Raw genomic sequence first — 144,179 nt, 5'->3', positions numbered from 1 at the left:
AGGAAGGGTGACCTCCAGCTCCTAATATAGCTTAAGAGTCACAAATTGTGGTGTTACAATTGGCATAATTCTTGTAAAGGCCGTACTGAATCTGAGCTTGACAATTCTCCTTTAGGAGCTGCACAGAACTCAGAACTGTGCATGCTGGTTCGTGATAATACGGATACAGTATGGGCGCCAGTGTGGATGCAAGCTAAGCATTGCGGGGAAGGTCCAAATAGACCATTTCTGAGTTCCCTGAGAGACACACCCTGTTTGGATGGAGGTTGGTATCTAGTTTCAGTTGCAAATAAAGAATTTTTCTAAGGCTCTGCCTCCCCTCCCCAAAAGATACCAAGAGCCACAAGCGTGGGTCTGTGACAGCACCCACGGGAGGAATCGGGGCAATGCTCCCCCAGCCATGGTTAATGCCCACTCATCCAAGGATGAGAAGATTATTTGATTACCTCAGTTAAGTGTGGCCTTATTAAATTTAATTCAGAAGGGAGAGATGTCAGAGACCATCCCCTGAGAAAGCGAGCCCTTCACAATCTCCCTGACAGGCAAATGGCCTCATGCTAGGAGCTGGTTATCACTCCCTCCTCCCTATTCCCTTCCTGGCACCTGAAGCTGTAAAAGCTGAATTATAGTCCCCTCTTCCCTATCTCTTCCTGAACTCCCATGCCATCCAAGGACATGAGTTATGCCTGAGCCTGGCCTGATACCCCAAGGCTGTCAAGGAGGATCTATGTTCCGGAGATAAGATGGAGAGTGCCTGCTGCCTGGAGCCTGACTTCGGCCCTCATGTCAGCAGATGCCCACTTCTTTGTTCTTTGTAAAATTTCCCCTCGACCCCTCCCTATTCCCCGTGATGTATGCTTTAAAACGAGGCACCTCAGCATAATAAACAGAGAACTTGATAGGTACCCTTCTTGGTCTCTGCTTCTCCTCCCTTCCTCCCATTTCCTTCCAGGTTTGTGGTCCCCCTCGCACCACGAATGACTGAATCCGGTGGGACGGGATACTTCAATAGGGCCACACCTCTCAATAGTGCTCCTCTCTGGGCTGAGCATAAACAAGCAATCACACCCACTATAACCAGGAACATGACATGGCTGTCCATTCTCGTTATATGTATTCAATTTAGTCCTTGACGTTCTAGGTAGAATATTTAGACAACAAAAAGAGATCAAGGGGTTACAAATTGCAAGGAAAAGGGTCAAGGTATCACTATTTGAAGATGATATGATAGTATAGTTAAAGGACCCCCAAAATTCTTCAAGAAAACTCCTACAGAGGATAAATAATTTGAGCAAAGTGACTGAATATTAACATTAACACAAATAAGTCCTTTATTTATTGGCGTTCCTTTATAAAATAATATCAGGCCAGGAATAAAAATAGTGCGATATCACCCTTCACAATAGCCACAAATGATATGAAATATCTTGCTATAAATCCAATCAAGCAAATAATAGATCTATATGACAAGATCTTCAACTTCCTTAAGAAAGAAATTGAAGCACCAAGCATGGTGGCACATACCTTTAATCCAAGTACTCCGGAGGCAGGGGCAGGCAGATTTCTGAGTTTAAGGTCAGCCTGGTCTACAAAGTGAGTTCCAGGACAGCCGGGCCTATACAGAGAAACCCTGTTAAAAAAACAAACAAACAAAAAAACAAACAAACAAACAAACAAACAAACAAACAAAAGAAAGTAAGAAATTGAAGAAGACTCAGAATGGAGATTTCCAATCCTCATTGATGAGTAGGATTAACATAGTGAAAATGGCCACCTCACCAAAAGTAACCTATAGATTCAATGCAATTCCAATGAATTCCAACATAATTCTCTACAGACACTGAAAGAACAATTCTCAAATTTCAATTGTCATATGAAAACAAAAAATCCAGGATAGAAATACCAGTTCTCAACAAGGAAAGAATGTCTGGGGGAATCACCATCCCTATATTACATAGCAATAGTGATTAAAACCACACGATATTGGTCCAGAGACAGGGCAATCAAAGCAATAGAATTGAAGACAAAGAATTAAACTTATGCAACCATGGACACTTAATATTCGATTAAAGAAACCAAAAGCATCAAGGAAAAACTCCCCACATCTTTAACAAATGGTGCTGGCCTACCTGACAGTCACCTTATCAAAGAATGCAATTGATCCATATCCATCAGCTTGTATAAAGCTCAACTCCAAGTGGACCAAAGACCCTCCACATAAAAGGAGATATACTGGGTCGACTAGAAGAGAATATGGGAAATAGCCTCAAACACATTGGCAAAGGAGCAAATCACCTCAACAGACCACCAATGGCTCAGGCTCTAAGATCAGCGATTGACAAATTGGATACCATGAAACTGAAAAGCTTCTGAAAGGCAAAGGACACTCTCAACATGACACAATGTCTAACTACAGATTAGGAAAGGATCTTCATTCTCTAACCCTACATCTGATAGAGGGCCAACATCAAAAATATATAAAGAACACAAGAAGTTAGACTCCAGAAACATAAATAACCCAATTAAAAAACAGGTTATAGAGCTAAAAAGAATACTCAACAGAGGAATCTGGAATGGCCTAGAAGCACTTACATGTATGTTCAATACTCTTAGTCATCAGCAGAATGCAAATCAAAACCACCCTGAGATTCTACCTTACACCAATAAGAATGGCTAGATAAAAAACTCAAGTGACAGCACATGCTGTCTAGGATGTGGAGTAGAGGAACATTCCTCCTTTGCTGGTAGAATTGCTACCCAGTACAACCACTCTGAAAATCAATCTAGTGGTTCCTCAGAAAATTGGAAATAATTCTACCTGAAGAACCAGTCATACAGCCCCTAGGCTATACCCTAAAGATGCTCTACTATACCACTAGGAAACATGTTCTACTATGTTCATAGAAGCCTTATTCATAATAACCAGAAGCTGCAAACTCCTCAGATGTCCATCTGCTGAAGAATGGATATGGAAAACGTAGTTCATTTATACAATAAAATAGTATTCATCTATTAGAAATGAGGACATCATGAATTTTGCAGGCAAAAGAACGGAAGTATAAAATATTATACATATTTATGGTATGTATTCACTGTAAGTGCATATTAGCCAAAAAGAACAGAATACCCAGGATACAATCCACTGATCATAAAAAGTTTAACAAGAAGAAAGGACCAAGTGAGGATGTTGGAATCCTGCTTAGAGGGGGGAAATCAATCATGGGAGGTGGAGGCAGGGTGGGCTCTGTGTGGGAGAGGTGGCAGGGGAGGGAAAATAACGGCAGGGTCAGGTATGGGGTGACAGAAGAGAGCAGAGAGACATAATGCAACAAGAGAATGCATGGAAATATGCATTTGTGGGGGTGGGAGGCATGAGGAACGTCAAGAAAATTCCAGAGGCTCCCAGGACTAAACGGATATGACCTTAGTCTAAATGCCCAACAGTGGGGCATTGGAACCTGAAGAGATCACCTCCAGAAGATAGACAGGTTCTCTAGTGGAGGGATGGGGGTCACAAAACTACCTCCAAAAGTATTGACATCGAATTTTAGCTGACTAAATAAATGAGTGATACAAATGCAGCAGAGATACTCAGAAAGACTGTCCATAGATCAGCCCAACTTGGGATTTATCTTATGGGTGGACACAAAACCCTGACAATATTTCTGATGGCATGTTGTGCTTGAAGACTCTGCCAGCAGCTGACTGAGACAGATGCAGTCACTTACAGCCAACCATTGGACTGAGTAAGGAACCCCTGTAGAAGAGTTAGGGGAAGGAGAAAGAAGAAAAGCAGAGCAGAAGCACACGACCCAGAGAAACTGCAAGTTCTCAGGGGTCTCATGAATGGAGAAGATGGTAGATTGAATAGCAGTAGATCTGCCCAATCTAGGCACACAGCACGTGTTCATATTAACTGAGTTGTATTTTCATTGCCGGGGCCTATTTGGGTTGGAGATTTACTGCAACAGTCTATGATCTAATAAATAGTTCCAGGAAAGAGAGATACTCTGTTTCTTTCAAAATCCCTCTGCTCATATGGCCTGTATCCAGTATGACATATGATATACCTATTAAAAGAAAAACAAATAAAGGGTTTCCAACCTTCCATTCACACAGTTTGACTTTTTGTTCCTCATATTGTAGGGAGTATGTTTTCTCCAGCACAACATTCTTAACGCTCATGAAATTCCCCTCTCACTAAACTTATCAGATTTAAGACAAGTATATGAGTAACAACAGCTTAACCATGAACTATTTGCTCAGTAGAAGATTTTGCACATACACATATTCAGTGTGTGTACAATTTGCAATATCTGATTGGTGTGAATGTACATGAAATGGCAGTGCTACAGTGTAGCTCTAATGGTGATATGATTCAAGCAGTTATATCTGTTAAGAAATACTGTGATAGGTTGCAACAACCTATCAGCTGCCTGGAATCAAGGTACTTGGTTTTGTGAGAATCTAATGCTCAAAAACTAACCTAAAGCAGTAAAAAAAAAAAAAAAAAAAAAAAAAAAAATACTGTTGCTGCTCCTTAAAACTTAGAGAACACATTAAATTTTTTTCAGAAGCTCATTAGAATTAGGTTTCACAAAAAAGTTCCTTCCATATCTTCTATCATTTTGACAATATTCTACAATGTTATGGTCTTTCCAATTGTAGCCTAAAATATAGGACCAGAAAATAATTATTGTTGGAAATTTGTCCGTAAGCCACTATTTTCAGTGATCCTTAGAACCATGCCTGCTTTATTTGCCTCATTCTTCCTTATTCTCATTCAAGATTACACAAGTGCATCAGTAACAAAAAAATCAGCTGTTCCCCCACCTTATTTTAAAACTGAAAGGAAAATTCAGGTTTACCTATAGCAGTGAGATTCCTGTAGTTCTCCAACATAACATCTTTGTAAAGTCTCTTCTGAGATGGATTCAAGAAGGACCAATCCTCCTGAGTGAAGTGTACATGCACATCATCAAAGGTCAATGCATCCTAAAATCCCATACATGTGTACAACACAAAGTGTGACATTGATAATACTGTAATGAATACTTCACTGACAATATATTCATTTGATCTTGATAATCCTCACACATAGCCCATGACAGAGAAATCCTGCTATAATAATGAAATCATTTCCAAACCAAATTATGAAAACCAAATTATGGGGCTGGAGAACTGGCACAGTAGTTAAGAGCTCCTACTGCTCTTCTGAAGGTCCTGAGTTCAAATCCCAGCAACCACATGGTGGATTTCAACCATCCATAATGCGATCTGATGCCCTCTTCTCGTGTGTCTAAAGACAGCTACCGTGTACTAACATATAATAATAAATAAAGATTTTTTAAATAAAAAAAGAAAGAAAACCAAATTATGAGGTTCACTTGAAAATGCTGTGCTCTTTGAAGAGCATATAGCCTAGCAAAAGAAATGCCAATTCAAATGCAGGGGGGGAGGAAGATTAATACCACTGATAAACCAGTATAAACAACAAAAAAACTATTAGCAAGCTGGGTGTATTTGCTCATGCCCTTAATTGAAATGTTCACCAAGTACAGGCATGTGCATCTCATTGACTTGTATTCCAATCTTGTCTATTAAACAAGTTCTAGAAAGGCAGCACTACTCATTATGACTCTGTCTCTGCTGCAAAATCTATCAAACAAGCCAGGTGTGGTGGCTCATGCTTTTAATCCAAGCACGTGGGAGGCAGAGGCAGGCTGATTTCTGAGTTCAAGGCCAGCCTGGTCTACAAAGTGAGTTCCAGGAATGCCAGGGCTATACAGAGAAACCCTGTCTCAAAAAAAAAAAAATCTATCAAACAACAACAACAACAACAAAAACCAACAAAATAAAAGCACCTAACAACAATAAAAACAACAAAATAAAAACCCAAAGAAGAAAGATCAAAAGAACCTTAGAGGTTTTCAGTGAAATTCCTACAAAGAATTAAATAGTCACTATAGTTCTTCTGTCCTCATATTCCAAGATCCTCAAATTCCCCAGTTTAAACTGTGACATAAATAAGAAGTTACTTAATGGGCTGTTGAGATGGCTCAGTGGTTAAGAGCACTGATTGTTCTTCCAAAGGTCCTGAGTTCAAACCACAGCAACCACATTTTGACTCACAACCATCCTTAAAGAGATCTGATGCCCTCTTCTGGTGTTTCTGAAGACAGTACAGTGTACTTACATATAATAATTATATAAATAAATCTTAAAAAAGAAAGATGTTTCTTAAAGGCAATCGATGTTTAAAGTTATAATGAACAAATGGAAACATTAGCAAAGTAAATGCTTTTCAAAAATAAACAACATAGTGTGTAGCAGAGATGGCTCTGGCTTAATATCTCTTGCTGGTCTTAGATATAGGACTCAATTGCAAGTACTTATCGTGGAAGCTCAGAACTACTCATGACTCCAAGTTCAGGAGTTCTGAGGCCATCTTTGGACTATATATAATGAGGACCAAGCATTCAGAGGGGCATATGCATTCATAGTCATTCAAACATTTCCAAACCAAGACAACATGGAGGAAGAAGAGTAGGGATAGGGATTTCTGGAGGGGAGACCAAGTAAAAGAAGAAAATATTCAATTTAAAAAGAAAAAAGATTGGGTTTATGATCTACAAGTGATGACATGTCCAGAGAATCTTTTAAAATAGCAAGAGAGAACTTCCTAGAGAACCTTCCTGAGCAGAAAATAGAGAGAGCTATCTGGAGAAATCCAGAGAAAGTAGAACACAGAGAGAGCAAGCTGCAAAGCTGTCTGAAACAGTACAAAGGCCACCAACATGGATTCACTTTGACTTCAAGTACTTTATCTAGCCACTCACAGACATCTCTTCCTCAGAATATTAGTTAGGATTTTACTGCTGTGAACAGACACCATGACCAAGGCAAGTCTTATAAAAAAACAACATTTAATTGGGGCTGTCTTACAGATTCAGAGGTTCAATCCATTACCATCAAGGTGGGAACATGGCAGCATCCAGGCAGGCATGGGGCAGGAGGAGCTGAGAGTTCTATGTTTTCATCCAAAGGCTGCTAGTGGAAGACTGACTTCCAGGCAAGTAGGGTGAGGATCTCATGCCTATACCCACAGTGACTCACCTACTCCAACCAGGTCTCACCAATACCAACAACGCCACACCTCTAAAAGCTGCTAATCCCTGGTCCAAGAATATACAAACCATCACACTCAGCAACTCTCTCCAGTCTGAGGCTGGTCTTTGGCAAGCTGTCCTGTGTTGGAACTCAAATCTTCTTTGTCAAAAGGGGACTATTCAGCTCCACTTCTCTGGTTTTGCAATCAACAGTACACACAAAAATTGACACATAGTCTCAGACCAAATTATCTGTTTAGCCATCCCAATATCCTGAGATCACTAAATTGTTAGAGCTCCATTGGACTTGAAAATTTTAAGTGCTTCCCAGTCATTTAAGATTCCTCTGTTTAGAATTCTGTGTTTAGCTTTGTACCCCATTTGTAATTGGATTATTTGTGTTGTTGGTGTCTAACTACTTGAAGTTTTGGTAAATTTTGGATATTAGCTCTCTGTCAGATGTAGGGTTGGTAAAGATCCTTTCTCAGGCTGTAGGATGCCATTTTGTTACATTAACAGTTTCCTTTCGTTCCTGAAGCTTTGCAGTTTCATGAGGCCTTATTCATCGATGTTGGTCTTAGAGTCAGAACCATTGGTATTCTGTTCAGGAAACTGTCTCCTGTTCCAATGAGTTCAAGGGTATTTCCCACTTTATATTCTATGAAATTTAATGTATATCCATTTTTGTGTTGAGGTCCTTGATCCATATGGACTTGAGTTTTGTTCATAGTTATAAAAATGGATCTATCTTCATTCTTCTATATGTAGATATCCAGAGATACCAGCACCATTCTTTGAAGATCTTTATTTTTTCCACTATATAGTTTTGGTTTCTTTGTCAAAATCAAGTGTCCATGAGTGTGTGGGTTTATTTCTGGGGTTTCTATTTGATTCCCTTGATCAAAGTGTGTGCTTCTGTACAAATACAATGCAGTTGGTTTTTGTTTTGTTTTGTTTTATTTAAACCACTATTGCTATGTAGTACTGCTTGAGGTCAGGCATTGTGTTCTCAGGTTTTGAGAGCTCCTATGCTCCACCTTGTTGGCTGCAGAAGACAATTTTTTTCTGTAAATTTTTTTTAAAGATTTATTTATTATTATGAATAGGTACACTGTAGCTGTCTTCATACACACCAGAAGAGGGTGTCAGATATCATTACAGGTGGTTATGAGACACCATGTGGATGCTGGGATTTGAACTCAGTAGGTTTGGAAATGCAGTCAGTGCTCTTAACCACTGAGGAATCTCACCAGCCCGTATATAACTTTCTTTTTTTTTAAGTTTTCTTTTTTAGGATTTATTTATTATTATAATTAAGTACAATGTAGCTATGTTCAGACAGAACCAGAAGAGAGTGTCAGATCCCATTACAGATGGTTGTCAGCCACCATATGGTTGCTGGGATTTGAACTCAGAACCTTCGGTAGAACAGTCAGTGCTAGTACCCGCTGAGCACAACTTCTACCCAGATGAACAGCAAATGACTTATTCCTATAGAAGAGACTCTTGGTATGAATGATGCTCCTAAGGCAAAGGATTAAATATATAGTGCTATTACAGAGTTAATATGTATTATACATTATAGTGTACTTAATGGATCAAGGTAATCCGGGGTTCTCAATGAAACCCAAATAAAGGAAATTATAATTGTTAAGGAACTGCTGACATTTTATCTTTCTTTTCCTGTTAAAACTATTTTGTTTAATTCTATATTGTTCCCTATAGTGCTTTGCTTTCCTCCTGTTAGAAGTTAAAAGTCAATCTTATTTGATTTGTTCTTTCTCAATAATCTTCTGATTTACACATCATAGTTTGTTTCAATTGTTTCATTGTGTGTTCTGTGAACTGGCTGATAGTTAACTAAATTATACAATGCAATAATTTCTGATTTTTTAAAAATCATTCACTATATAACTCAGCCTTGAGTTTGAGTATAAACAGCCTCCACAGCTTGTAATCAGGAATGCTTCTCTCTTCTCGTTCAGAGAAGACTGCAAGTTTGGCCATGTTATAAAATAAAATTTGACATTACACTTCAATGTTTGCTCCTGTTTTTACATACCAGAACAATATTCCCTCAAAAATGTAATTCCATTTGAGATGGGTTGTACTATAGAAATATCTATGCACTTTCTCTAGTTCCTCCATTGGGGACCCTGTGTTCCATCCAGTAGAATACTGTGAACATCCACTTCTGTATTTGCCAGGCACTGGCATAGCCTCAAAAGTGACAGCTATATCATGGTCATGTTAGCAAAATCTTGCTGGCATATGAAATAGAGTCTGCATTTGAGGGCTGATTATGGTATGGATCCCTGAGTGGGGAGTCTCTGAATGGTCTATCCTTTGATCTCAGCTTCAAACTTTGTCTCTGTAACTCCTTCCATGGGAATTTTGTTCCCTATTCTAAGGATGAATGAAGTATCCATGCATTGGTCTTCCTTTTTTCCTGATTTTTCTTGTGTTTTGCAAATTGTATCTTGAGTATTCTAAGTTTCTGGGATAAGGAATTGAAAGGGTCTTCAACCCTATAGGTCGAACAATAATATGAGCTAACCAGTACCCCAAGACCTCATGTCTCTAGCTGCATATGTTACAGAAGATGGCCTAGTCGGCCATTATTGTGAAGAGAGGCCCCTTGGTCTTGCAATTTTTTATGCCCCAGTACAGGGGAACGCCAGGCCCAAGAAGTGGGAGTGGGCGGGTAGTGGGGCAGGGCAAGTGGAGGGTATAGGGGGCCTTCAGGGTAGCATTTGAAATGTAAATGTACAAATTATGTAATAAAAACATTAAATGGCATAGAGACATTCAATTGAAAAACAACAACAACAAAAAAGATGTATCTATGTAGACCAGCATGGTCTCAAATTCATGGACATGAGTTTGTCCCCAAAGTCCTGGAATTACTAGCATGTGCTCCCATGCTTGGCAGTATTCAGTTTTGACAATTATTATGTAGGCACTGATGTCAAACACATGACAAGACCTTAAATGGATTCTGTTCTTGCAGTTCTTCCATGTTTCTTTTTATCCATGTTGTTTATGTTTGTTCTTCTTTTCCATAGTGTGTGTGTGTGTGTGTGTGTGTGTGTGTGTAGGTACTATGTAGCACCTTTCTCAAACTGACAATGATCTTTCTGCTTATTTGCCCTCAGTGTTGGGGCTGTAGAATTTCTCTACTATACCCAGCATGAGAAATAATTTTTATGATGTAAGTGGTCTCTATTTTATTTTTTACTCAGCTCTTACTATTTCTTTTTTTTTTCTTGGATATTTTCTTTACTTCCCCTCTCCACACCTCCCTTTCAGAGTCCCCCTATTGCGTACCCTCTCCCCCTGACTCTGTGAGGGTGCCCCCCCCCCCACCTACTCCCATCCTCTCTCCCTGGCATTCCCCTCCACTGGGGCATTGAAGACCATAGCCCTGAGGGCCTCTCCTCCCACTGATGTCCAACAAGGGCATCTTCTGCCACATGTGTGGCCAGCACCATGTGTATTCTCTCGTTGGTGTTCCTTTCCCCAGGAGCTCTGGGGGTCTGGCCATGGGGCTGTAAACCCCCTCAGATCCTTCAGTCCCTTCTCCATCTCCTCCATCGGGGACCCCTGAGCTCAGTCCAATGATTGCCTAGGAGCTTACTCTTCTGTATTTGTCAGAATCTGGAAGAGCCTCTCAGTAGACAACCATATCAGGCTTCTCTCAGCAAGCACTTCCAGGCATCCACAATAGCATCTGGGTTTGGTGGCTGAATATGCGATGGATCCCCAGGTGGGGCAGTTTCTGTATGGCCTTTCCTTCAGTCTCTGCTCCAAATTTTTGTAAGACTCTGGGGAGCCTAAGCGGGGAACCCCTTGGTGAAACACGTGCAAAAAGCAAGAGAAATTTATTTCTCCAGTGCTCTGGGGTAGTGCCAGACCTGATGGAGAGGCAGCAACACCTGGCACTCATTCAGAGTTTTGATGGGGTTTCCAGGGGCAGAATAGAGCATCAACAACTAGGCACAATGTCATTAGCAGAAGAGTGCAACCTCTAACCTGATTGGTCTTTAGCGAATGAGGTGACAAGGAGTTTCCTTGTCTGAGGGTCTGCAACAGTTCAACCTGTGGAATGTGTCTCCACCCAAAGGTAATTTCCCACACCTTGGTCTGAGCAATCCTAAGTGCCTCTCTCTTCCAGACATCTCACTACAGATGGTTGTGAGCCACCATGTGGTTGCTGGCATTTGAACTCAGGACCTTTGGAAGAGCAGTTGCTGCTCTTAACCACTGAGCCATCTCTCCATCTTTTTATTTTCTTCAAATGAGTGCAGGCCTCTGTATATTTATCATTCCTGGTTTCCTTGGTGATCTGTGGGTGCAAGAACCTTTGTTCCCCAACATCATGTTCCTCATTAAAGAGTGAAGCTCTTTTGCAAGTGGGAGAAGTAGCTGAAGGGTGCATGTGTGTTTGCCTCAATCCCACATGGGAGGGAATAGAAAGCAATCACAGTGGGGGAAGGGGCAGAGGGAGTGGGGACAGGAACAGGAAGTAGGGAACATGATCAGGTTTTGAGGGAGGGGAAACAGGACTTAAGTCCTGAGGGCCACTAGATGGTGCTGGTCTCACTGGTAGTCTGTATGTGGAAAAATGATTATAGATCCATACTTATCACATTGCACAAACCTTAAGTCCAAGTAGATCAATGACCTCAATATAAAACCAGATAAAATGAATCAAATGTAAGAGAAAGTGAGAAAGATCCTAATATTCATTACTACAGCGGGAAATTTCTTAAAAATATTTCAAATGTCTCATGCTTTAAGATCTAGAATTTATAAGTGGTACCATATGAAACTGGAAAGCTTCTGCAAGGGAAGGACATAGTCAACAGGACAAAGCAGCAACCTACAGATTGAGAAAAAATCTTCACCCACATCTAGTAGAAGGCTAATATCCAAAATATATAAAGAATTCAAGAAGCTAACCACCAAAAAAAAACTGAACAAACCAATCAAAATATGAGCTATAGAACTAAACAGAGAATTCACAACAGAGAGAGGTAACTCAGGTACAAAAGATATAATAAGTAGCTATTAACCAAAATAGAGAATACACATGACACTACAGACGGGACTCAAGAAGGTTAAAGAGTATAAGAACCCAAGTGAGTTTGCTTCAAACCCACTAGGGAGGGAGAAGAAAGTGATAATTGGGGGGGGGGGGCGGGGAGGGAATGACCTGGTTGGGAGAGGGCACAGTGAGGGGAAGTAGCAAAAATGATCAGGTATTGGGTTTGGGGAACAGGACTGAAGCCCTGAGGGCCACCAGAAAGAATAGAAACTGCTAACATCTTGAGATTTGGGAACACTCTAGAATGTACTGGTGACATGGAAGATGAAAGACTCTCAGGGTTCAAAGGGAGGGATCTTGGATGAAGTTCTCTACAGTGGGGAGTGGGAACTTGTAGAGTCCACTTCCAGTGGAAGGACATGACATCAAGTGGAGAGATGGGGTTTCGATCCCACAGTCAAGAGCTCTGACCCAGAATTTTTCCTGTCTGATGAAACTGCAGGGACAAAATGGAGAAGAGCATGAGAGAAAGGACATCTAGTGACAGGCCCAAATTGGGACCCCAAAGGGGGTCCAGGGTTCTGACATTGTCAATGGTGCTGTGATGTGCTTGCTGACAGGAACCTAACATAGTTGCCCTCTGAGAAGCCCAGCAAGCAGCTGAAAGAATCAGGTGCAGATACTAGCACCCAGCCAATGGAGAGAAGCCCAAGACCCCCATGGTTGAATTTGGGGAAAGCTGGAAAAATCTGAGAAAGAGGGTGGTCCCAGGGAAAGACCATCAGTCTCAAGTGACCTGAACCCTGAGATCTCTCTAGACACTGAGACACCAGGCAGTGTCTCTGGGGGTCGAGTTCTCAACATTTGAGCCCCTGGGGTCCTAGCACAACCACTTTACCTTATCCCATCAGTGCACTCTCACTCAGAGCTTTTAGGTGTGTTGTCAAGCTGCTAATGTGTGCTCTCTCTAGTTTCATTTTGGAGGCACTAAGAGCTATGAGTTTTCCTCTTAGAAATGCTTTCATTGTGTCCCATAAGTTTGGGTATGTTGTGGCTTCATTTTCATTAAACTCCAAAAAGTCCTTAATTTCTTTCTTTATTCCTTCCTTGACCAAGGTATCATTGAGAAGAGTGTTGTTTAGTTTCCACGTGTGTGTTGGCTTTCTATTATTTATTTTGTTATTGAAGTTCAGCCTTAGTCCATGGTGATCTGATAGGATGCATGGGACAATTTCAATATTTTTGTATCTGTTGAGGCTTGTTTTGTGACCAATTATGTGGTCAATTTTGGAGAAGGTACCGTGAGGTGCTGAGAAGAAGGTATATCATTTGTTTTAGGATAAAATGTTCTGTAGATATCTATCAGATCCATTTGTTTCATAACCTCTGTTAGTTTCACTGTGTCCCTGTTTAGATTCTGTTTCCATGATCTGTCCATTGATGAAAGTGGTGTGTTGAAGTCTCCCACTATTATTGTGTGAGGTGCAATGTGTACTTTGAGCTTTACTAAAGTATCTTAATGAATGTGGCTGCCCTTGTATTTGGAGCATAGATATTCAGAATTGATAGTTCCTCTTGGAGGATTTTATCTTTGATGAGTATGAAGTGCCCTTCCTTGTCTTTCTTGATGACTTTGGGTTGGAAGTTGATTTTATTATATATTAGGATGGCTCCTCCAGCTTGTTTCTTCCTACCATTTGCTTGGAAAATTGTTTTCCAGCCTTTCATTCTGAGGTAGTGTCTGTCTTTTTCTCTGAGATGAGTTTCGTGTAAGCAGCAAAATGTCGGTTCCTGTTTGTGTAGCCAGTCTGTTAGTCTATGTTCTTTTACTCCGGAGTTGATTCCATTGATATTAAGAGATATTAAGGAAAAGTAATTGTTGCTTCCTATTATTTTTGTTGTTAGAGTTGGCATTCTGTTCTTGTGGCTGTCTTCTTTTAGGTTTGTTGAGGGATTACCTTCTTGCTTTTTCTAGGATGTGGTTTCCGTCCTTATATTTTTTTTTTCTGTTATTATCCTTTGAAGGGCTGGATTCGTGGAAAGACAATGTGTGAATTTGGTTTTGTCATTGAATACTTTGGTTTCTCCATCTATGATTATTGAGAGTTTGGCTGGGTATAGTAGCCTGGGCTGGAATTTGTGTTCTCTTAGTTTCTGTATAACATCTGTCCAGGCCCTTCTGGCTTTCATAGTCTCTGGTGAAAAATCTGGTGTAATTCTGATAGGCTTGCCTTTATATGTTACTTGACCTTTTTCCCTTACTGCTTTTAGTATTCTATCTTTATTTAGTGCATTTGTTGTTCTGATTATTATGTGTCGGGAGGAATTTCTTTTCTGGTCCAGTCTATTTGGAGTTCTGTAGGCTTCTTTTATGTTCATGGGCACCTATTTCTTTAGGTTTGGGACGTTTTCTTCTATAATTTTGTTGAAGATATTTGCGGGTCCTTTGAGTTGAAAATCTTCATTCTCATCTACTCCTATTATCTGTAGGTTTGGTCTTCTCATTGTGAGCTGGATTTTCTGGATGTTTTGAGTTAGGATCTTTTTGGATTTTGTATTTTCTTTGATTGTTGTGTTGATGTTCTCTATGGAGTCTTCTGCACCTGAGACTCTCTCTTCTATCTCTTGTATTCTGTTGCTGATGCTCACATCTATGGTTCCAGATTTCTTTCCTAGGGTTTCTATCTCCAGCGTTGCCTCAATTTGGGTTTCCTTTTTTGTGTCTACTTCCCTTTTTAGGTCTTGGATGGTTTTATTCAATTCCATCACCTGTTTGGTTTGGTTTTCCTGCAATTCTTTAAGGGATTTTTGTACTTCCACTTTAATGTCTTCTACCTGTTTAGCAGTGTTCTCGTGCAATTCTTTAAGGGATTTTTGTGCTTCCTCTTTGATGTCTTCTACCTGCTTAGCAGTGTTCTCCTGTATTTCTTTAAGTGTGTTATTAAAGTCCTTCTTGATGTCCTCTAACATCATCATGAGATATGCTTTTAGATCCAGGTCTAGCTTTTCCAGTGTGTTGGGGTGCCCTGGATTGGGTGAAGTGGGAGTGCTGGGTTCTGATGATGGTGAGTGGTCTTGGTTTCTGTTAGTAAGATTATTACGTTTACCTTTCGCCATCTGGTAATCTCTGGAGTTAGTTTTTATAGTTGTCTCTGTTTAGAAATTGTTCTTCTGGTGATTCTGTTAGCCTCTATTAGCAGACCTGGGAGACTGGCTCTCTCCTCTGAGTTTCAGTGGTCATAGCATTTTCTGCAGGCAAGCTCTCCTCTTACAGGGAAGGTGCACAGATATCTGGCGTTTGGACCTCCTCCTGGCTGAAGATGAAGGACCAAAACAGGACCTTTCCCAGAAGCTGTGTTGCTTTGTCAGGTCACAGAAGCTGTCAGCTTATGTGGTGCATACTCTCACCTGTGCAGACTATGTTCGGTGGAGTCCGGGAACCAAGATGGCTACTGCCAATCTAGAGGCAAAAGCCTCCCGGGCCGGGTGGACACCTGTCCTCTGGCCAGGAAAGTGGCCGGATGTCTGGAGCCCGAAAAGCGTGCTGCCTCAGTAGCTCTGTGACTTCCACCTGTCCCAGAAGCTGTCAGCTTCTGTGGTTCACACTCTCACCTGTGCAGACTAAGTTCCTAAGTTCGGTGGAGTCCCGGAACCAAGATGCCTCCTGCCGATCCTGAGGCAAAGGGCTCCCGGGCTGGGCGGACACCTGTCCTCTGGCCTGGAGGGTGGCCAGATGTTGGGGCCCAAAAAGGGCGCTGCCTCAGAGGCTCAGTGGCTCCTGCCTATCCCAGAAGCTGTCAGCTTCTGTGGTGCACAAACTCACCTGTGCAGACTAAGTTCAGTGGAGTCCCGGATCCAAGATGGCTCCCGCACATCCTGAGGCAAAGGGCTCCCGGGCTGGGCAGACACCTGTCCTCTGGCCAGGAGGGTGGCCGGATCACCTGAAGTCTTAAGATCCGGTGGCGGGTTTTGTGGGTAGTTGGCGGGTGTCAGCTGACACTGCGCCCTAGCTACCCCAGTGCTGGTCGGATCGAAAGGGATTTGTGCCCCTACTCAGGCTGGGTTTTCTGCTTCCATAACTAATGCAGTCTCAGGTCCCGCGCGATTGAATTGGAGCAGACGCTGTGTTCCACTCACCAGAAGTCTTAAGGTCCCGTGGCGGGTGTTGTGGGTGGCTGGCAGGTGTCAGCCAACTCTGCGCCCTAGCTATCCTGGTGCTGGTCGGACCGGATGGGCGAGCTAGATTTCTTAATTGTGCATATATCTTGCCTGCTATCTGCTCACATTAGGACTCCAAGGATAATTAGGTTATATCTTCATCACTTGTTCAAAGAAGTCACACTGAATAAATATCGTAATAATTTCAATTTTCATTAGTAATTTGTTTTTCTTATGTATTGATTTCTCTCTCTCTCTCTCTTCTTTTTAGGAATTTTTTATTTATTGTGTAAGTACATTGTAGCTGTCTTCAGACACACCAAAAGAGGGCATTAGCTGTCATTACAGATGGTTGTCTGCCACCATTTAGTTGCTGGGAATTGTATTCAGGACACCTCTGGAAGAGCAGTCAGTGCTCTTAACCACTGAGCCATCTCTACAGCCAAATTTCTCTCTCTTTCTGAATACTCCCACTATGAATCTCTGGCAGGCATGGATGTCAGTAGAACATCAAACAGATCTGCCCACCATGCTGTCAGAGTGACTGCATTACAGATGGCCATGTCACAGCTAGGGAACTTGATTCTTTTAATTAATTTAATGAGTATGAGTGGCTGAGCCATGGTATGAATAGCCATGGCACAGACTCTGGTCCTAACTGGAGTAACAGAAGAAAGCACCCATCAAATGCATTGTTCCTTGCAAGTATGAGCAATATAGTTTTCCTTTATCATTGAGTCTGTTTAACTCAGCAAAGGACCAGTGTTAAAGTGTCCTTATGCTACAGTTAGTGAAACCCAGACTCACACAGATAAGTAGCTTTACAATGGAGTTAAGTGTAACTGCTCATCTTACTCATCCAAGCCAGGCATTGTAACACTGGCCTATGATCATTGTCCTTAGAAAATGGAGGGAGGAATCACAAAGTCATGCAAGGTAAGAATGGTGAATTGGGAGTGGTGAGAGTCCCATGGATCCAATTGGAGATTTTGATTGCCTCATATCAATGTCGAAAATCTTCCACTCCAGAACTTCCAGACCATGATACCACCATGTGCTACTTGAGGTATGCCATATTTTCTATTCTCCATGTTTTAGTCCATGTCATCCTAGGTTGCTTCATTCTCAGACTCCTGTAGCTCATTGAAGAGTGGAATTGTGCAATTGAAAAAACTTAGCATCAGGTGGCAATGAGATCCTTAATTGCATACCCAACAAAAGTTTTCTGCCTGGGGCTGGAGAGATGGCTCAGTGTTTAAGAGCACTGACTGCTCTTTCAGAGGTCTTGAGTTCAAATCCCAGCACCCACATGGTGGCTTACAACCATCCATAATGGGATCCAGTGCCGTCTTCCAGCACTGTGTCTGAAGACATAGACAATGTACTACTCACAAAAAATAAATTAATTTAAAAAAAAGTTTTCAGCCATAAAACTATATACACACCCAACAAAAATAGGCTGATCAAGTTTTATTTTTATAGCTGTGCATACCTATCCATAGATACTTAACAAGGAAGAATTTGGAAGAGATGGAGAAAGGACAAAGAATGTAGAAAATGATGTAACATTTTTATTAAAATATTATAAAGTTAAACTAAAAGGCTGCAAGAAAAATAGGACACTAGGTAAAAGCCCTGGTTCTTGTTATAGAGGACACAGTTTCTTTTCAGAGATATGACCTCGTAGCTGATCATCTCCTGTAACAGCATTCCCAAGGCATCTCATGGACTTTGTAGGTATTGTGCTCAGACATATGCATGAAAAAAACACCCATATACTGAAAATAAACACTTAAAATAGAATACAATGATGACCTAGCCCTAAGTCATGTAGTCACCTGTTCATAACAGTCACAGTCACACACACACACACACACACACACACAAAGGATTTGCATGAGGAACATGGGATTTGCTTCAAACAGAATAGAAGAACAGTCGGTCGGGTCCAGTGCTCAGAGTCATCAGAGTAGACAATCAGCTTTGTGAGTCACCATTATGAACAAGGACCTGAAAGAGCCAGGGTTTTTTAATTACCCAGTCTTTATTAATACCATGTATGTGAATGAAGGGTGATCAGATTGGTTGGTATACTACTTGGGGAGGTTTGCTTCATCCAAAATATATTGAATTTGCAGGTAGGGAGCATTCTTTGTAAATATGTCTGATGCATTTGCCCAGTGAGATCAACTCAGAGAATTGAGAAGGCCAGTGGGTGTGACTGTATATTTGGTTGCTCAAACATATCTTTTAATGCCATTCCCTCTGCTAGGAAATCACTGATCTTATCTCATAATTAATTTTATTCTCCAATGTCTTCTGTCATTTAGAATTTCTTTCCTTTTTTTCACAACACTACGATTATTTCCTGTAGAGGAATGTCTCCTGTATCTCAGGCTTGGTTTTGCTATTCAGTTGAGAATGGCTTTGACCATGCAATCCTGCCTCTGCTGCCAAGTGCTGGAAAGATAGACAGTCTTGCAACTTCTTCCAGGCAGGCTCTTGGCTGATCAATGAAAAGGAAAACTATACCAGTGAATGTGTGTCCTCCAGTCTCTGGCTTTTATTGGGATTTAGAAATGAAATTAGACCTATGCAAGAGTTGATTTCTATGATTAACTTTGAAGCTCCTACAGGCATAGTAAAAAAACGGGATGGGAAAAATGCATGTAGAAAACTTTCCTGCAGTGGCAGTAGTTGATATTAGCAATGGGTAGTGAGGTATCCAGATTGGCCATTTCTTTTTCCTCATGTCCACACACAAGGCAACCACGAATCTCAATTAAAAAAAAAAAAAAAAAAAAAAACCTCTGAATTTATTGTGAAACAAAATTACTATAGTTTAACCAAAATAGAAGATCAGGATAATATGAAGTGGCCCTGCTGAACAGAGCTGCACATAAGATGGTCGTCCTGAGAGGAAAGATATGGTTAAAACTTGGTGTACTTGGGCTAGTGAGATGGCGCACTGGTTAAGATCACAGACTGCTCCTCCAAAGGTCCCGAGTTCAAAAATTCCAGCAACCACATGGTGGCTCACAGCCATCTGTAACGAAATCTGATGCCCTCTTCTGAAGTATTTGAGGACAGCTACAGTGTACTTACATATAATAAATAACTAAATCTTAAAAAAAAAAAAAAAAACTTGGTGTACTCTAATACAAATTGCAAGTTTCTAGGATCACAAAATCTGGTTGTGCTAGTTAAAATCATTTTTGGCATATAATCCACCATTTCCTTCTGCTCTCTCTGGCCTTGAAGCCCTCCCGTAGACCACTCATTGTTTTTAGTAATTTACTGCCTGTTTTTGCTTTAGGACCAGTTATTATTTGAATGTGACCTATGTTTGGCTGCAGGAACTCACACCATTGAATCAAAAGGATGACTACGTAAGACATTGAGTGTGTGATGGACTGTGCACACCTGAGATCCTCTGCTCAGAAGAGAAAGAAAATGTGCTCTAGGAGATGTGAAGAACTTGTACAGAGCTATGCAATTTCCACAATAAGACCCTGTCTGCTCCTAGGGTGGAAGGGCAGAGCTGCAAGGCCATGTGCTGTTTCAGTTAGTTGATAGCTGCTCAACAGTAAGTGTAGCTGCTACTGTTCTGGGGCCAAGCTGGATGAGATTAGCCAGTGATGCACTTTGGAGAAGTCTAGGAATCAGGAGCACTAGTGGGAGATAGCATCTTTGTTCTTCCCAGAATTCTACTTGCAAGCAGGTGTAGGGAGCTGTGAGGGAGACCACAAGCCAGTCCAAAGTGACAGGGCGTCCAGGGGTCACTGTCTCCAGATCAGGAAGAGCAGACTGGCTGAAGTCTCACAGTCTGAGCTGCTAGAATAGGAACAGAGTGTGTGCCATATTGCAGCTCTGCTGTTAAATGTGGTGATCTGGGCAGGAACCCTTAGACTCTCAGTCATCCTGAATGTAGATTCCCAGGAAGAGGGTGAAGATCTTCATCCCTTCCAGTGGAAATCTATGCTGCATACAATACCCACTTAGTGTACACATGCAGGTACTACTTTTGGTTTGTACTCTAATGTCAGTCTGGAAAAATGAAGGTTTGTTTTTGTTTAGTTTTTGAGTTCTGAACATTGCATTTCACATTCAGTTTTGTGTGACAAAGTTTCCAAATTGTTTAGAAAGGTAGAAAGAAGGTAATGGGCTTTGCCCTTCATCAATATTAGATTGATATAATTTTAAATTCTCATGACCAACAGACACAATGTTGTCATTAACTGAAACTCAACTCTAGGGCACAGAAGGAATTTATGAAATGACTATTCTCACATGTGCATGGTATTGTGAAGGTGGAAAGAACACATTCTCTACACCTTGTGTCTTTTTTTTTTTTTTTTTTTTGGTTTTTCGAGGCAGGGTTTCTCTGTGTAGCCTTGGCTGTCCTGGAACTCACTTTGTAGACCAGGCTGGCCTCGAATTCAGAAATCCGCCTGCCTCTGCCTCCCGAGTGCTGGGATTAAAGGCGTGCGACACCATGCCCAGCTCTACACCTTGTGTCTTAATCCATGTGGCAGGAAGCAGACATTAAATTAGCCTTCAGCATAGTTTTGTGTGTGCGTAAGTGGGGCTGGGTTTACCTGAATCCAAACTGGGGTGTTAGTGCCTGCAGATCCATGCATTTCCCTCTTTTGTGATCACCTCCATTTCAAAAATGAGGTCCATGTCATGGTCCTTCTCTATTTGGAAGGGAAATCAGTAGTAGCTGGAGAGTCAGAAACATAATTTAGGGGATTCTCTTAATTATTTTCTATGAATAGTCTGTAACTATTCAGTTCCTATACACCTATGATCATAGTAAACATTAGTCAAATTCACATTTGTTTTGTTTTGTTTTGTTTTGTTTTGTTTTGTTTTGTTTTGTTTTGTTTTGTTTTGTTTTGTTTTGTTGGTTTCTTGAGACAGGGCTTCTCTGTGTAGCCATGGCTGTCCTGGAACTCACTTTGTAGACCAGGCTGGCCTTGAACTCAGAAATCTACCTGCCTCTGCCTCCCAAGTGCTGGTATTAAAGGCGTGTGCCACCATCACCCAGCATTCACATTTTCCTAATGGAATTTCTTTAGGTATTTTTAAAAAAGACTATTTTTCTATTTTTCTTTCTCTCCAGCACCTCATTTTTCCATACCTATTATACACATCTTCAATTGATGTAGCTTTATGGTACAGAAGTCATATTGCGTCTATGTGTATACTCTTTCTTCATAATCTTACTGAGAATTCTGAGTTTTTCCACATGTTTATAAGTTTGCAATCAACGTTCCTGTGTTAAGAATTTTCTTTGGATCGTATTGAATCAATGCTCCCAATTGATGATCTCCAACATTGCCTTTCTTTTCTTTTTTCCTGGAAGTACATTATTTTCATGGTCCTTTTTATTGTAGTATAGAAGGGTACAAGAAGCTGGGCGGTCAGAGTTTTCATAAAATGACAACATTTCTATGGATTTTGGCAGTCTTCTCAGTATATATTCCGTGCACTTGAAACTGGTTGTAAGAAATATCATGTGATATGAGAGTTGTCTTGGTTACGGTTACTATTCCTGCATAAACATCATGACCAAGAAACAATATGGGGAGAAAAGTGTTTATTCAGCTTATACTTTCCACATTGCTGTTGATCACCAAAGGAAGCCAGGAATGGAACTCTAGCAGGTCAGGAAGCAGGAACTGATGCAGAGGCCATGGAGTGAAGTTCCTGGCTTTTTACAGAACCCAGGACTACCAGGCCAGGGATGGCACCATAGAGCCTCATAGAAGCAGGGAAAGAGGGGATTGGGCGTTTCACGGAGAGGGGGAACCAGGAAAGGAAATAACATTTGAAATGTAAATAAAGAAAATGTCCAATTAAAAAAAGAGAAAGGCAGGCAGTAGTGGAACATGCCTTTAATCCTACAACTTGGAAGGCAGAGGCCGACAGATTTCTGAGTTCAAGGCCAGCCTGGTCTACAGAGAAAGTTCCAGGATAGCCTTGGCTAAATAGAGAAACCCTCTCTCGAAAATCCAAACATAGAAGAATAAAAGGAAGGAGGGAGGGAGAGAGGAAGGAAGGAAGAAAGGTGAAAAAATTGTCATTGCAAAATATCATATCCCTGTTTTATTCTATGAACATTTTCTCTTTTTTTTAAAGATTCATTCATTCCTTTATTTATTTTTAATTAATTAATTTATTTATTTAATGTATATAAGTACACTGTAGCTTTACAGGTGGTTGTGAGACCACCAATAGGATAAATCCCAAGTTGGGCTGTTCTATGGACAGCCTTTTTGTGAATCTCTGCTCCATTTGTATCACTCATTTATTTAGTCAGCTACAATTTTATGTCAAAACTTTTGGAGGTAGTTTGGTGACCCCCATCCCTCCACTGGAGGACCTGTCTATCTACTGGAGGTGATCTCTTCAGGTTCCCATGCCCCACTGTTGGGCATTTTGACTAAGGTCATCCCCATTTAGTCCTGGGAGCCTCTGGAATTTTCTGGAGGTTCCCCATGCCTCCCACCCCTACAAATGCATATTCCCATGCATTCCCTGGTTTCTTTGAGTCTCTCTGCTCTCTTCCCTCACCCCATACCTGATCCTGCCCTTATTTTCCCTCACCTTCCACCTCTCCTACACAGAGCCTACCCTGCCTCCACCTCCCATGATTCTTTTCCCCCCTGTAATCGGGATTCTAACATCCTCACTTGGTCCTTTCTTCTTGTTAAACTTTTTATGATCAGTGGATTGTATCCTGGGTATTCTGTACTTTTTGGCTAACATGCAATTACAGTGAATACATACCATAAATATGTATAATATTTTATAGTTCCATTCTTTTGCCTGCAAAATTCATTATGTCCTCATTTTTAATAGATGAATATTATTCCATTGTGTAAATGAGCCACATTTTCCATATCCATTCTTCAGTAGATGGACATCTGAGAAGGTTGCAGCTTCTGGTTATTACAAATAAGGCTGCTATGAACATAGTTGAACATGTGTCTTAGTGGTATGGTAGAGCATCTTTAGGGTATAGCCTAGGGGCTGTATGACTGGTTCTTCAGGTAGAATTATTTCCACTTTTCTGAGGAACCACTAGATTGATCTTCAAATTTGTTGTACTGGTTAGCAAATCCACCAGCAAAGGAGGAATGTTCCTCTACTCCACATCCTTGACAACATGTCCTGTCACTTGAGCTTTATATGTTAGCCATTCTTATTAGTGTAAGGTGGAATCTGATGGATATGGATCAATTGCATTGTTTGATAAGCCGACTGCCAGGTAGGCCAGCACCATTTGTTAAAGATGTGGGGATTTTTTCCTTGATTCTTTTGGTTTCTTTTTTCGAATATCAAGTGTCCATGGTTGCATAAGTTTAATTCTTTGTCTTCAATTCTATTCCATTGATTGCCCTATCTGTCTCTAGACCAACACCATGTGGTTTTGATCACTATTGCTCTGTAGTATAGGGAGGGTGATTCCCCCAGACTTGCTTTCCTCGTTAAGAACTGTTATTGCTACGCCCTGGATATTTTGTTTTCATATGACAATTGTAATTTGAGAATTGTTCTTTCAGTGTCTGTGGAGAATTATGTTGGAGTTTTGATGGGGATTGCATTGAATCTATAGGTTCCTTTTGGTGAGGTGGCCATTTTCACTATGTTAATCCTACTAATCCATGAGCATTGGAAATCTCCATCTTCTGAGGTCTTCTTCAATTCCTTTCTTAAGGGACTTGAAGATCTTTCTCATACAGATCTTTTATTTGCTTGATTAGATTTATTATATGCGATCTGCCTACACAGAGAGCCAAAAGGTCACTTAGTCAGTACAAAAATGCAATTCCAGCCATTTAGGTTGAATGTAGGTATTTTTTTCCTTCATTGAATGCAGGCCTCTGTATATTTAAAATTCCTAGTATCCCTGGTGATCTGTGTCGGCAAGGATCTTTGTGCCCCAACACCCTGTTCCACATTAAAGAGTGAAGCTCTTTTGCAAGTGGGAGAAGTAGCTGAAGGGCACATGTCTGGATGCCTCAATCCCACTTGGGAGGGAAAAGAAAGTAACCAAGGGGGGAAGGAACAGAGGGAAGGAGGGGCCTGGGTGGGAGTGGGGACAGGAAGGGGAGTAGGGAACATGATCAGGTATTGGGTTTGGGGAACAGGATGAAGCCCTGAGGGCCAGCAGAAAGGATGGAAACAGCTAACCTCTGGAGGTAGGGGGACACTGTAGAATGTACTGGTGACATGGAAGTTGAAAGACTCTCAGGATTCAAAGGGAGGGATGTTGGATAAAGTGCTCTACAGTGGGGAGTGGGAACTTTTAGAGTCCACTTCCAGTGGAAGGACATGACATTAAGTGGAGAGATGGGGTTTTGATCCCACAGTCAAAAGCTCTGACCCAGGATTGTTCCTGTCTGATGAAACTGCAGGGACAAAATGGAGAAGAGCATGAGAGAAAGGACATCTAGTGACAGGCCCAAATGGGATCCAGCTCAAGGGGGTCCAGGGTCCTGACATTGTTAATGGTGCTGTGATGTGCTTGCAGACAGGAACCTAGCATGGTTGTCCTCTGAGAAGCCCAGGAAGCAGCTGAAAGAATCAGATGCAAATACTAGCACTCAGCAAATGGACAGAAGCCTGGGACCCCCATGGTTGAATTTGGGAAAGCTGGAATAATCTGAGGAGGAGGGTGGCCCCAGGGAAAGACCACCAGTCTCAACTGACCTGGACCCTGAGATCTCTCAAGACACTGAACCACCAAGCAGGCAGCATACAACCAGGCAGCTGTGATGAGGCCCCCAACAGCAGAGGAATGCATGGTTGGGCCTCAGTGAGAGAAGATGCACCTAACCATGAAATGACTTGAAGCCCCAGAGATTGGGGAAGCCTGGTGGTGCTGAGTGGTGATGTGGGGACATCCTCTTGGAGACAGAGGTGGGGGTAGAAGGTATGGTATGAAGAATGGTCGCAGGGTAGACAGGGAGGAGGATGAAGTATGAACTGTAAAAAACAATTAATGAATGAATGTAAACAAGTTTTAAAATTAAACAAAAAGCATTGCTTTGGAAATGACTCCCAGGTTCTCCTTGCCTGCAAATGGAACAAAATCTGTCTTAAGTCTTCTGTCTTGCCTCTTGTGATGGTCATTCTTGGTCGTCAAATTGGCTATACATGGAATTAAGTAAAATGGCTACAGTTCCGGTACTGTGAAGGATTTTTCATGATTATATCTTTTTAAGTTGTAAACCCTTTTTTATATCTGGATCTTCGGAAGTGATAAGAGATTTCTTTAATCTAGGCCACAGTTTCTAGTGGCAGACTACATTTATAAAGGTCAATGAAGGTGGTAGTTCTTTCTCCTTGTCTTCATGTCTTACCTCTGACTAGCAAACTCAGTTTTTTCAAAACTGGCCTACTTCTTCCTAATTGTGATATAGACTGAAGACCAGCAGTGTCATCCAGCCACATGGACTGAACCACTACTAGATTCTTCATCTGTCCATTTGCAGACAGACATTGTTGGACTGGTTGGACCACAGCTTACAAGCCATTCCAATAAATCCACTTTCTACATACACAGAGAGATCCGTTCTATCAGTTTTGTCCATTAGGATACATTTATTAATACAGCTGTGGGTTTTTTCCTCTTTCCACTAAGGAAGATGTGCTGGCTAGCAATAGTGTTGTGTAGAGTTTGTCATCTGTTTCCTGCTTTTCTCCCGGGGCTGTGTAAAGTCTGATGCCTACCAGGTGAAACATAGCTGCAGTTTACCTGACCCGACCATGAAACCACAGAACAAAATTCTTAGTGTTTCCTAAAAATCTCCTGAATTGTTAATATTCTGGGCACCCTTCCCCTATGGGCTGGATTGTTTATTTCACTGCAAGTTAAATAATGGGCCCTGCAAGCTATCTGCCTTGATTACAGGAGGGAGAAGGGGAAGTGCTGGAAGCAAGAAGGATAGGGGGTTAGAGGGCAGTCACAAGTGCTACTGAAATGCAAATCTCTCCAGATCTGGAAAAGGTCTAGCCCTGGAATGGAAGCCTGGTAGAACAACTGAAGAATTATACTTTTAGCCTGGCTATTGTACATCACAGCTGTTTGCAGAAGCCTTTCCCTTCCCCCTGCTGCTTGAGGAATTCTCAGTTTGCAGAAGCCTTTCCCTTCCCCCTGCTCCTTGTCCTTCCCCAGCTAATATAAAGAAGCCTTTCCCTGTCAGTGTAAAGAAGCTTAAGACTGCCTGGCCCCTTCCCCATCTGAGGGGATTTATTAATGGTCAAAATGACCACAACTGCCATAGCAAGATTAGGTGCTCTCAAAATTAGCCATAACAATAATAACGGTCCCTGGGACCCTGGCCTCAGTTTGAATTCTAAGATAAACCGACCCTTGCTGAAAAAGTTTCTGACACATCGCTGGCTGACTCCAAAAGTTAAAAACATAACTGTTACTTTGCTAGCCAACAATGATAAAGTTGTGTAACCCTCCCCCAAGCCCCGGAAAAAAAGAGTAAAAAAAAAAAAAAAAACCAACAATAAAACTGAAATCGAGGTTGACTCTCCCTGCGAGGCAGAGCAACCCTGTGCGCGTCGGAATAAAAACCTCTCGCCATTGCAGCGATCTATTGTCAAGCTGTGTCTCTGGGGGTCGCGTTCTCAACATTTGGGCCCCTGGGGTCCTAGCACAACCAGTTTGCCTTATCCCATCAGTGCACTCTCACCCTACTTATCTGGAAAACAGTCTGCCCTGGACCAGCAGCTTGGGCCAGGAATCACTAAACTGCGTCCCTTCAGCACACACTAACCTTAAGGGAGGTGCTTATGTCACTCGAGACTCGCTGGCCAATCAAGGCCTCCAGTCTGACCTGCCAGTCAGAAGTGGAGGCGGGTGCTTCCCGGTGCCTTGCTGCTGGTTCCTTGCTGTATCTGAGGAGGCTGGTGTGGTTTTTGTGTTCTGCTCTGTGTGGTACTGCAGGGTGCTCTGAGGGGAATTCAGGCGAGCTCTGACCTCGCGACATGGTGAGTATATGGCAGCTGCTTCCAATGGGAAGGGGCAGGAGATTGGACAACTGGAGCGAGTATGGTGAGTCCTCCTTGGGGCTGAGTGCGCAGCGGGAACCTCAGCTTCACAGGGCTATGTGTGAGGTTGTTTGTGGTCTTAGCTGCTCTGAATAACTCTGCTCTGGGGCTTCATCTGCGCGAATATTTAAGCATGGGCTTGTGTGTTGAAACATTCTTGGCAAGATGGCAAACACAGAAATGCCTAGTTTCTCCAGTATCTTCTACAATTTGTTTGTTTGTTTGTTTGGTTGGTTCTTTATAACTTTTGGATATTAGCCCTTTATTGGCTACAGGGTTGGTGAACATCTTTTCTCAGTTTGTAGGCTACTGTTTTGTCGTATTGACAGTGTCCTTTCCATTACAGAAGCTTTTCATTTTCAAGAAATGTATTAACTGTTGGTCTTAGAGCCTGAGCCATTGATGTTGTACTCGGGAAATTCTGCATCCTGTACCAATGCGTTCAAAGGTATTTCCTACTTTATCTGCTATCAGATTCAGTGTAGCTGGTTTTGTGTTGAGGTCCTTGATCCATCCTGTGCAAGGTGATTCTTCTGTGTGTACACTGCCAGTTAGACCAGAACAATTGTTCACGATGCTTTCTTTTTCTATTATATGGTTTTGGCTTCTTTACAAAAGAAGTGTCCATAGGTGTATGAGTTAATTTCTGGATATTCTATTCCACTGATCTGCATGTCTGTACTGATACCATTTGGTTTTTATCACTATTGCTATGTAGGACAGCTTGAGAACAGGAATTGTGATGTCTCCAGAAGTTCTTTTATTGTTCAGGATTGTTTTGGCTATCCTGGGAGTGTTTGTTCTTCCATACGAGGAAGAGATTTCCACTTTCTATTATTTTGAGATTTATTTATTTATTATATATAAGTAGATTCTGCTGCCAGTTTTTGCTGTAATCGTTGTCACTGTTTGAATTTGACTGAAGTTTGGGTGCAGGACTTACTTTCTATGAAGTAGAGATGACTGCACTGCACACTGATTGTGTCATGTAATGTTCACAAAGAGGACCCTGTGCCTTGGAAGGAGAACAGGAAGTGCTCTGGCGACTCCAAAGATTGAGTAAAATACATTTTCCCAGTCTAGGGCTCTGTCTGGCCAGAGGGTGGAAGGACAGAGCTAGGAAGGCCTCACTGTCTGAACCTTTTGATCTTTGATCCCTTAATGGAGGAGCTGCTACTTTCCTGAGAACTGGTTTGGTTGTATTAGCCAATGAAGGACTCTGGGTAAACCAAGAAATTAGAAGTACCAGTGGGTGGAGGCTTACAGGTTCATCCCAGGATTCTTCTCTAAAGTAGCTTTAGGGAGCTAAGAGGGAGTCCAGAATCCATGCCATGTTCAGGCTGGGAGCCACTGTCACCAGACCAGGAAGAGCATGTCCAATTAGCTAAGGAGTGACATGTACTGTGAGCTAGATGGTGGTTTTGTTAATACATATGGTAACCTGAGCAAAGGCTCTTGGCCCTTGAGCCTCACTGAGTATGTATTCCCTAGGGAGGAGTAGCCCTGGCAATGGAAGTGTGTGGTGCTTATAGTATCTCCTTCCATGGTACACAAGGAAGTATTGGTTTTCGTATGCAGTGGGAAGGCTAGTGGAAACCTGGAGGTCTAGTTCCTAGAAGTTCTGACCATTGCATTCCACATTCTGTTTTGTGGGATAAGTTTTCCCAATAGTTAAGAAACTGGTAGAGAGAAGGTGATAGACATCATCCTTCAGTAATATTTGATTGGAATCCTTTGAACTTTTCATGACCACCAACTGAAAAGATGTGATTCAAGGAAACTCAACTATTGGGTGTAATATGAGTTTTGAAGATGCAGAGGTTTTCCAGGTGTGCATGGTATTGTGAAGGTGGACATGTCAGATTCCACATCTTGTGAATAAATCTATGTGACAGGAAGTAGACATTAAATTACTGTTCAATATGACCTTGTGTGCAAATCACTAGGACTGGGAATTTCTGAAAGCTACTTTGGGCCCGAGGGTCTACAAAACCAAACAGAGCTTACTTTTCTGATCACCTTCATTTTCAAAGAGATGGAGCCTCTCAGTGTGGAAGAGAGACCAGCAGAAAGTGGCGAGCCAGAAATATGACAGTGTAGACGCCTCTATGAGTTATTTTGTGGGAATTATAAGCCTGGTTCTCAGAGGTTAAGAGCACCGACTGCTCTTTTGAAGGTCCTGAGTTCAAATCCCAGCAACCACATGGTGGCTCACAGCAATCCCTACCAAGATCTGACTCCCTCTTCTGGAGTGTCTAAATACAGATGCATTGTACTTACATATAATAAATGAATAAACCTTTTAAAAATAAAAAATGGAGAATCTACAACTAGAGTGGAAGAAAAGCAACTGCTGGGGAAAAGTAAAAACAAAGGCTGCTATGGTTCATGGAGAAAAACAGCACTAGGGAGTTTGCAAGGTAGTCAAGTGCTGACACAGACAGGAGTTTTAAGGATGGCATCACCATTAAAAAGCAAGCCTTTGCTCTCCATTGAAAGACAAAGATGGTCCCCAAATGTATCCTGTTAAGACTTGGAGAAATGTAATGAGTAGACAAAGTGATTCAGAGTTCCAGGAAGCATCTATGTGTTGGAATTGTGGTGTAAGTGCTGCAGGGTCCATCATCACAACTTGGAAGCCAAACTTGGCACGATCACTTATCTTGTATTGGTTCTGGAATCAGGAAAGATGAAAAAGATAATGTCATGAATTCTTAGTGTGTGGTTTTAGTTGCTCCCTTATTCCAGTCATCTATGTTTGAGAGAATCAGAGCTGCACTGAGGAGACTGTAAGACTTCCCTACACGAAAATGTGAGGTTGAAGCCTGAGTTGCAATTTGAGACCACAAGATACTGATCTATCTGAATGATGAGACATCTGCATGGACCACTGTGTGTAGGGACTGGAAGTAACCAAAGAGGAAGATTTATGAGAAATTGAAGGAGTAGGGCATCTAAGTCCTTTGAACCTGAAGCTGCATGAGTTTGAGACACAACTACAGGATTGGGTGTTTGTCCTGCTGGGGTTCTGTCTTGTTTTGGTTTAATCTTCTCTAATTTTATAATTCCTTTTTTTTTTGAATGGGAATATGTATTCTATGCCTCTGTATGGTGGAAAGGTATAAATTGTTTTCTGATTTTACAAGATGTATCTGTCAAGAGACTGCCTTGACTGTCAACACAGAGTTTGGACATTGGAACAGGGTAAACGTTGTTGCAGAATATGGGAATCAGTAAAGTTAGGCTATAAGTATTTTCATCCTGCAATGACCATGAACTTACAGTGACCAGATTCAGAATGCAGTCAATTGAATGAAAAATCTCCCTAATTGGGATGATGTCTTTGAACACTCTTTTGTCTTTAATAACTATTTGAGGGGATTTCTTTGAAGCTTGTGTAAGAGGAAAGTTTCTAGATGAAAGTCCTCCTTGAGGATAGGATTGGAGTGTCCATAGACCCATTTCCTGTTCTTTGTGTCTACTGGTTTGTGGTTAAAAGTGATCAGTCAGCTTCTTTCTCATGCTGTCATCATATAGACTATCCCTAAATCAAATATGATAGTGGAGAAGCAATTCCCATTCAGTCCTACCTGAGTTTGCTATTGTAATGTTTTTATAGTTTTAGTTTTATTGTTTTTCTTTCTGAAGACAGTGTTTCTCTGTGAATCCCTGGATGTCCTGGAAGTAATTATGTACACTAGAATGGACCTACATTTAGAGATCTACCTATCTGCTCTTCTCAGCTGGGATTCTATATGCGTCAAGATGCCTGGCTTTATTGTTTCTGGGCCTGGAATGGATGGTTTTTTGCACATGACAAGCATGTATTGTTGTTTTGTGCTTCACTTACATTTACATTTTGAACAATAAAATTTGCCTGAGCGTATTATTCTAATTCCCAGGATGGCACGAATTTGTGACATTAATAATGCCTGATCCTTCCGATTCATTTGATTTCAAGAGTGAGACATTCTTCCTACACCTTTTCTTTGATTTGAAATGTTTGAATGACTATGAATGCAAATGCACCTCTGTGTACGTGGTCCTCACTATAGTCCAAAGATGGCCTCAGAACTCTTGAACTTGGAATAATGAATAGTTCTGAGCTTCCATGGTAAGGACTGACAATTGAGTCCTATATCTAAGACCAGCAAGAGATATAAAGCACTGAGTCATCTCTCCTGTACTATGTTGTTTATTTAGGAAAATCATTTACTTTGCTAATGTTTCCATTTGTTCCTTATAACTTTAAACATCGATTGCCTTAAGTACATGTTATTAATGTCACAGTTTATTTATTTATTTATTTATTTATTTATTTTGGTTTTTTGAGACAGGTTTTCTCTGTGTAGCCTTGGCTGTCCTGGAACTCACTCTGTAGACCAGGCTGGCCTCAAACTCAGAAATCCGCCTACCTCTGCCTCCCGAGTGCTGGGATCAAAGGCGTGCGCCACCACGCCCTGCTAATGTCACAGTTTAAAGTGGGGAATTTCAGGATCTTGGAACATGAAGACAGAAGTACAGTGACTACTTAATTCTTTGTAAGAGGTTCACTGAAAACCTCTGGGGTTCTTTCTATCTTTCTTCTTTGGGTTTTTATTTTGTTGTTTTTATTGTTGTTGGGTGCTTTTATTTTGTTGGTTTCTGTTTTTGTTGTTGTTGTTTGATAGATTTTTTTTCTTTCTTTTTCTTTTTTCTTTTTTTTTTTTTTTTTTTTTTTTTGAGACAGGGTTTCTCTGTATAGCCCTGCTTGTCCTGGAACTCACTTTGTAGACCAGGCTGGCCTCAAACTCAGAAATCCGGCTGCCACTGCCTCCCAATTGCTGGGATTATAGAGTGAGCCACCACTGCCCTCCGAATATTTTTGCATCTGTATCCATAAGCAAAATTGGTCAATGATCTATTTCCTTGTTGGATCTTTATGTTCTTTAGCTAGCAGAGTAATTGTAGCTTCATGAAATGAATTAGGTAGTATTCTGTCTATTTCTACTGTGTGAAATAATTTGAGGAATATTGGTATTAGCTTTTGTTGAAGGTCTGGTAGAATTGTCCATAAATCCATCTGGCCCTGCGCTTTTTTTTGGTTGGGAGGTATTTAATTACTGCTTCTATTTTCTTAACAGTTATGGTTCAGTTTAGATAGTTTACCGGATTTCTTCTTAATTTGGTACATGTTATCTGTCTAGAAAAATCATTTCATCTAGATTTCCCTCTTTTGTTGCATATAGGCTTCTGTAGTAGGATTTGCTGATTTTTTTGAATTACCTCCATTTCTGTTGTTATGTCTCCCTTTTCACTTCTGATTTTGTTGATTTGGATACTGTCTCTGTGCCCTTTAGTAGTTAGGCTGGGAGTTTATCTATCTTGTTGCAAACACAATCATTGCTCTTTCACAGAACAAGACGCTTACATCAGGAGGTTTAAACTGTGTGGCACAGTAGCTGCAGGGCAAACTCTTGTGATTAGTTTGAGTCCATCATGAATACCTACATTCATGGGCACACTTGCCAATGCAAACATGCCCAAATATACACTCATACACAGAGAGAGAAAGAGACAGACAGACAGACAGGCAGGCAGGCAGACAGTGAGATGGAGAGGCAAGCAGACAGATAGACAGACAGACCGACAGACAGACAAAAAAGTTCCCAAACCATGCAGCCACGTTTTGACAAGAACAGCCCTTCAGTCTCTCATCACTCAATGGTAATTATAGTCCAGTTTTCCAAACAACTCCAGTATCCTCAATGGAAAAATTTCAAAGTCATAAAACATATGCATTCACATTCCTCCTAAGACCAACCTCACTTTATTGGTACAAATTTTCATTCTCATTCCATTCTCTTTATTTATTTGTTTCAAAAGCCTGACCCAATAAATGTTCAACAGAAAACGCTACACATAATTTCTAGTCCTGTAGGTACTGAGACTCAAACTTGTGTCCACTGACACAGCACCCAGTGCTCTTAGACACTGGGCCATCACTCCAGCCCATTGTCATGCCCTTTCAGTCCTGCTGATAGCAACTAATTTGACAATACCTCTATCCATCAATTTGTGAAAAAAGAATGATTTCAAATCCTAATTAAACACACACCCACACCAATACAAACATTTTGTAAGAGAACTTGTAGGAAAACGTGATGTAGATGTGATCTTTAATTGTGCTCGGGCTTTTAATTTCAGAGAGTCCATTAGTATCATGGTGGGAAGCCTAGTGGCAAATGGACAGACATAGTGCCGAATATCTAGTTGTGAGTTCTATAACTTGAACTATAGGAAAAGAGAGTGAGGGGGAAGCCAAGCAGTTGTAGTGCACGCCTTTAATCCCAGCCCATGGGAGGCAGAGGCAGGCGGATTTCTGAGTTTGAGGTCAGCCTGGTCTACAAAGTGAGTTCCAGGACAGCCAGGGCTATACAGAGAAATCCTGTCTCAAAACAAACAAACAAACAAACAAAACAACAACCAAAAAAGAAATTAACTCTGTTCAAAACTTTTATCATGTTCATCTATTTTTTTGACTTTGATACCAGTGCCACATATGTAGAGAGCAGAGGAAGTGTTACATCAACCACCATATGAGGTTTCAAGAACCTTAATCAAGTTCTGAGACTTGGTGGACATTGCTTTTACATGCAGATTCATCCCATGAGATGAGAGATGACTGATATTAGAGTTAAAGCGATTGTCTTTCTTCAATGAAGGCTGTATTATGTGCTTTATGTGGCAAAGGTAAACAGTTTTATCATTTCTAAGTTTATTTATTTTCTAAAGAAATGTACTTACCAACCTTTTCTGACAGGTATACCTCAAATCTGGCAAAGCTTTTATTAAACCTGATGAATGTATGTAGCAACCTTTGTTGAGATTTATACCCCATAGATGCAAAGCTATTATTAAATATCATAAACATAATAAACAGACATAAACTGGAAGTTTTAACTTTGAAAAAAATAACCTTCCCAGGATATGTAGCTATAAAACAGGATGTGAAACTTGTTATTTCGCAAGAACATCCCAAATAGAAGTTACAAGATATGGGGATAAAACTTTGTTGCCAAGATTAAGTTGTCCCATCATATACAACATTAGAAATGAAAGGCCATTCACAAAATATGTGGTGTGTCTCAAAAAAACAAACAAAAAAAAATAGAAGAAGAAATAAAAGAAAAGTCCTAAAGGAGTAGAGGCCCTTGATCCTCTGAAGGCTCAATGCCCCAATATAGGGGAATTTGAGAGCAGGAAAGGAAGTAGATGGGTGGGTGGTGGAACATTGAAGCAGAGGTTGGGGTATGTGAAATGTAGTTTCCTGGGAGAGGGGCAGGGTGGAAACCAAGCCAGGAAAGGGGAAAACATTTGAACTGTAAATAAATATCCAATAAAAATTATAAGAAAAAAGAATAATAAAATTATAAACTTTGAAAGAGAGAGAGAGAGAGAGAGAGAGAGAGAGAGAGAGAGAGAGAGAGATTGATTCATTGATTCTTAAAGTTCTGGCCTTATGTTTTGTTTTTATTTGACACTAGGTTTAAACCAAAGTACCTGACTCTCTTTTACCCTGTACTGAAAAGACTAAGAGTGAAAGTCAAATAATTACTTACAAATGAGCCCTGTGTAAGTTCTGGAAATTTGCAGCAGTGCCTACATCCAGTGAATATGGATCATTTATTCTTTATTTTAGAGAACTCATGGTCGTATTAGCTAGCATATACTGAGTATTTCTTGAGTCTTCACAGTGTGAAAAAAAATATCCTGAATCCTAAATTACTTCAGGTGTGAACATAGCTCCCATGTGTAAAGTGCTTTCAAACAATTTGTAAAGTCCTCAATTTGGATCCAGAAAACCTCCATAGCAGACATGTTAGTGCACACACCTATTCCTAGTTCAGCTATGGTGAAATACAGATTTGATAGGTGAGACTGCAAGGACACTCAAGGTCACCTTCTAGGCATAATAAGGCACAAAAAGAACAGGGTTTTAAACATTGCATGGAATGTAAGAATGTATGAAATCTTGTCCTGTGTCCTCAAACATAAGTCTTCTTGTTTGTTTGTTTGTTTTTTTGTTTTGTTTTTCAAGACAGGGTTTCTCCGTGTAGCCCTGGCTGTCCTGGAACTCAAACTGTAGACCAGGCTGGCCTAGAACTGAGAAATCTGCCCGCTTCTGCCTGCTTCCCAAGTGCTGGGATTAAAGGCATGTACCGACAATGACTGGCCTCAAACCCAAATCTTGATACAGACATGTCAACACTTACAGAAAGAAGGACCATGCCCCATTTTCTTTCTACCACTGTGATAAAAAGCATAGCTAAAAGCAACACATAGAGGGAAAAGGTGTATGTGGCTTTACATTGAGCCTACAGTACATCATTTAGGGAAGAAAGGCTGAAATTAAAGCAGAACAGAAATGATGCAGCCAGGAATTGAAATAGAATCCATGGAAGAATTTGATTTACTGGATGGCTGCCTAGACTCATGTTCAGCCATCTTTCTAATACTTCTCAGCAGCACCTGCCTACATGTGAGAGCTCACAGTGTCCACAGCGATCATTCTGCAGGAAGTTGCACTACACGCTTTCCTGCAGTACCGACTGTTGTGTGCATTTCAGGACCGTGGTTTCTCCTTTTCAAAAAATGATCAGTTTTATCATTTCACACACATACACACATACACACACACACACACACAATTGACATCTTGTCAACTCAACAAATTTGCCGTTACCAAATGGTAACTTTTGCCTTTTTACATTATTCTCAAGATTTTATGTTTTATCATAACACAATAAACATAGCACAGTCCACCTTTTTAATTTTTTTGGTTTTTCATTTTTTTTTTTTTCGAGATGGGGTTTCTCTGTGTAGCCCTGGCTGTCCTGGAACACACTTTGTAGACCAGGCTGGACTCAAACTCAGAAATCCACCTGCCTTCGCCTCCCACGTGCTGGAATTAAAGGTGTGCACCACCACAGCCCGGTGCACAGTTCACCTTTTAAAAATCCTTAATTATTTCAAAAATTCCAGCATTTAAAGACTTGGTGTTTCTTTAAAATATCCACTCTCTTTAACTGTGAGCTCCTGAAAATTCAAAATGAAGCTGAATACTTCTTCTGCAAGAAGGAAGAACCAGCCGGGCATGGTGGCGCCCACCTTTAATCCCAGCTCTTGCAAGCCAGAGTCAGGCAGATTTCTGAGTTGAGGCCAGCCTGGTCTACAGAGTGAATTCTAGGATAGCTAGGGCTATACAGAGCAACCCTGTCTCAAAAAACCAAAAATCAAAAATATAAAAATAAAACAAGTAAGAACCACTGCACAGTTGCAACAAAAAGGCAACATTAAAAAACAAAAACAAACAAACAAACAAAAAAAACCCAAAAAAAACCCAAATGTAATAATTAGGTGTTGGTGAGTCCTGCATGGCCTTGGTAGGGACAAAATAATGAGATGTTTCTGGGGACCCAGCCAACAGACAGAGGCCTCCACAAGTATCTGTGGCTGCTGTGAGCATAAAGGTTGGGTTTTTTGGTTTGTTTTTGTTTTGAGGGTTTTTTTTTGTTTTGTTTTATTTTGTTTTGTTTGTATAATATACACATTTTACATTCCTCCATCGATGAATATCCTCCATGTAAATGTTTTTTTCTTCTTCTTTTTCTTGGTTCTTCCAGACAGGGTTTCTCTGTATAGCCCTGGCTGTCCTGGAACTCACTCTGAAGACCAGGCTGGCCTTGAACTCAGAAATCTGCCAGCCTCTCCCTCCCGAGTGCTGTGATTAAAGGCAAGCTCTATGAAATCTTACTAGCTCCCTGTAAACATTAATGACTCCATAATAATCTGAGAGAGTCCAAGTCTGGAAGCCTAAGGAGTGGCTAATGTCTCAGCAAAATGTGGAATGCTAGGACTTTCTGGACAGCCCCTAAGGCTATACAAAGGAACTCTAAAAACATGGGTTGAAAAATATATAATTTCTCAAAAAAACAACAACAAAAAAAAAACCCAAAAACTAAGGGTGCAATATGAACTATATGAGAGCATTCACAAATCTAAAGGAAGAAAAGCAGCCACACTGGGCCTATTTTTAGAAAGATAAGGAAGGAGATGAAGAGACTTAGAGAGTGGTGATCAGAGGAGATCCCACCCTGCTGGGGGTTTTTGTTTATGCTTACAAAAACAGGTTCCTGAGTTCATTGCAGGACTGGGACAGAGCAAGGTTAGTCCCAGGTGTGGTAGAAATGGTAATTTCAGGACAGGGTCCCACCCAGATAATTTACCATCAGTGCTTAACTGAGGCAGGCTGATCTCTGACTTCTTTTGCAATATTAAAGGAAAATGCATGCTTGCTCTCTCTTAAGAATTAAGGGGCTGCACTCACTAAATGCCATCTCATGGGATAATCAAACGGGAACCTGGAGTAAATTTCTAGATCCATATATAAATAAAAACTGGGCTTTCCCCAGTGTAGGAGAATACCAGTGGTGAAAGGCAGAAGTGGGTGTATGGGTGGAGGAATACCCTCATTAAGGCAGGAGTAGGGGAGTAGGGATGGGGATTTTGGAGGGGAGACTATGTAAATAAAGAAAATATTCAATTTAAAAAAGAAAAAGACTGGGTTTATGATCTGCAAGTGATGAGATGTCCAGAGAATCTTTTAAAATAGCAAGAGAGACCTGCCTAGAGAACCTTCCTGAGCAGAAAATAGAGAGAGCTATCTGGAGAAATCCAGAGAAAGCAGAACAGAGAGAGAGCAAGCTGCAAAGCTGTCTGAAACAGTACAAAGGCCACGAACGTGGATTCACTTTGACTTTAGTAGTTTATTTAGCCACTCACAGACATCAATCCTCAGTGTATTAGTTAGGGTTTTACTGCTGTGAACAGACACCATGTCCAAGGCAAGTCTTATAAAAAACAACATTTAATTGGAGCTGGCTTACAGGTTCAGAGGTTCAGTCCATAACCATCAAGGTGGGAACATAGCAGCATCCAGGCAGGCATGGTGCAGGAGGAGCTGAGAGTCCTCTGTCTACATCCAAAGGCTGCTAGTGGAAGACTGACTTCCACGCAACTAGCGTGAGAATCTTATGCCTACACCCACAGTAACACACCTACTCCAACCAGGTCACACCAATTCCAACAAGGCCACACCTCCCCAAGGAGCCACTCCTTGGTTCAAGAATATACAAACCATCACACTCAGCAACTGTCTCCAGTTGGAGGCTGGTCTTTGGCAAGCTGTCCTGTGTTGGAACTCAAATCTTCTTTGTCAGAAGGGGATTATGCAGCTCCACCTCTCTGGTTTTGCCATCAGCAGCACACACAACAATTGACACATAGTCTCAGACCAAATTATCCCTTTGGCCATCCCAATATCCTGGGATGACTAAAGTGTTAGAACTCCATTGGATTTGAACATTTCTTTAAGTGCTTCCCAGTCACTTAAGATTCCTCTGTTGAGAACTCTGTGTTTAGCCTTGTTCTCCATTTGTAATTGGATTATTTGTGTTGTTGGTGTCTAACTTCTTGAATTTTTGGTAAATTTTGGATATTTGCTCTCTGTCATACGTAGGGTTGGTAAAGACCCTTTCTAAGGCTGTAGGGCGCTATTTTGTTACATGGACAGTTTCCTTTCCTTCCTGAAGCTTTGCACTTTCATGAGACCTTATTCATCGATGTTGATCTTAGAGCCTGAACCATTGGTATTCTGTTCAGGAAACTGTCTCCTGTACCAATGAGTTCAAGGGTATTTCTCACTTTACATTCTATGAAATTTAATGTATATCCATTTTTGTGTTGAGGTCCTTGATCCACCTGGACTTGAGTTTTGTGCATAGTTATAAAAGTGGATCTATTTTCATTCTTCCATATGTAGATATCCACTGATACCAGCACCGTTCTTTGAAGATACTTTATTTTTTCCACTGTGTAGTTTTGGTTTCCTTGTCAAACTCCAGTGTCCATGAGTGTGTGGGTTTATTTCTGGGGTTTCTATTTGATTCCCTTGATCAAAGTGTGTGCTTCTGTACAAATACAATGCAGTTATTTTTGTTTTTTGTTTTTTGTTTTTTTTAAATCACTATTGCTATGTAGTACTGCTTGAGGTCAGACATGGTGTTCTCAGTTTTTGAGGGCTCCTATGCTCCACCTTGCTGCCTGCAGAAGACAATTTTCTTTCTTTTTAAATTTTTTTTAAAGTTTATTTATTATTATGAATAGGTACACTGTAGCTGTCTTCATACACACCAGAAGAGGGTGTCAGATTCCATTACAGGTGGTTGCAAGCCACGTTATGGTTGATGGGATATGATCTCAGAACTATTCAGTAGAATATTCAGTGCTCTTACCTGCTGAGCACAACTTCTACCCAGATCCACAGCAAATGACTTCTTCCTATAGAAGAGACTCTTGGTATGAATGATGCCCCTAAGGCACAGGATTAAATATATAGTGAATCTATTACACAGTCAATATGTATTATACATTATAGTGTACTTAATGGATCAAAGTAATCTGGGGTTCTCAATGAAACCCAAATAAAGAAAATTATACTTGTTACGGACCTGCTGACATTTTATCTTTCTTTTCCTGTTATAACTATTTTGTTTAAGTCTATATTGTTCCATATAGTGTATTTCTTTCCTCCTGTTAGAAGTTAAAAGTCAATCTTATTTCATTTCTTCTTTCTCAATAATCTTCTGATTTACCCATCATAGTTTGTTTCCATTGTTTCATTGTGTGTTCTATGAACTGGTTGATAGTTAACTAAATTATACAATGCAATAATTTCTGATTTTTTTTAATCATTCACTACCTTAGCCTTGAGTTTGAGTATAAACAGCCTCCACAGCTTGTAATCAGGAATGCTTATCTCTTCTTGTTCAGAGGAGACTGCAAATTTGGCCTGGTTATAAAATAAAATTTGACATTATACTTCAATGTTTGCTCCTGGTTTTATATACCAGAACAATATTCACTCAAAAATGCGATTCAATTTGAGGTGGGTTGTACTATAGAAATATCTATGCACTTTCTCTAGCTCCTCCATTGGGGGCCCTGTGTTCCATCCAGTAGATGACCGTGAGCATCCACTTCTGTATTGCCAGGCACTGGCATAGCCTCACAAGAGACAGCTATATCAGGGTCATGTTAGCAAAATCTTGCTAGCATATGCAATATAGTCTGCATTTGGTGGCTGATTATGGTATGGATCCCTGAGTGGGGCAGTCTCTGAATGGTCCATCCTTTGATCTCAGCTTCAAACTTTGTCTCTGTAACTCCTTCCATGGGTATTGTGTTCCCTATTCTTAGGAGGAATGAAGTATCTACGCATTGGCCTTTCTTTTTCTTGATTTTTCTTGTGTTTTGCAAATTGTATGTTGAATATTCTAAGTTTCTGGGCTAAGGTGCTGAAAGGGTCTGCAACCCTATAGGTGGAACAACAATATGAGCTAACTCCAAGAGCTCATGTCTCTAGCTGCATATGTAGCAGAAGATGGCCTAGTCGGCCATCATTGGGAAGAGAGGCCCCTTGGTCTTGCAACTTTATATGCCCCAGTACAGGGGAATTCCATAGCCAAGAAGTGGGAGTGGGGGGAGGGGGGAAGGGCAGAGGGAGGTTATAGGGGACCTTCAGGATAGCATTTGAAATGTAAATGAAAAAAAATCTAATAAAAAAATTAAACAGCAAAGAGACATTCAAGTGAAAAAGAAAAAAAAAAGTATCTAAACCAGCATGGTCTCAAATTAATGGATATGAATTTGCCCCCAAAGTTCTAGAATTATTAGCCTGTGCTCCCATGCTTGGCAGTATTCAGTTTTGACAATGGTTATGTAGGCACTGATGACAAACACATGAAAGGACCTTAAGAGGATTCTGTTCTTGCAGTTCTTCAATGTTACTTTTTATCCATGTTGTTTATGTTTGTTCTTCTTTTCCATAGTGTGTGTGTGTGTGTGTGTGTGTGTGTGTGTGTGTCTGTGTGTCTGTGTAGGTACTGAAAGACCCACAACGTGAGGACTCCCCCACGTTCTGACTCAGGAGAGGCAACACCCCAAATCACCCACAAGAAACGGTCTTGCTGCAAACTGCAAGAGGATTTTTATTCAAGAGTGCTCTTGGGCCCACAGTCATACACCATGCAGGGGTAGAGGACAGTGGCACCCCGAGTAGCTGGATAAGGGGGTATTTAAAGGGAGAAACCACAATTCAAGGAAGTGGGGTGGGCGTTGTTGGAGAATACCAAAGATACCAGTTAAGAGTCCCAAGGAAGTGCAAAGTCACAAGAGTCGCAAGGAATACCTGGTAATTGTGCAGGTTATCTCTCAAGACAGTTTCTAAGAGCCCCTAACAACAGCACATATGCATAGTGGGTTCCAGCAAGGGTCAGAGTGACTTTCTTTGAATGAACACTCTTTGAACCCAGGAAGCGGGTGGGTGGAGGAATGTTGCTATCTGTTTTATGATTAGCATACCTTGGAGCAATGAGTCACAGAGGTGACATTCCCAAGTGTGGGCCTAAAGTCCTAGAATTTTGTTTTTACTTTGTTATACTTTAGTACTATGTAGCACCTTTCTCAAACTGACAATGATCTTTCTGCTTATTTGGCCTCAGTACTGGGGCTGTAGAGATTCTCTACTATACCCAGCTTGAGAAATAATTTGTGTGATATGTGGTCTCTAATTTTCTTTTTTACTCAGCTCTTACTATTTCTTTTTTTTTATGGATATTTTGTTTATTTCCCCTCTCCACACCTTCCTTCTAGAATCCCCCTACTGTTTACCCTCTCCCCCAACTCTGTGAGGGTGCTCCCCGATCCACCTACTCCCATCCTCCCGCCCTGGCATTCCCCTCCATTGGGGCATTGAACACCATTGCCCTGAGGGCCTCTGCTCCCACTGATGGCCAACAAGGCCATCTTCTGCCACATGTGTGACCATCACCATGTGTATTCTTTACTTGGTGTTCCTGTCCCCAAGAGCTCTGGGGATCTGGCCATGGGACTGCAAACACCCTCAGATCCTTCAATCCCTTCTCCATCTCCTCCATCTCACCCCTGAGCTCAGTCCAGTGATTGCCTAGGAGCTTCCTTGTCTGTTTTTGTCAAAGTCTGGAAGAGCCTCTCAGGAGACAACCATATCAGGCTTCTATTAGCAAGCACTTCCAGGTATCCACAATAGCATCTGGGTTTGGTGGTTGTATATTGGATGGATCCCCAGGTGGGGCAGTTTCTGTATGGCCTTTCCTTCAGTCTCCGCTCCACATTTTTGTAAGACTCCGGGAATCCTAAGCATGGACCCCCTGAATGAAACATGTTCAAACAGCAAGAGAAATTTATTCTTGCAGTACTCTGGATTAGTCCCAGACCTGAAGGAGAGGCAGCAACACCTGGCACTCATACAGAGTTTTGATGCAGTTCCCAGGCACACAATAGAGCATCAACAATTAGGCACAATGTGATTGGCAGAACAGTGCAACCTTTAAACTGATTGGTCTTTAGGGAATTCGGTGACAAGGAGTTCCCTTGTCTGAAGGTGGGCAACAGTCCATCCTGTGGAATGTGTCACCACCCAAAGGTGGGTTCCCACACCTTGGTCTGAGCAATGCTAATTAGCCGCTCTCTCACAGAGAGGCAAGCATTTCATGACCTTCCCAAAGTTCCTGAGCTAACCATTTCATATTTCCTCCTGTGAGTATTATGTTCCCCCTTCTAATAAGCACTGAAGCATTGACAGTTTGGTCTTCCTTCTTCTTAGGCTTCATAGGGTCTGTGAATTGAATCTTGATATTCTGAACTTTTTGGCTATTATCCACTTATCAGTGAGTACATACCATGTTTGTGCCTTTGTGACTGAGTCACCTCACTCAGGAAGATATTCTCAAGTTCCATCCATTTGGCTGAAAATATCATGAATTCATTGTTTTTAATGACTGAGTAGTACTCCATTGTGTAAACGTACCACATACCATGTATCCATTTCTCTGTTGAGGGACGTCTGGGTTGCTTCCAGCTTCTCGCTTTTATAAATATGGCTGCTATGAACATAGTGGAGGATGTATCCTTATTACATGTTGGAGCATCTTCTGGGTATATGGTATAGCTGGGTCCTCAGGTAATACTATGCCCAATTTTCTGAGGATACATGAGGTTGATTTCTGGAGTGGTTTTACCAGATTGCAATCCCAAAGCAATGGAAGAGTTTTCCTCTTTCTCCACATCCTCTCTAGCATATGCTGTAACCTGAGTTGTTTTTATTTTTATTTTTATTTTTGTTTTTGTTTGTTTGTTTGTTTGTTTGTTTGTTTGAGACAGGGTTTCTCTGTACAACGCTGGCTGTCCTGAAACTCACTTTGTGGACCAGGCTGGCCTCGAACTCAGAAATCCGCCTGCCACTGCCTCCAGAGTGCTAGGATTAAAGGCGTGCGCCACCACGCCTGCCTTTTTTTTTTTTTTTTTTTTGTCAGTCTAACTTATTGAGAACTTTGTTTATATTGGATATTACCCCTCTATCAGATGTAAGATTCGTAAAGATCTTTTCCCAATCTGTTGGTTGCTGTTTTGTTCTATTGACAGTGTCCTTTGCCTTACAGAAGCTTTGCAATTTTATGAGGTCCCATTTGTCAATACTTGATCTTGTATCTGGATTTATGTGGAGGTCCTTGATCCACTTGGACATGAGCTTTACAAGGAGATAAGAATGGATCAACTTGCATTCTTCAACATCTTGAAGGCCAGTTGAACCAGCACCATTTGTTGGAAATGCTGTCTTTTTATCACTGGATGGTTTTAGCTCCTTTGTCAAAGATCAAGTGACTGTAGGTGTGTGGGTTCATTTCTGGGTCTTCAATTCTATTCCATTGATCTAGCTGTCTGTCACTGTACCAGTACCATGGAGTTTTTATCACTATAGCTCTGTAGTACAGCTTGAAAGCTGGGATGCTGATTCCCCTAGAAGTTCCTTTATTGTTGAGAATAGTTTTTGCTATCCTGGGTTTTTAGTTATTCCAGATGAATTTGAGAATTGCTCTATATAACGCTATGAAGAATTGATTTGAAATTTTGATGGGGATTGCATTGAATCTGTATATTGCTTTCAGGAAGATGGCCATTGTTAGTATATTAATCCTGACAACCCATGGAAGAAATTCCTTACCAGACCCAACTTGAGAAGTAAGTTTTATGGTGTAAGTTATCTATTTTTTTTTTTACAAAAATAAATTTGGTCATTATATTTTTGTGTATGAGTGTTTGTCTATGTGTGTTTTTGTACTCCATTCATTCCTGATCCAGGAAGACCAGGAGATGTTGTGAGAATTCCTGAAGCTGGAGTTACACATAGTGATGTGCAGCCTTATATGCTGGCAATGAAGAAAACTGGGTGCTCTAGAGGAAATTTCAATTCTCTAAAAATTTTTTAAAAGATTTAATTATTATACCTAAGTACACAGTAGCTGTCTTCAGATGCACCACAAAGTGCATCAGATCTCATTACAGGTGGTTGTGAGCCACCATGTGGTTGCTGGGGTTTGTACTCAGGACCTTCTGCAGGAGAGTCAGTGCTCTTACCTGCTGAGCCGTCCTGACAGCTCTCTAAACTTTTGAGGTGTTTTACTCCCCAAGGTTGCTTTTTTTTTAAGATTTATTTATTTATTTATTCAATGTATATGAATGAGTACACTGTAGCTGTACAGATGGTTCTGAGCTACCATGTGGTTGCTGGGAATTGAACTCAGGACCTCTGCTTGCTCTAGCCCCGCTTGCTCTAAAAAGAAAGAAAATCCACTTCCAGACTTTTAGGTTGTATGTAGGTATTTTCATTTCTTTTTCTTTTTTAAGATTTATTTATTATTATATGTAAGTACACTATAGCTGTCTTCAGATGCACCAGAAGAGGGCATCAGATCTCATTATGGATGGTTGTGAGCCACCATGTGTTTGCTGGGATATGAACTCAGGACCTTTTGAAGAGCAGTTGGTGCTCTTAACCACTGAGCCATCTCTCCAGCCCTTTATTTTCTTCAGTTGAGTGCGGGCCTCTGTATATTTAAGATTCCTGGTTTTCTCTGGTGATCTGTGGATGAAAGGACCTTTGTGCCCCAACATCATGTTCCTCATTAAAGCATGAAGCACTTTTGCAAGTGGGAGAAGTAGCTGAAGGATGCATGTGTGGTTGCATCAATCCCACTTGGGAGGGAAAAGAAAGCAATCACAGTGGGGGAAGGGGCAGAGGGAGTGGGGACAGAAAGGGGAAGTAGGGAACATGATCAGGTTTTGAGAGAGGGGAAACAGTACTTAAGTCCTGAGAACCACTAGATGGTGCTGGTCTAACTGCTAGTCTGTATGTGGAAAAATGAATATAGATCTATACTTATCACATTGCACAAAGCTTAAGTCCAAGTGGATCAATGACCTCAATATAAAACCAGATACAATGAATTAATTAGAAGAGAAAGGGAGAAAGAGCCTAATATTTATTGCCACGGAGGGAAATTTCTTAAAAAGAATTCTAACGGCTCATGCTCTAAGATCTAGAATTGATAAATGGTACCTTATGAAACTGGAAAGATCCTGTAAGGCAATGATATAGTCAATATGACAAAGCAGCAACCTACAGATTGAGAAAAAAATCTTCACCCACATCTAGTAGAAGCTTGATATCCAAAATATATAAAAAATTCAAAAAGCTAACCACCAAAAAACTGAACAAGCCAATCAAAATATGGCCTTAGAACTAAACAGAGAATTCACAACAGAGTGAGGTAACTCAGGTCCAAAAGTTATGTACTCACTACTCATTAGATATTAACCAAAATTCAGAATACCCAAAACACAACACACAGGACTCAAGAAGGTTACCAAGCATTAGGACCCAAGTGAGTTTGCCTCAAACCCACTAGGGTGGGAAAAGAAAGCAATTATGGGGGTAAGGGTAAGGGAATGACCTGGTTGGGAGAGGGCACAATGAGGGAAATAGGGAAAATGATCAGGTATTGGGTTTGGGGAACAGGACTGAAGCCCTGAGGGCCAGTGGAAAGAATGGAAACAGCTAACCTCTGGAGGTAGGGGCACACTCTAGAACGTACTGGTGACATAGAAGATGAAAGACTCTCAGGATTCAAAGAGAGAGATCTTGGATGAAGTGCTCTACAGTGGGGAGTGGTTATATGTAGAGTCTACTTCCAGTGGAAGGACATGACATCATGTGGAGGGATGGGGTTTTGTTCCCACAGTCAAAAGCTCTGACCCAGGATAGTTCCTGTCTGATGAAACTGCTGGGACAAAATGATGAAGAAGAGCATGAGAGAAAGGATATCTAGTGACAGGCCCAAATTGGGGTCCAGCTCAAGGGGGTCCAGGGTCCTGACATTGTTAATGGTGCTGTGATGTGCTTGCAGACAGGAATATAGCATGGTTGCCCTCTGAGAAGCCCAACAAGCAGCTGAAAGGATCAGATGCAGATACTAGCACCCAGCCAATGGACAGAAGCCCGGGGACCCCCGTGGCTGAATTTGGGAAAGCTGGAAAAATCTGAGGAGGAAGATGGCCCCACGGAAAGACCAGTAGTCTCAATTGACCTAGACCTGGAGATCTCTCAAAACACTGAGCCACCAAGCAGGCAGCCTAAGAAGTGTCCATAGGTGTATGAGTTCATTTCTGGGTATTCGATTCTATTCGATTGATCTGCCTGTCCCTACTGATACCATTTGGTTTTTATCACTATTGCTATGTAGTACAGCTTGAGATCAGGAATTGTGATGCCTCCCGAAGTTCTTTTATGGTTCAGGATTGTTTTGGCTATCCTGGGAGTGTTTGTTCTTCCATTTGAGGTAGAGAATTCCTCTTTCTACTTTTTTAAGATTTATTATATATATATATATATATATACATATATATAACTACACTCTAGCTGTCTTCAGGCACACCAGAAAAGGGCTTCAGATCTCACTACAGATGGTTGTAAGCCATTATGTGGTTCATGGGATTTGAACTCAGGACCTCTGGAAGAACAGTCAATAATCTTAAATGCTGAGCTATCTCTCCAGCCTGAGAATTGCAACTTCAATGTCTGTAGAAAATTGTTTTTGTATTTTGAGTAGAATTGCATTGAATTTGTAGATTGCTTTTGGTACCATGGCCATACTGACTATGTTTTTTGGGTGTCTATTTTTCAAAACTGGTTTTTCTGAGTGATGAGCTTGTGGTCCTAGAACTTGTGCCCTCTACCAGGCTGGCCTTGAACTATGAGAGTTCTGCCTGCCTCTGCCTCTGCCTCTGCCTCTTTGCCCCTCTGCCCCTCTGCCTCTCTGCCTCTCTGCCTCTCTGCCTCTCTACCTCTCTGCCTCTCTGCTTCCCTGTGTCTGCGTTTCCTAGTCTTTAAGAATTTTATTCCTAAGCGGGCAGTTGTGGTGCACACGCCTTTAATCCCAACACTTGGGAGGCACAGGCAGGTGGTTATTTGAGTTAGAGGCCACCCTGGTCTACAAAGTGAGTTCCTGGACAGCCAGGGCTATACAGAGAAACCCTGTCTTGAAAAAACAAAAAACAAAAAAACAAAACAAAAACAGAAGAAGAAGAAGAAGAAGGAGGAGGAGGAGGAGGAGGAGGAGAAGAAGAAGGAGAAGAATTTCATTCTTTTCTTAAAGTGCTTTAATATTGGTTTCTCATTAGAATAATACTTTCTAAATCTTTGGCTTCCCTCATGCTTGGAATTAACAGTTGCATTGTACCATTGTATACCTCATGCTGCCTGTGTGGTCCAGTGACTTGAAGGCATTCCTGCATCTCTTTCAGGCTTAACCTTTACTAATCAGTGAAATGGAAAAGAGACCAGTGTGTGAGGGTCCTCTGACTTCCATCCCTTTTATTGGGCATTTAAAATGAAATGGCACTAGAGACAGAATTGACTTCACTGACCAACTCTGATGCTGCCGTATTCACAGCACAGAGAGGGATGGGGGGACAAGGAGGGGAGCTTCATGTTTCTCAATATTTGGTTGTCATTCGCAATGAGTAGTCAGATCATCAAAGTTTGATAATCGTTAAAAGTCCTGACTGGCAAATTTGTCAGTTTCATAAACATGGGCAATCAAAACTCTGGGTAAAGAACTGAACTCATTTTTAGAAACCAAAATTCTGGAGTTTCAGCAAGTTAACCAATACAGAAGATATGGACAGACTGGTGTGGCTCTTCCTAACAGGAATGTTATTACTCCTGTCTGAAAATGCAGAATCAGAGAGAAAATATACGAGAGTAATACCTGGTGTGCTCTAATACTTATGTCTACGCCCTAGAGAATATTGACCCACAAAGCCGATCTCAACTTTAAAATGATTTTTGAGATTTTACATAAATCTTTTCTACCTTCTCATCCCTCCCTACTATTCAGCTTCAAACCCTGGGACAAATGACCTATTTAACAAGTCAAAGAGGACCTGGTCTTGAGGTTCTCCCAGAATCCCTCAGAGTCTACCTGTTAGAGGATAGGGCTGTCTTAACACACCCCCAACATAGTGATTGAACTGCCATTCTCTGTACAGCTCTTCCTGATGTAATTGGGCCATTTTGGTGACCTGGTCCTTTTCTCTACCATTTCCCTCCTTTCCCTTTGGTCTGTTTCTCTTCTCCTCCCTCTCTTGCAAGGCTCATGTTCATGACTGCTCTGACCTCTCCAAGATGTCCATGCCTTTGCCTATGTCCTCCTTTTTTCCCTAATAAACTTTCCATGCCATTATACCTTGGAGCAGCCACGTGTTTTTTTTTGTTGTTGTTGTTGTTTGGTTTCTTTTTGTTTTGTTTTGTTTTGTTTTTTCATTTTTATTTCCTTTTACCTCCATTTACCACACCTTGTTTTCACATTCATGGCCAGTTTTTTGTTTTGTTTTGTTTTGTTTTGTTTTTCCATACAGGGTTTCTGTGTAGCCCTGGCTGTCCTGGAACTCACTCTGTAGACCAGGTTGGCCTTGAACTCAGAAATCCGCCTGCCTCTGCTTATGGAGTGCTGGGATTAACGTTGTGCACCACCATGCCCGGCTGCCAGTTTTTGCTTCAATCTTTGTTACTGTTTGAATTTGACTCAAGTTTGGGTGCAGGGCTTACTTCCTATGAAGTAGAGTTGACTGCACTGTACACTGATTGTTTCATGTGATGTTCACAAAGAGGACCCTGTGCCTTGGAATAACAAGAAGGGTTCTGGTGACTCCAAAGATTGACTAAAATACATTTTCCCAGTCTAGTGTTCTGTCTAGCCAGAGGGTGGAAGGACAGAGTTAGAAGGGCCTCACTGTCTGAACCTTTTGATCTTTGATCCCTTAATGGAGGAGCTACTACTTTCCTGAGAACTGGTTTGGTTGTATTAGCCAATGAAGGACTCTGGGTAAGCCAAGAAATTAGTAGTACTAGTGGGTGGGGCTTACAGGTTCATTCCAGGATGCTTCTCTAAAGTAGCTGTAGGGACCTGTGAGAGTTTGGACATTTGAACAGGGTACAAATTGTTGCAGAATATGGGAATCACTAAAGTTAGACTATAAATATTTTCATCCTGTGATGACCATGAACTTACAGTGACCAGAGTCAGAATGCAGTCAATTGAATGTAAAATCTTCCTATCTGTGATGATGTCTTTACACATCATTTGTCCTTAATAACTATTTACACGGAGGTCTTTGAACCTTGTGTAATAGGAAAGTTTCTAGATAAAAGTCCTCCTTGCGATAGGATTGGAGTGTGTATAGACCCATTTCCTATTCTTGTGTCTATTGTAGTTTTAATTTTGTTGTTTTTCATTTTGAAGACAGGGTTTCTCTGTGAAATCCTGAATGTCCTAGAAGTATTTATGTAGACTAGAATGGACCTACATTTAGAGATCTACCTATGTGACTCTTCTCAGTTGGGATTATATATGCGTCAATATGCCTGGCTTTATTGTTTCAGGGCCAGGAATGGATGTTTTTTTGCACATGACAAGCATGTATTGTTGTTTTGAGCTTCACTTACATCTTGAATAATAATATTTGCCAGAGAGTATATTCTAATTCTCAGGATGGCACGTAATTGTGACATTAATACTGCCTGATCCTTCCAATTCATTTAATTTTAAGAGTGAGACATTCTTCCTTCATGTTGTGTTTGTTTTGAAATATTTGAATGACTATGCATGCATATGCACCTCTGTGTGCTTGGTCCTCATTATATATAGTCAAAAAGATGGCCTCAGAACTCCTGAACTTGGAGTCATGAATAGTTCTGAGCTTCCACGATAAGTACTTGCAATTAAGTCCTATATCTAAGACCAGCAAGAGATATTAAGCCAGAGCCATCTCTACTACACACTGTGTTGTTTATTTTTGAAAAGCATTTACTTTGCTAATGTTTTCATTTGTTCCTTATACCTTTAAACATCGATTGCCTTTAAGTACCTCTATTTTTGTTTCTATTGAAAGATTCATCTACTTATTTATTTATTTATTTACTTATTATATGTAAGTACACTGTAGCTGTCTTCAGAAACACCAGAAGTGGGCATCAGATCTCTTTAAGGATGGTTGTGAGCCAAAATGTGGTTGCTGGGATTGGAACTTAGGACCTTTGTAAGAGCAATCAGTGCTCTTAACCACTGAGCCATCTCTACATCCCTTTAAGTAACATCTAATTTATTAAGTAACATTTTATTTAACTTATTTGAACTGGGGAATTTCAGGATCTTGAAATATGAAGACAGAAGAACTACAGTGACCATTTAATTCTTTGTAGGAAGTTCACTGAAAACCTGTGAGGTTCCTTCTTTCTTCTTTGGGTTGTTATTTTGTTGTTTTTATTGTTGTTCAGTGCTTTTATTTTGTTGGTTTTTGTTTTTGTTGTTGTTGTTTGATAGATTTTTTTTTTTAAATTTTGGGACAAGGTTTCTCTGTATAGCCCTGGCATTCCTGGAACTCACTTTGTAGACCAGGCTGGCCTCAAACTCAGAAATCCACCTGCCTCTGCCTCCCAATTGCTGGGATTAAAAGGGTGAGCCACCACGCCTGGCTTGTTCGATAGATTTTTGCAGCAGAGACAGTGTCATAATGAGTAGTTCTGCCTTTCTTGAACTTGTTTAATAGACAAGATTGGCATACAAGTCAATGAGATGCACACGTCTGTACTTGGCGAGCATTTCAATTAAGGGCATGAGCAAATACACCCAGCTTGCTAATAGTTTTTTGGTTGTTTATACTGAGTTATCAGTGGTGTTAATCCGTTTGCCCCCCACCCCCTATGTGTTTTACTTGGCATTTCTTTTGCTAGACTATATGCTCTTCAAAGAGCACAGCATTCTCAAATGAACTTCCTAATTTGGTTTTCTTTTTTTTTTTTTTCAAAAAAATCTTTATTTATTATTATATGTTAGTACATGGTAGCAGTCTTCAGACACAACAGAAGAGGGCATCAGATCACATTATGGATGGTTGTAATCTACCATGTGGTTGCTGGGATTTGAACTCAGGATCTTCAAAAGAACAGTTGGTGCTCTTAACCACTAAGCTAGTTCTCCAGCCCCATAATTTGGTTTTCATAATTAGGTTTGAAAATGATTTCATGAGTATAGCAGGATTTTTCTGTCATGGGCTATGTGTGGGGATTATCAAGATAGAATGCATATATTGTAAGTCAAGTATTCATTACAGTATTATCACTATCATACTTTGTGTTGTACACATGTATGGGATTTTAGGATGCATTGACCTTTGATGATGTGCATGTATACTTCACTCTGGAGGAGTGGTCCTTGCTGGATCCATCTCAGAAGAGACTTTACAAAGATGTCATGCTGGAGAACTACAGGAATCTCACTGCTATAGGTAAACCTGAATTTTCCTTTCAGTTTTAAAATAAGGAGGGGGAACAGCTGATTTCTTTGTTATTGATGCCCTTGTATAATCTTGAATTAGAATAAGAAAGAATGAGGCAAATAAAGCAGGCATGGTTCTAAGGTTCATTGAAAATAGTGGCTTATAGACAAATTTCCAACAATAATTATTTCTGGTCCTATATTTTAGGCTACAATTGGAAAGACCATAACATTGAAGAACATTCTCAAAATGATAGAAGATATGGAAGGTAATTTTTTGTGAAACCATATTCTAATGAGCTTCTGCAGAAAACATAATGTGTTCTCTAAGTTTTAAGGAGCATCAACAGTATTTTTTTTTTAATGCTTTAGGTTAGTTTTTGAGCATTAGATTCTCACAAAACCAAGTACCTTGATTCCAATCAGCTGATAGGTTGTTGCAATGCATTCCTCTATCACTGTATTTCTTAACAGATATAACTGTTTGAATCGTATCGCCTTTACAGCTACACTGTAGCACTGCCATTCCACTTATATTCACACCAATCAGATATTGCAAATTTTACACACACTGAATATGTGTATGTGCAAAATCTTCTACTGAGCAAATAGTTCAGGGTTAATCTGTTGTTAATCATATACTTGTCTTAAATCTGATACGTTTAGTGAGAGGGGAATTTACGAGCGTTAAGGATGTTGTGCTGGAGAAACCTTACTTTCTACCATAAGAGGAGGCCATATGAGCAGAATAATTTTGAAAGAAACAGAGGATCTCTCTTTCCTAGAACTATTTATTAGATCATAGACTATTGCAGTAAATCTCCAACCCAAACAGGCCCCAGCAAATGAAAATACAACTCAGTTAATATGAACACGTGCTGTGCGCCTAGACTGGGCAGATCTACTGCTACTCACTCTACCATCTTCTCCATCCACGAGACCCCTGCGAACTTGCAGTTTCTCCAGGCCATGTGCTTCTGCTCTGCTTTTCTTCTTCTTCCTCCTCCTCTTTGTCCTCTCCCTCTTCCATTTTCTCCTTCTTCTTTCTCCCAACCTTCCAATCAACCTTCCCTTTAATCTGCCCAATCATTAGCTCTCTTTATTTTACAAGTTAAGATGGGAAGCATGTTTACAGGAAATCACATGAGGGCTGACTCATTCCATGTTCACAGCCACTCACAGGAGAATGTAATTAACATCAAATATAATTAGCCAAGGTCTATCCACAACAGTATACAATAGGCCCCACTTTGAGGAGACTTTCTGAATGTGATACAAGTTTCTAGTCACTTAGATTTTCAGCTTCATTTGGAATACAACCATAAAATTATACTGAAGAAAATCCTATGAGCATTAAGAATATGGAATTTTTGATTGTCCTTCACTTTTCAAATATGATATGACTCACAGTGGAAGTAAATTTGTGAACACAATTATGGAGGTAAATCTGTGAATTCATGAAGTTTTCTTCAAGTATCTGAAAAACTTGATGTATCTAAAGGCTGGTGTAAATGTGAGCCATGGAATAAATGCCCTAAACCTCACAGGTATCTCCAATGATGAAAAACAACCCACAAGGAAGGGGAACACCAAGACTGTAAACAATGTGATAAAACATTTTTTCATAGATTCATTTTATTATTTATTTTATGTATGTGAACTCACTGTCAATTTCTTCATACACACCAGAAGAGGGCATGGAATTCCATTAGAGATGGTTGAGAGCCACCATATGGAAGCTGGGATTTGAACTGAGGACCTCTGGAAGAGAATTCAATGCTTTTAACAGCTAAGCCATCTCTCTAGTCCCGTGATAAAACCCTAAGATCAGAATGTACCCTATAATTAGACCAAAATTTAAAACTAATTTATACAGATAGAAAGGTTTCATCATTGTAATTAATGTAATAAAATTTTCATGTCCCAATAATCATTGCAGGCACGAAAGAACTGCTGGAGAGAAACCCTATGAATATACACAATGGAATAAAGCCTTCAAACATCACAGTCATCTTCAAAAGCTTGAAAGAAACAAAACTAGGGACAGACACTCTGAAGTCTTTCAACATAGTAAAATGCTTGCATATCAAAATTCTCTCCAAAAAAATAAAAGAACAGGTACTGGAGAGAAACCCTACAAATGTAATGCATGTGATAAAGCCTTCTTAAAGCTCAAGTATCTTCGAGCACATCAAAGAACACATGCTGGAAACAAACTCTATGAATGTAATCAATGTGGTAAAGCCTTTTTACATCCCAGCTATCTTCGAATGCATGAAAGAACACATACTGGAGAGAAACCTTACCAATGTAATCAATGTGGTAAAGCCTTTACACTAAGGAGTCATCTTAAAAGCCATAAAGTAGTACATACTGGAGTGAGACCCTACATATGTAATCAGTGTAATAAAGCCTATCCACGCCAGAGTTGTCTCCGAAAACATGAAAGAACACATACTGGAGAGAAACCTTATATATGTAATCTGTGTGATAAAGCCTATTCACACCAGAGTAATCTCCGAATACATGAAAGAACACATACTGGAGAGAAACCTTATATATGTATTCTGTGTGATAAAGCCTATTCACAACAAAGTTGTTTCCAAATACATGAAAAAACACATACTGGTGAGAAACCTTATAAATGTAATCAGTGTGATAAAGGCTTTGCACAGCTCAGGTACCTTCGAGCACATGAAAGAACACATACTCAAGAGAAAACCTACAAATGTAATCAATGTGGTAAAGCCTTTGCACAGCTCACCTATCTTCGAGTACATGAAAGAAGACATAGTGGAGAGAAACCCTACAAATGTAATGAATGTGATAAAGCCTTTTTACAGCTCAAGTATCTTCGATTACATGAAAAAAGACATAGTGGAGAGAAACCCTATGAATGTAATCAATGTGGTAAAGCCTTTTTACATCCCAGCTATCTTCGAATGCATGAAAGAACACATACTGGAGAGAAACCCTACCAATGTAATCAATGTGGTAAAGCCTTTTTACAGCTCAGGTATCTTCGATTACATGAAAGAAGACATAGTGGAGAGAAACCCTATGAATGTAATCAATGTGGTAAAGCCTTTTTACGACCCAGCAATCTTCAAATGCATGAAAGAAGACATACTGGAGAGAAACCCTATGAATGTAATCAATGTGGTAAAGCCTTTTTACATCCCAGCTATCTTCGAATGCATGAAAGAACACATACTGGAGAGAAACCCTACAAATGTAATCAATGTGGTAAAGCCTTTTTACAACCCCACTATCTTCGAAAACATGAAAGAACACATACTGGAGAGAAATATTACAAATGAGATCAATGTGGTAAGGCCCTTACAAAAAGCAGTCATCTTAAAACTGATAAAGTAATACATACTGGAGGGAGACTCTAAATATGTAATCAGTGTGATGAAGCCTATTCACACCGGAGTCATCTTCCAATACATGAACGAGCATATACTGGAGAGAAACCTTACAAAGGTTATCAGTGTAGGAAGTCATTTATATCTCACAGTCATGGTCAAGCTGATGAAAGAATTTATACTGAATAGAAACCTTATAAATTTAATAAATGTGAAAAAGCCTTTTCACAGCCCAGGTATCTTCGAATACATGAAAGAACACATACGGGAGAGAAACTTTACAAATGTAATCAGTGTGATAAAGCCTTTGCACAAGGCAATAATCTCAAAGTGCATACAAGGATGCATATTGGAGAGATCCCTATGAATGTAATCATGTGGTAAAGCCTTTTATATGACTAATCTTTTGGGATGCATCAAAGAACAGATACTGGAGAGAAACATTTCCAACATAATCAATGTGGTAAAGCCTTTGCAGAAAGCAGTCATCTTCAAACCCGTAACGTACTACATACTGGGGAGACTCTGCAAATGTAATCAGTGTGATAAAGCCTCTTCACAACAGAGTGGTCTCCGAATACATAAAAGGAAACATCTGTAGAGAAACCTTTAAAATGTAGTCAATGTGATGAAGCCTATTCACAACACAATGGTCTTACCTACAATAACTCATACTGGAGAGAAACCCTATGAATGTAAGGGATTTGGTAAAGCCTTTGCACATTACAATACGCTCCAATAACATAAAAATGACCATACTGAAGAAACTATGAATGTAATCACAGGGTGAAGCATTTGAACATCACCGTAGTCTCTAGAAACAAAAAAGGAACCATCTAGGAAAGAACCCCTATAAAGTTCTTTAACATGGTAAGGTCTTTGCACATATCTGCAGTCTTCTTCATCATGGAAGGATTCATACAGTAGAGAAACCATATGAACAAAAGAAATGTGGTAAAGCTTTTGCTCATCACAGTTATCTCTTATTATAGAAAAAAGGAGATATTAAAGAAAGATCCTACAAGTATGATAGAAGTGATGAAGCCACTTCACAACACATTTATCTCTGACTTCATTAAAGGAAAGATAATGATGACAAACACTATGAATGTAATAAATGGGGTAAGCCCATTATATAACATGGTCAAATTTGAATACAGAAAATGACGTACTAGACAGGAACCCTATGAATATAAGCAATGTAGTAAACACATGAAACCACTCATACTGGAGAGAAACAGTATTGAAGGTATTAAATATGGGGAAGTCTTTGCTTGTAACAGTGGTCTGTAAATACACACACAAAAATCATAATGCAGAAGAGCAACCCTCCAAATATAATTGGCGTGATAAACCATTTTTATAAGTTATCTTTGAATACATCAAACAACACATACTGAAGAGAAAACCTATGAATGTAAGCAATAGTGTGATGCCTTTTCATATTAAGATAAAAGAATATATGCTCTGGAAAAAGCCTCCAAAAGCAGTCTGTGTGATGAAGCCATTTTACATCACAGTCCTCTTCAATAGCATGCAAAGAGACATTCTGGAGAGAAACCTTATGAATATATTTTAAATTGTAAAGCCTTTGAAAATTTCTATAGCCTTCATGATCATGAAAGTATTCATAGAGAAGTGAATCTCTGTGAATGCAAGCAATGTGGTAAACCCTTTGCTTACACATCACAGTTCTCACCAAATGCAGAAAACAATACATGCTGGTGAGAAACATTATGAATATATTTAATATTGTGAAGCCTTTGCACATTTCTGTAATCATCGCCATGACTATTCATACTGGAGAGAAGGCATGTGAATTCGAGCAATATGGCAAACTCTTTTATTTGCTTCATTGCAAAACATTTATTTAGGAGTCTTGAGTGGTTTGACACCTGACAACATGGAGGTGGTTGTCAGGGAACCCAAGACTGAAAGAGAAGTCACTGTAAGGCTGAGGAAATCAGGTATTTACAGAGAGCCCTGGAGTATGGATGAACTGTCAGGAAGGGAGCTTTAAGTGTGGAAGCCAGAGGATCAAAAGGCCAAATAGCAGTGCTTGTGGAGACCCAGAAGACAAGCTAGCTCCTGTTGTACTTTCTGTATCCACTCAGCTCTTTTGGGTCAGCCCCCTTCCAGGTCTTCCATTCTTCTTGGAAACTCTAAGTAGCTGTCAGTTCCAGAACCCCACAGTCCACCACTTGGCAATACCACTTGTTCCTTAAACTGAGGAGTCACGACACTGTCATTGCTTTAAGTTATTTGGTCGATAGAAATAATGATATTCTAAAGAGTATTTATAGATCTCCCTTTGGGTAATATGTAGTGAAACCATGTACCCTTTGAAATTTGAATTTACCTTAAACTCAATCTGGGAAAGACTGGTTCCTCCAGATGAGAATGTCCTTGTTGAATAAGAAAGGCAGCAACAATTTGGATGGGTTTACAGATGGGAAACATTCATATACATTGGTTAGATTCCTTAATTGTTCATATTTCTTGCCTGCTATCTGCTCCCATTAGGACCCCAAGGATAATTAGTTAGTTTATATCTTCATCACTTGTTCAAAGAAGTCACACTGAAAAATACATTAATAATTTCAATTTTCATTAATAATTTGTTTTTCTTATCTATTGATTTCTCTCTTTCTCTTCTTTTTAGGAATTTTTTATTTATTGTGTAAGTACACTGTAGCTGTCTTCAGACACACCAAAAGAGGGCATTATCTGTCATTACAGTTGGTTGTGTGCCACCATTTTGTTGCTGGGAATTGTATTCAGGACACCTCTGGAAGAGCAGTCAGTGCTCTTAACCACTGAGCCATCTCTACAGCCAAATTTCTCTCTCTTGCTGAATACTCCCACTTATGAATCTCTGGCAGGCAGGGATGTCAATAGAACATAAAACAGATCTGCCCACCATGCTGTCAGAGTGACTGCATTACAGATGGCCATGTCACAGCTAGCGAACTTGATTCTTTTAATTAATTTAATAAGTATAAGTGACTGAGCTGTGGTATGAATAGCCATGGCACAGACTCTAGTCAGGACTGGAGTATCAGAAGAAAGCACCCATCAAATGCATACCTCCTGTTCCTTGCGACTATGAGCAATATAGTTTTCCTTTATCATTAAGTCTGTTTGACTCAGCAAAGGACTAGTGTTAAGATGTGCTTATGCTACAGTTAGTGAAACCCAGACTCACAGAGATAAGTAGCTTTACAATGGAGTTAAGTGTAACTGCTCATCTTACTCATCCTATCCTTCTAATGACTCAGGGAATGCAGTTGAAGTCATCCAAGCCAGGCATTGTAACACTGGCCTATGATCATTGTCCTTAGAAAATGGACGGAGGAGTCTCAAAGTCAAGCAAGGTGAGAATGGTTACTTGGGTGTGGTGAGAGTCCCATGGATCCAATTGGAGATTTTGATTACCTCATATCAGTGTTCAAAATCTTCCCTGCAGCTCCAGAACTTCCAGACCATGATACCACCAGGTGTTAGCTGATGTATAAACATGCCATATTTTCTATTCTCCATGTTTTAGTCCATGTCAGCCTAGGTTGCTTCATTCTCAGACTCCTATAGCTCCCTGAAGAATGGAATTTTGCAATTGAAAAATCTTAGCCTCAGGTGGCAATGAGATCCTTAATTGCATATCCAACAAAAGTTTTCAGCCTGGGGCTGGAGAGATGGCTCAGTGGTTAAGAGCACTGACTGCTCTTCCAGAGGTCTTGAGTTCAATTCCCAGCACCAACATGGTGGCTTACAACCAACCATAATGGGATGCAGTGCCATCTTCTGGTGTGTCTGAAGACAGCGACAATGTACTACTCACATAAAGTACATTAATTAAAAAAAAAAGTTTTCAGCCATAAGACTATATACACACCCAACAAAAATAGATCAGGTTCTATTTTTATAGCTGTGCATACCTATCCATAGATACTTAATAAGGAAGTATTTGGAAGAGATAAAGAAAGGACAAAGAAGGTAGAAAATGATGTAATATTTTTATTAAAATGTAATAAAGTTAAAGTATAAAGCTGCAAGAAAAATAGGATACTATGTAAGAGCCCTGGTTCTTGTTATAGAGGACACAGTTTCTTTTCAGAGATATGACCTGGTAGCTAAGCATCTCCTGTAACAGCATTCCCAAGGCATCCCATGGACTTTGTAGGTATTGTGCTCAGATATACGCATGAAAACACCCATATACTGAAAATAAACACCTAAAATATAATACAATCATGACCTAACCCTAAGTCATTTAGTCACCTGTTCATAACAGTCACAGTCACACACACACAGACACACACACACACACACACACAGGATTTGCATGAGGAACATGGGATTTGCTTCAAACAGAATAGAAGAACAGTCTGTCGAGTCCAGTGCTCAGAGTCATCAGAGTAGACAATCAGCTTTGTGAGTCACCTTTATGAAGAAGGACCTGAAAGAGCCAGGGTTTTTTAATTACCCAGCCTATGTTAATACCATGTATGTGAATGAAGGATGATCAGATTGGTGTTTATACTATTTGGGGAGGTTTGCTTCATCCAATAAATATTGAATTTCCAGGTAGGGGGCATTCTTTATAAATATGTCTGATGCCTTGGCCCAGTGAGGCCAACTCAGAATTGAGAAGAAGGCCATTGAGTGTTTTAATGCCATTCCCTCTGCTAGGAAATCACTGATCTTATCTCATAATTAATTTTATTCTCCAATGTCTTCTGGTCATTTAGAATTCCTTTCCTTTTTTTCACAACACTACTGATTATTTCCTGTAGAGGAATGTCTCCTGTATCTCAGGCTTGGTTTTGCTATTCAGTTGAGAATGGCTTTGACCATGCAATCCTGCCTCTGCTGCCAAGTGCTGGAAAGATAGACAGTCTTGCTACTTCTTCCAGGCAGGCTCTTGGCTGATCAATGAAAAGGAAAACTACCAGTTAATGAGCGTTCTCCAATCTCTGGCTTTTATTGGGATTTAGAAATGAAATTAGACCTATGCAAGAATTGATTTCTATGATTAACTTTGAAGCTCCTCCAGGCATAGTAAAAAAAACAGGATGGGAAAAATGCATGGAGAAAACTTCCCTGCAGTGGCAGTAGTTGATATTAGCAATGGGTAGTGAGGTATTCAGATTGGCCATTTCATTTTCCTCATGTCCACACACAAGGCAACCACGAATCTCAATTAAAAAAAAAAAACCGCTGAATTTATTGTGAAACAAATTTACTATAGTTTAACCAAAATAGAAGATCAGGGTAATATGAAGTGGCCCTGCTGAACAGAGCTGCACATAAGATGGTCGTCCTGAGAGGAAAGATATGGTTAAAACTTGGTGTACTTGGGCTGGTGAGATGGCTCAGTGGTTAAGAGTGCAGACTGCTCTTCCGAAGGTCCCGAGTTCAAAAATCTCAGCAAACACATGGTGGCTTACAACCATCCATAAAGAAATCTGATGCCCTCTTCTGGAGTATCGGAGGACAGCTACAGTGTACTTACATATAATAAATAAATAAATAAATAAATAAATAAATAAATCTTTTTTTAAAAAAAGAACTTGGTGTACTCTAATACAAATTGCAAGTTTCTAGGATCACAAAATCTGGTTGTGCTAGTTAAAATCATTTTTGGCATATAATCCACCATTCCCTCCTGCTCTCTCAGGCCTTGAAGCCCTCCCATAGAACATTTATTGTTTGTTTGTTTGTTTTAATTTACGGCCTGTTTTTCCTTTAGCACCAGGTATTTTTTGAATGTGACCTATGTTTGGCTGCAGGAACTCACACCATTGAATCAAATGGACGATTACATAAGACATTGAGTGTGTGATGGACTGTGTACACATAAGATCCTCTGCTCAGAAGCGAAAGAAAATGTGCTCTAGGAGATGTGAAGAACTTGTACAGAGCTATGCAATTTCCACAATAAGACCCTGTCTGCTCCTAGAGTGGAAAGGCAGAGCTGCAAGGCCATATGCTGTTTCAGTTAGTTGATAGCTGCTCAACAACTAGAGTAGCTGCTACTGTTCTGGGGCCAAGCTGGATGACCCTAGCTAGTGATGCACTTTGGAGAAGTCTAGGAATCAGGAACACTAGTGGGAGATAGCATCTTTGTTCTTCCCAGAATTCTGCTTGCAAGCAGGTGTAGGGAGCTGTGAGGGAGACCACAAGCCAGTCCGTAGTGACAGAGGGTGGGGAGGGGGGGGCACTGTCTCCAGATCAGGAAGAGCAGACGGGCTGAAGTCTCACAGTCTGAGCTGCTAAAATAGGAACAGAGTGTGTGCCATATTGCAGGTCTGCTATTAAATGTGGTGATCTGGGCAGGAACCCTTAGACTCTCAGTCATCCTGAGTGTAGATTCCCAGGAAGAGGGTGAAGATCTGCATCCCTTCCAGTGGAAAGCTATGCTGCATACAATACCCATTTAGTGTACACATGCAGGTACTACTTTTGGTTTGTGCGCTAATGTCAGTCTGAAAAAATGAAGGTTTGTTTGGTTTTTGTTTAGTTTTTGAGTTCTGAACATTGCATTTCACATTCAGTTTTGTGTGACAAATTTTCCAAGTAGTTTAGAAAGAAGGTAATGGGCTTTATCCTTCATCAGTATTAGATCGAAATAATTTTAAATTCTCATGACCAACAGACACAATGTTGTCATTAACTGAAACTCAAATCTAAGGCACAGAAGGAATTTCTGAGATGACTGTTCTCAGGTGTGATTGGTATTGTGAAGGTGGAAAGAACACATTCTACACCTTTTCTCTTAATCCATGTGGCAGGAAGCAGACATTAAATTAGCCTTCAGCATAGTTTTGTGTGTGTGTAAGTGGGGCTGGGTTTACCTGAATCCAAAATGGGGTGTTAGTGCCTGCAGAACCATGCATTGCCCTCTTTTGTGATCACCTCCATTTCCAAAATGAGCTCCATGTCATAGGGCTTCTCTGTTTCGAAGGGAAATCAGTAGTAGATGGAGGGTCAGAAACATAATAATTAAGGGGTCTGTTAATTATTTTGTATGAATTATTGAGTCTGTAACTACTCAATTCCTATACACCTATGATCATAGTAAACATTAGTCAAATTCACGTTTTTTTGTTTGTTTGTTTGTTGTTTGGTTGTTTGGTTTGTTTTTTTGGTTTTTCGAGACAGGGCTTCTCTGTGTAGCCCTGGCTGTCCTGGAACTCACTTTGTAGACCAGGCTGGCCTTGAACTCAGAAATCTACCTGCCTCTGCCTCCCAAGTGGTGGGATTAAAGGCGTGTGCCGCCACCACCACCCGGCATTCTTGTTTTTTTCCCAATGGAATTTCTTTAGGTATTTTTTAAAAAGACTCAATTTTTTTGTTTTTCTTTCTCTCCTGCACCTCATTTTTCCATACCTATTATACACATCTTTAATTGATGTAGCTTTGTGTTACAGAAGTCATATTGTGTATGTGTATACTCTTTCTTCATAATCTTACTGAGAATTCTGAGTTTTTCCACATGTTTATAAGTTTGCAATCAACGTTCCTGCGTTAAGAATTTTCCTTGGATCGTATTGAATCAATGCTCCTAATTGATGATCTCCAACATTGCCTTTCTTTTCTTTTTTCCTGGAAGTACATTATTTTCATGGTGCTTTTTATTGTAGTATAAAAGGGTACAAGATATTCTATATAATCATTCATTTAGCAAACAATACAAAATAGGTGAATCTCAAGCTGATATAAAATGAAAAATGCTATAGAAAGAGGACTTCAACATATAGTTAAGTTGCACAGAATACATTATTATGGTCACTTAAAAGCTATCCCACTGTGTGCAATTTTATTGAGAAAAAAATAACAAGAACAAAAAGACTGAAGTCAAACCTGCTCCAGAATTGAACAGTGAATCTGAATGTGACATGGGAGTTGTGTTAGCATACAAAATAACCTCTGGTAGCAGTTGGGTTGGATTTCCACAGATATTAACTAAAATTAGTTAGAGCCATGTTACATTGTTATAGTTTATGTGAACTTGAACGTATTTAGTGTATGTACTCTGACATATTTGGACATTTTATGCACACCCATGCACCCACATTACCACAAACAAAACAGTTAACCTTGTTCTCCATAACTTCTCGTTCTATCCATGTGTTTATGTGTGTACAATAATCAGAGTTTTCATAAAATGACATTTCTATGGATTTTGGCAGTCTTCTCAGTATATTTTCCGTGTACTTGAAACTGGTAGTAAGAAATATCATGTGACATGAGAATTGTCTTGGTTAGGGTTACTATTCTGCATAAACATGGTGACCAAGAAACAAGGTGGGGAGGAAAGGGTTTATTCAGCTTACACTTTCCACATTGCTGTTGATCATCAAAGGAAGCCAGGACTGGAACTCTAGCAGGTCAGGAAGCAGGAACTGATGCAGAGGCCATGGAGTGAAGTTACTGGCTTATTTTCTTACAGAACTCAGGACTATCAGGCCAGGGATGGCACCATAGAGCCTCATAGAAGCAGGGGAAGAGGGGATGATTTTGGGTGTTTCAGGGAGAGGGGGAACCAGGAAAGGAGATAACATTTGAAATGTAAATAAAGAGAATGTCCAAATAAAAAAAAAGAGACAGCCATGCAGTAGTGGAACATGCCTTCAATCCTACCACTTCGAAGGCAGAGGCCAACAGATTTCTGAGTTGGAGGCCAGCCTGGTCTATAGAGAAAGTTCCAGGATAGCCTTGGCTAAACAGAGAAACCCTGTCTTGAAAAACCAAACATAGAAGAATAAAAGGAAGGGAGGGAGGGAGGGAGGGAGGGAGGGAGGGAGGGAGGGAGGGAGGGAGGGAGGGAGGGAGGAAGGGAGGAAGGAAGGAAGGAAGGAAGGAAGGAAGGAAGGAAGGAAGGAAGGAAGGAAGGAAGGTGAAAAACTGTCATTGCAAAATATCATGTCCCTGTTTTCTTCTGTGTACATTTTATTTTTTGTAAAGATTCATTCATTCCATTTTTAAAATTTATTCATTCATTTATTTATTTATTTTATGTATATAAGTACACTGTAGATTTACAGGTGGATGTGAGAACACCAATAGGATAAATCCCAAGTTGGGCTGTTCTATGGACAGCCTTTTTATGAATCTCTGCTCCATTTGTATCACTCATTATTTAGTCAGCTACAATTCTATGTCAGAACTTTTAGAGGTAGTTTGGTGACCCCATCCCTCCACTGGAGGACGTGTCTATCTACTGGAGGTCATTTCTTCAGGTTCCAATGCCCCACTGTTGGGCATTTCAACTAAGGTCATCCCCATTTAGTCCTGGGAGCCTCTAGAACTTTCTAGAGGTTCCTCATGCTTCCCACCCGCACAAATGAATATTTCCATGCATTCTCCTGATGCTTTGGGTCTTTCTAATGTCTCTCTGCAACCCATACCTGATCCTGCCCTTATTTTCCATCCCCTGTCACCTCTCCCACACAGATCCCACCCTCCCTTCACCCCCCATGAATATTTCCCCCCTCTAATTCAAATTCAAACATCCTCACTTGGTCCTTCGTTCTGCTTAAACTTTTTATGATCCGTGCATTGTATCCTGGGTATTCTGTACTTTTTGGCTAATATGCACTTAAGTGAATACATACCATAAACATCCTTTTGTGTCTGGGTCACCTCCCTCAGGATAATATTTTATAGTTCCATCATTTTGCCTGTAAAGTTCATGATGTCATCATGTTTAATAGATGAATACTATTCCATTGTGTAAATGAACCACATTTTCCATGTCCATTCTTCAGTAGATGGACATCTGAGAAGTTTGCAGCCTCTCGTTATTATGAATAAGGGTGGGATGAACATAGTAGAACATGTGTCCTAGTGGTATGGTAGAGCATCTTTAGGGTATAGCCTAGGGGCTACATGAGTGGTTCTTCAGGTAGAATTATTTCCACTTTTCTGAGGAACCACTAGATGGATCTTCAGAGTGGTTGTACTGGTTAGCAATTCCACCAGCAAAGGAGGGATGTTCCTCTACTCCACATCCTTGACAGCATTTGCTGTCACTTGATTTTTTTTTTTATCTTAGCTATTCTTATTGGTGTAAGAGGAATCTCAGGGTGGTTTTGATTTGCATTCCGCTTATGACTAAGGGTATTGAACATACATGAAAGTGCTTCTCGGCCATTCCAGATTCCTCTGTTGAGAATTCTGTTTAGCTCTGTAACCTGTTTTTAAATTGGGTTATTTATGTTTCTGGAGTCTAACGTCTTGAGTTCTTTATATATTTTTGATGTTGGCCCTCTATCAGATGTAGGGCTAGAGAATGAAGATCATTTCCCAATCTGTAGGTTGACATTGTGTCATGTTGACAGTGTCCTTTGCCTTTCAGAAGCTTTTCAGCTTCATGGTATCCAATTTGTCAATCATTGATCTTAGCCATTGAGCCTGAGCCATTGGTGGTCTGTTGAGGTGATTTGCTCCTTTGCAAATGTGTTTGAGGCTATTTTCCACATTCTCTTCTAGTAAATCGAGTATATCTCATTTTATGTGGAGGTTCCTTGGTCCACTTGAACTTGAGCTTTATACAAGCTGATGGATATGGATCAATTGCATTCTTTGATAAGCTGACTGTCAGGTAGGCCAACACCATTTGTTAAAGATGTGGGGATTTTTTCTTTGATGCTTCTGGTTTCTTTGTCTGAATATCAAGTATCCATGGTTGCATAAGTTTAATTCTTTGTCTTCAATTCTATTGCATTGGTTGCCCTATCTGTCTCTAGACCAACACCATGTGGTTTCAATCACTATTGCTCTGTAGTATAGGGGTGGTGATTCCTCCAGACGTGCTTTCCTTGTTAAGAACTGTTATTGCTATCCTGGATTTTTTTGTTTTCATATGACAACTGTAAGTTGAGAATTGTTCTTTCAGTGTCTGTGGAGAATTATGTTGGAATTTGATGGGGATTGCATTGAATCTGTAGGTTCCTTTTGGTGAGGTGGCCATTTTAACTATGTTAATTCTACTAATCCATGCTTGTGCTGTAAGATCGAGAATCGATAAATGGGACCTCATAAAATTGCAAAGCTTCTGCAAGGCAAAAGACACCGTCAATAAGACAAAAAGAACACCAACAAATTGGGAAAGTATCTTTACCTATCCCAAAACAGATAGGGGACTAATATCCAATATATATAAAGAACTCAAGATGGTGGACTCCATAAAATCAAATAACCCCATTAAAAAATGGGGCTCAGAGCTGGGCGTGGTGGCGCACGCCTTTAATCCCAGCACTCGGGAGGCAGAGGCAGGCGGATTTCTGAGTTCGAGGCCAGCCTGGTCTACAAAGTGAGTTCCAGGACAGCCCGGGCTATACAGAGAAACCCTGTCTCGAAAAACCAAAAAAAAAAAAAAAAAAAACAAACCAAAAAAAAAAAATGGGGCTCAGAACTGAACAAAGAAATCTTACCCAAGGAATACCAAATGGCAGAGAAGCACCTGAAAAAATGTTCAACATACTTAATCATCAGGGAAATGCAAATCAAAACAACCCTGAGATTCCACCTCACACCAGTCACAATGGCTAAGATCAAAAATTCAGGTGACAGCAGATGCTGGCGAGGATGTGGAGAAAGAGGAACACTCCTCCATTGTTGGTGGGATTGCAAGCTTGTACAACCACTCTGGAAATTAGTCTGGCTGTTCCTCAGAAAATTGGACATAGTTCTACCGGAGGATCCAGCAATACCTCTCCTGGGCATATATCCAGAAGATGTCCCAATCGGTAAGAAGGACACATGCTCCACAATGTTCATAGCAGCCTTATTTATAATAGCCAGAAGCTGGAAAGAACCCAGATGTCCCTCAACAGAGGAATGGATACATAAAATGTGGTACATTTACACAATGGAGTACTATTCAGCTATTAAAAAGAATAAATTTATGAAATTCCTAGGCAAATGGATGGACCTGGAGGGCATCATCCTGAGTGAGGTAACCCAATCCATCACAAAGGAACTCGCACAATATGTACTCACTGATAAATGGATATTAGCCCAGAAACTTAGGTTACCCAAGATATAAGATACAATTTGCTAAATGCATTAAACTCAAGAGAATGAAGTCCAAAGTGTGAACACTTTGCCCCTTCTTAGAATAGGAACAAAACACCCAGGGAAGGAGTTACAGAGACAAAATTTGGAGCTGTGACGAAAGGATGGACCATCTAGTGATTGCCATATCCAGAGATCCATCCCATGAGCAGCTTCCAAACGCTGACACCATTGCATACACTAGCAAGATTTTGCTGAAAGGACCCAGATATAGCTGTCTCTTGTGAGACTATGCTGGGGCCTAGCAAACACAGAAGTGGATGCTCACAGTCAGCTATTGAATGGATCACAGGGCCCCCAATGGAGGAGCTAGAGAAAGTACCCAAGGAACTAAAGGGAACTGCAACCCTATAGGTGGAACTATAATATGAATTAACCAGTATCCCAGAGCTCTTGTCTCTAGCTGCATATGTATCAAAAGATGGCCTAGTCGGCCATCACTGGAAAGAGAGGCCCATTGGACTTGCAAACTTTATATGCCCCAGTACAGGGGAACACCAGGGCCAAAAACGGGGAGTAGGGGGGTGGGTATGGGGGACTTGTGGTATAGCATTGGAAATGTAAATGAGAAAATACCTAATAAAAAATGGAAAAAAAAAGAGAAAATCTCCATCTTCTGAGGTCTTCGTCAATTCTTTTCTTAAGGGACTTGAAGATCTTTGTCATACAGATCTTTTATTTGCTTGATTAGATTTATAGCAGGACATTTTGTATCATTTGTGGCTATTGTGAATGGTGGTGTTGCACTATTTTTATTCTTTGCCTGATATTATTTTATAAAGGAAGGCCAATGAATAAAGGACTCATTTGTGTTAACGTTATATTCAGTCACTGCTCAAGTTATTTGTCTGCTGTAGGAGTTCTCTGGAAGAATATTGGGGGTCCCTTAACTATTCTATCATATCATCGTCAAGTAGTGATACCTTGACTCTTTTCCTTGCAATTTGTATCCTCCTGATCTCTTTTTGTTGTCTAAATGTTCTACCTAGAACTTCAAGGACTATATTGAATACAGAGGGAGAGAATGGCCAGCCATTTCTTTTTTTTTTTTTTTCACTGTTTTTTTTTTATTACATATTTTCCTCAATTACATTTCCAATGCTATCCCAAAAGTCCCCCATACCGCCCCCCACTTCCCTACCCTCCCATTCCCATTCTTTTGGCCCTGGCATTCCCCTATATTGGGGCATATAAAGTTTGCAAGTCCAATGGGCCTCTCTTTCCAGTGATGGCCGACTAGGCCATCTTTCGATACATATGCAGCTAGAGACAAGAGCTCCGGGGTACTGGTTAGTTCATCATGTTGTTCCAACTATAGGGTTGCAGATCCCTTTAGCTCCTTGGGTACTTTCTCTAGCTTCTCCATTGGGAGCCCTGTGATACATCCAATAGCTGACTGTGAGCATCCACTCCTGTGTTTGCTAGGCCCCTGCATAGTCTCACAAGAGACAGCTATCTTTGGGTCCTTTCAGCAAAATCTTGCTAGTGTATGCAATGGTGTCAGCGTTTAGAAGCTGATTATGGGATGGATCCCTGGATACGGCAGTCTCTAGATGGTCCATCCTTTCATCACAGCTCCGAACTTTGTCTCTGTAACTCCTTCCCTGGGTGTTTTGTTCCCAATTCTAAGAAGGGGCACAGTGTCCACATTTTGGTCTTCATTCTTCTTGAGTTTCATGCGTTTAGCAAATTGTATCTTATATCTTGGGTATCCTAAGTTTTGGGCTAATATCTACTTATCAGTGAATACATATTGTGTGAGTTCCTTTGTGATTGTGTTACCTCACTCAAGATGATGCCCTCCAGGTCCATCCATTTGGCTAGGAATTTCATAAATTCATTCTTTTTAATAGCTGAGTAATACTCCATTGTGTAAATGTACCATAATTTCTGTATCCATTCCTCTGTTGAGGGACATCTGGGTTCTTTCCAGCTTCTGGCTATTATAAATAGGGCTGCTATGAACATAGTGGAGCATGTGTCCTACTTACCGGTTGGGACATCTTCTGGATATATGCCCAGAAGAGGTATTGCTGGATCCTCCTGTAGTACTATGTCCAATTTTCTGAGGAACCGCCAGACTGATTTCCAGAGTGGTTGTACAAGCTTGCAATCCCACCAACAATGGAGGAGTGTTCCTCTTTCTCCACATCCCCGCCAGCATCTGCTGTCACCTGAATTTTTGATCTTAGCCATTCTGACTGGTGTGAGGTGGAATCTCAGGGTTGTTTTGATTTGCATTTCCCTGATGATTAAGGATGTTGAACATTTTTTCAGGTGCTTCTCTGCCATTTGGTATTCTTCAGGTGAGAATTCTTTGTTCAATTCTGAGCCCCATTTTTTAATGGGGTTATTTGACTTTCTGGAGTCCACCTTCTTGAGTTCCTTATATATATTGGATATTAGACCCTTATCTGATTTAGGATAGGTAAAGATCCTTTCCCAATCTGTTGGTGGTTTTTTTGTCTTATTGATGGTGTCCTTTGCCTTGCAGAAGCTTTGCAGTTTCATGAAGTCCCACTTGTCAATTCTCGATCTTACAGCACAAGCCATTGCTGTTCTATTCAAGAATTTTTCCCTGTGCCCATATCTTCAAGGCTTTTCCCCACTTTCTCCTCTATAAGTTTCAGTGTCTCTGGTTTTATGTGAAGTTCCTTGATCCACTTAGACTTGACCTTAGTACAAGGAGATAGGAATGGATCGATTCGCATTCTTCTACATGATAACAACCAGTTGTGCCAGCACGATTTGTTGAAAATGCTGTCTTTCTTCCACTGGATGTTTTTAGCTCCCTTGTCGAAGATCAAGTGACCGTAGGTGTGTGGGTTCATTTCTGGGTCTTCAATTCTATTCCATTGGTCTATTTGTCTGTCACTATACCAGTACCATGCAGTTTTTATCACAATTGCTCTGTAGTAAAGCTTTAGGTCTGGCATGGTGATTCCACCAGAGGTTCTTTTATCCTTGAGAAGAGTTTTTGCTATCCTAGGTTTTTTGTTATTCCAGATGAATTTGCAGATTGCACTTTCTAATTCGTTGAAGAATTGAGTTGGAATTTTGATGGGGATTGCATTGAATCTGTAGATTGCTTTTGGCAAGATAGCCTTTTTTAAAATGTTGATCCTGCCAATCCATGAGCATGGAAGATCTTTCCATCTTCTGAGATCTTCTAGAATTTCTTTCTTCAGAGACTTGAAGTTCTTATTATACAGATCTTTCACTTCCTTAGTTAGAGTCACGCCAAGATATTTTATATTATTTGTGACTATTGAGAAGGGTGTTGTTTCCCTAATTTCTTTCTCAGCTTGTTTATTCTTTGTGTAGAGAAAGGCCATTGATTTGTTTGAGTTAATTTTATATCCAGCTACTTCACCGAAGCTGTTTATCAGGTTTAGGAGTTCTCTGGTGGAATTTTTAGGGTCACTTATATATACTATCATATCATCTGCAAAAAGTGATATTTTGACTTCATCTTTTCCAATTTGTATCCCTTTGATCTCCTTTTGTTGTCGAATTGCTCTGGCTAGGACTTCAAGTACTATGTTGAATAGGTATGGAGAAAGTGGACACAAAAAAAACAAAAAAACAAAGAAAAAAAGAACAGGACAGCCAGGGCTATACAGAGAAATCCTGTCTCGAAAAACCAAAAAAAAAAAAAAAAAAAGAAAGTGGACAGCCTTGTCTAGTCCCTGATTTTAGAGGGATTGCTTCAAGCTTCTCACCATTTACTTTGATGTTGGCTACTGGTTTGCTGTATATTGCTTTTATCATGTTTAGGTATGGGCCTTGAATTCCTGATCTTTCCAAGACTTTTATCATGAATGGGTGTTGGATCTTGTCAAATGCTTTTTCTGCATCTAACGAGATGACCATGTGGTTTTTGTCTTTGAGTTTGTTTATATACTGGATTACGTTGATGGATTTCCGTATATTGAACCATCCCTGCATCCCTGGGATGAAACCTACTTGGTCAGGATGGATGATTGTTTTGATGTGTTCTTGGATTCGGTTAGCAAGAACTTTATTGAGGATTTTTGCATCAATATTCATAAGGGATATTGGTCTGAAGTTTTCTATCTTTGTTGGGTCTTTTTGTGGTTTAGGTATCAGTGTAATTGTGGCTTCATAGAATGAGTTGGGTAGAGTACCTTCTGTTTCTATTTTGTGGAATAGTTTGTGAAGAACTGGGATTAGATCTTATTTGAAGGTCTGATAGAACTCTGCACTAAACCCATCTGGTCCTGGGCTTTTTTTGGTTGGGAGACTATTAATGACTGCTTCTATTTCTTTGGGGGATATAGGGTTGTTTAGATCATTAACCTGATCTTGGTTCAACTTTGGTACCTGGTATCTGTCTAGGAACTTCTCCATTTCATCCAGGTTCTCCAGTTTTGTTGAGTATAGCCTTTGGTAGAAGGATCTGATGGTGTTTTGGATGTCTTCAGGATCTGTTGTTATGTCTCCTTTTTCATTTCTGATTTTGTTAATTAGAATACTTTCCCTGTGCCCTCTAGTTAGTCTGGCTAAGGGTTTATCTATCTTGTTGATTTTCTCAAAGAACCAGCTCCTTGATTGGTTGATTCTTTGAATAGTTCTTCTTGTTTCCACTTGATTGATTTCGCCCCTGAGTTTGATTATTTCCTGCCGTCTACTCCTCTTGGGTGAATTTGCTTCCTTTTGTTCTAGTGCTTTTAGGTGTGTTGTCAAGCTGCTAATGTGTGCTCTTTCTAGTTTCTTTTTGGAGGCACTCAGAGCTATGAGTTTTCCTCTTAGAAATGCTTTCATTGCGTCCCATAAGTTTGGGTATGTTGTGGCTTCATTTTCATTGAACTCTAAAAAGTCCTTGATTTCTTTCTTTATTCCTTCCTTGACCAAGGTATCATTGAGAAGAGTGTTGTTCAGTTTCCACGTGAATGTTGGCTTTCTATTATTTATTTTGTTATTGATGATCAGCCTTACTCCATGGTGATCTGATAGGATGCATGGGACAATTTCAATGTTTTTGTATCTGTTGAGTCCTGTTTTGTGCCCAATTACGTGGTCAATTTTGGAGAAGGTACCATGAGGTGCTGAGAAGAAGGTGTATCCTTTTGTTTTAGGGTAAAATGTTCTGTAGATATCTGCCAGATCCATTTGATCCATAACTTCTGTTAGTTTCACTGTGTCCCTGTTTAGTTTCTGTTTCCATGATCTGTCCATTGGTGAAAGTGGTGTGTTGAAGTCTCCCACTATTATTGTATGAGGTGCAATGTGTGCTTTGAGATTTACTAAAGTTTCTTTAATGAATGAGGCTGCCTTTGTATTTGGAGCATAGATATTCAGGATTGATAGTTCCTCTTGGAGGATTTTACCTTTGATGAGTATGAAGTGCCCCTCCCTGTCTTTTTTGATGACTTTGGGTTGGAAGTCAATCTTATCAGATATTAGAATGGCTACTCCAGCTTGTTTCTTCATACCATTTGCTTGGAAAATTGTTTTCCAGCCTTTCATTCTGAGGTAGTGTCTATCTTTTTCTCTGAGATGAGTTTCCTGTAAGCAGCAAAATGTTGGGTCTTGTTTGTGTAGCCAGTTTGTTAGTCTATGTCTTTTTATCGGGGAGTTGAGTCCATTGATATTAAGAGATATTAAGGAAAAGTAATTGTTGTTTCCTGTTATTTTTGTTGTTAAAGTTGGCATTCTGTTCTTCTGGCTGTCTTCTTTTAGGTTTGTTGAGGGATTACCTTCTTGTTGTTTCTAGGGTGTGGTTCCTGTCCTTGTATTGGTTTTTTTCTGTTATTATCCTTTGAAGGGCTGGATTCCTGGAGAGATAATGTGTGAATTTGGTTTTGTCGTGGAATACTTTGGTTTCTCCATCTATGTTAATTGAGAGTTTGGCTGGGTATAGTAGCCTGGGCTGGAATTTGTGTTCTTTTAGTGTCTGTATAACATCTGTCCAGGATCTTCTGGCTTTCATAGTCTCTGGTGAAAAATCTGGTGTAATTCTGATAGGCTTGCCTTTATATGTTACTTGGCCTTTTTCTCTTACTGCTTTTAGTATTCTATCTTTATTTAGTGCATTTGTTGTTCTGATTATTATGTGTCGGGAGGTATTTCTTTTCTGGTCCAGCCTATTTGGAGTTCTGTAGGCTTCTTGTATGTTCATGGGCATCTCTTTCTTTAGATTTGGGAAGTTTTCTTCTATAATTTTGTTGAAGATGTTTGCTGGTCCTTTGAGTTGAAAATCTTCATTCTCATCCACTCCTATTATCCGTAGGTTTGGTCTTTTCATTGTGTCCTGTATTTCCTGGATGTTTTGAGTTAGGATCTTTTTGCATTTTCCATTTTCCTTGATTGTTGTGCCGATGTTCTGTATGGAATCTTCTGCACCTGAGATTCTCTCTTCCATCTCTTGTATTCTGTTGCTGATGCTTGCATCTATGGTTCCAGATTTCTTTCCTAGGGTTTCTATCTCCAGTGTTGCCTCATTTTGGGTTTTCTTTATTGTATCTACTTCCCTTTTTAGGTCTAGTATGGTTTTGTTCATTTCCATCATCTGATTGGATGTGTTTTCCTGTTTCTCTTTAAGGACTTCTACCAGTTTGGTTGTGTTTTCCTGTTTTTCTTTAAGGACTTGTAACTCTTTAGCCATGTTCTCCTGTAGTTCTTTAAAGTCCTTCTTGATGTCCTCTACCATCATCATGAGATATGCTTTTAAATCCAGGTCTAGTTTTTCAGGTGTGTTGGGGTGCCCTGGACTGGGCGAAGTGGGAGTGCTGGGTCCTGATGATGGTGAGTGGTCTTGGTTTCTGTTAGTAAGATTCTTACCTTTACCTCTCGCCATCTGGTAATCTCTGGAGTTGTTATAGTTGTCTCTGTTCAGAGGTTGTTCTTCTGGTGATTCTGAGTATCCTCTGTCAGCAGACCTGGGAGACAGGCTCTCTCCTCTGAGTTTCAGTGGTTAGAGCACTCCCTGCTGACAAGCTTTCCTCTTAAAGGGAAGGTGTACAGATATCTGGCGTTTGGACCTCCTCCTGGCCGAAGAAGAAGGCGGAAAACAGGACCTTTCCCAGATGCTGTGTTGCTTTGGCAGGTCACAGAAGCTGTAGGCTTCTGTGGTGCACACTCTCAGCTGTGCAGACTAAGTTCCTAAGTTCAGTGGAGTCCTGGATCCAAGATGTGCTCCCTGCTCCTGAGGCAGAGGGCTCCTGTGCAGGGCAGACCACTGTCTTCCAGCTAGGAGGGTGCCGGATGTCTGCGGCCCCAAAAGGGTGCTGCCTCAGCGGCTCTGTGGCTCCCGCCTGTCCCAGAAGCTGTCTGCCTCTGTGGTCCTCACTCTGACCTGTACAGACTAAGTTCGGCGGAGTCCCGGAGCCAAGATGGCGCTCCCTGCAGGGCAGGTCACTGTCCTCCGGCTGGGAGGGTGCCGGAAGTCGCCATTTCTTGTTCCTGGTTTTAATGAGTATGACTACTTGTTTATGCATGTCCCCTAGAGTAGCACTAATAGGAGGTGAGGCCCTGTTCAAGCAGGTATGATCTTGTTGGGGTCACTGTGTCACCTGTGGGTGTGGGCTTTAAGACCCTCAACCCGGCTACATGGAGGCCATTGTTCTGCCAGCAGAATTCAGGTGAAAATGTAGAATTATCAGCTCCTCCTGCACCATGCCTCCCCTGATATTGCTGTGTTCCTGCCTTGATGACAGTGTACTGAACTTCTGAACCTGTAACCCAGCCTCAAGGATATGATGTCCTTATAACTGTTGCTTGGTCAGCTGGACAGTGGTGGCCCATGCCTTTGATCCCAGAACTTGGGAGGCAGAGGCAGGTGGATTTCTAAGTTTGAGACCAGCCTGGTCTACAGAGTGAGTTCAAGGACAGCCAGGGCTATAAAGAGAAATCCTGCCTTGAAAATATAGATTTTTTTTTTACTCATCTCTATTTCTTAATATTTTTCTTGGATATTTTCTTTACTTATATTAAAAGTTTTCCACTTTCCACACCTCCCCTTCAGAAACCCTCTATTGCTAACCCTCTCCCCCTGACTCTATGAGGGTGCTCCCCCACCCACCTACTCCCATTCTCCTGGCCTGGCAGTCCACTCCACTGGGACATTGTACACCCTCAGGCCTGAGGGCCTCTCTACCCACTGATGTCCAGTGTCTTAGTCAGGGTTTCTATTCTTGCACAAACATCATGACCAAGAAGCACTTGGGGAGGAAAGGGTTTATTCAGCTTACTATGCACATTGCTGTTCATCTCCAAAGGAAGTCAGGACTGGAACTTAGCAGGTCAGGAAGCAGGAGCTGATGCAGAGGCCATGGAGGGATGTTCTTTACTGGCTTGCTTCCCCTGGCTTGCTCAGCCTGCTCTCTTATAGAACCAAGATTAGCAGCCCAGAGATGGTCCCACCCACAAGGGGCTTTCCCCCTTGATCACTAATTGGGAAAATGCCTTATAGCTGGATCTCATGGAGGCATTTTCTCAACTGAAGCTCCTTTCTCTGTGTTAACTCCAGCTGTGTCAAGTTGACACAAAACTAGCCAGTACAATTGACCCCTTGTCAACATGATACGCAAACACATCACTAGTAAGCCTCAACCCTTACATTCTTATTCATCCCCAAGGTCTAAATAACATTAAACGTCCCACAGTCTTGATATTCTTAAATTTTGAATCTCTATAAAATATCCATCTCTTTTAAAATCCAACGTCATTTTACAATTAAAAGTCTGTTAACTGTGGGCTCCACTAAAATAGTTTCTTCCTTCAAGAGGGAAAATATCAGGGCACAGTCACAATCAAAAGCAAAAATCAATCTCCAACCATCCAATGTCTGGGATCCAACTCCCTATCTTCTGGGCTCCTCCAAGGGCTTGGGTCACTTCTCCAGCCATGCCCTGTGTAGCACACGCATCGTCCTCTAGGCTCCAGATGCCTGTACTCCACTGGTACTGTTGCTCTTGGTGGTCATCTCATGGTACTGGCATCTCCAAAACACTGCATGACCCCTTCAGTCCTGGGCTATCAATTGCAACTGAGGCTGCACCTTCACCAATGGCCTTCCATGGCCTCTCACAGTGCTGAGCCTCAGCTGCTCTGCTCGACCCCTTCATGCCTTCAAAACCAGTACCACCTGGTTGACCCTTACACATTACCAAGTTCCGATGCAGCAGGAGTACAATCTTGACTATCTCTGGAACACAGCCTCTTTGTGCTTTTAGAAAACACTTCCCAGAAGATGTCACCTCAATGATGCTGGTCTCTTCTAATCACTGCTAATTTCTTAGCCGCAGCTAACCAGCATCAATAGTCCCAGTAATGCAAAGTTTTTGCTTTAGTTGTTCTGGTATCTTGTTAATCACAGCTGATTCTTTAGCCCCAGCTAACCAGAACCACAGAATCTTCAGAATAAAAACAGCAATGGCCCTGAAAAGAGTCTTTAATTTTCCCTCTGAAATTTCACAAGCCAGACCTCCATCTTCTGCACTGTTCTCAAATTTATATTCCTAGCTCCTACACAACATCTGACAGAGCTCTTAACAACGAATGGATCTTCAAGCCCAAAGTTCCAAAGTCCTTCCACAGTCCTCCCCAAAACATGGTCAGGTTGTCACAGGAATACCCCACTATGCTGGTACCAATTTGTATTAGTCAGGGTTTCTATTCCTGCACAAACATCAAGAAGCACTTTAGGAGGAAAGGGTTTATTCAGCTTACTATGCACATTGCTGTTCATCACCAAAGGATGTCAGGACTGGAACTCAAGCAGGTCAGAAAGCAGGAGCTGATGCAGAGGCCATGGATGGATGTTCTTTACCAGCTTGCTTCTCCTGGCTTGCTTAACCTGCTTTCTTATAGAACCCAAGTCTACCAGCTGAGAGATGGTCGCACCCACAAGAGGCCTTTCCCCCTTGATCACTAATTGAGAAAATGCCTTACAGTTGGATCTCATGGAGGCATTTCCTCAACTGAAGCTTCTTTCTCTGTGATAAATCCAGCTGTGTCAAGTTGACACAAAACTACCCAGTACATCCAGCAAGGCTGTCTTCTGACAAATATGTGGCCAGTGCCGTGTGTATTCTTTGGTTGGTGGTTCAGTCCCCAGGAGCTCTTGACTGTCTTGTCTGTTGACACTGTTGCTCCCTCCATAGGGCTGCAACCCCCCTCAGCTCCTTCAGTCCTGTCTCCATCTCCTCCATCAGGGACCCCAAGCTAAATCCAATGATTGGCTATGAGCTTCCTCCTCTGTATTTGGCAGACTCTGGTAGAGCCTCACAGGAGACAGCCATATCAGGCTTTTATCAGCAAGCAGTTCCAGTCATCCACAATAGAATCTGGGTTTGGTGACTATATATTGGATGGCTCCCCAGGAGGGGCAGTCTCTGGATAGCTGTTCCTTCAGTCACTGCTCCACACTTTGTAAGACTCCGGGGAGCCTCATCTTACCAGGGATCCCATGAGTGACCACATGGAGCCAGGATTGATGCAAAAAGCAAGATTAATTTACTGTTCCAGTGCACAGGGGTCCTCCCAGACCTGAAGGAGAGGCAGTGACTCCCAGTGCCCATTCAGTGAATTTTGATGCGGTTCCTAGGAGCAGAATAGAGCATCAGCAACTAGGCACAACATGATTAGCAGAACAGTGTACCCTTTAAACTGATTGGTCTTTAGGGAATTAGGTGACAAGGACTTCCCTTGTCTGAGGGTGGGCAACAGTCCATCCTGTGGAATGTGTCCCCACCCACAGGACAGTTCCTGCCCTGTGGTCTGAGCAACATTAATTAGGGAACTTGATTCTTTTAATTAACTTAATATGTATGAGTGGCTGACCCGTGGTATGAATAGCCATGGCACAGACTCTGGTCCTAACTGGCGTAACAGAAGAAAGCACCCATCAAATGCATACCTCCTGTTCCTTGCAACTATGAGCAATATAGTTTTCCTTTATCATTGATTCTGTTTAACTCAGCAAAGGACTAGTTAAGGTGTCCTTATGCTACAGTTAGTGAAACCCAGACTCATACAGATAAGTAGCTTTACAATGGAGTTAAGTGTAACTGCTCATCTTACTCATCCCATTCTTCTAATGACTCAGCAAACAGTTGAAGTCATCTAAGCCAGGCATTGTAACACTGGCCTTTAATCATGTTGCTTAGAAAATGGAGGCAGGAATTTGAAGTCAGGCAAGTGAGAATGGTTAATTGGGTTTGGTGAGAGTCCCATGGATCCAAAAGGAGATTGTGATTGCCTCATATCAATGTCCAAAATCTTCCATGCAACTCCAGAACTTCCAGACCATGATACCATCACGTGTTAGCTGAGGTATAGCAATGTCATAATTTCTATTCTCCATGTTTTAGTCCATGTCAGCCTAGGTCATGTAGACACCTATCCATTATAAACACACAAGCACACATATGCACACACACACACACACACACAGAGACAAAGGATTTGCATGAGGAGCATGGGTTTTTTCAAACAGAATCGAAGCATAGTCTATTTAGAGTCCAGTGCTAGGAGTCATCAAGGTAGACAATCAGCTTTTGTCGTCACCATTTTGAACAAGGACCTGAAAGAGCCAGGGTTTTTAAATTTCCCAGCCTGTATTAATACCGTGTATGTGAATGAAGGGTGATCACATTGGTGGGTATAATATTGGGGGAGGTTTGCTTCATCGAATAAATATTGAATTCCCAGATTGGGGGCACTCTTTGTAAATATGTCCCATGCATTTGCCCAGTGAAGTGAACTCAGAATTGAGAAGAAGGCTATTGGGTGTTCTGTGTATTTGGTTGGTCAAACATATCTTTTAATGTCATTCCGTCTACTAGGAAATCACTGCTCTTATCTCTTAATTAATCTCCAATGTCTTCTGGTCATTAAGAATGTCTTTCCTTATTTCACAATGCTACTGGTTATTTCCTGTCGAGCAATGTCTCCTGTATCTCAGGCTTGGTTTTGCTATACAGGTGAGAATGGCTTTGAGCACGCAATCCTGCCTCTGCTGCCAAGTGCTGGGAAGACAGACACTCTTACAACTTCCTCCAGGCAGGCTCTTGGCTGTTCAGTGAACAGGAAATCTATACCACTGAGTGCGTGTCCTCCAATCACTCTGGCTTTTATTGTGACTTACAAATGAAATTAGACCTGTGCAAGAATTGATTTCTGTAATTAGCTTTGAAGCTCATACATGCATAGCAAAAAGGGGGGATGGGAAAATAGTATGTAGTAAAGTCTCCTGACATGACAGTAGTTGATATTTGCACTGAGTAGTGATGTAATCGATTTTAGATGGTCCACAAAATCCAGATTGGCCATTTTCCCCATGTCCACACTCGAGGCAACCAAGAATCACAATTTAAAAAAAAAAAAAAAAAAAAAAACCTGAGTTTATTGTGAAACAAAATTACTATAGTTTAGCCAGGCGTGGTGACACAAGTCTTTAATCACAACACTCGGGAGGCAGAGGCAGAGGCAGGTGGATTTCTGAGTTCGAGGTCAGCCTGGTCTACAAAGTAAGTTCCGGGACGGCCAGGGCTATACAGAGAAGCCCTGTCTCAAAAAAAAAAAAGATAAAGAGAAAAAAACAATGAATTCATAAGATTCTTAGGCAAATGGATAGAACTAGATAATATTATCCTGAGTGAGGTAACCCAATCAGAAAAGAAGATACATGGAATGCACTCACAGATAAGTGGTTATTAGCCCAAAAGTTCTGAATACCCAAGATAGAATTCACAGACCACATGAAGCTCAAGGAGAAGGAAGACCAAAGTGTGGGTGCTTCTGTCCTTCTCAGAAAGGGGAACAATTACTTATGGGAGAAAATTGAGGTTCAAAGTGTAGAGCAGAGGATGAAGGAAAGGTGATCCAGAGACTACCACATCTGGGGATCCATCCTGTATAGAGTCACCAACCCAGACAGTGTAGTGGATGTCAAGTAGTGATTGCTGGGAGGAGGCTGATATAGTTGTTTCCTGAGGTGCTTGGCAGAGCCTGAGGAATACAGAGGCAGATACTAGCAGCCAGCTACTGGAATGAGCACCTAGTGGAGGATTTAGAGAAAGGACTGAAGAAGCTGAAGGGGTTTGCAACCCCATAGGATGAACAACAATATCAACCAAGGAATACACAAGGAGGGACCCATGTCCCCAGCTGCATATGTAGCAGAGGATGGCTTTGTGAAGCATCAATGGGAGGAGAGGCCCTTGATCCTGTGAAAGCTTGATGGATACCCCACTGTAGGGGAATTTGAGTGTGGGTATGGTGGGAGTGGGTTGATGGGTGGGGGAATACCTTCATAGGAGCAGGGAAAGGGAGGATGGGGTAGGGGGTTTACTGGGCCAGGGGAACTGTGAAAGGGGACAATATTTGAAATGTAAATAAAGAAAAAACCCAATAAAAGTATAATCTTACTGAGAATTCTGTTTTTTTCCACCTGGCATGTAACTTTGAAATCATCTTCCCTTGTTCAGAATTTTCTTTGGGAGGCATCCAGGGCACCAACCTCCTTCCCCTCAAAAAAACCTTTTTACATCTCCATTCCAATTCCCCTTGGATTTTCTCTAGCAAGGAAGCCCATTCATGTGTATGGGATCAAGTCTTTATAGTCTTTTCACACTGCTGCTTTGGGAAAACACCACCCCTTGGTTTGTGTTGATTCTGCCTTCCTGGTGAGCAGTTACTGCTGTAGAAAAGTGTCAATAGCTACATTTCCTATAAACACGAGTAACTTCCAGACACTTGTGTAGAGGACTGACAGAACAATTGGTATTTTAGTAATCTGAACCAGTTCTGCAAGACTGTGGTTTGTATTACTGGGAAGATATGGAAAATGTAGTGCATTACAATTTAAAGTAACTGTAATAATAACTTCTTTTTTCTACATTCCTTTTCTGAACCTTCCTGGGGATTTCCTTTCAGAAGCAACTTTTCCATGCTCTTACTACAAATTCCTTTTTAGTGGGAATCCAGAAGTGTTAGATTGAATGGAAAACACTTAATGCATCCAGGTTTAGGGTCATTGATTGAAATGTCTCCTGAGTCACATATTCTGGAGGTTACATCTTCTGTGACAACAGGGAGTTTCCTTATGCATTCTTCATTTGCTGCTGTTCAAATTGACAACTTTCTTCCCAATAAAAATTCACTTTCAACTCCAAAAAATAAAAAATAAAATAAAATACATTTTCTTTAGGGGGCTGGAGAAATGACTAAGCGGTTAAGAGCACTGACTGCTCTTCCAAACTCCTGAGTTCAAATCCCAGAAACCACATGGAGGCTCACAACCATCCTTGATGAGGTCAGATGCCCTCTTCTGGAGTGTCTGAAGACAACTACTGTGTACTTACATATAATAAAGGAATACATATTTGTGCCTGAGTGAGCAGGCCCAGAGCAAGTGGGGCCAGAGGGAGCAGGGTCAGAGAGAGAAGGAAAAGTGTCTGAAAACAGCTACAGTGTACTTACATATAATAAATGTAATGTTTAAATGTTTAAAAAATGAATTTTCTTTGGATCAACTTGAATCTATGCTGTAAATTGATGATCTCCAACATTGCCTTTCTTTTCTTTTTTCCTGGAAGTACATCATGTTCATGGTGCTTTTTACTGTAGTATAAAAGGGTACAAGATATTCTATATAATCATTCATTTAGCAAACAATACAAAATAGGTGAATCTCAAGCTGATATAAAATGAAAAATGCCATAGAAGGAGGACTTCACCATATAGCTAAGTTGTACAGAATACATTGTTATGGTCACTTAAAACCTATCCCACTGTGTGCAGTTTTATTGAGAAAAGAATAATAACAACAAAAAGACTGAGGTGAAATCTGCTCCAGAATTTTACAGTGAATCTGAATGTGACATGGGAGTTGTGTTAGCATACAAAATAACCTCTGGTAGCAGTTGGGTGGGATTTCCACAGATATCAACTAAAATTAGTTAGAGCCATGTTACATTGTCATGGTTTATGTAAACTTGAACGTATTTAGTGTATGTTCTCTGATATATTTGGACATGTTATGCACACCCATGCACCCACATTACCACAAACAACACAGTTAACCATGTTCTCAGTACATTCTCATTCTATCCATGTATTTATGTGTCTACAATAATCATAGTTTTCGTAAAATGACAAAATTTCTATGGATTCTGGCAGTCTTCTCAGTATATTTTCCGTGCACATGAAGCTGGTTGTAAGAAATATCATCTGATATGAGAGTTGTCTTGGATAGGGTTACTATTTCTGCATTAATATCGTGACCAAGAAACAAGTTGGGAGCTGGGCATGGTAGCACATGCCTTCAATCCCAGCACTCGGGAGGCAGGGGCAGGCGGATTTCTGAGTTCGAGGCCAGCCCGGTATACAAAGTCAGTTCCAGGACATCCAGGGCTATACAGAGAAACCCTGCCTCAAAAAACAAAAAAACAAAACAAAACAAAAAAGAAAAAAGAAAAGAAACAAGTTGGGGAGAAAGGGTTTATTCAGCTTACATCTCCACATTGCTGTTGATCACCAAAGGAAGCCAGGACTGGAACTCTACCAGGTCAGGAAGCAGGAACTGATGCAGAGGCCATGGAGGGAAGTTACTGGCTTGTTTTCTTACAGAACCCAGGACTACCAGCCCAGGGATTGCACCATAGACACTCATAGAAGCAAGTGTAGAGGGGATGGAATAGAGTGTTTCCAGGAGAAGAGGAACCAGGAAAGGAGATAACATTTGAAATGTAAATAAAGAAAAAGTCCAATTTAAAAAAACATCCAGGTAGTAGTGGAACATGTCTTTAATCCTACCACTTGGAAGACAGGGCCTGACAGATTTTTGAGTTCGAGGCCAGCCTGTTCAACAGAATGAGTTTCAGGATAGCCAGGCCTAAACAGAGAAACCCTGTCTCAAAAAACAAAAATAAAATAGAGGAACAAAAGAAAAGAAGGAAGGAAGGGAGGGAGGGAGGGAAGGAGGAAGAAAAGAAGGAAGGAAGGAAGGAAGGAAGGAAGGAAGGAAGGAAGGAAGGAAGGAAGGAAGGAAGGAAAAATTGTCATTGCAAAATATCATATCCCTGTTTTATTCTATGAACATTTTTTTAAAGATTTATTTATTTATTTATTTATTTATTTTATATAAAAGCACACTGTATGTAGCTTTTCAGGTGGTTGTGAGCCTTTATGTTTTTGTCGGGAATTGAATGTAGGACCTCTGCTCACTCCAGCCATCCCTGCTCCCTCCAACCCAAAGATTTATTTAGTATTATGAATAAGTACACTGTAGCTGTCTTCAGAAACTCCAGAAGAGGGCATCAGATCTCATTATTGGTGATTGTGGACCATCTTATGGTTGCTGGGATTTGAACTGAGGACCTTTGGAAGAGTAGTTAGTGTTCTTACCCAGTGAGCAATCTTGCAAGCTGGAGCATTACCTTTAAGGGCCTGTTAGGTCTTTATGTAATGACTTGACCTTTAAGAGTGTATTCTATATCCAGAATAGGCTTTATATCATAATGTTTATAATACTGTTGTATTTTAATGAACATAAATATCTCAGTAGCATCAGTTTTACTCTGTAAAGGCATTTTCTTATTTGTTTATTTTTAAATTTTTTTTTAGATTCATTGATCTTATCTGCATGTATACCTGCATGGCAGAAGAGGGCTTCAGACTCCATTGTAGATGGTTGTGAGTCTTGGTATGGTTGCTGGGAATTGAACTCATGATCTCTGGAGGAACAGACAGTGCTCTTAACTGCTGAGCCATCTCTCCAGTCCAGGGTAAAGACATTTTCAAAACAGTCAGTCACTAATAAGTGTGCAATCTCAGAATCATTCATCTCAGAACTCAAGGAAGAAGTACATTGGAGCTTTCAACATGTATCAATTGTATGATATATCTATGCCATGTATATATTTTAATTTTTCAAACTATACAAAATAAAACACACAATCCATTGTGTCACATTGCTTTAAGCCAGCATGAATAAACAGAAAATGGATTTTTAATTTGATATATCATATTTCGTAGGGCTGCTGTTTTTAATATTTTAAATTCCTGTAGAACATTTAGACTCTGGGAGCTCTCAAGAGTGTGGATTAGTTGATACTGTTGGTCTTCCTCTGGTGTTGCCATCCCCTTCAGCTTCTTCAATCCTTCCCCTAACTCTTCTACACGGGTTCCCAACTCAGTCCAATGGTTGGCTGTAAGTGTCTGCATCTGTCTCCATCAGCTGCTGGCAGAGTCTGCAAGCACAGCATGGCATCAGAAATGTTGTCAGGTGAGCTGGGCGTGGTGGCTGAACTTCTGAACCTGTAACCCAGCCCCAAGTAAATGATGTCTTTATAAGTGTTGCTTGGTCAGCTGGACAGTGGTGGTACATGACTCTGATCCCAGCACTTGGGAGGCCGAGGCAGGTGGATTTCTGAATTCAAGGTCAGACTCTAGTCTACAGAATGAGTTCAAGGACAGCCAGGGTTATATAGAGAAATCTTGTCTTGAAAAACCAAAACCAAAACCAAAACCAACCAACCAAACAAAAAACATGCCAGAGTTGCCTTGCTCATAGTATTTCTTCATAGCAGTAAATCCCTAATTACAGCAGTGGGGTTGCTTCAATTTTTTCCCTTTTCATTTGATGTTGGCTGTTGGTTTGCTGTATATTCTTGTGGATAGCCCTGGGCTAATTATATTTTATGTTAATTCCATTCTCCCTGGAGAGGTTGCCAACAAGGAATTATTCAGCAATCAGGTGATTTCCAGTAAACCTGCTTCCTACCTTAAATTGTAAAATAAAGGAGAGCTGATGATTGGGCAGATAAAAGGGAAGGTGGAGAGAAAGTGTGAGGGAGAGAAGGAGAAAATGGAAGGAGAGAATGCAGAGGAGGAGGAAGAGGGAGAAATGCAGAGCAGAAGCACATTGCATGGAGAAACTGCAAGTTCTAAGGGGTCTCATAAGCTGTGGAAGATGGTAGTGTAGTGGTAGATCTTCCAATCTAGACACACAGCATGTAATCATATTAATTGCGTTGTGTTTTCATTGCTGGGGCATACTTGGGTTGGGGAGATTTACTGCAATGGTATATGGCTTTTATTATGTTTAGTTATATGCCTTGAATTCCTGATCTCTCCATGACATTTAACATGAAGGGTTGCTGTATTTTCTCATTGGCTTTTTTGGGCATCTAATGATATGATCATGTGATTTTTGTTTTTCAGTTTGTTTATATAGTGGATTATGTTGATGAATTTCCATATATTGAACCATCACTGTATCCCTGGGATGAAGCCTACTAGATCGTTGTGAATGATGGTTTTGATGTGGTCTTGGAACTTATTGAGTATGTTGTTTGTTTGTTTCTTTGCTTGGTTGATTGGTTGGTTGGTTGGTTGGTTGGTTGGTTGGTTGGTTTTTCAAGAGAGGGTTTCTCTGTATAGCCCTGGCTGTCCTGGAGCTCACTCTATAAACCAGGCTGGCCTCAAACTCAGAAAGCAGGCTGCCTCTGACTCCCCCATACTGGTATTAAAGGACTGAGCCACCACTGTCCTCTGAGTATTTTTGCATCTGTATTCATAAGCAAAATTGGTTAATGATCTATTTCCTTGTGGGGTCTTTATGTTCTTTAGCTAGCAGGTAATTGTAGCTTCATGAAATGAATTAGGTAGTGTTCTGTCTATTTCTATTGTGTGCAATAATTTGAGGAATATTGGTATTAGCTTTTGTTGAAGGTCTGGTAGAATTCTCCATAAAGCCATCTGGCCCTGTGTTGTTTTGGTTTTGGTTTTGGTTTTGGTTTTGGTTGGGAGGTTTATAATTACTGCTTCTATTTTCTTAACAGTTATGGCACAGTTTAGATAGTTTACCTGATTTCTACTTAATTTGGTACATATTATCTGTCTAGAAAAATCATCCATTTCATCTAGATTTTCCTCTTTTGCTGCATATAGGTTTCTGTAGTAGGATTTGGTGATTTTTTGAATCACCTCCATTTATGTTCTTATGTCTCCCTTTTCACTTCTGATTTTGTTGATTTGGATACTGTCTCTGTGCCCTTTAGTTAGTTAGGCTGGGAGTTTATCTATCTTGTTGCAAACACAATCATTGCTCTTTCAGAGAACAAGACTTGGTTCCCAACCCTTACATCAGGAAGTTTAAACTGTATGGCACAGTAGCTGCAGGGCAAACACCTGTGATGAGTTTGAGTCCATCATGAACACCTACATTTATGCACACACTGGCCAATGCAAACACACACATACACAGAGAGAGAGAGAGACAGACAGACAGGCAGGCATGCAGGCAGACAGTGAGATGGAAAAAGGCAAGCAGACAGATAGACAGACGGAACTACAGACAGACAAAAAAGTTCCCAAACCATGCAGCCACGTTTTGACAAGACCAGCCCCTCAATCTCTCATCTGTCAATGGTAATTATAGTCTAGTTTTCAAAACACCTCCAGTATCTTCTAAAGAAAATGTTCCAAGTCATAAAACATACATTCACATTCCTCCTAAGACCAACGTCACTTTATTGGTACAAATTTTCATTCTTATTCCATTCTATTTACTTACTTGTATCGAAAGCCTGACCAAATCAACCTTCAGCAGAAAACAATATTACACATAATTACTAGTCCTGTAGGTACTGAGACTCAAACTTGTGTCCACTGACACAGCACCCAGTGCTCTTAGACACTGGGCCATCACTCCAGCCCATTGTCATGCCCTTTCAGTTCTGCTGATAGCAACTAATTTGACAATACCTCTATCCATCAATTTGTGAAGAAAGAATGATTTCAAATCCAAATTAAACACACGCCCACAAACACTTTTGTAAAGAGAACTTGTAGGTTAACATGTTGTAGATATGATATTTAATTGTGGTCTGGCTTTTACTTTCAGAGAGTCCATTAGTATCATGGTAGGAAGCCTAGTGGCAAATGGACAGACATAGTGCCGAATATCTAGTTGTGAGTTCTATATCTTGAACTTTAGGACAAGTGAGTGAGGGGGAAGCCAGGCCGTGGTATTGCATGCCTTTAATCCCAGCCCTTGGGAGGCAGAGGCAGGTGGATTTCTGAGTTTGAGGCCAGCCTGGTCTACAAAGTGAGTTCCAGGACAGCCAGGGCTACACAGAGAAACCCTGTCTCAAAACAAACAAACAAACAAACAAACAATAAACAACAACAAAAAAAGAAAGTAACTCTGTTCAAAACTTTTCTCATATTCATCTATTTTCATTGACTTTGATACCAGTGCCACATACGTAGAGATCAGAGGATGTGTTACATCAACCACCATATGAGGTTTCAAGAACCTTAATCAAGTTCTGAGACTTGGTGGGCATTGCTTTTACATGCAGATTCATCTCATGAGATGAGAGAAGACTGATATTAGAGTTAAAGCGATTGCCTTTCTTCAATGAGGGCTGTATTATGTGCTTTATGTGGCAAAGGTAAACAGTTTTATTATTTCTAAATTTATTCAATTTCTAAATAAATGTATGTAGGAACCTTTTCTGACAGATATGCCTCAAATCCTGTCCTGGAACTAACTCTAGGCTGGCCTAGAACTGAGAAATCTGCCTGCCTCTGCCTGCATCCCAAGTACTGGGATTAAAGGCGTGCAGCACCAACGACAGGCCTCAAACACAAATCTTGATACAGACATGTCAACACTTACAGAAAGAAGGACCATGCCCCGGTTTCTTTCGCCCACTGTGATAAAGAGCATAGCATAGCTAAAAGCAACACGTAGAGGGAAAAGGTGTATGTGGCTTTACATTGAGCCTACGGTACATCATTTAGGGAAGAAAGGCTGAAATCAAAGCAGAACAGAAATGATGCAGCCAGGAATTGAAATAGAATCCATGGAAGAATGTGATTTACTGGATGGCTGCCTATAATCACCTTCAGCCGTCTTTCTAATACTTCAGCAGCACCTGCCCATTTGTGAGAGCTCACAGTGTCCACAGCGATCATTTTGCAGGAAGTTGCACTACACACATTCCTGCAGTATCGTCTGTTGTATGCATTTCAGAACCATGGCTTCTCCTTTGCAAAAAATGATCAGATTTATCATTTCACACACATACACACACATACACACACACAATTGATATCTTGTCTACTCAACAAATATGCCCTAACTTTTGCTTTTTTACATTATTCTCAAGATTACATGTTTTATCGTAACATAATAAACATAGCACAGTCCAACTTTTTATTTTTTCATTTTTTTGTCTTTTTGTTTTTTGGAGACAGGGTTTCTCTGTATAGCCCGGGCTGTCCTGGAACTCACTTTGTAGACCAGGCTGGCCTCAAACTCAGAAATCCACCTGCCTCTGCCTCCCAAGTGCTGGAATTAATTGCGTGTGCCTCCAATCCAAGCCTGGTGCACAGTCCACCTTTTTTTTTTTTTTTTTTTTTTTTGGTTTTTCGAGACAGGGTTTCTCTGTATAGCCCTGGCTGTCCTGGAACTCACTTTGTAGACCAGGCTGGCCTCGAACTCAGAAATCCACCTGCCTCTGCTTCCCGAGTGCTGGGATTAAAGGCGTGCGCCACCACGCCCGGCTCACAGTCCACCTTTTAAAAGTCCTTAATTATTTCAAAAATTCCAACATTTTAAAGACTTGGTATTTCTTTAAAATATCCACTCTCTTTAACTGTGAGCAAGTGAAAATTCAAAATGAAGCTAAATACTTCTTCTTGCAAGAAGGAAGAACCAGCCGGGCGTGGTGGCACAAGTCTTTAACCCCAGCACTTACAAGCCAGAGTCAAGCAGATTTCTGAGTTCCAGGCCAGCCTGGTCTACAGACGGAGTTCTTTGACAGCTGGGGCTATACAGAGCATCCCTGTCTCCAAAAACCAAAAACCAAAAGAATAAAAATAAAACAAGGAAGAACCACAGCACAGTTGCAACAAAAAGGCAAGATTAAAAACAAAAACAAAAAACAAAGTAATAAATAATTAGGTGTTGCTGAGTCCTGCATGGCCTTGGTAGGGACAAAATGAGATGTTTCTGTGGGCCCAACCAGCAGACAGAGGCCTCCACAAGTATCTGTGGCTGCTGTGAGCGTAAAGGTTTGGGGTTTTTGTTTGTTTGTTTTTGTTTTGAGGTTTGGGTTTTTTTTGTTTAGTTTTGTTTTTGTTTTTGTTTATTTTTGTATAACAATATACATATTTTACATTCCTCCATCAATTAAATGTCCTCCCTGTAAATTTTTTTTCCTTCTTCTTGGTTTTTTGAGACAGGGTTTCTCTGTATAGCCCTGGCTATCCTGAAACTCACTCTGAAGACCAGGCTGGCCTTGAACTCAGAAATCTGCCAGCCTCTGCCTCCCGAGTGCTGTGATTAAAGGCAAGCTCCATGAAGTCTGACTAGCTCCTTGTAAATGTTAATGACTCCATAATAATCAGAGAGAGCCCAAGTCTGGAAGGCTAAGGAGTGGCAAATGTCTCAGCAAAATGGGGAATGCTAGGTCCTTCTATACAGCCCCTAAGGCTATAGAAAGGAACTCTAAAAACATGGGTTCAGAAATATATAATTTCTCAAAAAACCAAAAAAAAACCCAAAAACCTAAGGGTGCAATATTTACTATATGAACTATATATATATATGAACAATATGAACTATATGAGAGCATTCACAAATTTAAAGGAAGAAAAGCAGCCAAACTGGGCCTATTGTTAGAAGGAGTTGAAGAGACTTAGGGAGTGGTGATCAGAGGAGATCCTACCCTGCTGGGGGTTTTTGTTTATGCTTACAAAGACAGGTTCCTGAGTTCCTGGCAGGACTGGGACAGAGCAAGGTTAGTCCCAGGTGTGGTAGTGAAAGACCCCCGGAGGGAGACCCTCACTCAAGCCTCGGGACAGCCGCGAACCCAAGAAGACACTGAGACCGAACTCAGAGTATAGGAAGGGAGATTTAATAAAGCCACAACGAGAAAGCACATGGACCAGAGCTCTGGGGTCGAAACTCATACACCAAGCATGGTGTAGAGGAGGATCGACCCCGGCCCAAAATTTTTACAGGCTTATATAGGAAAAGACCAAGGGGGGAAGCTGGGCAGGGAAAGTACAAGTTTGCGTAACTGAGGGTTTTTGCCAAGGGAGTTTTACGTAACCATGGGGTCGTGTCCTATATTTGGCAATGTACCCGATCTATTGGAACATTCTGAGGTTTGTTCCAGGAAACCCTTATCTCAAAAATGTTCCTGGCACAGTCCTCAGTTGGGAGGGGTTGGACTCTGGGGTGAAGAGTTCAGGTCTTCAGTTGGGAGGGGTTGGACTCTGGGGTGAAGAGTTCAGGTGGCCAGTAATTTTCCACCTTCAGTAGAAATGGTAATTTCAGGAAAGGGTCCCACCCAGCTAATTTACCTTCAGTGCTTAACAGAGGCCAGCTGATCTCTGACTTCTTTTGCAATATTAAAGGAAAATGTATGCTTGCTCTCTCCTAAGAATTAAGGGAAAAAAAATACGGGCATGGTGGCGCACTCCTTTAATCCCAGCACTCGGGAGGCAGAGGCAGGCAGATTTCTGAGTTCGAGGCCAGCCTGGTCTACATAGTGAGTGCCAGGACAGCCAAGGCTACAAGGAGAAACCCTGTCTCGAAAAACCAAAAAAAAAAAAAAAAAAAAAAGAATTAAGGGGCTGCACTCACTAAATGCCAGTTCATGGGATAATCAAATGGGAACCTGGAGTAAATTTCTAGATCCATATATAAAATAAAAACTGGGCTTTCCCCAGTGTAGGAGAATCCCAGGGCTGAAAGGCAGAAGTGGGTAAATGGGTGGAGGAGCATCCTCATAGAGCCAGGGGAGGGGAAAGGGATAGGGGAATTCTGGAAAGGAGACCATGTAAATAAAGAAAATATTCAATTTAAAAAGAAAAAAAGACTGGGTTTATGATCTGCAAGTGATGAGATGTCCAGAGAATCTTTTAAAAAAGCAAGAGATAACTGCCTAGAGAACCTTCCTGAGCAGAAAATAGAGAGAGCTATCTGGAGAAATCCAGAGAAAGCAGAACAGAGAGAGAGCAAGCTGCAAAGCTGTCTGAAACATTACAAAGGCCGCCAACGTGGATTCACTTTGACTTCAAGTAGTTTATCTAGCCACTCACAGACATCCCTTCCTCTGAGTATTAGTTAGGGTTTTACTGCTGTGAACAGACACCATGACCAAGGCAAGTCTTATAAAAAAACAACATTTAATTGGGGCTGGCTTACAGATACAGAGGTTCAGTCCATTACCATCAATGTGGGAACATGGCAGCATCCAGGCATCAGGGTACAGGAGGAGCTGAGAGTTCTATGTCTTCATCCAAAGGTGACAAGTGGAAGCCTGACTTCCAGGCAACTAGGGTAAGGATCTTATACCCACACCCACAGTGACACACCTACTCCAACAAGGTCACAACAAATCCTACAAGGCACACCTCTTAAAGGTGCCACTCCCTGGTTCAAGAATATACAAACCATCACACTCAGCAACTCTGTCCAGTCTGAGGCTGGTCTTTGGCAAGCTGTCCTGTGTTGGAACTCGAATCTTCTTTGTCAAAAGGGGATTATGCAGCTCCACTTCTCTGGTTTTGCCATCAACAGCACACACAAAAATTGACACATAATCTCAGACCAAATTATCCCTTTGGCCATCACAATATCCTGGGATCACTAAAGTGTTAGAGCTCCATTGGACTTGAACATCTCCTTAAGTGCTTCCTAGTTATTTAAGATTCCTCTGTTGAGAACTCTGTGTTTAGCTTTGTACCCCATTTGTAATTGGATTATTTGTGTTGTTGGTGTCTAGCTTCTTGAATTTTTGGTAAATTTTGGATATTAGCTCTCTCTCAGATGTAGGGTTGGTAAAGACACTTTCTCAGGCTGTAGGGCGCTATTTTGTAACATGGACAGTTTCCTTTCCTTCCTGAAGCTTTGCAGTTTCTTGAGGCCTTATTCATCCATTGTTGATCTTAGAGCCTGAACCATTGGTATTCTGTTCAGGAAACTGTCTCCTGTACCAATGAGTTCAAGGTTATTTCCCACTTTATATTCTATGAAATTTAATGTATATCCATTATGTTTTGAGGTCCTTGATCCATATGGACTTGAGTTTTGTTCATAGTTATAAAAATGGATCTATTTTCATTCTTCCATATGTAGATATCCAGAGATACCAGCACCATTCTTTGAAGATACTTTATGTTTTCCACTGTGTAGTTTTGGTTTCTTTGTCAAAATCGAGTCTCCTTAGGTGGGTGTGTATATTTCTGGGGTTTCTATTTGATTCCCTTGATCAAAGTGTGTGCTTCTGTTCTAATACAATGCTGTGAGGAGCTAGTGTGGCAGCAGTCCCAAGATGGGGCCTGGGACTGCAGCCCGGTCTTATGACTTGCACCTGACTTCCTCATACACCTGAAAATAAGCTATGATCATCATGAGAACTGTGCAGGTCCACCATGATGCAAGATCGGACCATATGACGAGTGATGATTCTGGCCAATGGACTGCTGTTACGTGAACTGGGCTGATGGGGCGTGTTCGGGGGGCTGTATAAGCAAGTGTGATTGGGGGAGGAATGACACACAAAAACTTTTCCTGGAGAGAGATTCATGCATGATGTTGAAAGGTTCCTGACTGCTAATCTCCCTTCCAGGGACATCCCAGCATGTGGCTTTTCAGTCTAAGATAAGATTTAGATTTACCAGGAGAGCTAGGGAAGTAGAAATTTCATATATATTTACAAAGATTAGTTCTTATTTTGATAGATATAGGCTTAGTCCCTTAGCTGGCCTCTGGCTTTTCACCCTTGCTGTTACTGCAAGGTGTCCTTAGTTCCTCAGGCTACTGGGAATAACAGGGATGAAGAGGAAAGACTTTCAGCTCCTATTTTAACCAAAATTAATGGTGTTAATACTGACGTAATTCTTGTCTAGGCCTTGCTAAATCTGAGGTTGACAAGTCTCACATAGAGGCCTCGCAATAACTCAGAATTGCGATACTGATTCATAATCATATGAATACGGTATGGGTACCGCTTGGCGCAGGAGATTACTGCGGAGGGAAGGTCCAGTTTGACCGTTTCTGAGTTCCCTGTGCGACACACCTGATTTGAAAGAGGTTGGTATCTGACTCCAGCTAAAAACCAAAAATACTTACGGCTCTGCCTCCCCTCCCCAAAAGATACCAAGAGCCACAGATGTGAGTTGTTACAATACTCACGGGAGGAATCAGGTTAATGTCCACCCAAGTCAAGGTTAAAGGCCCACTCATCTACGGATGAGAAAATCATTTGATCACCTCTGTTAAGCATTGCCTATTTAAACTTAATTAATAGGGGGGAGAGAGATTGGAGACCTTGCTGTCGTAAGGGCAAGCCCTTCACTGCCTCCCACCCAAAAAATAAAAAAGCCAACTGGCCTTATACTAAAGAGCTGGTCTTAACCTCTTCTCACTGTTCCCCTGCCTTTTACCCAAAATTGCAGAGGATTATCAGTTCAGTGTTATTCTAAAATTGTTTAGTTAAACTCAGTCAGGGTTCCAACGCCCTACTTAAAAGGCAAACAGGTAGCTACCTATTCAGCACTAATTAGCATTATAAAGTCAGAGCCTACAGCCCAGTGCTGGTATTTCAGTCAGTGCTTTTAAGACAGTCTCAGCCAGATACAGTTTACCATTAGAATAGTTAGGGAATCCCACGGAAATAGGTTTTTTCTTTAGCCCTAGGAACTCAGGCAGAACTATTGAACATAGATAATTTTTCTGCCACAGGCCACCCCTTTTTTATTTTTATTTTTGTTATCTAATGGGGGGAAATGTGGTCTCCCTTCCCCCCAGCCTGGAACCTGCCTGCTCTAGGGTGGAGCTACCGGCTCATTCGTCCTGCCACGCCCACTGCTGGAACCTGACCTTGCTGCCTGGAGGCACACACGTGTTCGTCCTGCTACTGGACCCTGAGTTACTTGGCGGGAAATTGGGTTCCCTCCCCCTTCCTTTATAAACTGAGTGTCTGGAAATATTAAATTGAGTCTTGATCAGAAAAAAAAAAAAAAAAAAAAAAAAGAAAAGAAAGGTTCCTGAATAAACTGCTTTGAGAAGAACACTGTGTTGTCATTCCTTTCTGCTGGTTGGAATCAGAGGAGACACAATGCAGTTTGTTTTTCTTTAAATTGCTATTGCTATATAGTACAGCTTGAGGTCAGGCATGGTGTTCTCGGGTTTTGAGGCCTCCTATGCCCCCCTTTGCTGGTTGCAGAAGACAATTTTCTTCTTTTTTTTTGTTTTAAAAAATTATTTTAAAGATTTATTTATTATTATAATTAGGTACACTGTAGATGTCTTCATACAAACCAGAAAAGGGTGTCAAATCTCATTACAGGTGGTTATGAGGCACCATGTGGTTGCTCAGATTTGACCTCAGTTCCTTTGGAAGAGCAGTGAGTGCTCTTAACCACTGAGGAATCTCACCAGCCCATATATAACCTTTCTTTTTAAAATTTTTTTTTAGAATTTATTTATTATTATAATTAAGTACACCATAGCTATAATCAGACAGAACCAGAAGAGGGTGTCAGATCCCATTACAGATGGTTGTCAGCCACCATATGGTTGATGGGATTTGAACTCAGAACTTCGGTAGAACAGTCAGTGCTCTTACCCGCTGAGCAAAACTTCTACCCAGATCAACAGCAAATGACTTCTTCCTATAGAAGAGACTCTTGGTATGAATGATGCTCTAAGGCAGAGGATTAAATATATAGTGCTACCTATTAAAGAGTCAATATGTATTATACATTACAGTGTACTTAATGGATCAAGGTAATCCGGGGTTCTCAATGAAACCCAAATAAAAGAAATTATACTTGTTAAGGACTTGTTGACATTTTATCTTTCTTTTCCTGTTAAAACTACTTTGTTTAATTCTATATTGTTCCCTATAGTGTTTTTCTTTCCTCCTGTTAGATGATAAAAGTCAATGTTACTTTTTCTGTTCTTTCTCAATAATCCTCTGATTTACACATCGTAGTTTGTTTCCATTGTTTCATTGCGTGTTCTGTGAACTGGTTGATAGTTAACTAAATTATACAATGCAATAATTTCTGATTTTTTAATCATTCACTATGTACTTCAGCCTTGAGTTTGAGTATAAACAGCCTCCACAGCTTGTAATCAGGAATGCTTCTCTCTTCTCGTTCAGAGGAGACTGCAAGTTTGGCCTGGTTGTAAAATAAAATTTGACACTACACTTCAATGTTGCTCCTGTATTTATATACCAGAACAATATTCACTCAAAAATGCAATTCCATTTGAGGTGGGTTGTACTCATAGAAGTATCTATGTACTTTCTCTAGCTCCTCCATTGGGGGCCCTGTGTTCCATTCAGTAGATGACTGTGAACATCCACTTCTGTATTTGCCAGGCACTGGAATACAGCTATACCAGGGTCATGTTAGCAAAATCTTGCTAACATATGCAATACAGTCTGCATTTGGTGGCTGATTATGGTATGGATCCCTGAGTGGGGCAAGTCTCTGGATGGCCCATCCTTTAATCTCAGCTCCAAACTTTGTCTCTGTAACTCATTGCATGAGTAGTTTGTTCCCTAGTCTAAGGAGGAATGAAGTATCCACACATTGGTCTTCCTTTTTCTTGATTTTCTTGTGCTTTGCAAATTGTATCTTGAGTATTCTGAGTTTCTGGGCTAAGGAGCTGAAAGGGTCTGCACCCCTATGGGTGGAAGGACAATATGAGCTAACCAGTACCCCAAGAGCTCATGCCTCTAGCTGCATATGTAGCAGAAGATGGCCTAGTTGGCCATCATTGGGAAGAGAGGCCCCTTGGTCTTGCAACTTTATATGCCCCAGTACAGGGGAACACCAAGGCCAAGAAGTGAGAGTGAGTGGGTAGGGGGGAATGGCAGGGGGAAGGTATAAGGCACTTTCAGGATAGCATTTGAAATGTAAATGAAGAAAATATCTAATAAAAAACAAATTAAACAGCATAGAGACATTCAAGAGAAAAAGGAAAAAAAAAAGAAGTATCTATGTAGACCAGCATGGTCTCAAATTCATGGATATGAATTTGCCCCCAAAGTCCTGGAATTACTAGCCTGTGCTCCTATGCTTGGCAGTATTCATTTTTGACAATGGTTATGTAGGCACTGATGGCAAACACATGAAAGGACCTTAAGAGGATTCTGTTCTTGCAGTTCTTCAATGTTCCTCTTTATCCATGTTGTTTATGTTTGTTCTTCTTTTCCATAGTGTTTGTGTGTGTGTGTGTGTGTCTGTGTGTGTGTGTGTGTGTGTGTAGGTACTATGTAGCAGCTTTCTCAAACTGACAATGATCTTTCTGCTTATTTGCCCTCAGTGCTGGGGCTGTAGAAATTCTCTACTATATCCAGCTTGAGAAATAATTTGTATTATGTAAGTGTTCTCTATTTTTCTTTTTTACTCAGCTCTTATTATTTCTTTTTTTTTCTTGGATATTTTCTTTATTTCCTCTCTCCACACTTCCCTTTCAGAGTCCCCCTATTGCTTACCCTCTCCCCCTGACTCTGTGAGGGTGCTCCCCCACCCACCCACTGCCATCCTCCCACCCTGGCATTCCCCTCCACTGGGGCATTGAACACCCTCAGCCCTGAAGGCCTCTTCTCACACTGATGTCCAACAAGGCCATCTTCTGCCACATATGTGGCCAGCACCATATGTATTCTTTAGTTGGTGTTCCAGTTCCCAGGAGCTCTGCAGGGGGGGGGGGGGGTCTGACCATGGGGCTGCAAACCCCCTCAGATCCCTCAGTCCCTTCTCCAGCTCCTCCATCAGTGACCCCAGAGCTCAGTTTAATGACTGCCTAGGAGCTTCCTCCTCTTTATTTGTCAGACTCTGGAAGAGTCTCTCAGGAGACAGCCATATCAGGCTTCTATCAGCAAGCACTTCCAGGCATCCACAATAGCATCTGGGTTTGGTGGCTGTATATGGGATGGATCCCCAGGTGGGACAGTTTCTGTATGTCCTTTCCTTCAGTCTCTGCTCCACACTTTTGTAAGACACTGGGGAGCCTAAGCGGGGAACCCCTGGATGAAAAACGTGCAAAAAGCAAGAGAAATTTATTTTTCCAGTGCTCTGGGGTAGTGCCAGACCTGAAGGAGAGGCAGCGACACCTGGCACTCATTAAGAGTTTTGATGGGGTTTCCAGAGGCAGAATAGAGCATCAACAACTAGGCACAATGTGATTGGTGGAACAATGCACCCTTTAAACAGATTGGTCTTTAGGGAATGAGGCAACAAGGAGTTCCCTTGTCTGAGGGTGGGCCACAGTCCATCCTGTGGAATGTGACTCCACCCACAAGTTTCCACACCTTTGTCTGAGCAATGCTAATTAGCCTCTCTCTTCCAGAAATCTCATTTCAGATGGTTGTGAGCCTCCATGTGTTTGCTGGCATTTGAACTCAGGACCTTAGGAAGAGCAATTGGTGCTCTCAACCACTGAGCCATCTCTCCAGCCCTTTTTTTTCTTCAATTGAGTGCAGGCCTCTGTATATTTAAGATTGCTGGTTTCCCTGATGATCTGTGGGTACAAGGACCTTTGTGCCCCAATATCATGTTCCTCATTAAAACCTGAAGCACTTTTGTAAGTGGGAGAAGTAGCTGAAGAGTGCATGTGTGGTTGCCTCAGTCCTATTTGGGAGGGAAAAGAAAGCAATCGAGGTCGGGGAAGGGGCAGAGGGAGTGAGGACAGGAAGGGGAAGTAGGGAACATGATCATGTTTTGAGGGAGGGGAAACAGGACTTAAGTCCTTTGGGCCACTAGATGGTGCTGGTCTAACTGGTAGTCTGTATATGGAAAAATGATTATAGATCCATACTTATCACATTGCACAAACCTTAAGTGCAAGTGGATCAGTGACCTCAATATAAAACCAGATACAATGAATCAAATAGAAGAGAAAGTGAGAAAGAGCCTAATATTCATTGCTACAGCGGTAATTTTTTAAAAAATAATTCCAATGGCTCATGCTCTACAATCTAGAATTGATAAATGGTACCATATGAAACTGGAAAGCTTCTGTAAGGCAAGGATATAGTCAACAGGACAAAGCAGCAACCTACAGATTGAGAAAATTCTTCACCCACATCTACTAGAAGGCTAATATCCAAAATATATAAAGAATTCAAGAAGCTAACCAACAGTAAAAAAAGGAACAAATCAATCAAAATATGAGCTATAGAACTAAACAGAGAATTCACAACAGAGTGGGGTAACTCAGGTACAAAAGGTATGTACTCATTAATAAGTAAATATTAACCAAAATAGAGAATACACAAGACACAACACAGAACTCATGAAGGGTAACAATCATAAGGACCCAAGTGAGGTTGCCTCAAACACATTTGCATGGGAGAAGAAAGCGATAATGGGGGTAAGGGGAAGGAAAAGGGGAAGGGGAAGGAAATGACCTGGTTTGGAGAGGACACAGTGAGGGGAAGTAGGCAAAATGATCAGGTATTGGGTTTGGGGAACAGGACTGAAGCCCTGAGGTCTACCAGAAAGAATGGAAACAGCTAACCTCAGGAGGTAGGGAGACACTCTAGAATGTACTGGTGACATGGAATTTGAAAGACTCTCAGGATTCAAAGGGAGGGATCTTGGATGAAGCGCTCTACAGTGGGGAGTGGGAACTTGTAGAGTCCACCTCCAGTGGAGGAACATGACATCAAGTTGAGGGATTGAGTTTCGATCAAAAGCTCTGACCCAGAATTGTTCCTGTCTGATGAAACTACAGGGACAAAATGGAGAAGAGCATGAGAGAAAGGACATCTAGTAAAAGGCCCAAATTGGGATCAAGCTCAAGGGGGTCCAGGGTCCTGACATTGTCAATGGTGCTGTGATGTGCTTGCAGACAGGAGTCTAGCATTGTTGCCCTCTGAGAAGCCCAACAAGCAGCTGAAAGAATCACAGGCAGATACTAGCACGCAGCCAATGGACAGAAGCTCGGGACCCCCATGGTTGAATTTGGGGAAAGCTGGAAAAATCTGAGGAGGAGGGTGGCCTCGGGGAAAGACCAGCAGTCTCCAGTGACCTGGACCCTGAGATCTCTCTAGACACTGAGACACCAAGCAGGCAGCCTACAACCAGGCAGCTGTTATGAAGCCCTTGACACATATACAGCAGAGGACTGCGTGGTTGGGGCCTTAGTGAGAGAAGATGCACCTTACCATGAAAAGCCTTTAGGCCCCAGAGAGTGGGGATGCCTAGTGGGGCTTGGTTGTGTGGTGGGGACATCCTCTTGGAGACAGAGGTGTGGATAGGAGGTATGGTATAAGGAATGGTCATAGGGTAGACAGGGAGGAGGATGAAGTATGGACTGTATAAAACAATTAATGAATAAAAGTAAATAAATTTTAAAATTAAACAAAAAGCATTGCTTTGGAAATGACTCCCAGTTTCTCCTTGCCTACAAATTGAACAAAATCTGTCTTGGCTCTTCTGTCTTGCCTCTTGTGATGGTTATTCTTGGTCATCAAATACATGGAATTAACTAAAATGGCAACAGTTCAAGTACTGTGAAGGATTTTTCATCATTATATCTTTTTAAATTGTAAACCGTTTTTAAAATCTGGATATTTTGAAGTGCTAAGAGATATCTTTAATGTGCGCCACCGCTTCTAGTGGCAGACTACATTTATAAAGGTCATTGAAGGTGGTAGTTCTTTCGCCTTGTCTTCATGTCTTACCTCTGACTAGCAAACTCAGTTTTTGGAAAACTGGCCTACTTCTTCCTAATTGTGATATAGACTGAAGACCAGCAGTGTCATCCAGCCACATGGACTGAACCACTACTATATTCTTCATCTGTCCATTTGCAGACAGCCATTGTTGGACTGGTTGGACCACAGCTTACAAGCCATTCCAATAAATCCACTTTCTACATATACAAGGAGATCCATTCTATCAGTTTTGTCCATTACGATACATTTATTAATACAGCTGTGGGTTTTTTCCTCTTCCCACTAAGGAAGATGTGCTGGCTAGCAATAGTGTTGTGTAGAGTTTGCCATCTGTTTCCTGCTTTTCTCCCGGGGCTGTGTAAAGTCTGATGCCTACCAGATGAAACATATCTGCAGTTTACCTGACCCGACCATGAAACCACAGAACAAAAATCTTAGTGTTTCCTAAAAATCCCTTGAATTGTTAATATACTCGGCGCCCTTCCCCTATGGGCTGGATTGTTAATTTCACTGCAAGTTAAATAATGGGCCCTGCAAGCTATCAGCCTTGATTAAGGGAGGGAGAAGAGGAAGTGCTGGAAGCAAGAAGGATAGGGGGTTAGAGGGCAGTCACAAGTGCTACTGAAATGCAAATCTCTCCAGATCTGGAAAAGGTCTAGCTCTGGAATGGAAGCCTGGTAAAACAAATGAAGAACTATTCTTTTAGCCTGGTTAATGTACATCACAGCTGTTTGCAGAAGCCTTTCCCTTCCCCCTGCTGCTTGAGGAATTCTCAGTTTGCAGAAGCCTTTCCCTTCCCCCTGCTCCTTGCCCTTTCCCTGCTAATATAAACAAGCTTTTCCCTGCCAGTGTAATGATGCTCAAGACTGCCTGGCCCCTTCCCCATCTGAGGGGACTGACTAATGGTCAAAATGACCACAACTGCCATAGCAACACTAGGTGTTCTCAAAAATTAGCCATAACAATAATAACGGTCCCTGGGACCCCGGCCTCAGTTTGAATTCTAAGATAAACCGACCTTGCTGAAAAAGTTTCTGACACATCGCTGGCTGACACCAAAAGTAAAAAACATAACTGTTACTTTGCTAGCCAACAATGATAAAGTTGTGTAACCCCCCCCACCCCCCCAAAAAAAAGAGTAACAAGAAAAACTGTACTGTAAGCATTCCCGGTTGACTCTCCCTGAGAGGCTGAGCAACACTATGTGCATGTGAATAAAAACTTCTTGCCATTGCAGTGATCTATTGTCAAGGTGTGTCTCTGGGGGTCGCGTTCTCAACGTTTGGGTCCCTGGGGTCCTAGCACAACCACTTTGCCTTATCCCATCAGTGCACTCTCACCCTACTTATCTGGAAAATGGTTGGCCCTGGACCAGCAGCATGGGCCAGGAATCACCAAACTGTGCCACTTCATCACACACTAACCTTAAGGGACTTGATTATGTCACTCCAGACTCGCTGGCCATTCAGGGCCTCAAGTCTGAGCTGCCAGTCAGAAGTGGAGGAGGGTGCTTCTGGGCGCCATGTTGCTGGTTCACTGCTGTTGCTGAAGAGGCTGGTGTGGTTTGTGTGTCCTACTCTGTGTGCTACTGCTGGGTACTGTGAGGGGAATTCAGGCGAGCTCTGACCCCGCAACATGGTGAGTATATGGCAGCTGCTTCCAATGGGAAGGGGCAGGCGATTGAAGAACTGGAGCAAGTATGGTGAGTCCTCCCTGAGGCTGAGTACGCACCACAAACCTCAGCTACACAGGGCCATGAGTGAGGTTTTTTGTGGTCTTAGCTGCTCTGAATAACTCTGCTCTGGGGCTTCATCTGCGCGAGTATTTGAGCATGGGATAGTGTGTTGAAACCTTCTTGGCAAGATGGCAAACACAGAAATACCTAGTTCCTCCAGTATCTTCTACAATTTTGGTTAGTTGGTTGGTTGGTTGGTTGGTTGGTTGATTGGTTGGTTGGTTGGTTGGTTTTTCAAGACAGGGTTTCTCTGTATTGCCCTGGCTGTCCTGAAAATCACTCTGTACACCAGGTTGGTAGAGAGAAGGTGATAGAGATCATCCTTCAGTAATATTTGATTACAATCCTTTGAACTTTTCATGACCACCAACTGCAAAGATGTGATTCAAGGAAATTCAACTATTGGGTGTAATAGGAGTTTTGAAGATGCAGAAGTTTTCCAGATGTGCATGGTATTGTGAAGGAGGACATGTCAGACTCCCCATCTTGTGACAAAATCCATGTGTCAGGAAGTAGACATTAAATTACTGTTTAACATGACTTTGTGTACAAATCAGTAGGACTGGAACTTCCTGAAACCTACTTTGGGCCCAGATGGTCTACAAAGCCAAACAGAGCTTACCTTTCTGATCACCTACATTTCCAAAGAGTATGGAATGCCTCTCAGTTTGGAAGACAGAGCAGCAGTAAGTGGAGAGCCAGAAATATGACAGTGTAGAAGCCTCTATGAGTTATTTTGTGGGAATTATAAACCCTTTGTGCATAGGTTAAGAGCACCAGCTGCTCTTCTGAAGGTCCTGAGTTCAAATCCCAGCAGCCACATGGTGGCTCACAACCATCCCTAACGAGATCTAACTCCCTCATTTGGAGTGTCTAAAGACAGCTGCAGTGTACTTACATATAATAAATGAATAAATCTTAAAAAAATAAAAAATGTCTAATCTACAACTAGAGGGGAATAATAGCAACTGCTGGGGAAAAGTAAAAACAAAGGCTGTGGTTCATGGAGAAAAACAGCACTAGGGAGTTTGCATGGTAGTCAAGTGCTGACACAGACAGAAGTTTTAAGGATGGTATCACCATTAAAGAGCACGCCATTGCTCTCCATTGAAAGCTGAAGATGGTTCCTAAATGTATCCTGCTAAGACTTGGAGTAATGTAATGATTAGACAAAGTGTTTCAGAGTTCCAGGAAGCATCTATGCAAAAAGTGTTGGAATTGTAGTCCAAGCGCTGCAGGGGACATCATCACAACTTGGAAGCCAAACTTGGCTCGATCACTTATCTTGTACTGGTTCTGGAATCAGGAAAGATGAAAAAGATAATGTCATGAATTCTTAGTGTGTGGTTTTAGTTGCTCACTTATTCCAGCCTTCTATGTTTGAGAGAATCAGTGCTGCACTGAGGAGACTGTAAGACTTCCCTGCATGAAAATGTGTGGTTGAAGCCTGAGTTGAAATTTCAGACCACAAGATGCTGATCCATCTGAGTGATGAGACATCTGCCATGGACTGCTGTGTGTAGGGAGTAGAAGTAATCAAAGAGGAAGTTTTATGAGAAGTTGAAGGAGCAGGGCATCTAAGTCCTTTGAACCCGAAGCTGCATGAGTCTGAGACACAACTACAGGAGTGGGTGTTTGTCCTGCTGGGGTTCTGTCTTGCTTTGGTTTAATCTTCTCTAACTTTATAATTCCTGTCCTTTGGAATGGGGCTATGTACACTATGCCACTGTATGCTGGAAAGGTACAAACTGTTTTCTGATTTTACAAGATGTATCTGTCAAGAGACTGCCTTGACTGTCAACTGAGAGTTTATAGACATTTGAAAAGGGTACATGTTGTTGCAGAATATGGGAATTAATAAAGTTAGACTATAAATATTTTCATCCTGGGGTGACTGAACTTACAGTGACCAGAGTCAGGATGCAGTCAATTGAATGTAAAAATCTTCCTATCTGTTATGATGTCTTTGCATATCATTTGTCCTTAATAACTATTTGCAGGGAGGTCTTTGAAGCTTGTGTGATAGGAAAGTTTCTAGATGAAAGTCCTCCTTGAGGATAGGATTGGAGTGTCCATAGACCCATTTCGTGTTCTTTGTGTCTACTGGCTTGTGGTTAAAAGTGATCAGTCAGGTTCTTTCTCATGCTGTTATCATATAGACTATCCCTAAATCAAATATGATAGTGTACAAGCAATTCCCATTCAGTCCTACCTGATTTTGCTATGTCGTGTTTTTAAACTTTTAATTTTATTGTTTTTCTTTTTGAAGACAGGGTTTCTCTGTGAAATCCTGGATGTCCTAGAAGTAGTTATTTAGATTAGAACGGACTTATATTGAGAGATCTACCTATGTGACTCTTCTCAGCTAAGATTATATATGGGTCAAGATGCCTGGCTTTATTGTTTCAGGGCTGGGAATGGATGGTTTTTTGCACGTGACAAGCATGTATTGTTGTTTTGTGCTTCAGTTACATCTTCAATAATAAAATTTGCTAGAGAGTATTATTCTAATTCCCAGGATGGCAATTAATTGTGACATTAATACTGCCTGATCCTTCTAATTCATTTGATTTTAAGAGTGAGACATTCTTCCTCCATGTTGTCTTGGTTTGGAAATGTTTGAATGACTATGAATGCATATGCACCTCTGTGTGCTTGGTCCTCACTATTGTCCAAAGATGGCCTCAGAACTCCTGAACTCGGAGTCCTGAATAGTTCTGAGCTTCCATGATAATTCCTGCAATTGAGTCCTATATCTAAGACCAGCAAGAGATATTAAGCCAGTGCCATCTCTCCTACACTATGTTGTTTATTTATGAAAAGCATTTACTTTGCTAATGTTTCCATTTGTTCATTATAACTTTATTTATTTATTTATTCATTTATTTATTTATTTACTATATGTAATTACACTGTAGCTGTCTTTAGAAACACTAAAAGAGGGCATCACTTCTCTTTAAGGATGGTTGTGAGCCAAACTGTGGTTGCTGGGATTTGAACTCAGGACCTTTGGAAGAGCAATCAGTGCTCTTAACCACTGAGCCTTCTCTCCATCCCTTTAAGTTACATCTTATTTATGTCACAATTTAAACAGTGGAATTTCAGGATCTTGACATATGAAGATAGAAGAATTACAGTGACTATTTAATTCTTTGTAGGATATTCACTGAAAACCTCTAAGGTTCTTTCTATCTTTCTTCTGGGGGTTTTTATTTTGTTGTTTTTAATGTTGTTGGTGCTTTTATTTTGTTGGTTTTTATTTTTGTTGTTATTGTTATTGTTGTTTGATAGATTTTTTTTTTTGAGACAGAATTTCTCTGTATAACCCTGGCATTCCTAAAACTCACTTTGTAGACCAGGCTGGCCTCAAACTCAGAAATCAGCATGCCTCTGCCTCCCAAGTGCTGGGATAAAAAGCGTGAGCCACCACACCTGGCTTGTTTGATAGATTTTTGCAGCAGAGAAAGGATCATAATGAGTAGTGCTGCGTTTCTGGAACTTGTTTAATAGACAAGATTGGAATACAAGTCAATGAGATACACATACCTGTACTTCGTGAACATTTCAATTAAGGGCATGAGCAAATGCATCCAGCTTGCTAAAAGTTTTTCTATTGTTTATACTGATTTTTCAGTTGTGTTAATCATCCCTCCCCCCCGCCCCCCGTATTTGAATTGGCATTTCTTTTGCTAGGCTATGTGCTCTTCAAAGAGCACAGCATTCTCAAGTGAACCTCATAATTCGGTTTTCTTTTTTTTTTTTAAATCTTTATTATTATACGTTAGCACACAGTAGCTGTCTTCAGACACACTAGAAGAGACCATCAGATCGCATTATGGATGGTTGTAATCCACCATGTGGTTGCTGGGATTTGAACTCAGGACCTTCAGAAGAGCATTCGGTGCTCTTAACCACTGACCCAGTTATGCAGCCCCATAATTTGGGTTTCATAATTTGGTTTGAAAATGATTTCATGATTATAGCAGGATTTCTCTGTCATGGGCTATGTGTGGGGGTTATCAAGATAAAATGAGTATATTGTCAGTGAAGTATTCATTACAGTATTATCAATGTCACACTTTGTGTTGTACATATGTATGGGATTTTAGGATGCATTGACCTTTGATGATGTGCATGTTCACTTCACTCGGGAGGAATGGTGCTTGCTGGATCCATCTCAGAAGAGACTTTACAAAGATGTCATGCTGGAGAACTACAGGAATCTCACTGCTATAGGTAAACCTGAATTTTCCTTTCAATTTTAAAATAAGGTGGGGGAACAGCTGATTTCTTTGTTATTGATGCCCTTGTGTAATCTTGAATGAGAATAAGAAAGAATGAGGCGAATAAAGTAGGCATGGTTCTAAGGATCACTGAAAATAGTGGCTTATGGACAAATTTCCAACAATAATTATTTCTGGCCCTATATTTTAGGCTACAATTGGAAAGACCATAACATTGAAGAACATTCTCAAAATGATAGAAGATATGGAAGGTAATTTTCTGTGAAACCATATTCTAATGACCTTCTGAAGAAAATTTAATGTGTTCTCTAAGTTTTAAGGAGCAGCAACAGTATTTTTTTACTGCTTTAGGTTAGTTTTTGAGCATTAGATTCTCACAAAACCAAGTACCTTGATTCCAGGCAGCTGATAGGTTGTTGCAATGCATTCCTCTATCACAGTATTTCTTAACAGATATAACTGCTTGAATCATATCACCATTAGAGCTACACTGTAGCACTGCCATTTCATGTACATTCACACCAATCAGATATTGCAAATTGTACATACACTGAATATGTGTATGTGCAAAATCTTCTACTGAGCAAATAGTTCATGGTTAAGCTGTTGTTACTCATATACTTGTCTTAAATCTGATAAGTTTAATGAGAGGGAATTTCTGGTTTTTTTTTTTTAAGATTTATTTATTTCTATTATATATAAGTACACTGTAGCTGTCTTCAGACACTCCAGAAGAGGGAGTCAGATGTCATTACGGACGGTTATGAGCCACCATGTGGTTCCTGGGATTTGAACTTCGGACCTTCGGTAGAGCAGTCGGGTGCTCTTACCACTGAGCCATCTCACCAACCCCCAAGAGGGGAATTTCATGAGCCATAAGGATGTTGTGCTGGAGAAACCTTACTCCCTACCATATGAGGAACAAAAAGTCAAACTGTGTGAATGTAAGGTGGAAACCCTTTATTTGTTATTCTTTTAATAGGTATATCTTTTGTCATACTGGATACAGGCCATATGAGCAGAAGGATTTTGGAAGAAACATTTCTCTTTCCTAGAACTATTTATTAGATCATAGACTATTGCAGTAAATCTCCAACCCAAACAGGCCCCAGCAATGAAAATACAACTCAGTTAATATGAACACGTGCTGTGCGCCTACACTGGCCAGATCTACTGCTACTCACTCTACCATCTTCTCCATCCATGAGACCCCTGTGCTCTTGCAGTTTCTCCAGGCCATGTGCTTCTGCTCTGCTTTTCTTCTTCCTCCTCCTCTTTGTCCTCTCCCTCTTCCATTTTCTCCTCTTTCTCTTTCCCTACCTTTCCACTCAACCTTCCCTTTAATGTGCCCAATCATCAGCTCTCTTTATTTTACAAATTAAGGTGGGAAGCAGGTTTACAGGAAATCACATGAGAGCTGACTCATTCCTTGTTCACAGCCACTCACAGGAGAATGTAATTAACATCATATATAATTACCCAAGGGCTATCCACAACAGTATATGATAGGCCCCACTTTGAGGAGACTTTCTGAGTGTGATACAAATTTCTAGTCACTTAGATTTTCAGCTTCATTTGGAATACAACCATAAAATTATACTGAAGAAAATCCTATGAGCATTAAGAATATGGAATTTTTGATTGTCTTTCACTTTTCAAATATGATATGACTCACAGTGGAAGAAAATTTGTGAACATAATTATGGAGGTAAATCTCTGAATTCATGCAGTTTTCTTCAAGTATCTGAAAAACTTGATGTATCTAAAGTCTGGTGTAAATGTGAGCCATGGAATAAATGCCCTAGACATCACAGTCATCTCCAATGATGAAAAACAACCCACAAGGAAGGGAACACCAAGACTGTAAACAATGTGATAAAACATTTTTTTCATAGTTTCATTTTATTATTTATTTTATGTATGTGAACTCACTGTCAATTTCTTCATACACACCAGAAGAGGGCATGGAATTCCATTAGAGATGGTTGAGAGCCACCATATGGAAACTGGGATTTGAACTGAGGACCGCTGGAAGAGAAGTCAATGCTCTTAACAGCTAAGCCATCTCTCTAGTCCCGTGTAAAACCCCTATGATAAGAATGTACCCTATAATTAGACCAAACTAATTTATACAGATAGAAAGGATTCATCATTGTAATTAATGTAATAAAATTTTCATGTCCCAATTATCATTGCAGGCACAAAAGAAGTCCTACTGGAGAGAAACCCTATGAATATACACAATGGGATAAAACCTTCAAATATCACAGTCATCTTCAAAAGCTTGAAAGAAACCAAACTCGAGACAAAAATTGTGAAGTGCTTGTGTGTCAAAGTACTCTCCAAATAAATAAAAGAACAGATTCTAGAGAGAAACCCTACAAATGTAATGAATGTGATAAAACCTTTTTACAGCTCAAGTATCTTCGAGAACATGAAAGAACACATACTGGAGAGAAACCCTATGAATGTAGTCAATGTGGTAAAGCCTTTTTACGAACCAGCTATCTTCGAATGCATGAAAGAACACACACTGGAGAGAAACCTTACCAATGTAATGAATGTGGTAAAGCCTTTACACAAAGGAGTCACCTTCAAAGCCATAAAGTAGTACATAATGGAGTGAGACCCTACATATGTAAACAGTGTAATAAAGCCTACCCACAGCAGAGTTGTCTCCGAAAACATGAAAGAACACATAGTGGTGAGAAACCCTATAAATGTAATCAGTGTGATAAAGCCTATTCACAACAGAGTTGTCTCCAAATACATGAAAGAACACATACTGGTGAGAAACCCTATAAATGTAATCAGTGTGATAAAGCCTACTCACAACAGAGTTGTCTCCAAATACATGAAAGAACACATACTGGTGAGAAACCCTATAAATGTAATCAGTGTGATAAAGCTTTTGCACAGCTCAAGTATCTTCGAGCACATGAAAGAACACATACTCAAGAGAAACCCTACAAATGTAATCAATGTGGTAAAGCCTTTTTACATCGCAGCTGTCTTCGGGTACATGAAAGAACACATTCTGGAGAGAAACCTTACAAATGTGATCAATGTGGTAAGGCCTTTACACAAAGCTGTCATCTTAAAACCCATAAAGTAATACATACTGGAGGGAGACTCTAAATATGTAATCAGTGTGATGAAGCCTATTCACACCCCAGTCATCTTCCAATACATGAAAGAGCACATACTGGAGAGAAACCTTATAAATGTAATCAGTGTAGTAAGTTATTTATATCTCACAGTCATCATCAAGCTGATGAAAGAACTTATACTGAATAGAAACCCTACAAATGTAATGAATGTGATAAAGCCTTTTCATAGCCCAGGTATCTTCGAATATGTAAAAGAACACATACGGGAGAGAAACCTTACCAATGTAATCAGTGTGATAAAGCCTTTGCACAAGGCAATAATCTCAAAGTACATACAAGGATGTGTATTGGAGAGATCCCTATGAATGTAATCAATGTGGTAGAGCCTTTTATATTACTAATCTTTTGGGATGCATAAAAGAACAGATACTGGAGAGAAATATTACAAACATAATCAATGTGGTAAAGACTTTGCAGAAAGCAGTCATCTTCAAACCCATAAAGTACTACATACTGTAGTGTAACCTCCCCCCACCCCCAGCTCAGGTTTCACTGTTAGCAAGAAGAGAGCATGGGGTGGAGCCTGCCACCCTATCTTTCTGCCACTCCCACTGCTGGAGTCTGCCGCCTTGCTGTTCCAGAGCCAAACACGTGGTCACCTGCAACTAGACTCCCAGGATGATTTGGCGGGGATGGGCCCCTTTCCCTGCTTCATAACCTGGTGTCGGGAATAGTAAAATGGAACCTTGATTAGAAGGTTGTCTTGGTTCTATCTTTATCGCGCCACCTAGCCCTCCCCCCCACCCCCCCCCGTGCTTCTCTTCCAGATTCCAAGATGCCTTTTCAGACTAGAACCCAGACATGTGAGCCGCTGGCCGGCCACAAGAGATGTGGCAATCCAACGGGAGACTGTGAATCGGCAGAGGACATTCAAAAGAAGCACTGCTGGTTTGGAGCTCCATGGAAGAAGAAAATAATGAAAGGAAATTCGTACCGGAAAATGTTGTATGGCGGGTTAAGTTTATACAGCATTTAACCTGAGTGCTAATTCACTTAGGTTCAGCAGTGAGGCATATCAGGGGCTAGGAACGTAACAGGTTGTTAGCTGTAGCTCCCAGAAGCTACATTTTTAGGCGTGAGGAAAGAAAGGGTTTATTAAAAGGAAATTAATAATCAGGCGGATGGCCGCAGTTAGAAACTGCATCATGCGGGAGGAAAATGTCCCAAAAAGCAGAGAGAAATTTCAGGGGTGCCCTGCTTTGTTCTCTCTGGGCCTTATAGCAGAAGTGCTCTGCCCTTTTTGTGTCTTTGTCTAATGTCTGGTGCACCAATCTGTTCACTTGTTCGATTCATGTATGTTCGTGTCCAGTCTGTATGAATGAATGTTCTATGTTTTGTGTTGGATTATAAAGATGGCTATTTAAAAAAACAAAACAAAACAAAACAAAACAAAAAAAACCTTTTATCTGCAAAGCCATGCTTCAACCAGGAAACAGGCACACAGCAGGAGGGCCCCTTCTGGAAAAAATTTCGTTATAGGAAAAAAGGAGAGTCTACAGCCTCTTAGTTTTGGGGTAAAAAGCTGATAAATGTTTTGTTTGTCTTTTTTTCCTAGAGGGTTCTCTACATTCATGATTAATGTGGTTGGCAAATGATAAAGTGCTTTTCATTCTATGAATGTAGCTAGAAAAATTAATGTTCTCTGATTGGTCTAAATTGTCCTGAGCTATTGTTTCCGCCCGCAGGAACGCACACGGGGCACAAGATCCTTCTGTAGCTAATCTTTATTACATGTTGATGATGAAGACAAAGAAGGCTCAGAAACGTGTTGCTTAAATACCCCCTGGTGTGACGTGTCTATACCTGACTGGCTGCTTTCCCATGATCTCCTACGCCCCGGGGGTGGGCTTGTGACTTGGTGTGCTTTACTCCTTGCACATGTGCATATAGCTTGTTCTTTGTTAGGTGGCATAAGGCACTGCAGAAGCCAGCGCCATCTTATTATGGTAAATGTCATTGCGGCTCTCCACATCTCCCCTTTTATATTTTATTAAAATGAGGCTGGTCTAGGCCTCTGTAGTTACGTCCATCTGCTGTGGCCCCTGTTTTAGGTCGTTCCTCTAATGTCACAGCCTTACCCGTTATTGGGTAACCCTATCACCACCGGGCCCCATTGTCTTAGGTTGGTCTGTGCACGAGCAAAGTTGCCCGTCTCTGGATACCACAGTGCTGCGTGACAATAACTGCTAAATGGCCTAGGGTGAACTCTACAAAAGAGGCCAGCCAAAAAATGAATTAGTGGGGCATTGAGTCTCTCTCGTTCCAGTGCAATGGATCCACAGATCTGTGGGGTGCAAGAGCAGAGAACCCAGATGCCAATTAAATCATAAGCATTGATAGCCAAATTTCAGGGGAGGCCCTTTGTTCAATGGCCACAAGTGCTTGAGTGATCACAACCTTGTCACGTTTCTGTTGAGATCTGAGCTTGCAGACCAAACAAAGCAACTCCCACCCAGTCTTTAAAGTAAAAAAAAAAAAAAAAAAAAAAATGCAGAGGTAAGCCAAGAGGTGAAATCTCCAAGGGTCACTGGTTCCACTCTGGTTCCATTAAGGTTCAGGATCTGTATCTACAGCTTCCTCTGCAACCTTTCCAGCTTCTGCGACCAGTTCCCCTTCAGATAATTCGATAAATCTGTATTTTTAATAAAAGAGTCATTAATATACCTGACAGGAGTAAAGCACATATGTAAAATTGATGCCACACAACTCATTTGTATGATATCTATCACCTGTTCCACGTTATGTTGTAAAATATCTACTCTTTGATTCACTAACATTAATCCTGAGGCAATATGAGAATCCACCCTTTGCAGGGTAAGCAATGCCTCAGACGTTTTTTCTGTTATCTGACTTATGGTATCAGCAATATTGACTTGATAGGCCATATCAATTCCTGTAGTAACCGCGGATGCTGCAGACACTGCAATGGTAGTAACAGTGGCAGCTGTGATTCCAAAATCTCTCTTCCACTAGACAAGACTCATGATTGGGAACTTCTTTGGATCTGCCTCAACAGGCACAGGGACAAACGTTGGTAAATGTACCACTAAGGCTAAGAAATTAGTTTCATTCCAGCATTGTGTCAAAAAACAAGTGACATTTGTACAATCTAACCATTCTGTATTATATTGAAACTCAGCCAATATAAAGAAAAATGGAAAATTGAAACAGACTTCTATTGGAGGAGTAGTCATATTTCTGATTATTAGATGTCACATTATCCAAATGAGTAGAGATATTGGAAAGTGTGGCAGGAACATTCAATATCTCATCAAAGGTTCCAGTCAACAGTGCAAAGGTTGACAAACTGGTACTAGCATCTGCCTCATTACTTAAAATCCATTGGTAATATGGCCAAATATTTTCTTTCCCTGTAGCATCTCCTTTACCATACATTACAGCATAATCTAATGGTGATGACAAAACGAAACCCTTTGCTAATTCTTTTCCAGGAAAAACATTTGATTGACAAGGTCAAAAAACTATAGGAAATGCGAGGTCTGGATGACACCAAGGCATGCTGCATATAGCAGCAGCATTGCCAACAGGCTATCGTGATCTTTTGGGAATAGTCACATTTCCCTTTATCATGATAGTGGTGATGTTTATAGATGAAGTTACATTATTTTCAACATCACCTGATCTTGGTTGTGCTCCTTGAGCAATTTGCGTTAAAGCATTAAATAGCACTCCAGAGCTCACTTTATTTTGGATAATGGGATCTGTCCAATTAGAGATAATCTTTTTCTTCAAAAATATACAGGGTGGAAAAGGTTTATCTACATTATTCACAAAGCATAGTGTATAATTTAAATGAAAACTAGTACTCTTATACACCTGTGGCTCTTGAGGAGTCTGTCGTGCATAAGGCACATCCAAAAAACATTCCTTTCTAAAAAATAAAGGCTAGGTAGAAGAATTGGAACGTACCGGTAAAGGTACTAGCCATGATCTTACTATGGCCCACAAGGGTATACTTATCCCGGTCTCAATCATCAGGAATAAGAGTAACAGGATCATCTTGGGATTCATATTGCTCTTTCACGGTCCTTGTCAGTCACGTCGGGACCCAAAGTGGATTTTCTTCACCCTGTGGAAAAACACAAATAGCTCCCTGGGATCTGATTAAGGTAGGATCCAGGCCATACCATTTATTATCAAGGACATTTTTCCATTTGATCATTTCATTGGGCAATTAAGGCCATTGTCCATACCTTTCAGCTGGTGATCTCCCAGCATCATCCAATTTTAAGAAATTAAAAGTAAATATTGCAAGGGATAGAGCCACCTTTGGTGTCATAACCTCTATACCCCCTCTTTCCTTTTGTAAATATTGTTTTAAAGTACGATGAGCTCTTTTAGTGATGTCTTGGCCCTGTGGATTATAGGGCAATCTAGTAATATGTTTCGCTTGCATTTGTTTGCAAAATTGACTAAATTTAGAAGAGGTATATTTGGGACCATTGTCTGTCTTTAGCACTAGGAGCTTGCCCCATGCAGCCCAAGCCTCTAAGCAGTGGGATATGACATGAACTGCTTTTTCCCCCGTCAAGGGATAGGCATATAGGACATCAGAGCTGGTATTGATGGACACATGTACATACTGTAATTTACCAAAAGCTGGGATATGCATCACATCCATCTGCTAAACATCTAGGGGTCGCAATCTGCGAGGATTAACACCCACGGAAGGTGCATTAATAAATTCTACACATTTACCACACTGTAGGACAATATCTCGAGCTTTTGTTCGTGTGAGCTTAAACTTTTGTCGTAATGTAGAAGCATGGACATGATAAAGTTAATGAAAATTTTTAGCACCTTCTATAGAATTTTATGATAGGAAAACCATATTTCTGGTGGCTGAATCAGCAATTGCATTTCCCTTAACCATAGGTTTAGGTAAAGATGGACATGTTCTAATATGTTGAATATAAAAGGGATGCTCACACATCAAAATACAATCTTGTATTTTCATCAAAATTTTAGATACTGAACTAGACTGTTTAAAATTTTTGGCAGTCTCTAGTGTTAATACAGCATTAACTACATAAACAGAATCAGAGATAATATTTATGGGCATAAGGAACCCTTTTTAAAACTTCTAAAACCACCAAACATTCCACCAGTTGAGGGGCTCCTGATGTAAATTGCAACCTCACAGCTTTTCCATTAATCACATAACTTCCAATTTCTGGTTTGGATCCATCTGTATAAATATCAATAGCTCCCTTTATAGGGGTATTAGCCAGCACCTTTGGAAAGATCACTGGATGCAATAGCATAAAATGTAACAAAGGATGTTTAGGATAATGATTATTTATTAAAACAGAATAAGCACATCTAAGAATGGAGCATTCATCTATAGTAGCACACAATATTTGCATTTGTGCAGCAGTATATGGAATAATTATGCTATCAGGCATTTTTCCGAAGTGAGTAATTGAACTTTTAATACCTTTATGAGCCATATTTGCCACCATGGTGGGATAATGCTCTATAATCTTATTAGGGGATATATGTGGATGTATCCATACTAAAGGACCATCTTGCCATAATACAGCAGTTGGCAAATTTATGGTTCGTAATATGCATAGGCACAAAGGTTCTTCCTCATTTATATGATTCAACTGTGCCTTTTGGATAGCTGTTTCCACCTTCCTAAGAGTTTTAGAAGCCTCAGGTGTTAGTTGTCTCAATGAGGTAATATGTGATTCTCTTTCTAAAATTTGAAATAAAGGTTTTAATTTTGAAGTGGGGATCCTTAAATAAGGTCTAATCCAATTTATATCTCCTTATAATTTTTAAAAATCATTCAATGTCTTTAAATGATCTTTTCTTATACTAATCTTTTGTGGGGTGACACACCGTAAAGTAATGGTGGCTCCTAAAAAATGACTAACATTAGACTGCTGTACTTTTCTGGTGTAATAATCAAGCCATTATGTTTAAAGTTTCATTAAACAAGCCATAAGCTTACTGTATACTTTCTTGTTTAGGTTCACAAATTACAATATCATTCATATAGTGACATACCTTTTAAAGAGGGGAAACCATCTCTAACTGGCTGCAAAGCCTTCCACACATATAACTGACATATGGCAGGGCCACCCACCATTCCCTGGGGCAATACTCACCATTGATACCCTTCACCAGTCTCTGCATGATTAATAGAAGGCAAGGTAAATGCAAATCTAGGTTCATCTTTCCCACTTAATGGAATGGAAAAGAAACAATCCTCAACATCCACCACTATAATTCTCCAATCCTTAGGTAGAGCTGAGAGTAGGGAGAGTCCTCTTTGTATAGGACCCATAACATACATTTGTGCATTAATGGCTCTTAGGTCATGTAACAATCTCCACTTACCTGACTTCTTCTTTACAACGAAAATAGGGGAATTCCAGGGTGATTGCATGGGTTCCACATGCCCCAGGTCTAATTGTTCTAGTACTAATTCTTTAGCTGCTTTTTATCCCATTTCTCTCATCATTTCCTTGCTTTTCTGAGAGTAATCATGAGTCAGTTAACTGGAGAAACTCTACCTTGTAAGTTGTTTCCAAGACCTAGTAGCACATAAGGTTAAAAAAAAAAACCCTGTCCTTTCTTCTTTACCTTTTCATTGTAAGGATGTTGTATTTATGGTTAGGGTAGCCTCATATCCTAATCCTTGTAAGCTATGTGATGATTGATTAACAGGCCACCAGTACCTGGATACAATGCTTTTATCAGCTTCTGTTATACCTTGAAAGGTTTTTTTCTTTCTATTTTAATTGTAAAGTGGGAGGATTATCCAAATCTAAAGATATGTAGGTCACATTAGTTCCTGTAGAAACAAATTCCTTATCCCCTCTGGGATTCTGGCCACTAAAGAACATGTTATGCAAACTAGGAGGAATCAACAACTGAGCAATGCAATCTCCAGGAGAAATGGCCACAATATCTCAGGGTGCAGAACACATAATTTTAACTTGTCCCTCATAATGTGAGTCTATAACTCTGGGATGTATTTCAAAGCAGAAGAGGACCTACCCAACTACTAGTAGGCCCACTGTAAGGGACCTCTAAAATCTGAGGGAATAGGTTGGCACTCCATTTGTGGTGTAAGAATTACTCTGGAGTTGGCACAGATGTCCAATCCTGCTGAACCTGGAGTGGCTCTCCTAGGTCTTTGGGTGGCCTCATGGACACTGTAGTCTGGAATGCTCCATTCATTTGAGGTTTTTGGCTGTTTCACTTTAAGCTGAGGTATTGGCCTTTCTGTTACAACTCTGGTTGATCTGTAAATACCTACCCAATATCTTCCTTTCCCACATTTTGAGCAAATGCCTGGTAATTTCTTTTTAAACCTATTCTTTCCATCCTTTGTACACTGCTTATGCACATGACCTGTTTTCTTGTTGTGTAGAATGACTCCAACCCGAGTTCCCAATTTTGAGCTAACTTTCTGTTACAAGCAAAAGGCTGCCTGCCCCATTAAGAGCTCCATTTGCAGTCGGCCCCCAGCAGGGCTTTTTTCAGATGTAGCCACAGCGCTTCCTGCTGTATAAATTGAGACTGCTTTTTAAACAAGTTAAAAGATGGACAGCCAGCAGGTAAAGTTTTATTTTTCAACATGAAACACAGAACAACAATCATTTAATCATCCAAACAAAACCAAACATGAATTGACAGACACATGGACAATTTGGTGCACCAAAAATAGACAATAGACAGACAGAGAATATAATTTGGTGTCTCAAAGGGACACAGAAATCCTATCCAGAGCTAAGAATATCTCCATAGGAGCCAGAGAGAAAACAGGACGTCTCCTGATTTCCTTCTGTCTGTAGGAGGGCTCTGATTTTCATATTTTCTCCTTCTTCTGGGAATTCTACACAGTGGCTGCTTACACTCGTTCAACTGCTCCACCCACTGGTCTAGCTCCTTGGTGAACGCCTTGTTGTCCCTGGTGGCAAGCCGCACAGTAACAGAGCAGAGCAGGGGAGGGGGATTCTGCAGCCGGCCCCGCCCGTGCGCCTTGCTCGCGCGCCTCCACTGCACCGCCCCCCCCCCCCGTGCGTCCCGCCCATGCGCCATAGCGGGAGGGAGGGGGGAACAACACGCGGGTGGTATCGCTGAGCTCCGCCAGCATGGCCGGACTGTGCGCCTTCTTTTTTACTTCCCTGGTGTTCCTTGCTTAGCATCTCAGGGCAGGGCTGTCTGAAAAGAGGAAACTCTTAAAGTGATAACAGTTAATAACAGATGGGATGCAAGGGGCAGGGGAATGAAAAGCAGCCAGGGAACCTGTAATGCAGGCTCTTAGGAACAGCAAACAGGCGAACACAAAGGAAGTGCAGGCAAGCACCCGTGTGCAGACTCTGAGAGGAGCCAAATGACAGGTCCCTCCCATCGGTCCTGTCTCAGAGACTGCCCGCACTCTCTGCCTGAACTCGCCATAAGCGTAAAATGTAATAAAGGATGTTTGAAGCTTTCACGGCTCCCTCCCCCCCACATTACAGCTATTTCTTCTTTTGTCCCCACCACCCTTGGTACTTCTCCCCCACGTCCGCAGGAGCGGCGGCTCACCCGTGGGGCTCTGAAAGGTACCCCTCCGCATAGGGCAGAGGTGTACTAGGACCCAGAGGTTGAGGGTCCAGAGAGTGTGCCGCGCGCGAGCTGACTTTGTCTCCAGCTACTCTTGTACTTTTTCCCCAGGGTCATCTCTTTCCCCTATCTCTCTTTTCCTCGAGCTCAAGGTCCGTGGAAAGGCCTGTTTTCTTGTTAAGTGCACTTTTCCTTTTTTTGAGCTCTTCACCCCACTCTGTTTCTGGCATATTGTACATGTCTCTCCGAGTTTACCTTTTCCCACTACGGTTCTGAATCTTCTCTGCTGGGCAGAGGGCCTCCTCTGGCACTGGCCGATGGTCAGGTGGTCCCAGGTTTCAGCGCCATTTGTCCTGAGCTATTGTTCCCGCCCACAGGAATGCACATGGGACACAAGATCCTTCCATAGCTAATCTTTATTACATGTTGATGAGGAAGACAAAGAAGGCTCAGAAACGTGTTGCTTAAATACCCCCTGCTGTGACGTGTCTATACCTGACTGGCTGCTTACCCATGATCTCATATGCCCCGGGGGGTGGGCTTGTGACTTGGCGTGCTTTACTCCTTGCACATGCGCACATTGCTTGTTCTTTGTTAGGTGGCATAAGGCACTGCAGAAGCCAGCGCCATCTTATGATGGTAAATGTTATTGCAGCTCTCCTCACTAAATGTACCTGCTTCGTTTGTTGTTGTTTTTTTATTGGTAATATGCTCTGCGTGTTTTCACAATCAGCTCATGAGCTATTAGTTAAGATTAATAATTTTTACATTGGTAACAGATGGTTAGCCTTAAAATTGATAACTCAAGTTTAAAGTCCTTCCAACACGTGGCATAAGGCAGGCCAAGAGGCTGGGTCTTTAAAGATACTTCTAGTTGAGATAATAATGAATGTGATTCTTATCCTAGAAAGTAGATTAAAGATCAGATTTAAAGCAATGTCTCTTTAATGAAACATTAAAGCTTGCATGTATTCATAGGTATTACTTGGCAGCCAAACTTCGTAATATGATAGTAATGCTTCTAATATTAATTCTATAAGTAATAAATTGTTTTAAAATTGGGTTTTACTTTTCCAAAGTTAATGTTACAAAAGAAACTTAGTAATCCTAATATCTGTCCTCATGACAAGAGAAACTAAGCTCAGAGCAGCTTCTGCTCGGGTTATCAAGGCATTACAATCTGGCTTGCCTACCTTTTTTATAGTTATTATAGATTCAAAAGTTTGGTTCTTTTTCTCTCTCCTTTACATCTTAATGATTGTAAAGGTTTTGCTTCTAGTGAGTTTGTAATAACTAGAATATTTTGACTCTAGTATGGCTAAATATTGATCTACATTATGTAAGAAATTTTTATCATTTCTGCTTCTATACAAGAAGCCAAGAGTTTTAATCTTTCAGTGCATATTGTTTCCTAAGTGGAAAATGTTTTATTAGCTAATGCCTCTCAAGGAAAGTTTACTTTAAATCCTTGCTCTCACCCAAAAGATTCAGAGACAATATCTTTTTATTACTTAGGGTTTTAGTTTACTACAAAAGGTTTTGCATAAAATAAAGAAAGCTTTTACAATTATTATTAATTGTAATCGTTGGTAATTAAATATTAGTTGTGCCCAAAACAATTCTTTGGCCAGAAAAAACATTATTGTAAAGTCATTTTTCTCATCCTCCCAGCCGATTGTTGGCCCACATGAACCCAACTAGCTGCTGGCTGCTGTGGGGAGGGGCCTTGAGACACACAGTTTCCCTGAGCTATAGTAGTACAAAAAGCTGCCAAAAGGCGGGAAGCTTTACAGCAAACTCAGGAGAGGGCCGCATTCACCTTTGCACCATGAGCCTCCACATGTCTCGAATGGAGTAGCTATATTGTTCTCACTAAGACCAGGAATAATTTTTCTGGCCTACAATAAATTGGGCTGCCTTCAGCCTCTTCTGCCTGAGAGAAAGGCCTAGGGCAGACAACCAAGGTCGGGGTAACTTTCACCTCAAAACACAGTTTCAACATCCTATTAAAACCAATAATAAAGAGTTGTAAAGTATATTTGTGTATTTTTAGAAGACCTATACAAAGGTTCCTTGTTCTATACAGCAATTTATTTGGTTATTACAAAGTATTAATAATTGACCTATTACATACCATCATTTTAATAGATTGACTATCAATATCCCAAATATAAGTTAAAAATTGTTTTTATGCATGCTTTTATATCTTCTATACATTCATGCATACATACATCCCAATTATTGTGTTTAATAACAACCCCTATATGAGACGTAAGTACATGTGAATTAGATCACATGCTTATTCTCTTAAGTTTCCCCCTGTTTCAGCACAAATAATCTAGTTGTATGCTGTAGATGGTGTTTTAAAATGCTGAACAATCAACCCTTGATTTGTATATTAATAATCAATACTATATCTAAGAGCTCACAATTACTTAAGATTGTTTGTCCCTCAGATGCTATTAATTCTCAAACTTACAATTGCTTATACATATACAACTCATAGAAAAAAATGCTGTCCTATTAAGAAGGTGGTTTTTAGACATTTATTAAATTGTTCTAGATTGCCTGGACATTTTAAAACAATGCCAGGCTAGATTTATATCTCAGACAGTCTATAGGTCGTCCATATAAGATAGATTGGATGTATAACCTCGTTCTTTGTATATTCATAACAGTTATGGATTAAAATAATATTTTAGTACTCTTGAAAATTGTGCAGGTATAATTCTTTCCTTTTAGTGTCCTCAGTTACTACTTGTTTCCACATAATAGTGTTAATTCTTGAAGACTTTTACTTAATAAATTGCTACAAATAAATGCTCTTATTTCTAGTTAATAAATAAATAAATTATGCAATGTGACTCTTAATGACTGTTCAAGCTTTCTAGTTACAACCACTCCTTAAGAGAAACGATTGAAAGTGCAATTAGTCACTGCCCCTTTTCAGTCAAGTATTTAAAATGTTTTGTCAACAAGCTATTAATACTAACGATTAGATATTGTAAATTTTTAAAACTTTAACTTCTTAAAAGACAAAGAAGGCTGGTGAGATGGCTCAGTGGGTAAGAGCACCCAACTGTTCTTCCAAAGGTCCGGAGTTCAAATCCCAGCAACCACATGGTGGCTCACAACCATCCGTAACGAGATCTGACTCCCTCTTCTGGAGTGTCTGAAGACAACTACAGTGTACTTACATATAATAAAAAAAAAAAAATAGTGTTTAAAAAAAAGAAAGACAAAGAAGGGGGAAATTACATCCCTGTACATACTATTTAGTGCATTCCCATGCACACTATTTAAATCATACCTTTATTTTCAAATTTTGAAATTTAGATGTCAAAGAATTTAATAAATGCTTTATAGTATCTTAAAAGGATCTACTTATTGGCTTATGGTTTGATCCTAAACAGCTACCTTATTAGGGAAGGGAAAAACAGGTTCTCTCCAGAGAACGCTGCAAAAGCATGATGGTTAATTCGTGTGACGAGCTGGCAGGTAAGTTGACTCAGTGCCCTGATTGAAGTGACTAGAAAACTAAATTGGGTACATGTTTTAGATCCATCCATGCTTGCCAGTTTTCCAGTTTAGACTAGCTTCAAGCCTTTTAACTTTATAGCAAAAGAACATCAGAGACTGTATATTCTGACTTAATAAGATTAGTTATTTAATAGAGTCATAATGAGTTTTCTCTTTTCTTCATTGTGACCAGTCATTCTAACTCAATCTTAGACTGGTCTAATATTTAGTCCAATATTAGAGATTCCTATTGTAGATAACTAATATTCTTAATTACCTAGCAAAGTTAATTCAGAGCACAGCCCCCACTTCCAGAGAATTTCTGGCCTTTTTACTAATTCTGAAAACCAGCTCCCCCACAAAAAGTCCAGAGACTGAGCTCTAGCCTAGCTAATTTGCAACTGAATAAAGTACCCGGACTTCCCCAAAAGAAGCTTTGCATTGTTACTTTCTCATTGTCTAGATCTCCTCTTTTTCTAGCAGGTCAATCAACACCCTTCAGTGCATCCCCGCCCCCAAGAACATGCAAGTGGCAGCTACCATTTTCATTCTAAAGACATTCCAGCACCTTTTGTGGCTTTCAGGCTGATTTGAGATTTAGGTTTACTACGAGGGCTATAAAGGTAGAAATTTCAAATATTAGAAGAAATTGGTTTTTATTCTGATAGACTGGCTTAGTCCCTTAGCTAGTCTCTGGTTTTCCATCCTTGCTGTTATTGCAAGGTCCCCTTAGTTCCTCAGGCTGTGGAAATAACAGAGATGAAGAGGGTGACCTCCAGCTCCTAATATAGCCTAAGAGCCACAAATTGTGGTGTTACTAGTGACATAATTCTTGTCAAGGCCTTGCTGAATCTGAGGTTGACAGTTCTCCTTTAGGAGCTGCACAGTACTCAGAACTGCGAATACTGATCGTAATCATATAAGTACAGTATGGACATCAGTGTGGGTACAGAAATTATACTGTAGGGGAAGGTCCAACTTGACCATTTCTGAGTTCCCTGTGAGATACACCTGGTTTGGATGGAGGTTGGTATCTAGTTCCAGTTACAACCAAGAATATCTTTCTAAGGCTCTGCCTCCCCTCCCCAAAAGATACCAAGAGCCACAAGTGTGGGTCCTGACAGCACCCACGGGAGGAATCAGGTCAATATCCCCCCAGCCATGGTTAAAGCCCACTCATCCAAGGATGAGAAAATCATTTGATCACCTCAGTAAAGCATGGCCTTATTAAGCTTAATTCAGAGGGGGGAGAGAGGTTGGAGATGTTACCGATAGAAGGGCAAGCCCTTCACAGCCTCCCACCCTAACAAGCCAAATGGCCTTGCACTGTGGGGCTGGTTGTCACCCTCTGCTCTCTGTTTCCCGCCAGTCATCCAAGGCTGCAGAGGAAAATCCACGTACTCTCCTTCAATGTTATCATAATAAAGTACCTTTCAAAATCATACAGTCAGTCCTCGCCAACATCCCAACAGCCTAGAAAGCCCGTGCAGCTGAGGGCTATTCTGATAGATGTTTACTAGGACAGAAAGGACAGTCTTATCCAGATACAGTTTACCATAAGAAAAGTTAGGAAATCCCACTGAGACAGGTTTCTTCATTAGGCCCTAAGAATTCAGGCAGAACTATAGGGCATAGATAAATTTTATGCCTCAGCCCAGCCTTTTCTTTTTTATATTAACAACAGGGAGGAAATGTAACCTCCCCCCCCCCCCGCCCCAGCTCAGGTTTCACTGTTAGCAAGAAGAGACCATCAGGGGTGGATCCTGCCGCCCTATCATTCTGCCACTCCCACTGCTGGAGCCTGCCACCTTACTGTTTCGAAGCCAAACACGTGGTCACCTGCAACTAGACTCCCAGGAATGGGCCCCTTTCCCTACTTCAACCCAGGGTCAGGAATAGTAAAATCGAACCTTGATCAGAAGGTTGTCTTTGTTCCATCTTTATAGCGCCGCCTAGCCCACCGCCCTCTTCTCTTCCAGATTCCAAGATGCCTTTCCAGTTTAGAACTCAGACATGTGAGCCGCTGACCGGCCACACACTGGAGAGATTCTACAAATGTAATCAGTGTGGTAAAGCCTCTTCACAACAGAGTAGTCTCCAAATGTGAGATGCCTGTCTCGCCAGCAAGAAAGATGCCACAATAGGATCCTTCTGCACACGTTTATTGGGCTGCGCATTGACTGTGTAGGTGAAAGACCCCGAGCCCTGGGCCTCTCACTCTTATATACTATCAGTTCCCATCCACTCACAGCAGGCCACATCACCTCACCAGGTACGCAGCTTCAGCTAATCAGGGCAGCAGGGGCATATCTCCAACAAAATGTCTTTGCCAGTAACCTGGTACACCTGTGCAGCTCTCACGATGTTTGTGGTTTATATGAGGAAGTCAGGTGCAAGTCATATGACTTAGCTGCAGTCCCTGGTGCCTTTGGGACTGCCGCCACACCCGCTCCCCACATCTCCCCCTTTTTTCTTTTTTGGTAGAGAGAATGTCTGTTTTAGATTGACCCCTGCAGCAATGTCCCTTACCCGTCCTTGGAAGACAAACAGCATTGGTTTGATCCCTGTCTTAGGTTGGTGACATGCCCAGAGAGTCTTTTTTTTTTTTTTTTTTTTTTTTTGGTTTTTCGAGACAGGGTTTCTCTGTATAGCCCTGGCTGTCCTGGAACTCACTTTGTAGACCAGGCTGGCCTCGAACTCAGAAATCTGCCTGCCTCTGCCTCCCAAGTGCTGGGATTAAAGGCGTGCGCCACCACCGCCCGGCTACCCAGAGAGTCTTATCCGTCACTGACTACTTCTCTATCATGCCAAGCCACACTTGGGGAGATTGTGTTTTGCTTGCAGCAGGTGCATCATAAGGCCAGGATGTTGATTAATCTATGGCCAGATCTTAATTGCTGCAAGCAAGCTTCATGGGTGAAGGTAGAGGTCTGATCCCCAGTGTGCAAGCATAGGGGCCCTACACAAAACCATCCCTTGGGCTCATCACCCAGAGAGGTCTTGGTCAGCTCCCGTGTCATTTTTCCTGGGGGAAGGGAACTAGGACACTGAACCTTCATGCAATCAGACATGCCTTCCACAGGATGCCAACAGCAAGCTATCCTCTGTGCAATGCTTAGCCTCGCAACCCATGGCATAATGCAGCATAATTTCTTTTAGAGTGGCAAACCGAATCTGAGGAAATTGTCCCGCCTCCACTGCAGCAAAAGCCTACACTACCATGGCGAAACTGCAGGCCTGCACACACTGCACCTGACACATGTGCCAAACACACAACACACACACACACTATTACAAGCATACATCCCAGGGCTCCCATCAGCCCTGAGTCAAGGGATAGACAGTTTGTAAACAAAGTAACTTGAAAAGGCAAAGGTACAAAGCAAGGCATCCTAGTCACAACATCCAAATGATATAACGAATATCACTACTACAATTAACATTATTCTTATAAACAATAAACACAAAAGGAAATCACATACAAACAGGCATAGTCAGAAAAGAAACATTCCTTCCTCCAGCAAATTGAAATACAGAAGTTTCAAACACATTAGAACCATTCCAATAAAATTTGCATTATCCCAGGCCCCTCCTGCCACCTGGCTTAAGGGGGAAAGATCAGTGCAACTACAATTCACCCCACATAACAACCATACATATAAGGGGCACTGCCCAAGATGGAAGGGAATCAGGAAAACTCCTACAAAAAGGAAAGGGGGGCCCATCTAGGTTGGGAGGGTATAGTGCCAATGCCCTTGGATATACTGGCAGGCCACACCCCTCGAATCCAGGTAGCATTAGTTTTAGTAGATACAGCTGAATACAATCACTCATCAGTGAAATATTTTGAATCATCTGAAAACACAACAATCCCTTTAGCTGAAGCAACATAGAAAAAAGGCAATTGTAGTGAAGCATTAGATGTAAAGAATTGAGGAAACACTTGAATGCGTCAGTGACATGGGTTTCAGGAACACAGCCCCAACGTAGCTCTTCAGTTCTCACTAGCCGGGAGAACCTCCAGCCACAGGAACATCCAAGTCCTCACAGCTCCACCTGCCCTGAATTGCTCTGGTCAGCCACTCCGGGACCTGCAGCTGTTGTCGATGATCCTGAGGAAACACAAACAGACCCTCTCTCCCAAACCAATTGAGAGCGATCCTCTCTTATCTGATTCAGTGTCTCATTGTCTCTCTGGAGTTCTACAAGACCTTCAACACCGGTGGGCAATGATTTCCATGCCCTTATGACAATCTGATTCACCTGCTCAAACACCTGCACTGGATATCCTGTCTGTTGTTGTGCAAAGCAACGTTGGCCAAGCAGCATATCCCTATCCCATGCTGGATTTCCTGCAGCAACTTTAGCCACTGCCTGTTCATTTGTAAATTCAATAAGTAAGACTTTCCAATCTAAATACTGCCCAGGTGAAAGGCATGCCTTTACCAAGCCTGCCCAATCGGACGTCATCATGCAGTGTCTATTCAAGGCCTCTACTTGAGCCACAGTATAGAAGGCAGTTAAGTCGTGCATCTGTACGGACTCAGCCAAATTCCTGATTACTTTGAAATCCAGAGACTCATGATATCTCTGCCCTGTTTGGTCGGTGAAAATAGGACATCCCAGCAAGGAGAATCTAACCTCTCTCCAAACCTCCAGACAGAAGGTCTGCTTATAGGTGGCTGCAGAGGAGACATAAGGAGGGGGCACAAAAGCTAATTCGCCTTCCTCCTCCACCTCGGCTCTTTTATTTTGTCCTTTCTGACCACCTGATAACACTGTGTCTCCTTTCTTTTTCTTTTTTCTTTTTAAGCCCTTCTCCTCTTTCGACATACTTTCTTGTTGCTCTGTAAGGATTTTCTGACCTGTCTTGACTGCCTGACAATTCAAACAGTAACAGAGTCCATATATCAGGACAAACGAGACCAATATTATCAGACCTACCCACAAAGGGTCAATGGGAGAAAAAAGCATAACTACACAGCGAGGATCTATTGATCACTACACTGAGGTTATCATAGTTCCTTAACTTGTCCCCAAACCATGAATCTTAATTTGTCCCAAAACCGTGAACCTTAACTTGTCCCAAAGCTGGGAACCTTAACTTGTCCCAAAACCGAGAACCTTATCGTTACTGCCAGAGAGGAAACAGGATGTCTTCCATTTTCCTTTTGTCCCTAGGAGAGCTCTGAAATAGCTTATTTTCATTTTTCTCTTCTTATATTTCTTATTTTACTTATATTTCTGCGCATGCCTTCTTTTTCATTTCTCTCTGTTTCTGATATGCTTCCCTGGTGCTCCTGCAAAAGTTGCTACCCTTATCAAGGCAAGCGACAATTACTGGACCTACTGCGTAAGAAAGCATACCTCTCAGAGACTCACAATTTCTTTTTACTTAACGGTACCACTGTTCCCCAGCTGAAGAGTTCTGAATCCACGCAGTTGAATCCTTCTCAACAGTCTGTGTTGCGGGAATACTTCATTAACAGCTCCTTCCCCGTGATGCAGTTCTGAATCCTCCCTGTAACAGGGGGTCTTCGCTCATGCCTGAAGATGTTACTTCCCGGGTTTCGGCACCATTTGTGAGATGCCTGTCTCGCCAGCAAGAAAGACGCCACAATAGGATCCTCCTGCACACGTTTATTGGGCTGCGCATTGACTGTGTAGGTGAAAGACCCCGAGCCCTGGGCCTCTCACTCTTATATACTATCAGTTCCCATCCACTCACAGCAGGCCACATCACCTCACCAGGTACGCAGCTTCAGCTAATCAGGGCAGCAGGGGCATATCTCCAACAAAATGTCTTTGCCAGTAACCTGGTACACCTGTGCAGCTCTCACGATGTTTGTGGTTTATATGAGGAAGTCAGGTGCAAGTCATATGACTTAGCTGCAGTCCCTGGTGCCTTTGGGACTGCCGCCAAACCCGCTCCCCACATCCAAATACATAAAAGCAAACATTCTGTAGAGAAACCTTAGAAATGTAATCAGTGTGATGAAGCCTATTCACAACACAATGGTCTTACCTACAATAACTCATTCTGGAGAGGAACCCTATGTATGTAAGGGATTTGGTAAAGCCTTTGCACATTACAATACGCTCCAATAACATAAAAACGACCATACTTAAGAAAGTCTAAGCCGGGCGTGGTGGCGCATGCCTTTAATCCCAGCACTCGGGAGGCAGAGGCAGGCGGATTTCTGAGTTTGAGGCCAGCCTGGCCTACAAAGTGAGTGCCAGGACAGCCAGGGCTACACAGAGAAACCCTGTCTCGAAAAACCAAAAAAAAAAAAAAAAAAAAAAAAGAAAGTCTATGAATGTAATCACAGGGTGAAACATTTGAAAATCACCGTAGTCTCTAGAAACAAAAAGGAACCATCTAGGAAAGAACCCCTATAAAGTTCTTTAACATTGTAAGGTCTTTGCACATATCTGTAGTCTTCATTATCATGGAAGGATTCATACACTAGAGAAACCATATGAACAAAAGAAATGTGGAAAAGCGTTTGCTCATCACAGTTATCGCTTCTAATAGAAAAAAGGAGATGTTAGTGAAAGATCCTACAAATATGATAAAATTATGAAGTCATTTCACAACACAGTTATCTCTGACTACATTAAAGGAAAGATAATGATGACAAACACTATGAATGTAATAAATGGGGTAAGCCCATTATATAACATGGTCAACTTTAAATAAAGAAAAAGACATACTAGACAGGAACCCTATGAATATAAGCAATGTAGTAAACACATGAAACCATTCATACTGGAGAGAAACAGAATTGAAGGTATTAAATATGGTGAAGTCTTTGCTTGTAACAGTGGTCTGTAGATACACACACAAAAATCATAATGCAGAAGAGCAACCCACCAAATATAATTGACATGATAAACCATTTTTATTTTTATTCTTTTTAAAGATTTATTTATTTATTATATGTAAGTACACTGTAGCTGTCTTCAGACACTCCAGAAGAGGGAGTCAGATCTCGTTACGGATGGTTGTGAACCACCATGTGGTTGCTGGGATTTGAACTCTGGACCTCCGGAAGAGCAGTCGGGTGCTCTTACCCACTGAGCCATTTGATAAACCATTTTTATAAGTTATCTTTGAATACGTCAAAGAACACATACTGAAGATAAAACCTATGAATGTAAGCAATAGCTTAACGCCTTTTCCTATTAAGGTGAAAGAATATATGCTCGGAATAAACTCTCCAAAAGCAGTCTGTGAGATGAAGCCATTTTACATCACAGTCATCTTCAAAACCATGCAAAGAGATACTCTGGAGATAAACCTTATGAATATATTTTAAATTGTAAAGCCTTTGGAAATTTCTATAGCCTGCATGGTCATGAAAGTATTCATAGAGGAGTGAATCTCTGTGAATGCAAGCAATGTGGTAAACCCTTTGCTTACACATCACAGTTCTCACCAAATGCAGAAAACAACACATACTGGCGAGAAACCTTATGAATATATTTAATATTGTGAAGCCTTTGCACATTTCTGTAATCATCATCATAACTATTTATACTGGAGAGAAGGCCTGTGAATGCAAGCAAAGTGGCAAACTCCTTTATCTGCGCCCTTGCAAAATGTTTATTTAGGAGCCCTGAGTGGCTTGACACCTGATAACATGGAGGTGGTTGTCAGGGAACCCAAGACTGAAAAAGAAGTCACTCTAAGGCTGGGGAAATCAGGTATTTACAGAGAGCCCTGGAGTATGGATGAGCTGTCAGGGAGAGAGCTTTAAGTGTGGAAGCCAGAGGATCAAAAAGCCAAATAGCTGTGCTTGTGGAGACCCAGAAGACAAGCTAACTCCTGTTGTACTTTCTGTATCCACTCAGCTCTTTTGGGTCAGCCCCCTTCCAGGTCCTCCATTATTCTTGGAAACTCTACGTAGCTGTCAGTGCCAGAACCCCACAGTCCACCAGTTGGCAGTACCACTTGTTCCTTAAACTGAGGAGTCTTGATACTGCCATTGCTCTAAGTTATTTGTTTGATAGAAATAATGATATTCTAAAGAGCATTTATAGATCTCCCTTTGGGTAATATGTAGTGAAACAATGTACCCTATGAAATTTGAATTTTCCCTAAACTCAATCTGGGAAAGACTGGTTAATCCAGATGAAAATATCCTTCTTGAATAAGAAAGGAAGCAACATTTCGGATGAGTTTAGCATTGGGAAACATATACATCTGTTAGATTCCTTAATTGTGCATATATCTAGTCCACTCTCTGCTCACATTACGACCCCAAGGATAATTCGTTAGTTTATATCTTCATCACTTGTTCAAAGAAGTCACACTGAATAAATACATTAATAATTTCAATTTTCATTAATAATTTGTTTTTCTTGTCTGTTGATTTCTCTCTCTCATTTCTTTTTAGGATTTTTTTTTATTTATTGTGTAAGTACACTGTAGCTGTCTTCAGACACACCAGAAGAGGGCATTATCTGTCATTACAGATTGTTGTGTGCCACCATTTGGTTGCTGGGAATTGTATTCAGGACTCCTCTGGAAGAGCAGTCAGTGCTCTTAACCACTGAGCCATCTCTACAGCCAAATTTCTCTCTCTTGCTGAATACTCCCACTATGAATCTCTGGCAGGCATGGATGTCAGTAGAACATAAAACAGATCTGCCCACCATGCTGTCAGAGTGACTGCATTACAGATGGCCATGTCACAGCTAGGGAACTTGATTCTTTTAATTAATTTAATAAGTATGAGGGGCTGAGCTGTGGTATGAATAGCTATGGGAAAGACTCTGGTCCTAACTGGAGTAACAGAAGAAAGCACCCATCAAATGCATACCTCCTGTTCCTTTCAACTATGAGCAATATAGTTTTCCTCCATCATTGAGTCTGTTTAACTTGGCAAAGGACTTGTTAAGGCGTCCTTATGCTACAGTTAGTGAAACCCAGACTCACACAGATAAGTAGTTTTACAATGGAGTTAAGTGTAACTGCTCATCTTACTCATCCCATCCTTCTAATGACTCAGGAAATGCAGTTGAAGTCATCTAAGCCAGGCATTGTAACACTGGCCTGTGATTTTGGTCCTTAGAATATGGAAGGAGGAATCTAAAAATCATGCAAGGTGAGACTTGTTACTTGGGTGTGGTGAGAGTCCCATGAATCCAATTGGAGATTTTGATTGCTTCATATCAATGTCCAAAATCTTCCCTGGAGCTCCAGAACTTCCAGACCATGATACCACCAGGTGGTAGCTGAGGTATAAACATGCCATATTTTCTTTCTTTTTTTTTTTATCAGATATTTTCTTCATATACATTTCAAATGCTATCCTGAAAGTTCCCTATACCCTCCCTTAGCTCTGCTCCCCTACCCACCAACTCCTGCTTCTTGGCCCTGGCATTCCTGTCTACTGGGGCATATACAGTTTGCAATACCAAGGGGCCTCTCTTCCCTGTGATGGCTGACTAGGTCATCTTCTACTTATGCAGCTAGAGATATGAGCTCTGGGGTACTGGTTATTTCATATTGTTGTTCCACCTATAGGATTGCAGACCCCTTCAGCTCCTTGGGTGTTTTCTCTACCTTCTCCATTGGGGGCCCTGTGTTCCATCTTATAGATGACTGTGAGCATCCACTTCTGTATTTGCTAGGGACTTGTATAGCCTCATATGATACAGCTATAAAAGGGTCCCTTCAGCAAAATCTTTCTAGCATATGCAATAGTGTCTAGGTTTGGTGGCTGATCATGGGATGGATCCCTGGGTCGGGTAGTCTCTGCATAGTCCATCCTTTATTCTTAGCTCTAAACTTTGTCTCTATAACTCCTTTCATGGTTATTTTGTTCCCTATTCTAAGGAGGAATGGAGTATCCACGAATTGGTCTTCCCTCTTGATTTTCTTGTATTTTGCAAATTGTATCTTGGGTGTTTTGTGTTTCAGAGCTAATATCCACTTACCAGTGAGTGCATATCTAAAGAGTTATTTTGTGATTGGGTTACCTCACTAAGGATGATATCCTCCAGATACATTCATTTGTCCAAGAATTTCTTAAATCCATTGTTTTTAATAGCCGAGTAATACTACATTGTGTAAATGTACCACATTTTCTGTATCCATTCATCTGTTGAGGGACATCTCGGTCCTTTCCTGCTTCTCATGCCATATTTTCTATTCTCCATGTTTTAATCCATGTCAGCCTAGGTTGCTTCATCATCAGACTCCTCTAGCTCATTAAAGAGTAGAATTGTGCAATTGAAAAAAGTTAGCCTCAGGTGGCAATGAAATCCTTAATTGCATATCCAACAAAAGTTTTCAGCCATAAAACTATATACACACACCCAACAGAAATGGACTGATCAGGTTTTATTTTTATAGCTGTGCATCCCTATCCATAGATACTTAACAAGGAAGAATTTGGAAGAGATGGAGAAAGGACAAGGAAGGTAGAAAGTGATGAAACATATTTTTATTAAAATGTAATAAAGTTAAAACAAAGAAAAAAAGCTGTCAGAAAAAAGGATAGTAGGTAAAAACCCTGGTTGTTGTTATAGAGGACAGTTTCTATTCACAGAAATTAGAAATTACCTGGTTACTAATCATCTCCTATAACAGCATTCCCAAGGCTTCTCATGGACTTTGTAGATATTGTGCTCAGACACATGCATGAAAACACCCATATACATAAAATAAATACTTAAAACAGAATATAATGATGTTCTAACCCTAAGTCATGTTGTACACACACACACACACACACACACACACACACACACACACACAGAAGATTTGCATGAGGAACATGGGATTTTCTTCAAACAGAATAGAAGAACAGTCTGTCGAGTCCAATGCTCAGAGTCATCAGAGAAGAGAATCAGCTTTGTGAGTCACCATTATGAACAAGGACTTGAAAGAGCCAGGGTTTTTTTTTTTTTAATTACCCAGCCTGTATTAATACCATGTATGTGAATGAAGGGTGATCAGATTGGTGGGTATACTACTTGTGGATGTTTGCTTCATCCAATAAATATTGAATTTCCAGGTAGGGGGCATTCTTTGTAAATATGTCTGATGCATTTGCCCAGTAAAGTCAACACATAGAATTGAGAAGAAGGCCATTGGCTGTGGCTGTGTAACCAGGGGGAGCAGAACCAGAGAGAGAAGAAAAAGTGTCTGAAAACAGCTACAGTGTACTTACATATAATAAATAAATAAATGTTTAAAAAAGGAATTTTCTTTGGATCATCTTGAATCTATGCTGCAAATTGATGATCTCCAACATTGCTTTCTTATCTTTTTTTCCTGGAAGTACATCATTTTCATGGTGCTTTTTACTGTAGTATAAAAGGGTCAAAATATTCTATATACTCATTCATTTAGTAAACAATACAAATTAGGTGAATCTCAAGCTGATATACAATGAAAAATGCCATAGAAAGAGGACTTCAACATATAGTTAAGTTGTACAGAATACATTGTTAGGGTCACTTAAGAGCTATCCCACTGTGTGCAATTTTATTAAGAAAAGAATAACAACAACAAAAAGACAGGTGAAACCTGCTCCAGAATTGAACAGTGAATCTGAATGTGACATGGTAGTTGCGTTAGCATACAAAATAACCTCTGGTAGCAGTTGGGTGAGATTTCCGCAGATATCAACTAAAACAAGTTAGAGCCATGTTACATTGTTATAGTTTATGTAAACTTGAACATATTTAGTGTATGTACTCTGATATATTTGGACATGTTATGCACACCCATGTGCCCATATTACCACAAATAGCACAGTTACCCATGTTCTCAGTACCTTCTTATTCTATCCATGTGTTTATGTGTCTACAATAACCACAGTTTTCATAAAATGACAAAATTTCTATGTATTCTGGCAGTCTTCTCTATATATTTTCCATGCACTTGAAGCTGGTTATAGGAAGTAACATGCCGACGGTGGTGGCTCACACCTTTAATCACAGCACGTGGGAGGCAGAGGAAGGCAGATTTCTGAGTTCGAGGCCAGACTGGTCTACAGAGTGAGTTCCAGGACAGCCAGGGCTATGCAGAAAGAAACCCTGTCTCGAGAAAAAGAAAAAAAAAAAAAAAAAAACATCTGATATGAGAGTTGTCTTGGTTATGGTTACTATTCCTGCATAAACATCATGACCAAGAATTTGGGAGCTGGGCATGGTGGTGCATGCCTTTAATCCCAGCACTCGGGAGGCAGAGACAGGCAGATTTTTGAATTGAGGCCGGGCTGGTCTACAAAAGGAGTGCCAGGACAGCCAGGGCCATAAAGAGAAACATTGTCTCCAAACCCTCTCCCTCCAAGAAAAAAGAAAAGTAAAACAAGTTGGGGAGGAAAGGGTTTATTCAGCTTACATTTCCACATTGCTCTTGATCATGAAAGGAAGCCAGGACTGGAACTCTAGCAGGTCAGGAAGCAGGAACTGATGCAGAGGCCATGGAGGGAAGTTCCTGGGTTGTTTTCTTCCAGAAACCAGGACTAACTGCCCAGGGATGGCACCATAGACCCTCATAGAAGCAGGTGAATAGGGGATGGGATAGAGCATTTCCAGAAGGGGTGGAAACAGGAAAGGAGATAACATTTGAAATGTAAATAAAGAGAATGTGCAATTAAAAGAAAGAAAGCCAGGCAGTAGTGGACCATCCTTTAATCCTACCACTTGGAAGGCAGAGGCCAACAGATGCCAGCCTGGTCTACACAGACAGTTCCAGGATAGCCAGGGCTAAACAGAGAAACACTGTCTCAAATAAAAAATAAAAAGAAGAATGGAAAAAGGAAGGAAGGAAGGAAGGAAGGAAGGAAGGAAGGAAGGAAGGAAGGAAGGAAGGAAGGAAGGAAAAAATGTCATTGCAAAATATATCCCTGTTTTATTCTATGAACATTTTTTAAAGATTTCTTTTTTATTCATTTAATGTATATAAGTACACTGTAGCTTTACAGGTGGTTGGGAGCCTTTATGTTGTTGTTGAAAATTGTATTTAGGACCTCTGCTTACTCCAGCCATACCTGCTCACTCCAACATAAAGATTTATTATTATGAATACGTACACTTTAGCTGTCTTCAGAAACACCTGAAGAGGGCATCAGATCTCATTTTTGTTGATTGTGGGCCATCTTATGGTTGCTGGGATTTGAACTGAGGACCTTTGGAAGAGTAGTCAGTGCTCTTACCCAGTGAGCCATCTTGCCAGCTGGAACATTACCTTTAAGGTCCTGTTAGGTCTTTATATAATGGCTTGACCTTTAAGAGTGTATTCTATATCCCGAATAGGCTTTATATCATGATGGTTATAACACTGTTGTATTTTAATGAACATAAATATCTGAGTAGCATCAGTTTTATTCAGTAAAGGAATTTTCTTTTTACTTTTTTTTTTTTTTTAGATTCATTGATCTTATCTGCATGTATACCTGCATGCCAGAGGATGCCTTCAGACTCCATTGTAGATGGTTGTGAGTCTCGGTGTGGTTGCTGGGAATTGAACTCATGATCTCTGGAGGAACAGACACCGCTCTTAACTGCTGAGCCATCTCTCCGGTCCAGGGTAAAGGCATTTTCAAAACAGTCATCGTCACTAATAAGTGTGCAATCTTAAAATCATTCATCTCAGAACTCAAGGAAGAAGTACACTGGAGCTCCCAACACGTATCAATTGTATGATATATGTATGCCATGTATATATTTTAATTTTCAAACTGTACAAAATAAAGCACACAACCCATTGTGTCACATTGCTTTAAACCAGCATCAATAAGTAGAACCTGGATTTTTAATTTAATGTATTATATCTCGATGGGCTGCTGTTTTTAATTTTTTAACCTCCTGTGGAACATTTAGACTCTGGGAGCTCTCAAAGGTGCGGGTTAGTTGATACTGTTGGTCTTCCTATGGTGTTTCCATCCCATGCAGCTTCTTCAATCATTCTGCTAACTCTTCTACAGGGGTCCCCTACAGTCCAATGTGTGGCTGTAAGTGACTTCATCTGTCTCAGTCAGCTGCTGGCAGAGCATTCAAGCACAACCTGACATCAGAAATATTGTCAGGGTTTTGTGCCCACCCATAGGATAAAACCCAAGTTGGGCTGATCTATGGACAGCCTTTCTGAGATTCTCTGCTGCATTTGTATCACTCATTTATTTAGTCAGCTACAATTTTATGTCAAAACTTTTGGAGGTAGTTTGGTGACCCCATCCCTCCACTGGAGGACCTGTCTATCTACTGGAGGTGATCTCATCAGGTTCCAATGCCCCACTGTTGGGCATTTCGACTAAGGTCATTCCCGTTTAGTCCTGGGAGCCTCTGGAACTTTCTGGAGGTTCCCCATGCCTCCCACCCCAACAAATGCATATTTCCATGCATTTTCTTGGTGCTTTGTGTCTCTCTGCTCTCTTTCCTCACCCCATAACTGACCCTGCCCTTATTTTCCCTCCCCTGTCACCTCTCCCACCCACACAGATCCCACCCTGCCTCCACCTCCCATGATTGTTTTCCCCCTTCTAAGCGGGATTCCAACATCCTCACTTGGTCCTTTCTTCTTGTTAAACTTTTTATGATCAGTGGATTGTATCGTGGGTATTCTGTACTTTTTGGCTAATATGCAATTACAGTGAATACATCCCATAAATATGTATAATATTTTATAGTTCCATTCTTTTGCCTGCAAAATTCATGATGTCATCATTTTTAACAGATGAATACTATTTTATTGTGTAAATGAACCACATTTTCCATATCCATTCTTCAGTAGATATCTGAGAAGTTTGCAGCTTCTGGTTATTACAAATAAGGCTGCTATGAACATAATTGAACATGTGTCGTAGTGGTATGGTAGAGCATCTTTAGGGTATAGCCTAGGGCTTGTATGACTGGTTCTTCAGGTAGAATTATTTCCAATTTTCTGAGGAACCACTAGATTGATCTTCAGAGTGGTTGTACTGGTTAGCAATTCCACCAGCAAAGGAGGAATGTTCCTCTACTCCACATCCTTGACAGCATGTGCTGTCACTTGGGTTTTTTATCTTAGCCATTCTTATTGGTGTAAGGTGGAATCTCAGGGTGGTTTTGATTTGCATTTCGCTTATAACTAATGTTATTGAACATACATGTAAGTGCTTCTCGGCCATTCCAGATTCTTCTGTTGAGAATCCTGTTTAGCTTTGTTACCTGTTTTTTAATTGGGCTATTCATGTTTTTGGAGTCTAACGTCTTGAGTTCTTTATATATTTTTGATGTTGGCTCTCTATCAGATGTAGGGTTGGAGGGGATTTGCTCCTTTGCCAATGTGTTTGAGGTTATTTCCCACATTCTCTTCTAGTAGATCCAGTATATCTCATTTTATGTGGAGGGTCCTTGGTCCACTTGGACTTGAGCTTTATACAAGCTGACAGATATGGATCAATTGCATTCTTTGATAAGCTGACTATCAGGTAGTGTTGCACCCACCTCGGCCGGCAAGGAAGACACAACATGGTTGGATTCTTCTCAACAGCCTTTATTGCAGGAATGCCTTGATGCTGCTATGGAGACCCCGGGAACCCAGGGAGGTCTGCTTATATACTTTCAGCCTCCTCCACTCACGGCAGGCCACGGCACCTCACCAGGCATGCAGCTTCAGCCAATCAGGGTGGCAGGGGCACGTCTCCACCAAATATGGACTTGTTTACATTGCCAGCATCATGGTGAACCTGCACAGCTCTCACGACGGTTGTGGCTTATTTTCAGGTGTATGAGGAAGTCAGGTTATGATTTATGACTTATAAGACTTAGCTTCAGTCCCGGGCACCATCTTGGGACTGCTGCCACACCCACTCCTCACATCTCCCCCCTTTTTCTTTTTTGGCAGAGAGAATGTCTATCTTAGATTGCCCCCTACAGCAATGCCCCTTACCTGTCCTTGGGAGACAAACAGCATTGGTTTGATCCCTGTCTTAGGTTGGTGACACACCCAGGGAGTCTTATCCGTCACTGACTACTTCTCTATCATGCCAAGCCACAATTGAGATTGTCCTGTCTGCATGTGGCAGGTACACCAGAAGGCCAGGACGTTGATTAATCTATGGCCCAATTTTGATTGCTGCAAGCAAGCCTCATGGGTGAAGTTAGAGGTCTGATCCCCAGTGTGCAAGCATAGGGGCCCTACACAAAACCTTTCCTCGGGCTCATCACTCAGAGAGGTTTTGGCCAGCTCCCGTGTCATTTTTCCTGGGGGAAGGGAACTAGGACACTGAAACTTCATGCAATCAGACATGGCTTCCACAGGATGCCAACAGCAAGCTATCCTCTGTGCAGTGCTTAGCCTCACAACCCACGGCATAACGCAGCATTATTTCTTTAGAGCGGCAAGCCAAATCTGAGGAGATTGTCCTCCCTCCACTGCGGCAAAGGCCTGCGCCACCATGGTGGAAGTACAAGCCTGCACACGCTGCACCTGACACATACACCAAACATACAACACACACATACTATTACAAGCATACATCCCAGGGCTCCCATCAGCCCTGAGGCAAGGGATCAGTGCAACTACCATTCACCCCACATAACCGTACATATAAGGGGCACTGCCCAAGGTGGAAAGGAATCAGGAACACTCCTACAAAAAGGAAGGGAGGCCCATCTAGGTTGTTAGGGTATAGTGCCATTGCCCTTGGATATACTGGCAGGCCATACCCCTTGAATCCAGGTAGCATTAGCTTTAGTAGATACAGCTGAACACAATCACTCATCTGTGAAATATTTTGAATCATCTGAAAACACAACAATCCCTTTAGCTGAAGCAGCATAGAAAAAAGGCAATTGTAGTGAAGCATTAGATGTAAAGAATTGAGGAAACACTTGAATGCGTCAATGGCATGGGCCTCAGGAACACAGACATAATTCCCCAACGTAGCTCTTCAGTTCTCACTAGTGAGAGCATTCCCAGCCACAGGAACATCCATGTCCTCATAGTTCTGCTTGTTTTGAATTGCTCTGGTCAGCTGGTCTGGGACCCACAGCGGTTGTCGATGATCCTGAGGAAACACAAACAGATCCTCTCGCCCAAACCAATTGAGAGCGCTCCTCTCTCACCTGATTCAAAGCTTCATTACCTCTCTGGGGTTCTGCGTCACATCTTTCTCTATCTTCTATGCAATTTCTCACTAACTTCCAGACTGCCAAAACCCCTTTTAGTAAAACCCCCTGTTCCTCTGCAAACCTCAAGTCCCCATGGTGCTTGGTGCAACTTGTCCCAAAACCGTGAACCTTAACTTGTCCCAAAGCTGGGAACCTTAACTTGTCCCAAAGCCGGGAACCTTACTTTTTTAGAAAGAAAAAGAAAAGAAAAGAAAAGGAATGAAAGAAAGAAAGAATGAATTTTAACTTGTCCCAAAGCCGGGAAACTTAATCTGAGAGAAAGAGAGAACTTGTCCCAAAGCCGAGAACCTTAACTTGTCCCAAAGCCAGAAACCTTAACTTGTAAGAAAGGAAGAAAGGAAGAAAGGAAGGCCTAAAACCATGAACCTTAACTTGTAACTTACCCTGCAACAGCGTTCATGATCAAAACAGCTCCTTACCATCTTAACTTTTCTATGGTTTTTCTTTTGCTCCCCTTTTTATGTCTGTTCTTTCTCTTTTCTCTTTTTCTCCTTTCTTTTTCTTTTTCACTCCTGGTTTTACTCATCCTTCTTCAGCTTCTCTTTCTAGGTCTGTCCGCAACTTATCCCACGATCCCAAAGTTAGGGATCCGGTAGGCAAAATCCAGGGCGCAATGTGGTCAACTTCAGACAGAAAACTTGCTAATATTTTTCTTTCAATTTTGAGCTTCCTCTGACCAAGCAGATCTTGCAAAGCAGACAAGAGATGACTAGATGGACACTCATGTCCAGGTCTGTGACAGTTCAAACAAATGCAAAGGTCATAAACTACAAAAAATGAAACAACAAGGATGAGAGCTACCCACACTGGGTCTATAGGCAGAAAAAACATATCCCCCTTTAACTGGGGATCAATTAGGGAGACTTACCGGTACCGCCATTCCGTGACTGAAAAGTTCTGAATCCGTGAGGTCATTGTCCTCGGGTCCCTGTACGGGCCACCAGCTGCCACGCCCACCTCGGAAGGAAGACACAACACAGTTGGATTCTTCTCAACAGCCTTTATTGCAGGAATGCCTCAATGCTGCTATGGGGACCCCGAGAACCCTGGGAATCCAGGGAGGTCTGCTTATATACTCTCAGCCTCCTCTGCTCACAGCAGGCCACGGCACCTCACCAGGCACGCAGCTTCAGCCAATCAGAGCGGCAGAGGCATGTCTCCATCAAATATGGACTTGTTTACACCGCCAGCATCATGGTACACCTGCACAGCTCTCACGATGGTCGTGTCTTATTTTCAGGTGTATGAGGAAGTCAGGTGCAAGTCATAAGACTTAGCTTCAGTCCTGGGTGCCATCTTGGGACTGCTGCCACCCCCGATCCTCACAAGGTAGGCCAGCACCATTTGTTAAAGATGTGGGGATTTTTTCCTTGATGCTTTTGGTTTCTTTGTTTGAATATCAAGTATCCATGGTTGAATAAGTTTAATCATTTGTCTTCAATTCTATTCCATTGGTTGCCCTATCTGTCTCTAGACCAACACCATGTGGTTTTAATCACTATTGCTCTGTAATATAGGGGTGGTGATTCCCCCAGATGTGCTTTCCTTGTTAAGAACTGTTATTGCTATCCTGGATTTTTTGTTTTCATATGACAATTGTAATTTGAGAATTATTCTTTCAGTGTCTGTGGAGAATTATGTTGGAATTTTGAAGGGGATTGCATTGAATCTGTAGGTTCCTTTTGGTGAGGTGGCCATTTTCACTATGTTAATTCTACTAATCCATGAGCATTGGAAAACTCCATCTTCTGAGGTGTCTTCAATTCCTTTCTTTCTTTTTTTTTTTTTTCCTGTTTTTCGAGACAAGGTTTCTCTGTACAGCCTTGGCTGTCCTGGAACTCACTCTGTAGACCAGGATGGCCTCGAACTCAGAAATCCGCCTGCCTCTGCCACCCAAGTGCTGGGATTAAAGGCGTGCACCACCACCGCCCGGTTCTTCAATTCCTTTCTTAAGGGACTTGAAGATCTTTGTCATATAGATCTTTTATTTGCTTGATTAGATTTATAGCAGGACATTTCATATCATTTTTGGCTATTGTGAATGGTGTTATTGCACTATTTTTATTCTTGGCCTGATATAATTGTACAAAGAAAGGCTAATAAATAAAGGACATATTTGTGTTAAGGTTATATTCAGTCACTTTGCTCAAGTTATTTATCACTATAGGAGTTTTCTGGACGAATTTTGGGGGTCCCTTAACTATACTATCATATCATCTTCAAATAGTGATACCTTGACTATTTTATTTGCAATTTGTATCCCCTGTATCTCTTTTTGTTGTTTAAATGTTCTACCTAGAACTTCCAAGTACTATATTGAATACATAGGGAGAGAATGGACAGCCATGTCTTGTTCCTGAGTGTGACAGCTTGTTTATGCATGGCCCAGGGAGTAGCACTAATAGGAGGTGAGGCCCTGTTAAAGTAGGGATAATCTTCTAGGGGTCAGTGTGTCACTGTGGGTGTGGGCTTTAAGACCCTCAACCCAGCTGCATGGAGGCCAGTATTCTGCTAGCAGAATTCAGATGAAAATGTAGAATTATCAGCTCCTCCTGCACCATGCCTCTCCTGATATTGCCATGTTCCTGCCTTGATGACAGTGGACTAAACTTCTGAACCTGTAACTCAGCCTAAAGGATATGATGTCTTTATAAGTGTTGCTTGGTCAGCTGGACAGTGGTGGCCCATGCCTTTGATCCCAGCACTTTGGAGGCAGAGGCAGGTGGATTTATAAGTCTGAGAACATCCTGGTCTACAGAGTGAGTTCAAGGACAGCCAGGGCTATACAGAGAAATCCTGTCTTGAAAGATAGATTTTTTTTTACTCACCTCTTACTAATTCTTACTATTTTTCTTGGATATTCTCTTTATTTACATTTAAAAGTTTTCCCCTTTCCACACCTCCCCTTCAGAAAACCTCTATTGCTAACCCTCTCCCACTGACTGTATGAGGGTGCTCCCCCACCCACCTACTCCCATTCTCCTGGCCTAGCATTCCCCTCCACTAGGGCACTGTACACCCTCAGGACTGAGGGCCTCTCTACCCACTGATGTCCAGTTTCTTAGTGAGGGTTTCTATTCCTGCACAAACATCATGACCAAGAATCACTTGGGAAAGAAAGGGTTTATTCAGCTTACTATGCACATTGCTGTTCAACACCAAAGGAAGTCAGGACTGGAACTCAAGCAGATTCAGGAAGCAGGAGCTGATGCAGAGGCCATAGAGGGATGTTCTTTACTGGCTTACTTCCCCTGGCTTGCTCAGCCTGCTCTCTTATAGAACCAAGATTAGCAGCCCAGAGATGGTCCCACCCACAAGGGGCTTTCCCCCTTGATCACTAGTTGGGAAAATGCCTTACAGCTGGATATTATGGAGGCATTTCCTCGACTGAAGCTCCTTTCTCTGTGTCAAGTTGTGTCAACTCCAGCTGTGTCAAGTTGACACAAAACTAGCCAGTACAATTGACCCCTTGTCAACATGACACACAAACACATCAGTAGTAAGCCTCAACCCTTACATTCGTATTCATCCCCAAGGTCTAAATAACTTTAAATATCCCACAGTCTTCATATTCTTAAAATTTCAATCTCTTTAAAATATCCATCTCTTTTAAAATCCAAAGTCTTTTTACAATTAAAAGTCTCTTATCTGTGGGCTCCACTAAAATAGTTTCTTCCTTCAAGAGGGAAAATATCAGGGCACAGTCACAATCAAAAGCAAAAGTCAGTCTCCAACCATCCAATGTCTGGGATCCAACTCACTATCTTCTGGGCTCCTCCAAGGGCTTGGGTCACTTCTCCAGCTATGCACTTTTTAGCACACACATCGTCATCTAGGATCCAGATGCCTGAACTTCACTGCTGCTGCTACTCTTGGTGGTCATTTCATGGTACTGGCATCTCCAAAACACTGCATCACCCCTTTAGTCCTGGCCTGTCAATTGCAACTGAGGTTGCACCTTCACCAATGGCATTCCATGGTCTCTCACAGTGCTGAGCTTCAGCTGCTCTGCATGACCCTTTCATGCCTTCAAAATCAGTATCACCTGGTTGACCCTTACACATTACCAAGTCCCTCTGTAGCAGGAGTACAAACTTGACTATCTCTGGAACACAGCCTCTTGTGCTTTTAGAAAACACTTCCCAGATGTCACCTCAATGATGCTGGTCTCTTCTAATCAACGCTAATTTCTTAGCCGCAGCTAACCAGCATCAATAGTCACAGTAATGCAAAGTTTTTGCTTTAGTAGTTCTGGTATCTTGTTAATCACAGCTGATTCTTCACCCCCAGCTGACCAGAACTACAGAATCTTCACAATAAAAACAATAATTGCCCTGAAAAGAGTCTTTAATTTTCCCTCTGAAATTTCACAAGCCAGACCTCCATCTTCTGCACCATTCTCAACTTTATCTTCCAAGCTCCTACACAACATCTGACAGAGCTCATAACAACGAATGGATCTTCAAGCCCAAAGTTCCAAAGTCCTTACATAGTCCTCCCCAAAACATGGTCAGGTTGTCACAGAAATAGCGCACTATGCTGGTTTCAATTTGTATTAGTCAGGGTTTCTATTCCTACACAAACATCAAGAAGCACTTGGGGAGTGTCTTAGTCAGGGTTTCTATTCCTGCACAAACATCATGACCAAGAAGCAAGTTGAGGAGGAAAGGGTTTATTCGGCTTACACTTCCATGCTGCTGTTTATCACCAAAGGAAGTCAGGACTGGAACTCAGACAGGTCAGGGAGCAGGAGCTGATACAGAGGCCATGGAGGGATGTTCTTTACTGGCTTGCCTCCCCTGGCTTGCTCAGCCTACTCTCTTATAGAACCCAAGACTACCAACCCAGGGATGGTCCCACCCACAAGGGGCCTTTCCCCCTTGATCACTAATTGAGAAAATGCCTTACAGTTGGATCTCATGGAGGCCTTTCCTCAACTGAAGCTCCTTTCTCTGTGATAACTCCAGCTGTGTCAAGTTGACACAAAAATAGCCAGTACAGGGAGGAAAGGGTTTATTCAGCTTACTATGCACATTGCTGTTCATCACCAAGGGATGTCAGGACTGGAACTCAAGCAGGTCACGAAGCAGGAGCTGATGCAGAGGCCATGGAGGGAAGTTCTTTACCAGCTTCTGCTCACTTGCTCAACCTGCTTTCTTATAGAACCCAAGACTACCAGCCCAGAGATGGTCCCAACCACAAGGAGCCTTTCCCCCTTGATCACTAATTGAGAAAATGCCTTACAGTTGGATCTCATTGAGGCATTTCCTCAAGTGAAGCTCCTTTCTCTGTGAAATTCCAGCTGTGTCAAGTTGACACAAAACTACCCAGTACATCCAGCAAGGCCAGTGCTGTGTATATTCTTTGGTTGGTGGTTCAGTCCCCAGGAGCTCTGGAGGGTCTTGTCTGTTGACACTGTTGCTCCCTCCATGG

The 144,179-nt window shown here is 41.1% G+C and overlaps 2 protein-coding genes and 1 long non-coding RNA gene across 5 annotated transcripts; 2 read left to right on the top strand and 1 right to left on the bottom strand.

Annotated features, from left to right (window-relative positions):
- The first annotated feature begins 27,223 nt into the window (after window positions 1-27,223).
- LOC110287971 (uncharacterized) lies at window positions 27,224-61,742 on the top strand. 2 transcript variants are annotated; one of them, XM_085841825.1, is made up of 5 exons: window positions 27,224-27,330; window positions 52,089-52,215; window positions 52,414-52,474; window positions 54,145-55,535; window positions 58,852-61,742. In XM_085841825.1, exons 1-4 carry the CDS (start codon window positions 27,328-27,330, stop codon window positions 55,523-55,525), a joined length of 1,572 nt encoding a protein of 523 aa, XP_085697951.1. In that variant the 5' UTR covers window positions 27,224-27,327; the 3' UTR covers window positions 55,526-55,535; window positions 58,852-61,742. The 2 variants fall into 2 exon arrangements, with proteins under 2 accessions (XP_085697951.1, XP_085697950.1); XM_085841824.1 differs by having other exon boundaries at window positions 54,145-61,742.
- Window positions 58,874-109,839, top strand: LOC147003283 (uncharacterized). Its single transcript, XM_085841826.1, has 4 exons — window positions 58,874-58,947; window positions 106,198-106,324; window positions 106,523-106,583; window positions 108,531-109,839. The coding sequence occupies exons 1-4, from the start codon at window positions 58,918-58,920 to the stop codon at window positions 109,468-109,470; spliced, it is 1,158 nt and encodes a 385-aa protein (XP_085697952.1). The 5' UTR covers window positions 58,874-58,917; the 3' UTR covers window positions 109,471-109,839.
- A 1,369-nt stretch (window positions 109,840-111,208) lies between these two features.
- LOC147003282 (uncharacterized) lies at window positions 111,209-118,514 on the bottom strand. Of its 2 annotated transcripts, XR_015047964.1 has the most exons (3): window positions 118,344-118,514; window positions 113,433-113,592; window positions 111,209-112,134 (listed from the first exon to the last, which is right to left on the bottom strand). It is a non-coding gene; the product is annotated as an uncharacterized LOC147003282 (long non-coding RNA). The 2 variants fall into 2 exon arrangements; XR_015047963.1 differs by lacking the exons at window positions 111,209-112,134; window positions 113,433-113,592 and adding an exon at window positions 117,104-117,704.
- Between the last annotated feature and the right edge of the window lie 25,665 nt (window positions 118,515-144,179).

This window comes from Mus caroli, unplaced genomic scaffold (genome assembly GCF_978045245.1).
Source record: "Mus caroli unplaced genomic scaffold, Mus_caroli_1 scaffold_8, whole genome shotgun sequence".
Taxonomy (NCBI): domain Eukaryota; kingdom Metazoa; phylum Chordata; class Mammalia; order Rodentia; family Muridae; genus Mus; species Mus caroli.
This window is presented reverse-complemented; position numbering and strand designations above follow the sequence as displayed.

Coding starts and splice junctions, on each gene's coding strand:
- LOC110287971 (XM_085841825.1), top strand. Junction 52,216..52,413: donor CAGGAATCTCACTGCTATAG/GTAAACCTGAAT, acceptor CCTATATTTTAG/GCTACAATTGGAAAGACCAT. Junction 52,475..54,144: donor AATGATAGAAGATATGGAAG/GTAATTTTTTGT, acceptor TAATCATTGCAG/GCACGAAAGAACTGCTGGAG.
- LOC147003283 (XM_085841826.1), top strand. CDS start 58,918: ATGGACGGAGGAGTCTCAAAGTCAAGCAAG. Junction 58,948..106,197: donor GAGTCTCAAAGTCAAGCAAG/GTGAGAATGGTT, acceptor ATGGGATTTTAG/GATGCATTGACCTTTGATGA. Junction 106,325..106,522: donor CAGGAATCTCACTGCTATAG/GTAAACCTGAAT, acceptor CCTATATTTTAG/GCTACAATTGGAAAGACCAT.